At 40.2% G+C, this 144,179-nt stretch overlaps 5 protein-coding genes and 3 long non-coding RNA genes across 11 annotated transcripts in view; 3 read left to right on the top strand and 5 right to left on the bottom strand.

Annotated features, from left to right (window-relative positions):
* The window catches only part of lhpp (phospholysine phosphohistidine inorganic pyrophosphate phosphatase), a 19,040-nt gene extending 13,261 nt beyond the window's left edge, over window positions 1–5,779 (bottom strand). Inside the window, exons 1-6 of one of the 2 annotated variants that reach the window (XM_079660374.1) lie at window positions 5,625–5,779; window positions 5,173–5,360; window positions 4,500–4,653; window positions 4,343–4,406; window positions 4,150–4,242; window positions 3,230–3,343 (exon numbers count right to left, since the gene is read on the bottom strand). In XM_079660374.1, the coding sequence (XP_079516500.1) occupies window positions 3,230–3,343; window positions 4,150–4,242; window positions 4,343–4,406; window positions 4,500–4,653; window positions 5,173–5,360; window positions 5,625–5,755 (744 nt within the window). In that variant the 5' untranslated portion in view covers window positions 5,756–5,779. The remainder of the gene's footprint in view (window positions 1–3,229; window positions 3,344–4,149; window positions 4,243–4,342; window positions 4,407–4,499; window positions 4,654–5,172; window positions 5,361–5,624) is intronic. The other variant, XM_079660373.1, reaches the window with a different exon arrangement.
* Window positions 5,780–6,097: 318 nt separating this feature from the next.
* On the top strand, window positions 6,098–14,864 carry oat (ornithine aminotransferase). 2 transcript variants are annotated; one of them, XM_079660371.1, is made up of 10 exons: window positions 6,098–6,257; window positions 7,573–7,804; window positions 7,950–8,174; window positions 8,271–8,366; window positions 8,709–8,836; window positions 9,866–9,988; window positions 11,418–11,546; window positions 11,699–11,812; window positions 13,468–13,612; window positions 14,040–14,864. In XM_079660371.1, exons 2-10 carry the CDS (start codon window positions 7,600–7,602, stop codon window positions 14,198–14,200), a joined length of 1,326 nt encoding a protein of 441 aa, XP_079516497.1. In that variant the 5' UTR covers window positions 6,098–6,257; window positions 7,573–7,599; the 3' UTR covers window positions 14,201–14,864. The 2 variants fall into 2 exon arrangements, with proteins under 2 accessions (XP_079516497.1, XP_079516496.1); XM_079660370.1 differs by having other exon boundaries at window positions 6,118–6,275.
* Window positions 14,865–26,005: 11,141 nt separating this feature from the next.
* LOC307025896 lies at window positions 26,006–28,361 on the bottom strand. The gene is made up of 4 exons (XR_013804299.1): window positions 28,239–28,361; window positions 27,281–27,453; window positions 26,777–26,991; window positions 26,006–26,700 (listed from the first exon to the last, which is right to left on the bottom strand). It is a non-coding gene; the product is annotated as an uncharacterized lncRNA (long non-coding RNA).
* A 33-nt stretch (window positions 28,362–28,394) lies between these two features.
* On the bottom strand, window positions 28,395–28,925 carry LOC307025693. The gene is made up of 3 exons (XR_013804239.1): window positions 28,867–28,925; window positions 28,688–28,777; window positions 28,395–28,552 (listed from the first exon to the last, which is right to left on the bottom strand). It is a non-coding gene; the product is annotated as an uncharacterized lncRNA (long non-coding RNA).
* A 1,083-nt stretch (window positions 28,926–30,008) lies between these two features.
* On the bottom strand, window positions 30,009–30,550 carry LOC307025545. The gene is made up of 3 exons (XR_013804188.1): window positions 30,472–30,550; window positions 30,117–30,235; window positions 30,009–30,038 (listed from the first exon to the last, which is right to left on the bottom strand). It is a non-coding gene; the product is annotated as an uncharacterized lncRNA (long non-coding RNA).
* Window positions 30,551–60,793: 30,243 nt separating this feature from the next.
* chst15 (carbohydrate sulfotransferase 15) lies at window positions 60,794–92,425 on the top strand. Its single transcript, XM_079656887.1, has 8 exons — window positions 60,794–61,022; window positions 78,701–79,303; window positions 80,911–81,250; window positions 84,555–84,698; window positions 87,865–88,021; window positions 89,055–89,211; window positions 91,112–91,259; window positions 91,936–92,425. Exons 2-8 carry the CDS (start codon window positions 78,872–78,874, stop codon window positions 92,133–92,135), a joined length of 1,578 nt encoding a protein of 525 aa, XP_079513013.1. The 5' UTR covers window positions 60,794–61,022; window positions 78,701–78,871; the 3' UTR covers window positions 92,136–92,425.
* Window positions 92,426–94,746: 2,321 nt separating this feature from the next.
* Window positions 94,747–129,155, top strand: cpxm2 (carboxypeptidase X (M14 family), member 2). Of its 2 annotated transcripts, XM_079659462.1 has the most exons (16): window positions 94,747–94,903; window positions 95,525–95,625; window positions 102,800–103,273; window positions 105,643–105,744; window positions 109,814–109,923; window positions 111,487–111,626; window positions 114,733–114,817; window positions 116,064–116,214; window positions 117,206–117,294; window positions 120,078–120,201; window positions 120,398–120,594; window positions 121,348–121,527; window positions 122,308–122,605; window positions 122,900–123,039; window positions 123,494–123,593; window positions 127,267–129,155. In XM_079659462.1, exons 3-16 carry the CDS (start codon window positions 102,997–102,999, stop codon window positions 127,524–127,526), a joined length of 2,253 nt encoding a protein of 750 aa, XP_079515588.1. In that variant the 5' UTR covers window positions 94,747–94,903; window positions 95,525–95,625; window positions 102,800–102,996; the 3' UTR covers window positions 127,527–129,155. The 2 variants fall into 2 exon arrangements, with proteins under 2 accessions (XP_079515588.1, XP_079515587.1); XM_079659461.1 differs by lacking the exons at window positions 94,747–94,903; window positions 95,525–95,625 and having other exon boundaries at window positions 102,653–103,273.
* Window positions 129,156–136,219: 7,064 nt separating this feature from the next.
* Window positions 136,220–143,190, bottom strand: LOC307025692 (G-protein coupled receptor 26-like). Its single transcript, XM_079660529.1, has 3 exons — window positions 142,227–143,190; window positions 141,383–141,496; window positions 136,220–139,068 (listed from the first exon to the last, which is right to left on the bottom strand). Exons 1-3 carry the CDS (start codon window positions 142,892–142,894, stop codon window positions 138,840–138,842), a joined length of 1,011 nt encoding a protein of 336 aa, XP_079516655.1. The 5' UTR covers window positions 142,895–143,190; the 3' UTR covers window positions 136,220–138,839.
* Between the last annotated feature and the right edge of the window lie 989 nt (window positions 143,191–144,179).

Here is a 144,179-nt window from a genome sequence, read left to right as displayed (position 1 = left end):
CCGGATCCGGACCGCGTTCCGCCTGTTGCCGACCCCTGATATAAATCATGAAATATCTGTTTGAAGATTACACAAACAAAACAAAGCAGATTGGTGCTGATTTTCCCTATGAGACATTTTAGATACTCTGTGGAATGGAAACAATCAGGTATTAGTTGTGAGATTAGATTTGCAGATTTAACGATGTGACTACCATTCAACACATAACTACAGCGCTGAAAGGCTTGGTGCAGCGCAGTGTTGGCAGACTGTTCCCATGCAGCAGATCAACATCAGCAGTCAGATCGCCATACTCCCCATTTCCAGCCATCTTTTTTGGAGGAGGCCCCTCTTTGAAAACCTGTTCTACATTAAAGAGCAAAGGGTTCCCTGGCTCCCCTGAGGGAAGTGTGCTAACTTCGGCTCATTATTTAAGAACAAGGGAAAGTTGACTGCTAGCTGAACACTCCCCTATTACAATTACCCCTATATTACGCCTGTAGTCTCTCAACAGCCATTACTGGCGGGCATTAGAATATCGGTTCAGTTGCCCCCTTGCTCTTGAACTTAATCTGCAGGAGCCATCACAAGATTATAACAAGCAGAAATATGTTCTCTGCATCATATGAAGTAAAACAGTTGTATGTGAGACCCTAGGAAAACCTGCATTTATTTACAAAATGAATACACACAATAGAAAGACGAACACACAAAATGTATCATCTCACTAGAGGAAGAAACTCAAATTACATATTTAAATAAGAGAGTAAGAAAGCAGCCAGTGTAAAAGTTCTAAAGAGGTTTAAGCATCTGACAGAATGTATGCAGTCCTAACAGTATGTCAAGTCAAGGGCTTTCAAAATAAGCTGATATGATTAGATTTGTCTGTGATTTGTATCTTTTTCCCTTCCTGTATTGCCTGGGGTATTTGAAGAAGCCTTTTTTCCCCGAGCTTGATGGGAACTGGAGGCCTGCGCAGCATCTGGTTGACTTGGAAACAGCTGTGTTTTCACAAATCTGACTGAGGGTTTATAGCTGCTCCCAGCAAGCCTGGGTTCACTGGGCCTGCTTGGCTAAATAACGTTAAATCTCACGTCTGCCTCTCAATCACAGCCGCACGGAAACACTGTTACTGTCACTGTTGTTCCTCTTGTTCTCTGGGAATGTATACAGTACGGTATAATACGTCTGGTGAAGGATCTAGGACATTACAAAGCGTCTGTGTCAATATAATAAATTACAGTTCACTTCGGAGCCATAAAGTCAATTGAATGCATACATTTTAGTTCCTGTTATGGGCTGGATTGTGTCTTCTGTTAATGCTCACTCACACACTGAAGAGCATTGACAAGAAGTGATAACTGATGATATAACTTCAACACCTTTGAGCAGTCCTGGAAATAGAACTTTGGGCTTCATAAACACCAGTCTCATTTGATTGAACTGTTAACTTCATAGTTGTAACTTTCTATATGGGTGTGTATGCACGTGCTTCACCACACTAACTCCATTCACCAATCAGTCCATAAATCTCCGCCGCCACAGCTGAAACACAACACGTCATGTAACACAATACAGATTCCGCATGTGTTCCTCAGCAAGAGAAAGCCCTCTCCTCCAAACATGAAAGAAAACCTGAATGTGTATTGATGTAATTGAATGTGGTTTATCCTGCATTAGGTTTAGTATATCAGATATTATTTAAGAGTGCATGAACACTGGAGCTGATCCAAGCTGCTGGGAGAAGATTTCAAAGTCACATAAACCTCATGTTTGTTGCCTAGTTTGCTGAGAATCTGCGTTAGAAAGTATTAAGTATACTCGTCGTGACTGAAAGACCCACACACTGACATAGATGTATGTAGGTTACACAATCCTGCACATATATCCCAGCAAAATATACAAAGGCACATGAAAGGGAAACACACCCCACACCCTCTCAAATTGGCCCGATAGTATACACACAAAAAAAACTGACTGTGCTTTTAGTACAGGATTAGAGCTGACTGATGCTCAGGCAGATTACTCGGCATTCTCTGGTCACATGACCTGAGACCTGCGTGCCCGAACGCAGCAGTGGAGCAGCTCATCCAGCATGGTGCTCTTCAGAGTAATCAGTGGTTTTAAGCCAAACGAAATAGCAACATAATCAAGAACCTGCTTTTATTTATTTACTCTATTCTGTTCTCTTTGAAACATTTCTGTTCCCTAGTGAACAGTTTTGAAGTCTAATTGTGTTATATGATGCTATCAATTGTTTTGTTCCTAAAATTACAAAGCACTTTAGTAGTAAGTACTAGTAGCATTAAGGAGGATTAACATATCGTATAACATTTTAATGCTAATACTTTGAAATGTTTTACAATCTCTGTACATTTTTAGAAGAAAGAAGACATTTTTCCAACTGATGTATTGATACTTTTATTAAAGTTAAGAAGCTAAATACTTTTTACATTACTGCTTTACAATATTGAGTTAAAAAATAAATACATTAAAAACCAGTATAAATATTTCCTAGGCACACATATAACACCTCAAGCCTTGGTAGTGTAACCTACATAAACACCATTAAAGCACCAGTTCCTGCATGACTTATATAACATACATTACAATGTAAAACATATATATTATATAATGTGACGTTCCATTACTCCTACTCTCAGTCCCCCCATATAGCTTCTAAAATAATCAACCATATGTTTCTGTAGTTACACTATAAGAAAGGGCCCCAGTAATCTCCAGATTGGGAACCATAAATCCTTCGGTGACTATGACCTTGTTGGGAGTAACATTCAAGATGTGGGGGAAAAAAAAGCTATTTTTGGAGGAGTCTCAATCAAATAAACAATTCTGGGCGACTGAAGAATGAGGTGGTACTCACAGGAAGCCTTTGTGGAGGAAACTGGGATGCACTATGCTGGTGTGAGGGCGCCCTCTCCTGGTTTTTCTGCACAAATTGTGCTGTTGTATTTACTGTATAGTGTCCTTACTGTAAGGTCATTATTATATGTACAGCACTTTGGCTGGACCAAATATCGCTTTAAAAATGTGCTATATAAATAAAAAAACTGATTTGATTTGATTTGGTTATCACTTGAATGTATTGCTATTCTGTTTACAATATGGTCAAACTAGCTTAGAAATATATATAAAATATGGGGAACAATTATATGCAGTATCATTTTAGGTGATGCTTTTTATAACCACAAAGGAGTTGTTTGAGCACTTGTGTGTTCAGAACATCACCCACCTGTATTTGCCAGTTCTGACTTGTAGGCCTTTCATTCCACAGTTTTGTGCTCCACCCACATCGTTCACCAGATCGTCCCCGATCATCAGTGCCTGCAAGAGAGGAGGGAGAGTACTGTAAGAAAACAAAACAAAATGTTAGCTGCTTTTGTGCGGATGCTGAGTTTAGAATGATTTAAATAAGAGTCGGTAATAAGGTAATCTGTACTTGTCAGATGCTCAGCATGTGCTTCAATCTCTTTGTGTTTCTGTAAATAAACCTCTCAGTAATCCTATCCACTACTTGGTGCTTGTTGTCACAAAAGCGTGAGTTCGCACCACTGCCTATTAGTAAAAAGATCATTCTGAAATAAATTGTGAAAGTTAACAAGAAAAGAAAAGATTGAAATGTGAGAGGAATAGAACTTCTCGAAAAGTTTGGTCCTTTCTTCTGTAATGAGATACGGTTCAGTTTATAAAAATGTTTAAGGTGGGTGCTCAACAAACAAGGAATTTGTATTTTAGGAAAAAACATGCTCCACCATCTCTGCATGAAAGCCAGTTTGAACAACAGAAGGCTTTGAACAGAGCAGCAGATGTAGCAGTGAAAGACAAGAAACCCAGAGAAAAGGGTGAGGCTTAAACTGAGATTAGCAAAGAGTGCTTCTGTAACTGCCAGGGCCAAACATAGATATGTTTAGAGAGACTGCAGCACATACTTTATACTTGTGATACTGATAAGTGCCACACAGTGCCAGACATTAAAACACATGTTCAGACACCTGCTGAGGAAAAAGTGAGTGCTCAACCAAACAGGCACTGGCTTTGTTCTGTAATTCCAGTATGAGTACCAGTGTTCAAGCTGCTGGTGGCTAAATAAATCATGCTAACTATCAGATTGAGGTTTTAAAAGATGTGTTCAATCACATTTTTGTTACGTACCTCATGCGGTTGAAGCCCCATGTCATTGAGAACACTCTGGAAAAATGTTGGTGAAGGCTTTCCAACTACTTCCGCCTTTAAATCACAGGCATACTAAAAGGAACAAAAAGTTAACAACAACAAGTCATTGTTTACAAGTGCCAAACTGCTCTTCTTAATGAATAAATTAAAACAAATGATGCACCTACTGTACCTCCAGAGCCTTCATATACGCTCCGACATCTAGTGCTAAACCATCTCCCTCCTTGTAGTACCTCCTAGGAAGAGCGTAACATTAAAAGTATTTTGACATTTTTTATTTCATGTTGAAATATAGGTAATATAGCAATGACTATTTTATATTATCTTACCCTCCACCCAAGGAGAACAACACTGGCTTCTCCAGGCCTATAAGGACCCTGAATGCCTCGTTCAAGTTCTGGTAGGTAAACTTTTCAGCTGCGTCTCCAATCACCACACAGTTAGGGTTAGTCTTATCAACACTGTCAAACTCTGGGAGAAGTCCTGAAGAGGAGTAAACATAAATACTTTTTAGGGTTGGGTCATTCAAAGGGGGTGAGGATACGTCCGCTGACATTTTACATTTTATTCTAGGCAACACATTTAATTGGAAAACCAAAACCAAGAAGTATTATCTGAATAGCCAAAATATTATTATTCTGTGCCATAGACTTCCATTGTTGTGTAAGAACTTTGCACATTAATAAGTCACAACAATACATGTTGTTTAATATAAGTGAAGATAAAAAAATCTATTTTATTGAGTTTATCCAACATACACTGTCATGCTCTGCTAAAAGTACTTGAACTATTTCTGATTTTTAGATTTTATTTAACTATATGTGTGCACGGGGTTCGAAGAGGGGTTGTTTTGGTCTTTTCTTTCGATGTATGGGCGATAACAAAAGGCTTATTGTTCAATGGACTTGTGCTGATTAAAAAAAGTTTAATTTCTGTCCATGTAGGGCAGGATTGAACAGGGGGTTAAAATGCAACAAGTCTTGAACAATTTAAAAGCATTACCATCATATACCAGCAGGTGAGGCCGAAAGCCCCTCTCCTTGAGGACAGCTACGGCTGCAGGAGCAGGAGAGAAGACTTCAGACACAGAGATGTCAAAGCCCAGACTTTTGAGCTTGTCCACAAACGCCTCTCTGTTGAGCTGGGTCTCATTTGTGCAGAAGCGCAGCTGCAGGTCCGATGCCTTGAGCCTTTAAAGAAAGTCAAAAGGTCGTAATGATGATGATGGAGCACACGCAGTCAGAGCCAACAAAGTAACACTGAGAAGCAGACACCTCTGTTTGTTTAAATATGCATCCAGGGTTTTCTAATGCATGCACACAAAGCCACATTCTTGCAAGGAAGTGTCAGTATCCATACGTTAGTATCAAGCAGCGAGTACGCACTTTGCTCTTTGGGTATTCTCAAGATGCAAGAAGCTAACATCGCTAACAACTCACTACCTGGTCACTTACTTTTTCACTGCTTCAATTGATCCACGAATGGCAACCCCCCCGCCCTCCCCACTGTCATACAACACACCACACATGTCCAAAATGACACCTTTCAAACTCTTCCCACAGCCTGGCCAGTCCGTGTCAGCCATTGCAGAATGACAGTCTTAAAGGCGCATGCGCGAGAAGCGAGGAAGGCTGACATGAACTAATGTGAACTCATATCTTAACAATTAATATTAATGTATCCGTATTTATGATAATTACAGACACAGTGAGTCCCTAAAATATGCTGCAGTCAAATTAGCTTAAAAACAAATTATTATAATTGATACCGCGGCTTTGAATTTATTTTTAAATTACTGGGCGATACAGTTTCACTGGTTTAATTGGTGATGAGTGTGATTGTTATTGTTGCAAATGTTTCGGGAGGGGGGTAGTTTTGATTGATCGATGCAATCGTTGGGAAAGTTGCAACATAGTGGGCGGGTCCTCTGACGCACGAAGCGTTACCAGTTCTCCAGCCAGCAACCAGAGAGCCAGGCAGAGGCACATCATATTCCGCACCGGTACCAACCATCTGCTCCATCCACCGGACAACACAGGCATCACTCGCGATTCAAGAGTGTTTTATCTTCGCTTGACTTCTTTCTGGTACCGTGTAACTTCCATGTATGTCTCCTCTCTACTAACCTTTCTTGGTATTTCATTCCTGGCATCAGGAAATTGAAGGCTAACGTTAGCTAGCTACTCGGTTTCTAAATAACGGACGTGAAGCACCTGTGTCTGGTCAGCTTCTATCTTAAACAGAGAAACATTCGTTATCTACAAAGCCGTTGGGTGTCACGTTGAATTTCAGATTATTCTGCATGTCAACATATTATATAATAGTACATTGGGCAGTGCTGGTTTCTGGGAACTGCTTAAAGGGTATCAGTTAATAGAAACTCATACTCGTGGTCTTTATTTAGCTCTTTTACGTAACATTAATGTGTGTGGGTGTGTTGAAGAGGCAGCAGCCCAGGAACCAATCATGTCTGAAGAGCAGAGGGGGGTTCTGTACAGTCTACAAAGTGTCCTTGTGGCACAGGCCAGGTGCTGTCTGTTTGCTCTGCTTATTTATTTACGATTCAAGGTTATTGACCATCCAGAGCCAAGTCATCCTCACTGTTAGCCATTGGCTATGTTTCAACTCCTTTCTTGTCAGTGTTGCAACTTATGTCACTGCATGATGTAACAGTTGGAAAAGTGGGTTTGACTTCAGGGAATTGAACTTGCCTATTACAGTATGTTCCCATCTAACTTAAATGCCAAAATAATTAGTGAAAGATGTGCTTGTGATAATCTCACACAACACATTATGAAGACCACATTCTGATTGGTACATTTTTAAACATTTGGAAAGTAGCATTCTATAAATGATCAGAAGCAAGGGAACAGATAACCACGAATGGAAGTTTCATAAACTATGATAGCAACCAAATAGAAAAAGTCAGGAACATCCAAGTTGAGTTGCCGTGCTGCTGCTTTAGGTTAATCTTTTGTCAACCCACATCCATCAAAAGTATGTTCATCCCCTATTGTGTTGCGATGAAAGAGATTTGTTGATCAGCAGATCTGCCAAGCCATGTTTTTGAAGCAATGGTGTGTGTGTTTTTTTAGAGGCACTTCTTTGTTTTGTGCTGTTTAATTCAGGGTAAGAGCATCACTGCCAATGATGGGATTAACACGTATATTTAAAAGGCTGGTTATACAGGTGTTATTTTTTTATTCGCTTTTTTAGAGCTTCACCTTTGCTTCCACTAAAACCCATAAGTAAGCTATTACCATAGTTTCCAATTAATCAACTAAATGTTTATCAATTATCTAGTACTGCTTCAAACAGAGCATCTCTATTTGTTATCATAAATTCAGCACTGATGCAATCTAAATTGTTTTTTCTTTTTTTTGTAATTGCTTTTTATTATAGACTTTGCAGCATACAACCACAAAGGGAATGATTCTCCACCTCAGCCGCAACCTGAGCCGTGGTGCCCCCGTTCTGAGTCGAAGTGTCCACTCTGGCACACGTCCTGCCTCCACTGCCGCGTCCAAACTCAAATTTGACCGCCAGCTAACTTCCGAGGAAATCTACACACGAGAGGACAAGTATGGAGCGCACAACTACCACCCCTTGCCTGTGGCCTTAGAGAGGGGGAAGGGTGAGTCAAGAGCGTCGTATGACAACTAAATTAAAATATGGTTAATAGAAAAGCACAGCATTTGTGTTGCCCGTAGGCTGTGGTGATCTGTCTCAACATGCTTAACCTCACTTATGAATCATCAACCTGATCTTCTTTACTCCAGGCCTCTATGTGTGGGATGTGGATGGCAACCGGTATTATGATTTCCTGAGTGCTTACAGTGCAGTGAACCAGGGCCACTGCCACCCAAAGATCATAGCTGCGCTCAATGCTCAGGCCTCCAAACTCACTCTGACTTCCAGAGCCTTCTACAACAATGTGCTGGGAGCCTACGAGGAGTACGTCACAGGCTTGTTTGGCTATGACAAAGTGTTACCCATGAATACAGGTACTGTCAGGAAACGCCTAAGGATAATTGTATGAAACACCTTAAGAGGTTATTAAAGTGTAAGTGTTGACATTCATTTTATTTTGTTACATTTAGGGGTTGAAGGTGGTGAGACGGCCTGCAAGCTTGCCCGCAAGTGGGCTTACAATGTGAAGGGGGTTCCTAAAAACCAGGCCAAAATAATTTTCGCCGGTAAGTAACCCATATGTCTCAATAGACTAGTTATAGGAACAGTTATGGAGTCCAATACTTCTAAAACTGAGAATATTTGTCAGAAGTAAATGTCAACCTTTTGACAACCTCGCGATAACACTCTAAATCACATTGTACATTTAGATACCAAGTTAAATGTTATACAAATACAAACATTTTTACAGTGATCCTTTACATTTAGGATAATACCACAATACATTACCAACTCAGCCTTAATCCGATGCTCACAACAGAGACAGGATAAGGTACCACATGTCATACATTATGTAAACTAAGAGCAGCATGATGAATATTCCATCTCATTTACTCTGTGTTTGTTAGATGGAAACTTCTGGGGCCGCACCATGGCGGCCATCTCCAGCTCTACAGACCCCAGCAGTTATGAAGGCTTCGGTCCCTTCATGCCAGGCTTTGAAATGATCCCATACAACAACATCCCAGAACTGGAGGTATCGGTTTTGATGCAATCTACATTACATTTAGCTGACGCTTTTATCCAAAGCGACTTACAATAAGTGCGTTCGACCAACAAGATACAAACATATCGCACAGTCTCTTTAATTTCTGTTTGAATATCATTGTTAGACACAGTGTCACTTCGGTGGAATGACCTGTGAGAGTTTCAGGCTCTCACAAGCAGCTTATTTTTGAAAAAGTGTCAAACACAGCTGTCAAGTGCCTTGTAAAATGCTTAAATGAAATGGTGAGGTTTCAGCCACAGCAAACCAGGCTCACCAGATTCTGGACTCTCTTTAAACAACGTACCTAACTAACTACAAGAAAAGTTCACCTGCAAGATTAGTGGTTCACTTTATTACTGGAATCGTACAGAAACACTGACGTTAGAGACAGCAAAGTTTCCTTATGCCTATTTTCAGTGTTCATGTTCCTGCTGGGTGGATCCAACAGGAAGGAATGTCACATCTGCAGCCAAATTCCACGGCATTCACAATGTTTTCCTGGCTAAGACTAACCTGGAGGAACACAAATAACCCAGAGAGAATGTCTTATTTTAATCAATGCATCTTTCCAACTCCACACCCCCAGGTTTCTTTCATTTTCAGATGTATAGTCATCCGCCCCAAGCAATGAGGGAATCTTTAAGCCTCTGGAGTCACACAAAGGCTTCATAAAAAACATGCATGCATTTTTTTTTAATATATTCTGTAGCACTCCCAAAGACCTGCAAACAGACTTTGATGTGGAAATTTGGCGGTCCACTTTTAAGGTAAAAAACAATGTTTAATTCATAAACTTCCTCAGAACAAGCAGACATGGATCCTTCACTATGTAAACCAAGGGGTCCAATCACCTTTTGCAATTGCATATTTCTACAGATATGTTATCTAAGAAGCTTTTGCTTTTCCATGTTAAGATAGGAACCCAAATGATTGACTAAAGCGGCTCGTATTTATTGAAAGGGTTACCTATGGTAACAGAAAGAAATGTCTGACTAGTTTTGTTTTTTTTTACTCCAGAAAGCTCTTCAGGATCCAAATGTTGCTGCGTTCATGGTGGAGCCCATCCAGGGGGAGGCTGGTGTGGTGGTGCCAGACAAGGGCTACCTGACCAAAGTCAGAGAACTTTGCACCAAATACAATGTGAGTCACACAAAAATAATGTAGTTTGTTTTCACACAGGCATGAAAAAAATGTTGATGCTGGGCGTGTCTGAAGCTTGGCGATTTTTTGCGACCAACAACAAATCACATGAATCTCCCGCCCCCGACATACAAAGCAATAGCAATGTTAAAACGAAGTAAACTGGATATAAACTCTCCAAACAGGCGAAAACCTACCAGTTTCACCCACTGTCTCTGCCACCTCCCTCCATGCCTGTTTCCTCCGGTTTGTTTCCCGGTAAATAGTTCTGGTCGTAAAGAACCGGGTCATTTGCTACCGTAATTTCTCGTTTGGAATATGAGGAAATGAACTGCGGTCTGGCTGTCCCAGTTTGCACACGGTTTGATTGGCCAGCGCTTGTACTGGCGGGATTTGCATAAACGGGATTTGATTGGCTGATGCCAGCTTCGAAAGCATCGGGAGAATCAAAAGTTGAACATTGCTCAACTTTTGATGCTTACGATGCTTGCAAAGCCATGCTCTGCTCCCCACAATGCAGTTCGGCGAAGATTAAAAATCTTCTACGTCACCCCATTCAAGTGAATGGGCGAAGCTTTGAAAGATTTTTGTCATGCCTGTGTGTGGACGGGCCGTTAGGAGTTCAAAGACATTAAGCACAAACGCACCGCAGCGGCAGACTGTCTCCTCCTTAACCTCAAATTAATTGAGGGCAAACTGCAGTCTGCGCTTCATTTTTGCCCTTTATGTATTTTGTTATCTTGTAAGAACTTAAGTAGAGAAGACTTCCAGGTGACCTGTTTTCACAAGAAGAGACCCGGTTCAAGTTGAGAGCAGCAAAGTTCAATTGTGCCAAAAATAACACAGGTTTATTATTTTGCTCAGCTAATGAAAGTTAGTAGATCCGCCATTTTTGCAACCATGGGGCAATCTATTTTGTGTTTTTGATTTCAGTACACATTTTCAAATATGATATCCCTTCATCTGAAGAATTCCATTGTTCACATCAAATAAACATAAAGTCACTAAAGAAGTGCCTTGCCCCCATGGTTTACTTGCTTTGTTTTGATTCGGTTTTTTATTTCTAAATGCCAATTGCATCATGATTTAAGTTATTGGATCCCATTGAGCCAAATGATCCCAATATATAAAAAAGGTCTCATGGCACTATAGTTTCTGACTCTGAAGTCGGGAAAACTGTAACATTCCACAAAACTATTGTATCTCTTTACTTCATTCTTGATTTCACTTCATTTTATGTCACATTTCACTTTCATTCCCCCAATCTCCCCTAGTTAGAACCCCCTGGGGATAAACTGGTTAAAAAAATAAGAATGTAGCTCCATCAGTTATTATTACATATTGGAAATGAAGGAATCTACGGGTCACACCGAGCGCTGTAGCAACCTGCTGTGAAAATGACCACTAAAGTCCTCTTATGTTTGTGCAGGTGCTGTGGATCGATGACGAGGTGCAGACGGGTTTGGCGAGGACCGGCCGGCGCCTGGCTGTGGACCACGAGGAGGTCCGCCCAGATATCGTGGTCCTGGGCAAAGCTCTTTCTGGAGGAGTTTACCCTGTAAGCACTTTTCTCAAGTTATCAAAAATAACATCCCTACAGATTTATTTTGCAATTACTCCAGAGTCCAGTTATTTTGGACAAGAGTATGAATCAGATTAGTTATGTAACTTTAACCTTTGATTGAACTAGTCTGTGTTTGTGTGCATCAGGTTTCGGCTGTGCTGTGTGATGATGAGATCATGCTGACCATCAAGCCTGGAGAGCATGGGTCCACATATGGAGGAAACCCTGTGGCCTGTCAGGTCGCCATGGCTGCACTAGAGGTCAGTGTCCAAAATGTATTTGCCTGTCTACCCTCAAACAACCTCTATTGCTTTACACTATAATATGCAACATACCATAAAGTTAAAATAATTGAAAGCCTCTACAGCTAAATATTAAATAGAACAGCATTTATACAGCGCTTTTTCACTCTTTGCGACAGCTAAAGGACTCTTACGAGTACAACAATCACCAGCTATTATTATTATTATTATTATTATTATTATTATTATACAGGCTGACGTCCAAGTTGCAACCTGCTCAGGGAGACTTATGGCGCATTTCCACCGCAGGCCTCGCTCGGTTTGGTTAGGCCTTATTAGGCCCGGCTCACTTTAATGCTGTGCTTCCATTACAGTTTAGTAGCTGGGGCAGTAACTATAGTAACGCAGTGTAGGCGGACCCGTGACATCATCTTCAATGAGCCCCCGTGAGCACCCCAGAAAAAACAACATCAGCCGTTAGCTGTTTGCACTCAAGCTCCTCATATCTATTCAGAAACTAGACAAAAGTTAAATAAGTACAAACCACAGACTGTCTGTGTCATGGCGAATACATTCGCTGGTTTATTTATGTCTGTATAGGCCGTTGTGAGTGTGGACGGTCGGAGCATATAGCCAATATTGCGTTAGCTTAACCGATCTCCATTTAGACAACAAATCAAATCAAGTTTTATTTATATAGCACATTTTTAAACGATTTTTAGTCGAGCCAAAGTGCTGTACATATAATAAAAATACCCTACAGTAAAGACACTTTACAGCAAATACAACAGCACCGTTTGTGCAGAATATCAGTATGAGAAAACGACACCCTCTGTCCTTAGACCATACAATCAAAAACCTCCGGAGAAAAACCCACAGTTTAAAGGGGAAAATGGGAGAACCTCAGGGAGAGCCACAGAGGAGGGATCCCTCTCCCAGGACGGACAGACGTGCAATAGATGCCGAGTGTAAATCGAAGAGATAATACATTTTACAGCGTAGACCAAATGTTTGGAAATGCATGTGTCTATAATAAGAAGATCACGCATTTTAAAAAGGTTTTTTGCCTGCCCTCTGTCTGCAGACATGTCAAAGCATTAATTCATGGTTTTTAATATCCGGTATCAGTATGTTGTTTCTTCGGCATCATTTTGAAACATGTATTACAATTAAATCACGGTCAAATATGTTCATTTTGTTGTAGTTGTAGCCCCCTTGACAGCGATTCTCTCTAGTTTAGCAAACTCAGCCCGACTCAGCTCTGTGTGTTGGCCTCGATAGAACCACGATTTAGTCGGGCCAGAAAAAAGGCGAAAAAGTAGGCCGGGGCCAAAACTAGGCCAAGTGGAAGCACAACCAAAAACGGGCCCCGCACGGCTCGGCACGCTTAAAGCGAGCTCCGCGCTGCAGTGGAAACGCGCCATAACATTCTCACACACCATTGGGAGCTATTTTTGATAAGTAACCAATGTGCCAAGTGCTCTTGCGCAAGGATACTTTGACTAATTGACATTTCGACATGTTGACTGATGGGCTTGGGATCTAACCATCCACTGATTGGTGGACAACTGCTCCACCTCCTCAGCCAAAGCCGCCCCAGCTACCTCCATAGACTATTAAGCATCAGAAGAAAAGTACACATGTTACATTTTTGGAAATGATTCATTTTGCAGGTGCTTGAGGAGGAGAAGCTAGCAGAGAACGCTCAGAAGATGGGAGAGCTGCTGCGGAGCGAGCTGAGCAAACTGCCCAAAGACATCGTGACAACAGTCAGAGGGAAAGGCCTCCTCAACGCATTCGTGATCAAAGAGACCAAAAGTAACAATCCTAACCCACACAATTTAAACCCGTACAGTTTGAGTCTAGTATACAAGTATGAAATTGCTGTTTATATGTACTGGAAATCAGCATCAAGACAACAATTTGTGATGTCATTCGGTATTTTTTTTTTTAAAGGAAGGCTTGGTTGATATGAATTAGTGACTTGGATAGCATTTCCTTGGAGTCTGGACTATACTGGGGCTATTTGCTATCCATCTCTAGGATGAACTGTTTTAAAAATACAAATTTGAAAGTGAGATTCCCAACATATTTAAAAGATCATTTTACTTTGGGGTGGATTTCTCATTATTTATGGCACCTTCACACTTGCCATTCCTACAATGTCCTTTGTAAGACAATTGAAATGTAAACAATGATTTGCAGCTCGCTTTATCTGACTTTCATATTTGAACACTTCCCACAGACTATAACGCCTGGGAGGTGTGCTTACGCCTTCGTGACAACGGACTGCTGGCCAAGCCCACACACGGGGACATCATCCGCCTGGCCCCCCCCCTCATCATTAAAGAGGACGAGATGCACGAATGTATCGACATCATCCAGAGAACCATCTTGTCCTTCTGAACCACAACCGTCATTTCCACAATGCACAGACCACCTTCATGACGATAATCCTGTCAAATTGTTGCTTAACATTCAGTAGTTTCTTTTGATTTCAAATGTAGGGGGTCTTTTTAAAGTATATTACTGTAGAAATACAGTAGAATGAGACTGTGTAGAGTGCTTCTATGAGGCTACATTCTTATACAGAAAAACTGCTGCAAAGAAAAGGTTCTGTAAGGCTGTCTTAGGCAACACCAAAACCTTTTCATTTGAAAAAAAGAATCGTTGCCAGTGCAGTAGAAAGCTGGGAAGATTTTATTGGAATTTTGAGATGTACACTTTTCTTTATTTCGGTTAAGTCTGACTGTTGTGCAGGACTTGAAAGAAGTTACATATTGGGCCAGCTATACTCTCAACACCAGGGTTTCCGCACATTTTAAATTATTTTCAAAACATGGAATATTTCCAGATTCCGAATCTTTAAAAGATAGGTCGGAATTATAGTGCAATTAAGTTTTATTCTTGGAAAATCTTTCATTAAGTTTTAATCCACAATCCCATGTATCTGTAGGTTGTTAACAATTAACTTTTGAATGAATGTTTTATCTGTTACAAAACAATGTAAATGTTTGTCGCCTCAAGTTTTTGCATAATCCAGTGAGCCTCAAATAAATTATTGCAGTTATATTCCCTGTCCTGCTTTTTGTGTAAAATAATTCAGAGGCCTGTTTCAGGAAGAACGTTCAGAGTTTCCAGTTAGCTAAAAATCAGCACATTGACTCAGAAAAGGGATCGAGATCAAAGCTGAAGCAGCTCTTTTTACACCCAACTGTCACATATTTGAAGGGATTTTAAACAAGTCATTTAACCACAATAACGGGTCGGCATTATTCACCCAACACCGCAAAGCATACAGATCATTTCAAATGTCAAGGTAAAAACAGGCATATTGTGAAATGACTAGAAGTAACACTAGATGGTGCTGTGCCTTTACCGAATGAAAATAAGTTCTCAAAGGAAGTGAACACCCTTATATGGCAGGTGTTGAACACAAGGCTTAAAATAACAGGAAATGCACAGATAGTCAAGACTTACTCACATCAAGGTAAGAAGTCCCAGAATAACACGGTTGAACCCTAAAAGCCACAACGTGGATGTTCAGTCCTTCAGCCTGTCACCCAATCCTCCAGACCAGCGCTACACCGGGACCTCCACTGACAGAGATTTGACATATTTGACACTTGTTGTTCCCTGAAGATGAGCTGGATGTTGAGGCAACAACCTCTGGCCGGCTCCAGAGACAGTAGAAGGCTCTCCGCCCCCCCGAGTGCTGACCTTCAGGCAGCATAAATCCACACCGCATCACTTAACATTTCACAACAACAATAATATAAACAGCAGCAGTCGTGGAATTACTAATGCAATACGGATCTGACGGGTGTTATCTGAGGAAGATTTAATCTCCAATATATATATATATATATATATATATATATATATATATATATATATATATATATATATATATATATATATATATATGCTGGTGCGAATACAATTTGACCTTTATGTAGGTTGAATGGAGAGCGGCAGATAAACAACTTTGTACTTGCTTTCCATTATCTGTTTATTCAGAACCAGGTGGGTTGGCAGATATGCGACAGACGGCCAATATTTCATTTTTAAAACGGATGTAGCCTACATACATGGAAACATATTGCATGCTGTTATGGAGCAATGAAATCCACTCTAATTAGCTTAATGCTTTGCCCTTTTAATGGCGTACTTCTAGCAAACTCCTCTTGAAAGGCTTTCCATTGAGTGCAAATATTTTTTATTTGATTTATCCGGAGAAGGGTGGAATGTTTACACTTACTTGCTTTTCCCCCGTTCTTTTAAACCACTTCTCATGGTCTTTCTCATCTGTTATCATGTCACTGAAGTTTTGGAACAAACTACTGCTGATAAGGATCGTTTGATGCGATTGACGGCTCATGAAACAGCGATCTGCACTCAATTTTCCCCTTTAAGAACTGTACTGAAGTTTTAAGAAACATATCATCAGAGGTGGGAAGTAGTGGAGTACAAATACTTTGTTACTGTACTTAAATACGTTTTTCTGGTATCAGTACTTTACTCCACTACTTATTTTTCTGACGACTCTTTACTTCTTACATTTTTAACACTAATACCTGTACTTTCTACTTCTTACATTTTCAAAACAGGCTCGTTACTTTAGTTTTAATCTGCGTTTGGTGGCGTGATCGTTATTATTTAGAGTCATTGCGTGCCTATTGATTTTAACACGATCCTTGTATCCTTCATTTCCTGGTCTTCTCTAAAGAAGAGGGACCAATGAAAACGTTGTCATGTTGCCGTTGTTCAGCATGGAAACATTTATTAGCTAACAATGACATTATTGTTCTATTTATATACAGTGAGGTCAGTTACTCTTTAAAACAGATGGTAGTTATGGGTACTTTTTACTTACTTTTACTTGAGTAAAGAAGTATAGTCAGTAACACGAGTATCTGTACTTCTACTGGAGTAAAGGATGTGTGTACTTTTGCTATCTCTGCATATCATTAAGAATAAATATAATTTCCACCACCGGTTACAAGCTTTACTCATCTCAGAGTGTTGTTTCATCAGCTGCACTGTCCAAACAACCCTTGTCTTTCAGGGCGAGAGTGCACCCAGCCTAGCATCCAGGTCAGGTTATTATTTCATACGAAGTGCAGCTGAGAGACGAGTGTAGCCCAGAGCTTGCTTGTGAAATATGAGTGGAATCCAGCCTGGAAGGCGATGTGAGGGTTATCACCGGGTGACACCCAGCCATGCTCTTGGGCCCTGTGCATGCTTTGATCCTGCACTTCGCTGAAACCTGCATCCCGCTAAGCCCCGATAGGAAGGCATGGCGTATTCCACAAATGAGCTCCAGTTTTGGCAGAGGAGTGACAGGCCACAGGCTCTGAGAGAATCTTGGAACACCGAGGTCCAGCCTTTGACAGCCTCAGCCAAAACCTGAAGATGCTCCTTTTTAAGCCGCTTGATTTTTTGCCACACACACTCGGTGCCAACTGTCCGCCCGGTCCATTCAAGCGTGTGGTGCAAGGCTGGCTTCAAATACTGATGTGTGTTCCACCACAATACTCCAGACCAAGAAGGTCAAGAGGGGCTCATCCAGAGTGGATGGCTGCTCTCAATTCAGCCCTTTGTTCCTCGCCTCTTTTTTTCCCTGTCTCTCCGACCGACTTTCCTTTAATTTGTTATCTCTCCCTGTGTCCCTTCTCTCCTTCTGCCCCTTTGTCTCTCTCTCAGCCAGCCCATTTGTATTCATACCTTACATAATGGAGAAATCAGATGGTGGTACTTAGCAAGGATGTAATCAAAGTATGGCAACTGAAATTTAATTCAGGTAAAGTTGCCGTCAAGAAGAGGATAAATGATCCAACTCTGCACCCATTATAAATGAGGAGAATGAGGTGCCAGTTTGAGAATTATGACTGATTCACTGCTGGAATAATATATGCTATTTGTTTTTTTTCCTTTTCCACCACAGATAAATCACAGGAACACATTGGACTCGCCTGCCAGAGCTCATATTAATGGGTCTTTTGCATCGGGTTTATGACATCTGAGTGCACTGATCAAATACATGTGCATCTTAAAGGGCAAATTACGCATCATTTAAGAGTAATGTGCACTGACCGTTTTTCTGTCCACACCAGAGGGGATATATATATGTTGATTAGGAGCAAGGTCCTCTGAATGATGTTATCCTCGCTGCAGATCTGAAGCACATTGTGACTTTCAGAACAATCCTTTCAGTTGTCATACTCTCAGATGATTTATTCCTTGGTTGTGGACACTTCTGCAGTCCTTATGAATCTTTAAGAAGGCAAATATGACAGGTTTTTAGAAGTTCTAGGCTCAACATCTTCTTTTTGTTTTTATCTTTACATCACCAAAGACAGTTTTCACATCACAGTGGACAAATACCTCAAATAAGGCAAACAATATATGCATAATAAATCCAGCAAATGTGCAATAATTTATACATATCTTTGTCAAATACTATGTAGAACCACATAGAGGAAATCTATATTTTGTACACTACAAAACGTATGGAAGATTAATATAAATAAGTGAATTATATAAATCAGTACACAAATGATTTGTGTTGGGTACTTATGGCACAAATAAGATATCATCGTACAAACAAATTCTAAATCCAATGCAACTTCACATGTCACAGAAGGTTTGTTAAATCAAGTTATATACACATTTTCAGCATTTTGCTTAGAATCTTTATTGCTACATCTGAAACTACATTGAAAAAAATGAGATAATTAAAGTTTTAGGTTAGCAAATGTGTCCTATTGACACACAAGCCAATAAGAAAGAGTGCTATCACGCTGTAGAGATTTAGCAGGAAAACACGTACAGTGAAGAGCCTCTGATAAATTACATTTCTGCTTGCATCTCTGACCCCTGTGGAGCTGAATGCAAAATGCCTCACAGTAACCGTACTTAATTCAAGAGGAGAGTTATTCGTCTACCTGTTGTTCATGTCTCTGGGCATCCTCTCTCTACGTTCCATCAGAAAATAAACTTGATTAAAAATTCATTTAATTTCTTTATCCACAGCCTGGAACATTGCAGTCTGGGTTTTTGATTGGAAAGATGTAATTAGAGTCAATGGAGTACCACTGGATGAGCTTCTCTTCATCTTAATGAATGGGGAAAGATCACAGCAGAGGTAAGAGACGACTGCAACCAAAACCCTGGGCGGTGACTCTGTTGCCTGAGTGTGATTTATTCAACAGATGTTTAGATTCATGTGAGCCAGCTCCATCTGCATTTCGGAAATGCCTTCAAGAAATCAAAGATAGTGGAGATGCCAGGAGAGTTACCAGCAGTGAGTGAATGTCAGCGCCTCAAAGCCATCAGTTGTATCGTGATAGTATCAGAATCACACTTTTTAGTAGCCAGCATTTACTTTAACCACTGATTTAAAACCTGATCCAATTTGGTCCAGAGTGAAATATCTCAACTTTAATATGATAATAAGTATTGGTTGATTTGCCATGACATTTAGCACAGATATTTCTGGTCTTTAGAGATTGAACCCTTCTTATTTGGTCATGCCTCGTCTCATGTATCGTAGTGTAACACTTCAAAATGTACTGCATGGATTGGCACAATATTTGTTAGAAATATTTATGTGGACCTCAAAGTTAAATGAACTAACCTTGAATTTGGTTTGGTGTTCTTTTCATTTACTGCCACTATATGACCTACGTGTATTGGATTAAGGGGGATTTATTGCAGAAATGTAATATAATATTCAAAACTAGCTTTTCATTAGTGTATGACCACCTGGAAGGGAAAATTGTTGATTTTTTTTTAGCTTATAATGAGCCCTTCATATCTACGTGGGAAGTAGGTTCTCTACCGCCATGCTTCTGCAGTGTAGCTCACAATGGACAAACCAAACTCTCGCTATAAAAAGGGCCTATCACTTTATTTAATCTTACGTAAAGGTCACAATAGTTCTCCAAAATGCTTACTATTTAGTTGGTTTTCTGCAGCCTCACCGCTAGATGCCACCTAATCCTACACACTGGACAACAACAACATCCATAACAGTCAACCTCTGCCCAATTCACTGGTTTAGTGCTAGAAAGGTATTTTGCTCACTTATTTACTTTAATAATATCATTGTGTGATTCTTACTTGCTAATGTTTATCTCTATTTACTGGCTTTCACGTTTTTGCTAATCTTGGGAAATGTCCTTATTAAGAAGATTTGTCTGGATCTTGCTCGATACATTTTATGTGCATCAACAATATGACCTTCAACTCCTGTTGAACTAAGAACATCCTGATACTGCCTCCCTAACTCCCTTAACTTCCAGAAGGCTCCTTTCATTATCAACAAGCTTGACCCCCCTCCCCCTTTCTCCTCTCTCTGTGTTTAAACATGCAACCCAAACTCTACTCTTCGTCTTTCACTCTGCAGACAGTATGCTCTCTGTATGAATGACTGAACCTTTCTTGCAAGAAATAAAATACGACAAAGACAGCTGAATGGTTTGATTCTTTATCCATATTTGATGAATAAAAATGCCACAACACTAGCAAATACAGTACAAGCATGCTTAAGATGGTAAACATTATACTTGGTAAATATAAGGTTTAGTTTGAACATATAAACGCCTTTTTTTGTAATGGATAGAGCAGAACAGCTGATTCCTCTCCTGAAAACAAGAGAAGTGTCAACCTTTCTGAGTTTTATGAGGATTCTAAATATTTAGTGCACTGCAGATTCTGCAAAATGTCTGCCATTGAACTTTGGTGTTAAATGTGAGAGTACTGGAGGCTAGCTGGCGCCATGTGTCCACTTTCTTCTAAACAGAGGCTTTGCTTTTGGTGTGTTGCAAACAGTGACAGCACTATTTTTGAAGTAGATAAAAAAAACGTTCTCTTTTGATCAGATCTTTGTTTGAGCACTGGGCATTTTTGTTAGTCTGTGTATCTAAATCTGAAGTCATTATTATTTTAGGTGAAGTATGATTCATCCAAATCTGTCTTTGTATCAGTCCCAGGTTGTGCAACTATCCTTAATTTAATTTCCATTGATCTTAGCCAGTTACAAGTGTTTCAACTATTCCAGTAAGATGTACACGCTCACATGTGGCAACCGTGACATTGAGACCACATTAAAAGGAGGACTTGTGGTTTTAAAATACGCCTATGGGTATTTGGATGATACGTAAGCCGCAGACAACACCAGTCACAGTTGCTTTGCATTTTTGCCACCCTCTTGTCTCTACTGGTCAACCAAAGAGGCAGTTCGCTAACCCTGTGGTGGCCGTACACATACTGATGCTCCGTAAAGAATCGATTTTACGCTACAGACTGACCACAACCGCTGCAAACAAAGCTTCAGTGTTTACAGAGTTCATGTCTGAGGCTAGGGAAGAGGAGGAGGCAGCAGGAAGGAGGAGGAGGACAAGAGGGGGAGTGATTCACTTCCAAGAGCTTCCAATGCTGAAGGGAGAGAAAGAAATGACCAGAGGAAAAGGGACCATAATGGTGCCCACAGGAATTCAAGGCTCAGACCTGAAAAACATGGATCGGTCAGTCTGCAAGTCCTACGAGAGGAATCCGACAGAGTTAATAGCACAAAGGAGAAACTTTATGACACCTGGGGGAAGGGGAGGAAGAGAAAATAAGTGGGTATATGTGAAGGATAAATTGCCCCTGTATTGTGCGTGTCCTTTCAACAATGGCATGGGATGTACTGGGCTGTGTGTAGCTCCGATCCAAGGTGGTGAATGCTAAGAAGAATGTGGTTGTGTATCAGGAAGCAGAGGCAGAGGGACTCTTCCCGGGAAGACTGGCAGGCTAAAGTATCACGCGGAGTCTTGCGGTGACAAGGAGACTACGAGATTGGGTTGGGCGAGCTGCCACAGAAGCTCTCAGTGTCATAAAGCATAAATCATGACACTAAGCATCGCTGTGGCACTCTCCGTCTGATGCAGCACTACTTCTCTGTGAAGTGGCGGAGCTGGGCAAACATGAAGTGTCACTTTTCCGTTTCTGTCAACGTCTTTCACAGTGGAAGCCATCAAAGACACACAAAAGAGTTGCGATAATGCTCGGTGCCAGTGTTCAATATGTTAATGATAGCATGGTGCAACACACTGTAAAAAAGGCTGCCCTTGGCCCAAGGGCATAGAGGCTATCCACTGAGGTGAAATGAATCAGCAATGTTGTTCCTGTTCCTTGTCTGAGGTAATGAATTACTAATGAGGGATGTCAAATTTAATTTTTCACAGCAAGTCATCTATCATAAGTGCAGAGTGTTCCCTGTCTGGTGTTTTGGTTAGAGACACTAAATAAACTGAGGTGGTGATTATTTTCACAGGTTCAGGCCATTCAGTAATTTTCAGCCATGTGGGGTTTGTGACCAGTAACAAAAAGCAAAGGTAATATATAGGCTAACTGTAATGAACACCGCCTAACTTAAAGGGTTTCATTTTTGTTGAGACAAGTTGTTTGTTTTCAGATTGTGTGCCACGTATAGACTGACTGGTAATACACACTGGAAGTCTATCATCAGGTTTTATTTTTCTTAAATATATTGTAGATTTTAAGTTGACCTTAAAATGACCTTACCAATCAAGCCACGTTCTTATTTAGGTTTCAAGAGGAATGCTTTCACATGGTTGCAGCTGTAATGGATTGGAACAAAACTCAAATGCACCATAAATACTAGGTGAGCATAAGTTAACGATCACACATTTGGTTTAATAAGTATGTTGGTTAGGCAATTGAAGGTTAACCAATATGTAAAATTAATTCAACGTTGACTTTTGGTTTCACACAGTGTACCAACAAAAATCTCCTGGGTCAAAGTGACATGTTTGCTTGACCAATCCATCCATTCATTCATGCTCTTTTGTATAAATATGATACATCAAAACAAATGTAATCCAGGAGAAAATGTGTTTATCCCGAAACATAGTTCGCAAAGCAGTCTTGTTTAATTGAAATGTAATTTTTAGTAGCCCAGGCTGCATAATAACAGCAGTGGACTATTTTATTGTACTCCTGAGCCAGTTTAACAAGGTATTACTGACTATTATGTATCCATTAAAATTAAGTATACATTTATCATTTGGCAGAGGATATTTGTGTCTAGATTTCTGTGTCGAATGTAAAATGAGCAGTGACAGTGAAGCTCTAATTAAAAGCTACATGTCATTTTCTCAAAAGCAATCCCTCCTGATGGTATGAAGGAAGGAAAATGATTACAAGAGGGATGGACATGCGAATGACAGCCGAGTCTCCTCCTGAGTTTGTCAAGTCATGACAAAGTGTGTGACATTCCTTATACAGACGAGTGAATGTGTGGGGCTCCATTTGAAGGCTGCAACCACAGAGGAAGTTGCCAGTGATTGTTAGACTGCAGCACAGTCACATCATATTTATATTCACTGCTCCTTCCCCGTATTTAAATCAAATCCCTCACAGGGAGACACTGATGAATACAATCACTCGCAAAATTCTGTCGCTACGGCTTCCTTTGACTTTTAACTTTCAATTCTGACTCATGCACCTCCAGAATTCAAAGACGTTCTGCTGAGCTTTGATCCTTAAGTGTCCTGCGCAATCCTGCTGATCCTGCACGTTCAAAACTTCATGGTATGTTAGCGGCACACTAGCTTTCCACTGGGAACATTTAAAGTAGTCACTCATACTTCCCCCACCACAGCTTCATGCCCGAGGGCTACCAGCACACCGGCTCTGACAGCCCAGCGCTAAGACCGGTTGATGCTACAGGACTACAAGACAATATCCGACTGACTTTACAGAAGCCTGGTGAGGGATTACCTAATAGGAAGTGTGTTGACTCTTCTAGGTTCGTAAAAATCCTCCCATTTTTTCATAAGAAATTACCATCTAAGGTGGATTGTTTCGCAATGTGCATTTTTTTGATCGAAAAAAGACAAATGGGAGGCAAACAAAGCTAAACGTACGGTGGCTGGGAAGTGCAATTGACAATTACAAGGTGTGAAACACTTTAACAAAGCTTGAGACAAATGTACATTTTATAAAACAAAATTACATTAGCAAAAACACTTTTACCAAGGGTAAAACAATTTAACATTAACAAAAACAAATTAACAAAATGCAAAACACTTTAACATTTCCCGAAACACTTTAACATTTCCCGAAACACATTAACATTTCCCGAAACACATTTACAAACGAGAATCAAAGCGGAAAGGGAATGTACATCATACCGGAAGTGACGTGACGTGATTGGCTCAAATTTAAGTTTGTTTTGGCGGAAAGACCATAGGTACGAGTGTGTTTACGTTCAGTAAACATGTTTTGTCCGTTTTGTAGAAACAACCTGGGACAAGTGACACCGTTTTGCTCATCTTGTGGACAATCTCTGGAGTGTTTAAAGGACACGGACCAGACAGAAGGACCGGATATCTTGCATCATTGCGTGCAATATTTTAATGAAGGTCACTCGTATGCTGTAATCGTGGACATGTTGTCTACCTTTCACGGTGTGAAAATCAGTTTGCGGACTCTTAAAAGCAAACTGAATCAAGCCGGGTTTTACCGCAGAAAGGGTTATTCCTCTCAAATCGCTGTAATTAACGCCATCAGGTTGGAACTTCGTGGACCTGGACAATTGTTTGGATACCGAACAATGTGGCAGGTACTAAAACAAAAGTACAGTCTTCGAGTGAAGAGAGATGATGTTATGAATTTGCTCCGGGAGCTTAACCCTCGGCTGCGAGAGGAGATCTCGCAGAAGGTTTATAAGGAGAACCTACCACTCAATGGGACCGAACTATATGTGGCATACTGACGGTTATGACAAACTTAAGCCATTCGGTGTGGCCCTTTCAGGATGCATAGATGGATTTTCACGTAAAGTACTATGGCTTGAATGTGGTCCAACAAACAATAACCCAAGAGTTATCGCTCAATATTTCCTCAAATGTGTGCGAAACCTCGGTGTCATCCCCATGAGGCTGCGGACTGATTGTGGCACGGAGAACGGAATTATGGCTGCAATTCAGTGTACCCTACGTCACCATCACCATGACTACTACTCTGGAGCGTCCATCCACATGTAAGGCACATCCATGACTAATCAGCGCATTGAGTCCTGGTGGTCCATATTAAGAAAGGGAAGGTAAGTGTTTATCATTATTATCTATTACTTGCCAACCCTGTCCGACAAACAACATTTGCTTAGCTAAAGTGTATCAGTTTTTATTATAATAGATATAATATATAGCCTGTAGTCTATGACCCAGACTATACAAGGCCTTTCCTTAGAACTTCTTTTTGGCAGAAATAAAGTTAGAAACTGTGAACATCTAATCGTGGGTTTTGGATTGAACAGTGGCCCCTGAGGGGACCTAGGCACTATAGGTTGTGAAGCAAATAAATTATGAAATAGACACTCAATGATTTGTTGTTGATTTTACTGGTAACCTTTTAATGTAATTTGTAGAATTGTTGTATATTGCTTAATAATTCACTTGAAAATATATCAATTTCTATAGGTCTCTGGATGGAGCTATTTGCAGACCTCCGAGATGCTGGATACTTCAACCGGAGTCACGAGCATCAGTGCCTTCTGAGATTCTGCTTCGTTGATGTTATTCAGAAGGACTTGGATGAGTGTGTGAGACTGTGGAACAGTCACAGGATTCGCCCTTCCAGAACAGCATCATGTCCAGGAGGAGTGCCCAATTAACTGTACTACTTGCCACACAGGTAATACATTGGTGATGGATTGATACTTCTTTGTGTTTTTATCTTAAATGTGGGACTGTGGATTTGAGATTGAACAGGCAGAATTGGATGCTGTTCCTGAGACAAGCCTGTCAATAGCTCCATGTGGGGACCAAAACATGCAGGAGTACTTGGACTTTGCTATGGAGCGCAATGACCTACAGAAGCCAGAGAACTGGGAGACTGCATCAGAACTGTACATGAAGCTGAAAGAATATGCTCAGTTATAAAGTAATCGAAAAGGTATTCAGAAGTACAGTAGCACTGTTTCACCACTCCAAATCAGATTTCAGGGCTCAACAATGCTTGGTTTCATGGTTTGTCAGACTGCATTTACTCTTTCCCCTGTGATGTATCCAAATGATTATGGTACCTGTTCATCTGAAGACTGGTCCTATTTAGAAAAAAGATATTCCCATACATTTTTAAATAAAAACAGCATTTTGAAATGAACATTGTTTCCAGCAAATCACCATATCTGTTTCAATGTCATTTATACAGCACCAAATCACAGCATAGTCATAACATAAATATCTTAATCATTATAAAATATAACTGGAATAACAACAAACAACGCTCCAATTAGCAAGCACAAACAAGGTTATGTTGTGTGCGTAATTGTGTGCAGAAAGAACATTTCTGTATAAGTCTTATTTCAACCATGTGGACTCACTGGAAACCTGAGAATGAATGACTGATTTACAACAAAGAAGCTATGGGTGGCAATGTGAAATATGTATAGCAAAGTTCAGAGTATTTATAACAATTGTATAGGTATAGAACAATACTTTGATTTTGTCCCAAACTAAATGGACAACATGAGTTGTGAGAAAAAAAAAACACGTTCACATCTAACAACGACTATATGAACAACCTTCATAGAGTGTTTACTCTATGAAAAACCTTGATAGAGTCTGTACTCTATGGGTCATCCAGTCACATGACTTAAAAACAGCCAAATCCTGGAGAATTTAGCATTCCAAAGTCCATTTGGGACTTAAACACATTGTATGCGTCAAGGAGTGGTAGTTTTAATGTGTTGGAACATGTGTTTGCCATTGGGAATGGAGAGTCATCAAGGAACTCTATTCCTGGCGATGGTTCAAATCCAGATGAGGTAAGTTAAGTCAGCCCAGTCGCAAACATCAAAACATCCTCCAAAGACACAGCAGTCTGGCTTTCTGCAAAGTAAACATGTTCAGATACATTTTGGCAATGTGTTTCCTGAAATAGTTATAAAAACTGCGATTTACAAACCTTCACAATCGAGGAGATAGTCTGCCCAGTAGCCCAAAGTTTGACTTTCCCTAAGCCTCCTGTTACTCCCTGCTGGAATGAAGTCAGGCTTGAAGAGTCGCTCAAGTTCCAGAGCAGTAAGTCGATTTTCAGAGTGGCACAGGACCGGGGCCAGCAGAGTAGGGTGCTGCTATAGTGCGTTTAAAAACTGAAGGGCTGAAAGACCCTCCTTGAATCTGAAGAGTGAACAAAAAAAATGTTTCATCACAAAGTCACATTTAAATAACCTAATACCTAAAACAAGGGGGGGGTGGCATGAGCACTTAAAGATTGGCACAAGACAGGCAGGGAAAGGAGAGACGGACGTCCCATATCAGTTATACTACACAGGCACACATTTTGACACTGACTAATTGCTAACAGATAAACATAGAATAAACCAAAGAGGGGGACCATGAGGCATTTTAAACAAAAAATTCTTACATACATTTAAAAAAAATCACATGAATACAAATATGATCTTACCTGTCAATTACAGAGGAGTTTCGGCCAATAATGTACCACTGGAGGTAGTCTGACACAATATCATTCTTTCCTTCAACAGAAGCCACATGTCTCAGACAACCTGCTGTCTGTAACATTGTGCTGTGTCTCATGGTCATTTCTCACAAGGCATCCACTGAGGCAGCATTCTCAATCTGAAGATTATAAAATGGACATAAACAATCCAGTAAATAACTGCATGTACTGTATATTCTTGCCATTTTTGTTCCATTGCAAGATTGATATATTACTATTACTACCATCCTTGTGCAATATATACCTGGCTGCTAAATCCTCTATTACAGGATGTGTTTTTTTTTTTAATTGTGTTTGTGTATCTTTACTAGTTTTTTATCATTCTTCTTAGGTAACATTAAGCTGTCTTTGGCTCTATTCTGCTCCAACAATGTAAATGTCCCCTCTGTGGGACTAATAAGGGTATTCTGATTCTGATCAAAAAACAAAAAATGAAGCCAATTCGGTGTACAGTATGTGATAAAGGTAAAGTAAAGATGTCTCAAAACACTGCAGGAACTACATAATAATCCACCCTACCACACTGTTGCTGTATGCAATTCTCACCTCTTGTAAAGCTTTCCCTACTTCTTCATCAGTTATTAAATCAACTGTTGCTTTGAATGAAGGCTGGCCTGCAAGATAATGTACAAGATCTTCTGACAGTAAATGTGGCCCTGGACCTCCATGCACAACTGACACTGCAATCATCTTTCCTGCCAAGTAGTATTCATCCTCCCTAACAGCTGTGAATAAATGTATTCATATTGCAAAATTAAAACATTATTTATTATATACTTTAATGTACTGTAATGAAACTCAACGTTTTGGAAAAATTGTTCAAGCAACAAATCATATGTCATGTGATATATATGGTTAATGGTCATTAACAATTGTATTAGTACACTTCTAACCGTATGCATACCATTTGCATTGTAGACCAAGAAGCGGCGTCCGTCTGGCCCATCAAAAATGGGCCGGTCTTTCAGATTCTTCATCAGTAGAGATAACAACTCTCTCCTGGGACCACCTGAGTCAATTCCTTCTTTGAAAACACCAGCATCATCATTGCATTTTACCAGCATGTCACAGTTTTCTGAATACGATGTACGCTTGAAACCTCTGACTGCTCCATCCCAAACATTAGCCCTTGAAATGTTGAACCGGCTGACTCTTCCATGATCAATAGGCTGTGAGAGGTTAGCAATAATGGCAGGTAATGTAATGTTCATCTCCTCCCTGTAAAGGAAAAAAAGTGACCTTATTAGTGGATATTCCAGAGAGTGCACAAACAGTTCAAAAAAAAAAATGTTGTACCAGAAATATTGTACAGAGAAAAAAAATGTAATGCCACTGTAATAGCTGTCCGTTTACATTTCAGTGTCCAATAAACTCGTCATGTTGACTGCAACCAGCTCTTCGTCCTCTTCTTCAACACATGGTGCATACAGGTCTGTGTATGTACTGTTAGGAAGTGATCATTCCCATGTTAAAACATCTTACAAACAAAAATGTATTTCTCGTGTAAGTGAGTTACTAACATTTGTACTTACCTGTAGCAAGTAGTCTTGTCTGTATTTGTTTTGGGTGGACCCATATCCTCAGTATCAGACATTACTATCTGAAATACAAATACAAATGTCTGTAACAAAACAACACTGAACATTAGAAACATCAGGCTTCCACAATCTGCCTCAATACCTGTCCAGGCTGAGTTGTGGATGAATGTCCAAGTGCCTTCCTGAAACACGATAAAATTGATAAAATTATTAACTTCATAATACAGGGTATAGTTGAGTTTTAAGTAACATTTAGAGGTAGGAGGAACCATAAGATTTATAAATAACAGATTATTTTTGTTTGAAATTAGATTAAACATGACATGTATGGTATTTTTGTATCCATGTTCACCAGAGAAAATGCTGTGGCCTATTCTTATCATCCACTTAAAGATAAATTACTTATTTTGTAAAAATAAGTACAAACTTACCCTTCATTTTCCGGTTTGTGTTTTGGAGTACTTTTGTTTCGTGGTTCAAATTCAAATACCTGAGAGTAAAAGTGTACAATTATCAACAGCTTCCATTATTGTTCCCTTACCACATATGTCTATCAACAGTGAAACGTTGTGAGTGTTTCTGATAGTAATTGTAACTGCCAAGTTGGTTCTTCTAAAATATTTACCAGAATATAGATTTCCTGCTTAAAATCAAATGTATATGAAAAATAAATAAATGAACACGTGTCAGCCTGATTGAATTCAGCTGTGCTCCTAGATGTGATGACAATATCCGAATCAGAGTCTGAGGTATCCTCCCCTGTAGTAAAAGCAAAACGTTCAACACATTATTATGTATGCTGCAGTAGAGGATGTTAACATGTAAACAATTAAAATATTGAATAATAACATCCACAAACCTCCTCTAAAATGTTTCTCAAGGCAAATGAAAAGGGTGATCCTGGCATATGACTTTCCTAAGTCCTTTTCATATTCTGCCAATGTGAATGGCTTTTCTGAACCAGGCACATTGACAACCTCTGAGCAGTCTGGATACAAAAGGACGTACGGTCCTTCATCCATGTCCTTGTTAAAGGCTTTCATTTTCTGGACAGCTCGTTCCAGTATAGCAGGTGCTGCTACCTCCGGGTCTGTAAACAACGTGAGTGTTTTCCCTCTCCGAGGCTTTAAATCTACTCCTTGTGGCGACATCATTCCTATGTTTATCTTGTAAAATAGCAGAGATATAAGTAATGACACACACAGAGACACTGAGATTTCTATGAAACGGTTAATGCAGCTTACCTGGACTCGTCTCTTTTCTTGTTTAAGTCTTCCTTTCCCACAGTTAAAAGACTGTTTCTCTTTTGACTTTGAGTTTCTGTACTCCATGAAAAATGTATAGGATCGGCCTGGTTGTTCTGCTGGTATGAATAGTTCCAATACAAATATAAAAATTAGCAGCTCCAACAATCAGCAAAAGCAAGTGTGCATTAAGGTTTACGGAAAACCTAAAAATAAAAACTAGCATATTAGCTCAATGCATTGCTATTCCGTTAAGACATGGATTGGTATTTGACTGATATGAAACTGTGATTGAACTTTTATTTACTGCATGTCTTACATTAGCATCACAAAGCTAGCGCAATACTACACTTACTTTGTTTCGCATTTTCCGGCTGTTTCGATGTCCCCTGTGCGCTTGGTACACCCGTCTGGTCCGTGTCCTTTAAACACTCCAGAGATTCTCCACACGAAAGTCAAAACCGTGTCACTTGTCCCAGGTTGTTTCCACAAAACGGACAAAACATGTTTACCGAACGTAAACACACCATAGACTGTATATGAAACACACTCGCACCTTCTGTCTTTCCGCCAAAACAAATTTTAATTTGAGCCAATCACGGCACGTCCTATGGTCACGTCACGTCACGTCACTTCCGGTATGATGTACATTCCCTTTCCGGTTTGATTCTGGTTTGTAAATGTGTTTCGGGAAATGTTAATGTGTTTCGGGAAATGTTAAAGTGTTTCGGGAAATGTTAAAGTGTTTTGTATTTTGTTAATTTGTTTTTGTTAATGTTAAATTGTTTTATCCTTGGTAAAAGTGTTTTTGCTAATGTAATTTTGTTTTATAAAATGTAAATTTGTCTCAAGCTTTGTTAAAGTCTTTCACACTTTGTAATTGTCCATTGCACTTCCCAGCCACCGTATAAACGTGACTGAAAATGAAATATGTCTAATTTGAAAAGCATTTCAAAAAGTGTGTACTTGCATTTCAAAGAGTGTATTTCTATACTTGGCCAATCACGATTTAAATATTTAAATACAAATGTTGTTGAAAAAATGTGACCTATGTTAAACCAAATTGAATCCACTTTTAATTTAGCAGTATAGGCATTTTTTTGACCCGCCAAACCGTGACCAGGCTTTCTCTCTCAGACTCCCTTAATGTTTCTCCACTTGCACTAGTTAGAACATGTCTGGCTTGAAATCACTGACCTTTATGTAAACTGCAATTTAATAGGGTGATGAGGTCTACTTCGCTCTATTTTCAATGTATACACCCATCTTCCTAAAGGTGTTGACACTGCAATAACCCTGGCTTTCAGCAGGCTCCTCACAATGCTTGCTTGCTTACCAGTAAAACACCAAACAAGCAATCCCTTGACATTTTCGCAGACTGCTTCATGAAATCCATAAATTGTTTGTATTTATGATTGGGCTGCCTGGCGCTCATAATTGGAGTTGTGAAAGGTTTGCAACACTTTGACCTGCTGACCAAAGTAAAAAACATACAGTAGGTTCAGTTATTCATGGGAAGAAGTCACACCAACTTCGATTCATTCGGATTGGTTCTCTCCATGTGTGCTGGAACTTGTGTAAGTCTCAATAAAAAATGTCAGTCCAAAAACATAAAAACTTGACAGTACAAGGACATTTCTGTTTGTTTTAGTGGTAATCTTGAGTCAGACATAGCCAGCCAATGAAAGCGTTTTTTGTTCAAACACCTAAAGCTCCATGAATCAATAGTTTCTATATTAACAATTGATTGAATGTCTACATCTAAATTACCTGATTTGTTTACTCGAGAACTTGTTGGAGGTTGTGTCCAGACTGAACACGAAGTGATTTTGAGAGGTTGCTTGACGCATTGTAAATAGAACAATGCAGGAGAATGCAACAGGCAAAGCTTGTTCAAAAATGACAATGTTTTTCTGAAGAAATTATACTAAGAGAGGGTCTAAGAGAGGGTTTTGTTGGGAATCAAATTTTTTTTGGAATAAATCTGAGGTTGAAGTCTGAGTGGTCTAAATCCCACCGAAATGTGTGGCCACAATTGCTAGAAATACATTGCCAGCAAACCCATTGTTTTCCCATGGCACTGTCCCCCTTGTGTGCGCTCCTTTCTTCTGATGCATTTCCCTATAATTTTTATATAAATAATAAATAAATGTTTTAGTTCAAGTGCTGCCGGTCAATATCATACTTCCAATGCAATCACTCCTACTACTATTACTACCAACCACTCATGTTATGATGCTGGTAGATGTGCTAGGAACAGAGGGAAAATATAAAATGCAGATAAAAAGGGTGATATGAACAAGATTTAATTCCAAAAACTATAAAATTCAAGTAATTGGACACGTTGCATTGTTCGATCGAAGTGGCCACACCCATAGCAACGGGTCTCGGTGTAATCTACACCTATACCACATACTTACTTTACACACTGGGGCTAAAGCTAATGCCTGCACAGTCAGCTTATTTGCTGTTTGTGGTGATCAATTTGGCAGTCCAGTGATCACATTTGCCCATATAAACCAAGGCTAAATGTCACTAGAAATCAACCACAAGCCAACTTTCAGACCACGCCAGAGAAATAGGCAATCAGACACCTCAAAGACAGAATGCTTCACTGTTGCATAATGGCCAGTCACCTCGCTGCATTGTGGTCAGTCACCCCTCTGACACACAGTTCAGCGGTTTGTCTGGGCGGACAGGGAGGCTCAGTAATGTTTCATAATCAAGCCGACCCGTCCGAGCGTGGAGAGCAGCTGGACGGAGCTGATATTAGTATGCCCCTGGTGTGGCTTGGTGACAGAAGCTGGAGCTTTCTCCCGCTCCCCTTCTCTTTCCCTCTTATTGCACGGTTTCAGATGGAGAATTTTATGTGACAGAGCAGGGGGAATGAAATGTGCTGGCACTCTCCAGAAATGTTAGATTGGCTTTGTAGCTTCTACTGTTCTGCAATAACTGATGGTCAAAGCGCACATCAGTCTAGGCAGAGGAATACTCGCTCAGACAGCTTGGTTGCAGATGCAAATGTAATCTGATTTGTGGGAAGACACTAAATTGGACCACATGTTGACTGTAAAAGATCGATGGATATATAACAGGGGAAAAAAAGGGCTTTTTGGATTTTAAATCTAGTCCCTGACGGTTCTGGGGGAAAACAAAGTAGGCTGCTGGTGTGGAGCCTTGCTGTAATCTGACAGGGTGTGATAACATCATGTTTGGCATTTAGATAGCTGGAACAGCTCTCTCTTCTCCACCCATGACAGATGTAGCAATTAGTGGTAGTGACAACTGCCAACTGCTAACATGGCTTTGTATCGCCCAGCCCATCTCCTCCCACTGTGCACCTGAATAATTAGCTTATCTCTGTACCTGGTGTCCAAAAGGGAACAGCCAATCACAGAGGCAGCCTGGGCTCAGACAGGGGTTCTCAAGCAGTATCGATATTTTCGATTTATTCAAGGCTAGTATTTTTCTTCTACTTGCACACAGCCATAAGAAAAAAATGTATACCCATTGGCTGTCCATTAAAACGGTAAAACAGGACTCTTCAAACAAAGATCAATACAAATTTTTTACTGCCATTGCCACACTCCTAGGCTCATGTCACGTTGGTAGTTATGTATGTTTAGGTTATGTCACGTTCTATGTCTAGGTTTGGGCGTTTTGCTGTTTTCCCTGTCATGTTTTCCTCCTGTTTATTGTCTGGTCCTTTTCCCTGTGTTTTTTCTCCTGTCGTTAGTTTCCCTGGTGTGTCTAATTGTCTGATTATGTTCACCTGTGGCCCCTGTGTTTCCTCCTCCCTCCTCACCTGTGTCTTGTTGTGTGATTAGTCTTTTGTGTATTTAAGTTCTGGGTTTTCTGTCTGTCTTTGTCGGTTCGTCTTTTGCCTTGACTAGTTCTGCGGAGTTTTTTCAGTTTATATCTGCATTTGGGTCCTGCTTCCTTCACAATCCGTAACAGCCATTCTGTTAATTTACAAGGTATTAAACTGCAGCTAACCACAATGACAGTTTCATGGTATACAGTATCAATGAACTATCGCCTTTTAGACCACAGAGAATAAAATACTTTCTGTTCAATGCCTCTTCATCAACGATTATTTTTTACATAACTCAAACTTCCACTATTACTTGTTGTGGTTTTATTGGTTTGAGTTTACTATTAAAGACTATCTATTACTTGTTTAAGCATCTCCGTTGAAAATGAAAAAGCATGGTTTTTGTGTGATTTAAAGGCTGCCACTTGTTTTCTTCAAGAAAAGTCAAAGAACAAAGTAAAACCTAATGGAAAAAATCACACCCCTCTGCAAAAAATGTTGTTCTAAATGGATTTTGGTTGAACTTATATATAAATCTGCTGCAACAAATATTTTGAGCCAATGACATCCCAATGTCACCACAAATTACTTGCCTTTTTAAAATGACCTGTGGAAATACCATTTCTATTTGCGTACCAAATGTATAAGAACAGCTATCATGGTGGAGACATGTTAAATTACAATACTTAAACGCCTAAAAACTCTTTGTTTCTTTTCTTACATGCTGCAGTGAATCCCATAATTCTGTTTTTTAAAGGCTCTTTTGTTTGTTTGTGTAAAGAAACTTTTAAATTCACTTACACAAAGTACTATATTTAGAATCCTCCTGCAGTAAAAAGTAAAAAAAAAAGGATCATAAAGAAATGTTCCAGAATTAACAAAGCCCATTTCACAACATATCACATTTAAATTGAACTTTATTGCTGTGAATATCATGATGAATACACAGGGAAACCAAAAAGCCTCGATTTAAGAACAAACTTACTATTGTGTCTCACAAAGCTCACTTTCAGGGCGGCAGACTGAATCTGAACTCAATCCAAGAGCTGGGAAAAAAAACCCACAGGACTTAAATGGCTCTACAGTCGAAAACCTATCCCCCCCCCCCCCCCCCGCTTCTTTTCTTGCCCATCCATTAATAGTGAATTCATTGGTTGCCAAGTCTGGGCCTAAACCCCAGATAGATAACAGGTAATGTTATCCGCCTTGACATTTCCCCAGTAGAATGTAATCTCTGGAATTTAAGTTACATTTCTTCAAACATTGAGACTTTTCACCACCCGTCCTGTTTTTCTCCTCTTTTCTATCGATTTTGTACAGAGACAAGAGTGGAAGAGGTGGGGATGGAGGAGGTAGACACACCATTATAGAAGCCTGGCTTTCAGAATCATGTTTTCACCGTGTTAGGCCGGGATTTCTCGTGGCAGAACGTAAATGGACTCCATTTGCAGTAGCTTTCCACCTCATCTCTACATTACAGCCGTGTTATTGTGAGAGAGATGCTGAGTGATAGAAAAATGACAGGGTCAGTGCCACTTCACTGTCTGCCATGATGAGCTGCAAAAATGGACAGCAATGACAAGAGCCTGACATTCACTCTTTTTTCAAAGACACACTCAACAAGAAAGAGGCAAATAACATCCTTCAAACCTGCCCTTGTAAATATTGAGATTTGTAACAAAGAAAGCAAATGCTGCTATTTAGTTTTGTTCCATGCTGTGAAGAAATACTGTTAAAGATCCTTATCTCTTTTTCTAACCAAAAAGAGCACAGGACTAGAAGAAATACAGTGTCCACGAGTACAAAAGAAAGTGTCAAAGTCCTTGGAGGAAGAGAAAAAAGAGCGCTGCGGAGCCTGTGCGGGCAGCATTAGTGCTACATCCATCCCGGGTAAGGGGGGTGGAGCGTGGAGGACCCGGGCTCTTTGTTAGGAAGTGAAAGATGGACAATGTCTCTACTGTGAGCTGGGAGCAGGAGCCGTGTCTCTGCTGGTTCCATAAGACTGCCAAAGCTTGTCACAATTATGCATTTCTTTTGTTATTTAGACTTTCGTTTTCTATACTCTTCCACCATCTTTCTTCCTTACTCTGTCCAGCCATTCAGTCTCTATGCCCTTTTAAAATCCTAATGATGATTTCACCAGCATATCAGAAAACGATCCTAAATTACCACCCAGTTAACCACCTGAAAACATCTAAATACCCCAATATGTTTTTTTAGGTTGAGTAAGACACTGTGCTTAAAGAGTTGGTGGTATGATCGTAAATGTAAAACTGGACTTGGATGCAAGCCAAACTTCTTTAAAATAAGAACTCTAGGCCGGACTTGAAAGAAAAGTATTTAGTATGAAAGACTGACCAAAGCGTTTGACTTGCAATTTGCAAAAAAAGGACTTAAGACTTGACTTTGATGGAATTTGACGACCGTTCTTCAAATGGTTCGATACTTGACGTGGACTTATCTTGAATGATATGAGAATTTACTCGAAATTCTTCCTTTTGACTTGAATCAATCTTCTCTTGAGACATGACGTGGGTACATCCCCAATAATAAAACAGCTGACCCAAGACTCAAAGACGGTCTTGAATAACTTAAGATTGGACTGGGACATGATGCGACATGAGACTTGGCTTGGACTCATCTTGAATGCAGAGGCAAAGGACCTTGATTTTAACCCCCAACTATTATCCTGTGTAGAATAATGAGATTTGGCCAGGCTTAGTCTGAATACCTGATTTGGACTTGGCTGTAAAGAGTTTAAATCTGACTTTGACTCGTCTTGATTGACTTGAAACTTAATTTTATGAATAGTTTGACTGGAGCTTGCCTTGATTGGTGACTTGTATCCAGAAAGTTGAACTTGTGTCCAATGAACTGGCACTTGACTAATTGTCATAGACCAGAGAATTAACTCGGGCTTGTCCTAAATAACTTGTGACTTGGACAAGGAAAACGAAAGACTTGGTGTTGTCCCATATGATTTAACAATAACAACAATAAAAATTGATGTATTGTGTAGCCTACATGTTCACGGTAATCTGCATGTTGATTTATTTACTTCACACACAGCCGCTAACAGGAAGGGAAACTGAGAAAACATGTACAGTGTATAAAACGAGGTAGTGGTGCTTGTACTTTCGGATGCGCTTGATGTGCCAATAAATAAAGGATACATAATATGCTTCACATACATGTTGACGCAGCCAAGTGTAGAATATGGGAGCTATTAAACGTAAAGAGGGTATTTTTTACTGCACAGCGCCAGGACGACTGGTGAGGAGAGCGCGTGGCGGCTTCATTTTACTTTAAGAAACTTTTAGGGACGACCCTTGAGTCTCATAGTCAGTACACTATAAAATCTGAATAGCACTCCAAAAGAGGTAGCATGGGAAGAAGTATGAAAATAGATTTATGAAAAGAACGAGTGTATACGAGTGTGTGTGTGTTTGTATATGTACGAGAGAGAGTATAATGAGAGCAGTGAGATCAATTGACTTGTCTTTCTCTCTTGCAATCTAAAAAATATGGTACATTAAATCAAGTTAGGTGGATGAAATGCCATTGCAATATGCAGCATATTGATTTAATTGTGCTGTACTTAGACTGAGTGGCTGTTTGTTTCAAATAAACTGGAAAAATAATTTCAACAGAAAATACAGTTGTTTTCTTTGTGAATCTGCTTTCTCATTGCTTACGTAGCACCATTTGAATTGAGCTGCAGGCAAATAGTTTGTTCTGATGAGAACATGGACAGAAGATTTATTATGAGCATGAACTGCAGCTAAATTCCTTCATTTCGGAGTCTGTCAAATATGCTAAGAGACTATTGACCAGTGACCCATACAGATGCGTCATGCAAGACATTTGCTCAAAGAGAGTTTGTGCAACTTGTTTTTTCCTAAAAGGAATCTGTGTTGCCTCCCAGACGTCTCAGGACATGAATATTGCATTTAGTACAACCCCAAACACTGACATTATTTATTGAGGCAATCATCATCAGCCATAAAGTGAACCCTGTCTGTCTGTGGGGAGCAGCTGACCTCCAACAGTCTTCTTTGTGTCTCAAACTGAGCTCTTTGTGGGTTAATACAGCAGTCATTCAATCATCACATTAGTATGTATTCATACAGATGTTACAGACACCACAGGAGGTGCATTTACATACATTCCTGCAGTGTTTAATGATCTGCAAGATGTACATTCTTTCCATCATCCCCAATCTATGTTGTTATGTCCTGTTTTTTTTCAATGTTGCGCTGTTTGATGAAGATTTGTCCACTTCCCACACCCCCACACTGTCTGTCCCTTCATTGTGTGGTTGATGAGGCTGTCAAAATGTCTGGCCATGAGATGAGATGAGACAAGGGCGGTGACTCGCCTCTGTCAGAATCACCTGCCGCCGCTGGTAAAGTCGTGTGTGTGTGTGTGTGTGTGTGTGTGTGTGTGTGTGTGTGTGTGTGTGTGTGTGTGTGTGTGTGTGTGTGTGTGTGTGTGTGTGTGTGTGTGTGTGTGTGTGTGTGTGTGTGTGTGTGTGTGTGTGTGTGTGTGTGTGTGTGTGTGTGTGTGTGTGTGTGTGTGTGTGTGTGTAAATCTGTATGATGGAAACCTCAGATACTTGCTTTTATCTAAACCCTCAAAATGACTGTGGAGAGCAATTACCTGGGCTTCAGCGATAGCCAAATGATTTGTTCTCAGTGGTACTTAAAATGTAGTCAGTGAGTATATGGACATTCAAACAATTTCTGGATTTTAAGTCAAACAATAAAATGAAGGTAAAATGTCAATTTGTCAGCTGTACTGTAAAGGGCATAAAGAGGAAGACAAGAATGAGGAAGAAAGAGGAAAATAGAGGAAGACAAAGTAGAAAAAAAAAACGAGAATAACGGCACAAACATTATTACAATATTTTTGGCCAATTTCCGCTACTGAAAATATGGTATCAGTGTACTACTCATATGCATGGCAACAAGAAATTTCAATACAGAAACAACAAACAATAATTTATAATCAGTACTGACGCATCACTGAACACTGGTAAGTTCTTTCTAAAATTGGTTTCTCTAACTTCTGATTCATAATATATAAGGAGCAGATCAACAAAATGATTTTCATGACCAATTATAATGAAATGAACAGCACTGAAAACAATTATAACCTCACTTAGGATAACATATTTCATATAATATGACCTGCGTATTGGCATTATCTGTTAATACTCCGCGCAGCATTTCAATATGAAATCAATTGAATTCCAATATCAGCCTTAAAAACCAAAAGTATCAAAAGAAGAATACAAGATCAGATCAGATCTGTGGGCCCAAGCTAAGGTTATTGATTTATTTCAAATCTAATATGCTGGAGTACAGAGACAAAACAAAGGAAAATGTGTTTCTGTCCAAAATTCTTACGGACCGCACTGTATGTGTAAAGTAGGTCAGAAGCAATGAAAAGAGGATCCGGGGAGGTTGGTGCGAACGGTGAGAGAGTTCAGCTCGGTATGAGTCATCATGGGTGGTGAGGTGGTAGGGAGACAGCCTTCATGTGTCAATAATGAGGGAGGGTCTTTGAAGAGTGCAGCCATCAGCAGGCAAACTGAATGATCAGCACCACAAATTAAACGGAAAAATGTAAATACGCTCTCAGCTTTAGAGAGGTAGGAGCGAATCTGAGGTAAAGACCAATTCCAGTTCATTTCCCACGACTTAAAAGCAACACACACAAACAGCACAAATGCATCTGGCTGAAAGCACCTGCCTGACTCCAGGTCATTATGGTGCCACAGCAGCTTTCCACTTTGAGTTGCCCACCGGGGTCGAACGCCTTTCCCTAATGAGCATCTGCACCACTGTCAGCGCCACTGAACATGTTTGATGGCAAAGATTGTAATGCATTATTCTGTTCAAGTCAGAAACAACAAACGGTGTGAAGAAGAAGAAGAAGAAAAAGAAGGAGGAAAACGTCTGGGACACGCAATCAGGCCCTGCAAATCCAGGGCATGAATAAAACATAAGCCGAACAGGAACATTGTGAAGTCTCTCCATGGACTTTTTACTGTACACAGAGAAACTCCAGCAGCCAGTAGGTGATGATGCACAATGGAACACTTAATGAACATTTTGGCTCTGCAGGTTTCTGTTATTCATGCAGACCCGGGGCTACAGTTACACATAAAGTTTGGAGAATTTACTCTAAATATACTGAGGTTTTCTGACTGCCCTGTCTGAGCTTAGCGTCCTGCGGGTGTTCTTCAAAGGTCCTGAAACATTTTTTTTCTCAATCTGTTTCTTGGGATCCATGAAACCAATATTTCTTGCCAAGGTTAGAACAGTTTGGGGTTATTTCTCACGAGAGAGATTTGTAGGTTTGTATTGTTGTCGGTGCTTTTCTCAATGATTTGACACTATTGCGTGACAAACTACTAAAAACAATACCTAAGGATGTTGTTTTTCTCCAAATTTGTCTCATTGCCTGGATATGTCATGTAATTAAATACTTAAGATGTTACGAAGGGGCTCTAATGGGAGCTTTATTAGACTGGTCTGTAGCCTACTCTCCAAAAAAAAGAGACTTATTTTCTTTCTCAATGAGATGCATGAATCGACTTATGAATAGGGATGCTCCGATCGATCGGTCGATATTCACTCTCGGCCGATCGATCGGTGCTCTCTATAAAGGCCGATCAGGAGAGCCGATCACATGACGTAAAATACATGACACTTTTCTCTGTGCGCGGCAAAACAAGCTCGCCAAAATGGCTTCACTGGTCTGGCAGTATTTTAAGGTGTCCAAAAAAGACAATAAAATAGCGGTATGCAACGTGTGTGAAGCAGAAATCCTGCGGCTCTTCCCACTGTGACGGACCGGTGAGCGGAGCAAAACACACACTAATGGCGCTTTTCCACTGCAGGGCTTCGCACGGCTTAGTACGGTATGGTTAGGGCTTGGTTGGCCAGGCTCACTTTATGCTGCGTTTCCATTACAGTTTAGTAACAGGTGTAGTAACTATAGTAGCGCAGTGTAAGCGGGCTGTTCCGCGGGCGGGGAGCGGCGCAGCCGTTAGCTGTTAGCAATCAGAGCTCACAGCTCCTCATATCTGTTCAGAAACTAGACAAAAGTTAAACAAGTACAAACCACAGACTGTCTGTGTTATAGCAAATACAGTCACTTGTTTATTTATGTCTGTAGGCCGTTGTTGTGAGTGTGGACGGAGCATATACAACGTTAGCTTAGCCTGATCGATCCGATCTCCATTCAGAAAACACGCATTTTAAAAGGTTTTTCGCCTGCCGTCTGTCTGCAGACTTGTCAAAGCATTAATTCATGGTTTTTACTAACCGGTATCAGTATGTTGTTACTTCGGCATCATTTTGTATTAGAATTCAATCACGGTAAAATATGTTAATTTTGTTGTAGTTGTAGCCCCCTTGCCAGCAATTCTCTCTGATCGTTCAGCAGTCGAGTCGAGAGTGTTTACGTCACTAGTTTAGCATATTCAGCCCGGTCGTGTTGGCCCGGTAAGAACCTCGTTTTTGGAGGGCCAGAAAAAAGGTGAAAAAGTAGCCGGAACTACCCCTAGTGGAAAAGCAAAAAAAAGCGGACCTGGTTTGGCCCGGCCCTCTTAAACAGTGCTACGTGCTGCAGTGGAAAAGCGCCATAAGAGTTAGACCTAACACACTTAGCTATTTTATCTACCTCTGGAACTAGCTTAACTAATTACTGGATCTGTGAGCTGCATGAGACGGATACTGAGGGGCTGTCAGGGGAGGGAGAGAGGAAAAGAGAGCGCTTCCGATCAAATCACTTTAAATTCAAGATCCCCATAGCCCCCACCCACCCGATCGGATCGGGCAATACTGATTCCGGCGATCGGCCCCAAAATTCCAGATCGGAGCATCCCTACTTACGAAGAAAGAAAAGGAGAAGAAAAGTGTGTAAAAAATAAAGGAACTGCAGGACGACTAAATATTCAAGCATCTTCACGAAAAGAAAACTGAATTAAAACAGTTTCTTCAGTCAATTTATTTCCTAAAAATGCTAATACTTAAACTCTCTCTCTCGGCATGCCATGATGCTGCCCAGACTATATGGAATTTCAACCAAAATGCTAATGAAAAAAAAGCTAACTGGGAATTCTGTGTGCAACCATATGTGTTATTTAAAAGTCTTCTAGCATAATAAACCAGGACCCATGATGAAATATGAAAGTGGAACGGTATGGCTGCCCTCCTCTACCTCTGTGAAGGTGCCATGATTCTATCTGCAATTTTTCTTCCAGCCCCGTGAAATCTGGGAGAAGTTTGCTTTTCCACTCAGCTCGCCTGCACCTTGGTGACAGGCCTACCCAGAGTTTACATCCATGAGGGGCCCCAGGTTTACATATTACAACATCAGAAATTCCTGCGGCCTTGTTGCACAGTGCTCCGACTGTTCATAGCTCCTGCCAAGCCCATAGTAACAGACGAGCCTATATTTAGCCGTGTTTACGGGCTGTTGGAAAACGCTTAAAATAGTTAGGAGGGAGACACGTCTATAATGCTGCCCCACAGGGGTCCATCAGGCTGCGGAATATCAAAATTGCACAAACACAGCTCTTGTTGGGCTACGACTGAATCTTGGCACTTCAACATGGGTAGGATTGTTTACCTAAGTGTGTGTGGCAATTGTAAAGAACCCTAAAAATTAAACATCGTTTAATCATTTCTCCCTAAAAGTTGTCAAATAGGATTTTTTTTCTGCTTGGCTAGTGGATACAGGAACTCTTTAGCCCTGAGTTATGGGCTCAACTTGAGCCAAAAACGCTGTGGATTTTTAATGCCCCCCCTCCTCCCTCTTATCTAACAGGTTCAGATCTCTAACCTTCTCCATAGGGAGCGTGTAGTTTAGAAAAAATTCTGGTATAGGGCCAACTCAGTCAAGGAAACAATGACTGAAAAGTCCACATGATCAGAGATTTAACCCCTAGCCACCTTATTGTCGAAGGTTTACAAGCAGAGGAACATGAAAACTCCAGACCAGCCTGCACACACAACAACATTTCAACCATCTTTCTACATTTTACATGAGACTGAACAGCACGTACAATCAAAGACACGTGTGCTACACCTATACGTTACTGGTGATTTTTTTACATTTGCAATCCCTTTCAGAAGTAACCCTCTTTTAAATCTTAGCATTCAAGCGAAACACAACATGCCATTGTCTCCATCACTATCCCGGGCGTCTCTAAGTATATGTTTATAGCCCGTTGTGAGGTTATCCATGTAATGAATCCTTACGTGTAATGTTGTGCAAACAAAAACCCTACGGAGAAGACGTTGGAACTTGAGCGAGAGATAAGAACCAGAGCACACCACAAAGGCAATTGCTGTTTTAAGCGTAGAAGGAATCAGAATTGCTGGAAGCTGAGATAATGATGTGGCATCAGCAGATAAACTGGTGGTGTGATCCAATAACAGATATTCCCAGTGTCGTAAACATCGGAGCGTATCAACACTATATTTAGACTGAATTCCATAGAGCCTGTTTGGATATGCCGTCTCTTTGTATTATGGATACATATCACGGCCAGATTTTCCACTACTGGACAAAGAAATGTAATCAATCCATGTGGTGGCAATTGTCTTGACAATCCACTCCAGTCCACTGATCCGCGCCTAAATCAAAAGTCTATAGCAGTCTAAGCATGGCTTCGACAACTGCAGAGTTGATCCAGCACCTGCTTCATACTCTCAGCAATAACCTTAAACCAGCTGCAGAACGCCTCAACTGGTAAACGTGAAAATTCAGTCTGAAATCGTTTTCCACCAACCATAAGTAGGAGGTAATTCAGATATTGGGAGCAGAGAGGGCGAATAGTTTTTGGGGGCTCAGAGTGACATGGTGGTCCGGGCTCCGTGACCCCTGTGTGTGAGGGGACTTTTCAGACAGCGACTAATATCTAGCCAGCTGGAACAAGCTCCCAGAATGTTCTTGGCTTGTTCACTATGCCGCTGACAGTGAAGCCAGCACTCTGATTGCCTCCCCCACCCCATCCTTCTTTTCTTACATCGCTTAGGACCTGAATATCTGCCCCTGTGAAGCGCCGAGATGCTGATTATGCTGAGCAACGCCTGCTGGGAGAGCACCAATTACCCTGATGTGCCTTTTCATGTTTGCACATTGTTGAGCCGCACATCGGCCGCGGTCCCAGGTGTACATACCGGCACAGGGAAAGAGAGCAGTGACAGCAGAGGTGACTTTCAGCAGGGATCATTGTCACAGGAAATATCATGAACATGAATAAATATACCAGAGAATAACCCATGTAAAAACCAACTGTAACACTTTCATTGAGTTAAGGTGATAAAAAAAAGGGAAAAGCAAAACCCTTTTTTAAGGGGCTTTCTGCAAATAAATGATAATTAAGTGGATATATTTTGTTTTATAGCTTTATTTTCAAATACATACAACTTTTTGTCATCACAATTTCCTACAAGATGACATCTTCAAAATGCTCATCCCACAAACAGGCCACAATAAATAAATAAAAATGTTTTCATTTATTTTGCCTAAAATCATTTTAAAGTGGTACTCCATAGATTTCAAATTGTACAATAGTAGCATTTGAAAATCATTGGATATCTTGACTTTAATTTATGCTAGTTTGGGTCAATCTGTAAAAACGCTGAATCCAATGTATCCCATAATGCAACTCAATAGCTTCCTTGCATCTTTTTTGGGATTGCAGACGCACTGATCACTCATGTTGCTGGACATTTGCATATACGCACAAAAAATAACAATATACATTCAACTTCATAAGAACCATTGAAGGAGGATATAGTGATACATAATCAGGGCTTTTAACTTGACTTGCTCCCTCCATAACAATGTATTGCCTTTTTATTTACAACACAATTTCAACAGATTAAGAAGTACTACCAATGATGACTAAACTTTGATTAACCATCTAATCATTTTATACTTTAATGTCCTCCATTAAGTCGTTGGGTTAAAATATTTCCTCAATAGGAGTTTCTTCTTCTCACATTAGCATCAAACCTACATAGAAATTCCTGACTCATTCGCAAAGTGCTTATGGTTTGATGCAAATGACCGCAATAAATAGATGACCCTGTGCCAACTCTATACCAGCGCGCAGACTTTTGAGATCCCTGGTGCTTTTAATAACCTCACTGGTACCGAGCTGATGCGGCTTCTCAAATTGCCAACAGAAAGAGGAAACATGCAAATGGAGGTTAAACTGCACATTTAAATTCAGAGTTGGTAAACTGTAATTTTTTGCAGCTGTATGCTAAGCTGCTGGATATCTCCATTCCATTTTGTGCATGAAATAGTTTAGTATTCATTTCAGAGAGAAAGCAGTCAAATGTAATGCTTTTATGCAGCTTTATATAATGAATACCTGATTACAAGTTGCTGTTAAATGCTGATGTGGGCATTAGACTGAATGAGAAACTGTCACACATTTATCCGTGTAAATGTTTTTTAATACCATAAGCTTAAACTGAGTCACAGTACGCATTTGTGTAAAATAAGTCCAATAAAGTGATATAATCCTGTTCATATCTGATACCGTCTCTGTGGAGATATCCTCTCAAAAAGCGATTTGCTATTGTTTCAACAAGTCACAATTTCAATCAAATAGGCAGGTGTTCAGTGGAGGGAGAAGATCCACAGTGCCCGGTTTACTTTGGGTTATAAAGACAATGATTTGCTTCTAGGCTTGCTTGAAAAGAAAAATCAATATAATTTTTAAGGTAGCCGGAGGAGCCATAGCAGCCGTGAAGCTCTGTGGTGCTTCCCAGAGGGATCCAGCCCATAATGCCTCTATCTAGCCTCCTGGGCTGAAAAACAATCATGTGTGAGGTGGAGGTCTCTCTTGAGTGTCTGCCTCCAATAATAGAACGTGCCTGTTTCTGCTGTAGGCGTGTGAGGGGCGGCCATGTTGGAAGGGCTTTACAGGAGCACCTTTTGTCATCTTCAGTACAAAAATGAAATGCTCGAATGGAGCCCCGAGCTCAGGCGGAGTTACAGTCTGAGGCTATGAAAAAGATATGTCAGCTGTTAAAAACAATATTAAATTAGAAGATGTATGTAGAACAAAGACAGAAAATTACACGTTTTACAAGTTTTTAAGTGTTGATTCAAATACTCCCACAATGTTATTGCTTTCCAACTTTGCAGGCAAATGTTCTCAGTGGAGAAGCTCTAAAAACGAACCCACTTTACCTGTCTAGCTGTTGAAATAAATTGAGCATTTCGCTAGAGCTTATTAGCCTCAGGAGGCGGAAGAGACCAAAACAGAGCTATAAGAAGATCTGCTTGGTATTTTAATGGGTGAGGTGTATATCATATAATCTCTATCAAGGTATGGACCAAACATATTTCCATAAGCCTTTGTCACAGTTTCTCTTTTTCAATAAGGCAACATTTTCCCTACAGCCAAGCTAAACAACTGCATTGTTCAATACAAATAAAATGTGTATTAAGACAGGTCAAATGGAAATGTTTGTTCTTCAGTCTTCTGCACCAGCAAAGCGTGCTGCCAGGTATACATGTAAACCTTTTTTCTTTGTTTTTGAGGCATGTATAAGAATGTAATGCAACATGACTAACCAGGTTACCAAAAAACAGTGCTGAGAGGCATCTTGTGTTCTTTGAAGCTGAGAGCCAACATCTAAAGAATAAGAAATACGGGCTTGGGCTATTGATTAAAATTCTCTGGCTTTAAAAACTAAAAACGCAATGAGAACATTTCAGCTGCATCATTAATCAAAGAAATTGGTTTGAAAAAGGATTTCAGGTGAGGAGTGCAACGTTGATAGATGATAGCTTTTTAAAAGTTACAAGATGAGCATTCCCAAGTGTGATATTTAGCTATAAATGGAACCCATGGGATTAACCGCAATTAGGAATGCATCCTCATGAATATTCATGAGCAGAGGTTGCAAGTGTAACACAATCTGGCTGTTTATCAGCTCTATGCAGATACTTACCTGAGGCTTTATGAAAGCTTCTTTTGATCCTCTTTGGTATAGCTTTAGTCCATTTTCTCAAACTTTGACTTTGATAAAGATTCCTTTGGCTGATTACTTCATATAGATCAAGTGAAGACGAAGTCAAGTAAACAAACTTGAACATCCTTTAGGTGCTTGCATGCCTCACAAGCAATCCTTAGTGGACGTATTAAAGCATTCACTTCTTTCAAAGCATGTAGAAATGTAACAATTAAGATATATTGGCAAGGAGATAAGGATATTTTCAAGAGATGCACCAATCACCTTTTTGTACTAATACTGATAGCCAATGGTTGGTGAGAAATATCGGCAAATGATTATTTGTTGTTTGTTGCTTATTCAATTTCCTCTCTATAACCACATTCCTTAGGATTACATTTTAACACGTCATTAGAGTGTTGATGAAGTGTGAAATAAGCTTGATTGCATGATAATGTAAACTAATGTCATCTCTTTTTGTGTTAGCTGTTAGCAGTAATTGCTAATAACTAGAAAGCATTAATGCCATCTCCAGATTACATATTTTTACTTAATGTTGGCCAACAATGGTTGATGCCAGATCAATCATCGGCGTCCCTAAACTCTGCCACCATAACATTTTAAAATCCTGTGTATGTGACAGCTGACAACTCCTCAGTACATATTTCCAAAGCTGTGCTGATGTTTTCCATCCCCAGTGCTGGAGTATTTTGATCCAACAATGTGTCTCCTCCTTTACTGCTTCATATGGCATATCCAACTATTTTGTTTTTCGACATTTCTGAAGTGCACAGCTGCCGTTACAGCTGCAAAACACAACACTGACCTTTAAAGCAGCAAACTTTGCTTGGATGTTCGGAAACATTCTGTACCCACTGCTAAATAAAAACCATGGCGACCTAAGAGGGCATCAGAGCTGACCAGAGAGCCGTTTCCACTGCAGTGTGGCCTTCATACTTTCCACATTAAAAACACTTTTTTTCAAATACACATCTTCTAGTATAAATCGCACTGCCAGGCAAGAAAGTCTCTCACAGGTTTCTATGTGGTCCTGTACGTTTGAGATCATATTTCCATTAACACACCATAACGGGCAAATGCAGCACAGCGGAAAATGCTCATCGATCCCACACTCTGATGTTCTCCATCAAGGAATGAAAGCCATCAAACTGTGTGTAATTACTTATAGTTGCCTCACCAACAGCTTATAAATTCCTAAAAAGAAAGCAACTTTCCTGAAAACCAATACCCTCTGTTTGAAGTGTCAAATCCAGGTGGTAAAAATAAAAGTTGCAGTCTTATAAAGTACTTGCTGTTTTGTTCAAGGGTCCTCTCACTGCTGTTTCTTTTCAAATGCAGTTCTTTTATCAAAATGTAAAGGACTTTGAGCTGCATTTCCAGTGTGAAAGTTGCAGTTTAAATACATGTTTAACATTTGACATGCTGTGATACAATCTTGTGGTTATTTAAACAGCTGCAAGTGATGTTATTTCAAGTAGCTTGTATTGTAATAATCACTGATCCTTGAAGAAGGCATTAGCCAACATTTCAGGAATGTCGGGAATAAAAATGATCCTATGACATGACACTTTTCTCCATTGTATTGGGTACGAGTCACAAAGCTAAGAGAAGAAAAAGTATGCAGAAGTTTTCTTTCTCTCAACTTGTTTTACATTTAATAAGTGCTCTGTGTCGACAAACAATCAGAGTAATAGTTATTTAATGCACAAATAACACGGAGTACCATTGCGCGTCATGCTAATATTACAATTATAATTAAATAAACCAATTAAAAACCTTAACTTTTTGTCAGTTTGCTTGCATTTTGCCTTTGCAACCCATTAAGGATGTATGCTTGGACAGCTTAACTAATTAAAGCATTATTTATTTACCTTTCAAGGTTTCCCTGGATGCAGAATGGCACATGCTTGTACTATATCTCTGTTACTTCTTCTAAACAAAATGTAGGAAATTACTCCTGCAGACTGTGTGATGTGACTGCGTATCTGATTATCTTTTACAACTGCAGTTTTGGTTGCAGGTTAATTTACAGCGTCCCCTCTGTACTTGTAAACAAAAATGAATTACTCCCCAGCAACAGCTACTGTATAAGCGTCAGGATAAAAATCTCAGACAGATAGACCGTTGAGCACACGGCGGAAATGAAATCGAAACCCATGTTAAGTTATAAACAGCAGAAAACAAAGAGGGTAGCGGCGCAGGACAAGTAACAGATATGTTTTTGGTTTATAGTGCAATTCATCCGATTTAATTCAAGTAATATCGGTAGAAGAATAATGACCCCGCTTCGAATCACCGAAGTGCTGGCAAACAGCTTTAATGAAAACTGAGTCACTCTTGCATGGAAAATGTGAGGCAGTTGTGGGGAGTTTAGGCCAGCTTTTGTGGGACAGAGCTGAGCCCACTTTGAACTTTATGCCCCAGTTTCTCACAGTCAGACACAGCAGGCATCATCCCACTGTTCCCCCATGAAAGCTGCTCGGACCGGCCATTATCCAGCAATAAAGCCTTTGGCTACACTGTATGGTGGCCAAAACCCCGGGGGATGAGATAAGACGTGAGGGAGGATTTGGCTCTTAAAGCTGTAAATCTTTTTTACATGCCCTCCTCCCAGCTCATGTTGGAGGCTGTTGCTGTCTGCGCTAATTGGTTGAAAGGACTCTCTCGGCTCAAAGCTATGAAAAGAAAATGAGCGGCAAAATCAGTTTGTCTTCGCCTACGTATTACAAGAGTTTGGAAAATGACAAAAGGATGAAACAAAGACGGATAAATAAAAGGGGAAGATCAATAATCGGGATGTAACAATATTTGAGAAAACAAAGTTTTTTTATGCATTTCATCTCTGTAAACAGTTAGGAAAGCAGAATCTGAAGGAAACATGACAACATTATCAGAAGTGTTTCAGGCTACACTGGAACCCCAACAAAACTGTCTGTGCCTTCCAGAGCTAAATCGTCATCAGACTGATAGCGGATTGGTTGTGAGATTGCGATGCATTGTTGAGCTGAAAGCTGAATCACGATAGTGAAGTAATAGCTTAACTGTTTGGGAGAATGATTATTTGCTTTCTTTCAGAGATTGAGATTGATACCACCCTCATATCTGTGCTAAAAATGAAGCTAGAAACAGGAGTGGAGGCGTTAGCTTAGCATGGAGACTGGGAGCTAGCCCAACTCTCTGGCCTATCTGTGAAATAGATCCAGCAGTTAGCACAGTATAAGGGAGTGTTGAGGAAACATTTACCAAGGCGTCGGCTCTAACCAGTTTATCACTCTCTCCCACCGTCACTGTTCAGGCATGTGACCTTGGCTGCCACATCTCTCTTTGAGAATAGTTTTGTCCAGAACAAGATCAATACTTGGGATTGCATGAGAGAGCTTCCAAATTGAAGCTGTTATTAATTCTTCAGGCATAACTTATAATATATCTTCAGTGTCTGACATCAGTTCGAGCTCTACAGTGTTCCGAGTTCTTGCTACAGAAAGTTCCTTAACAGTTAGCATATCAGCACATTTCTGAAAAATGTAAAATGTTTTGACTCTGTTCACACTGCATACATAAATATATGTAATACATATATTTATGTATGCAGTGTGAACAGATGTAAATGTTAATTATGTTTTGTACATTAAGAATTACTTGTGTGTGATATTTTTTGTCAATTGTGTAAATACCAAAAATAAGTACAGGGATATCATGGAAAAACCTTGAATCAGAGCAGGAAGTGTGCGAGACCGTGTGTTTTGGAAACAGCAGCTTGGGGAGGAGTAATGACCTTGGACATGTGCCCATGTCTGTTCCAGTCAGCAGACTGTGTGGTGCTGCAACACCTGAATGAGTGTGAAACAGCAAGCCATCATAATAATGCTCAGCAGAGACGAGGTGTGTGTGTGTGTGTGTGCGTGTGTGTGTGTGTGTGTGTGTGTGTGTGTGTGTATGTTTGTTCAGTATGGGAACATTTATCTGAGGGTTGCAGCCAGTTCTATATTAATATACATCTTATCTCTACAATACACGCTCTGATTTGAAATGAGCCAAAACGTCAGAATCAAATGTGACAAGTCGTTTGTGATGATGAGAAGCCCAAGTAACCCCCTGCGGCGGTTTCCAATTCGAACTGGTTTTTAATTATCATCCCCGGGGGAGGCACATCTGTCAACGGTCATTGTCCCTGACGTGATTTTGCATTTCGACCCAAAAAAAGGGATCTCAATGGACATGATGTATTAGCGTGCAACATATACTTGGCAATGTCTTTTTGCTGGTCCTGAAATGATGAGGACAATTAAGGTTTTCGCAAATAACAAGACAACCTTATTGATTAACCATTTAAAAGATGAACTGAGTAAAAAGTACTATAATAGATTTTTATCAAGTAAGTATTTCCAAATATCCCTGAACTTTGATCAAATGTCATATTTTTTTAGATGTATTCTTAGGGTCTGGGCATTTGTGACATTCATTTTTCACTATTTCGTCCTAAGTTATTAATCAAATGGTAGCAAAATTGCCTGGAACATTATTGACATCATTGGACCTACTCTTGTTAACTCATCTTCGGTAGACTCTTGCCTATCCAATTTGTTTCCAGTTTACAGGTTCAAGTGAGCACAATACGTATTTCTGCCAATATTTTGTTATGAAAACTGTGTCCACTGCACATTTCTTTCCCCTTGTTTTTTTCTCAACAGTTGCCCGGTCCCCCCCTCCCTCCTGCTTAATATATTCTCCCAGTTGTGAGTGAATGGGACTCAGTGTTATTGGAGGATGTGAAGTCACCCCCTTGGCAGAGGAACACAGGTTGGCACCTGGATGGGGCAGCTGTCTCTTGCTCTTTGACAGACAGATTGCAGCTTGGGAACCCAGACAAGCAGCCACACAGTGGGGCGGACAGCTACCTGGATACCCGCCATTCAATTAATCTCAACCACCATCAGCCTCACAGCCATTTTGCCTCAGCCTCTGCTCCGTTGCACATTCACTCACCTGTGTTCCCACTGCAAACCAGTGGAGTGGAGCCCAGTAACACAATACCCAACTTTTCCATTTCAACAACCAAGGAGAAGCACAGACACTTCCAAATAGTTCTACAATTCAGCAGGAATTCTGAGTGAAACATAGAGCTGTGTGTCCTTCTAATTCAATAGATCAACATTTGACAGGCCTCATAACTTAAGTCCAGCAAAATGTATTTCTAATGTAATTTGATCACTTGATCTGTTGCACAGAGGTTGATTTTGGCCCTTGTAAGATTATGAATGGCTGCATTTACTGTCTGTTTATAGTCTGAAGTTACAGTGCACGGCTCCATGAATGCATTACTGTCCGTCACCCTGCTGACCAAAGTCATTTCTCATTTGTCACGGCATATTTGATTCAAATACCAAATGTAAAGGTTATGTGTTCTTGGTTTCAGAGAGCTGCAATGATTAATCGATTAGTTGTCAACTGTCAAATATATCGCCAACAATTTTGATAATTAATGTATTTTGTTTGAGCAATTTCTTTGGAAAAAGTCAAAAGGATTCCAGTTTTATAAAATGTAAATATTTTACTTTTATTACTACTTTTAGTTGGGAAAAAAACTTTAAAATGTCCACTCAATTTATGACATAAACACTCAATAAATCCATTACATGGTAATGAAACTGAACACTACTTAAAAGCTCAAATGTTTTTTATCAGCTCATATATTGAAACTATCATTGTATATATATTTTATTTTGTAGTTAATTAACTTCTTTACTTTATTAACACAATTTAATGCCTTCAGGACCATGCTTTCAGTTGACTTATTATCTAGAGATGTAATGGCTCACTGTGCTCTAAGTCAACACAGACCTATAGTGGAAGTCTCTTCATGATCAATCTGCCTATTGCATTTTCCCTGAAAATGTCGTGGGGCTTTATCACCTTATACTCTTTAAAATATCTTAGCAGAACTAAATAGATTTGATGAAATGGTTGCTGTTCGCCACTCTTCTGGGGTATCTCTGTTCAGAGAGGCACCCTGCATATGTTAACCCAGAACAAAGGTAATTGCTCCATGGTTAAATGTGGAGGCCGAGCAGTCATCATGCTGCTGTAAAACCCACAATGCTTTGTGCAAATCTTCTGCGTTAAACCAATTATCTATGTTTGATCTGTGACCAGAAGACTAAGGAGGTCTTGTGCTTGTGAAATCCGCTTTAAATCACACTTATTTGCATGGAAATGGATATTGATTGGCGGAAATAGCCACACAGTTAAGCCACTGCTTTGCCGCTGAAAACATTCCTCATTTACTCCTTATTCTGTTCTGTCAGGGAACACAACTATAGCAAGATGAAAACGCAACTTTGAAGCTAAAACTGTACCAGAAGAGTATGCATGAATCCCACCAGCAGGAAAGGAGGATACAGTACAAAGGTGAGGATATCAAAACCGGATGCACCATCAATCGGTTTCATATGAAGCAGAGGAAATGTGAACCCCCCGTGGAGCGCACCCTGAAACACAGAGCACAACATTTGAAGTGAGCTGAATGAAAACATAACGTGCATCCACGCTCTGGCACACAGCAACGCAGTGCAGAATTCAAAACTCGGCTTCACTTCAAAAGCATCGATGTGGTCTCCCTCACTTCAAATATAAACATCACCAAAAATATATTCCTCAAGCTGCATCTGTGGCGACTCGACCAACAGCACAGCCCGACAAACGAGCAAAGAAATACTTGCTGAAAATAATACAGAATTGACAGACAGGTTTTCAACACTCTGTAATAATTACTTTATTATAACCCTCTAAGAGTCCACAGTTTAGTTACATGACCGTGCCATAATACAAATCGAATTTAATCACCACAGAACGCAAACAGGAGCAAATAATAGGCACTTCTGTTTACCTCCAGCTATCTTTCAGTTGGCGTTTGGGTCTCGTTGCAATTTGAATTCCTTTAGCGGCTCATCAAAACGTTCAGTCCCAAACCAATGAGGTTAGTTTCCTGGCGTTTGGCATGTTTAACATTTTCCTCAGGAAGACACTGGGATTTTCTAGTCCACTTAAATAGTGTTTTTCTCATTTTATGGCTTATCTTAGCCTGGTTTAAAGGTTTAAGGATATGTGAACATTTCCTGTGAAAACATGTTTCTCTAATATATTCTGGGAATAACCAAACATTGGGAATTACATTATCCTGCCAATGCCAACTATTGTAGGATATGGCAATAACAGATATATATGAAAACATGTGACACTTACAGAAAATAAATGTATTTGTAACCAAGGTAACAGCTAAGGGGCATTGAAAATGTTGCTGGAGCCTTTTCAATAATATGTGTGAAGTAAGACATTATCATTAACAAGTTAAACATCCATTGAAACTCTCATACTGAGTACAGGCTGTACTATCTGTACATTGGAAACTCAAATGTTCCTTTTTCCTGAAATGCTTTCAACAAACACAATTAAAGTCTTTAAAGAGAGAGTGATCTTCAAGGCTTAAACGATGACAATTAGAGCGTGTCTATTCACTGAGGTTCTAAAGCTAGTAAAATGCATTAGTCTGTATAGATACATTATTGAGTGGGGGGCCTTGGGTTTCTGTGCAGTGCTTTAACAACAAAGCCTCTTCACTTCTTCATGATGAAGCACAATAAAAGCTGAAGATGTATACAGTAGGGGTGAAGGTGTGTACGAGACATTGAAAAAGGATGCACTTACTTGCGATTAATATTGCAACTATGCCATTGATCATTTAGTGTAATCACGATTTCTTCACGAATTCTTCAAATGTTTCAACCTTTGAGGTGCTATAACCAACACATAGTTAGCATTTGTGTTTGATAAAGTTCATAGAATTCCAATTCCCTTGTTGACATTGAGCTGAGCAAATGGTGAAAATTAGGTTTACATCTTGAATATAAACTAGTAATCAATTTGAACTGTGTGTTAATATTCTGTCATCTAGGGCTGGATCTAAGGATTATGTTTTACTTTCAATAAATCTAAAACATATTTTCTTGATTAATGTTGCATAATGAAATCTTTCAAAGAAAGTGTTTCACAATTTATGAGGCAACATCTTTAATATTGTTGTTTGGTCCAACGTTTGGAAAAGCAGAATCCAAAGAAAAAAGTTGAAGAATTGCTAGAAAATGTTTTTAAAAATTACTGAAAATCTCCAATTTATTTGTAAAGAAGCTTTTAATCAACTAATACATGAATCCACCAGTTGTCTTTGAACCTGTGTTTTTCTTTCAGCCTGCATGCATGTATTATTTCTAAATGTCCTGTTGTTACATGATATTGTGTTGCACCCTTAAGCAGATATACATGTATGTGAAACTGTCATATGTGTACTGCTATGGGAAAATGGGGGGTGACCCTGCCTAGCACACTGATGTATAGCATCCTGTCCAGGATCGTGCTCTATTGGCTTTCTCCAGAGACAGGACCTCTTCAAGAAAAAGCTTTTCCATAAGAAGCAGCTACAAACACAAGCAGGCCCTCATAAATCAAAAGTGTATTTCAAGTGGGAAAAAAACTCTCCAGTTTCCCGTCTGATGACTCTTTGAGAGCTCAGCTTACTCGACGTGTGACGCGGTTTATTCGTTCTATTGAGTATTGCAACAGAAACTTTCAATTTTTCCATTCATCCACTGATGTGAAAAAGAGCAGAGAGGAATGACAAAGACGATGAAGTGTGGCAGCTTCGATCGAAAGTCCCTGTTTGCTGAAATGCTGAGGCAGCATTGTTCTCTGTGGGGCCAGGTGCTGATGTCTCCCTCTGACTGTTGAGTAAAATATCTTCAAGAGATTACAGCAGATTAACGCTTATAATAATGTTTCCCCTTTTGATCTGGGCTCAGGACGCAGATCAGCTTTCGTCATCTGAAGAAGGAGACACCTCTTGTAGTCAAAGAAAAACCGTCACTGATGGAGGTAAATGTAGCCTGCTCTATATCAAGCCATAGGGGGATTTTGCATTATTTATTTACATGATGTTAGTCCGTATCGAACCACACTTGAAAAAATGATGAGTTGCTAACGTCATGTGTCTTCCACTCGAGTTGAAAATGTCATAAAGTGAAAACTTCCATACTCAAGATTTGTGGATTTTTGTATCAAATTAACCCAAAAGGGTTGATAACATTGAAAAACTCTCACTTTAAAACGCTTAAAAAGCATCCTGTTAGTTATCGTATGTTGCATGGAAAAACAAAACCTACATAAAGAGAACCATTTCACAAGTATTGTCTCTTAATATGGTAATTCGTTCTGCAACATATACAGTATTTTGAATGTTTTGTTTAACACATAAGCATATTCCAATAGAACCTGCTATATCGTTGTACTGTGTTAAAGTCATAGGGAGAGAGTGGGGGTGCATGTTGTGCATGACTGAGTCTCACATTTGTTTAGGTTGAGCAAACAAAATAACTTTTGGTTAAATGAGTGCTCAATTGATTTTGCATTGCTCCCATATAACATTTTTAGACTCACATTAGACAGCTTCATTGAAGCAATCAAAATTGATACAGAAAAAATAAGCAGAACTAGAGAGATTGTATTTTTTATGCCAGGCAGAAGTCTTCAAGGCTATATTACAAATAATGCAACTTGAACACCAACAGTTTGATTGGAGATGTGTGGGTGCTATGCCAGTATGTAACCTGGGTGAAAGATGAAAGGTAAAAAGTCCAAGCCTCCAGCAGCTTAACTTAGGGCTGGTTGAAGGCAAGCCTGAGCCAGCCCTAACTATAAGCTTTGTCAAAAAGGGAAAGAATTAGGTCTACTTAGAAATGTGGTGAGAGTGTCTACCTCCCAAACAGAAACTGGGAGCAGTGAGTTTGGAGAAACAAACAGGAGTAACAGCACAGCAGCAAAATACGTATTACCCACCTAAAACAAAAGCCCAGCGCATTGGCACCTCATTTTCTCAACGCTATCACTTCTGTATTCCTACACTTAGGCACTGTATTACACTGACGATCTTATGTTCAGAATCAGAATCAGATACAGGTTTACACTTACGAGGAATTTGACTGTCATGGTGCATACATAAAAGTAGAACAACAATTAAAACACAGGTAGAGAACTAGAACAAATATAAAAAATAATATAACATATAGTAAAATATAAATATAACAGTATTTACATTGCAATGGAATAGAATACAATATGGAATACAAATAGAAATCGGCAATGTTGGGTTATGGAAATGCATTTTGAAATCGTATAACACATATAATGTACACTTCATCGGATAACAACAATGGGTGGGCTGGCTTTTAAGCTGGACCAGCTTTTCTCATGTAGTAACAAGCCGCTCCTCTGAGTTCATATGTTAGCAGTTAACGAAGAATAAATAATTGTATCTATCTGAAATTGTGTTGCACCATCTTTTTTCGGCTCTTATATTGGTGCCGAATAGCTTTTCCAAATATGATTAGGGTCAGGCTGTAATCAGCGCTCAGCCTTGACATTCTCAACACGGAATGAAAGAGATGAGTAATACTCTGGCTGGAAAGAACCACATGGCAGCAGCTGCTCCTGGGAGTTAAACCAGACAGCAACAAACACACAGAGGACAAAATAAAGACATCTCATCCCTTTTTCGAGGACCAAAACTATCGGAAACATACTGCATTCAATGGAATCTGTGAATCATTCAAACATGAGGTCAGCATTGACTCTTCCCTTTGAAATCCACACTGTGATTTGATCTGACATCTTTTCCACCCCCTTCACTAAAGCATGTGTAAAATAAATGGTTTCTAATCTCATTTGACTGTTCTTTGCAACATTGAAAACACTTTCCATTATGGAGACACAACACACTCGAAGAGACAAGCTGCCAGTGGTGTGCAGTTCTTACTTCCCAACTAAGGAACCATGGGGAGTCTCACTCTGCTAAGACACTGTGGGCTAGAGTTTCTTTCTCGTAATTTAAAATCAGGATGGATGCCTCATGCTTCCTCGTCTCAATTCAGGTCGGATAGAAACTGAAATATCCCAAAACGAGGTATGGCTGTTTCTCTCATGGGCACAAATGAGTTTATTACAGGGAATCAGACCGTCACTACAAAGTCTTGACTCAACTACAAAGTAAAAGCTTTTCAATTTAATCATTTGTGGCCTCTTTTTCAAAAGACATATGAAAGCTGACAAAACCAAACTTCCTAGATTATTCTGTGGTTCTTTGATCAAATTTGGACGCTTCAAAACCCAGTAGATTGGTGGAAAACTGCCACACTATGAATTGGATTTACTGGTCACCAAACTGTGCACTAAATTGCTAGTTACAATAATGCATAAGGGAATTAAAAACGTCATGGTTACTGCCAAATGTTAGCACTTTGATCTGCCGATATTGAGAAAGAAATATTAGAATGTGTGCACTGATTCAAGCAACTGAATGTCACGTCCAAACTGAATTAGCTGAGGTTATGGTGCTAATACTGTGTAATTATTTGTTGTGGAATCGGCTTGTAGGTGAACAAAGGCCTCAGGAGCAAGCACACATTCACACTCACATATTTCCTCATGTCATATTCCTAATGTGTGATGACATCCAAAAAACAAATGTTGTTTGAGACAAAACAAACAAGAACAGGGAATTTTTCTTGCATTTGTTTCCTTAGCAGTAATTTCCACCGGGCTTTAATAGAGACTGAGGCTAGCCGTTGCTGAGAGGCATGTCTGACTGCAGACGTGGGGGACACTGCAGGAATTGTGACTCATAGAAGAGAAAATCATTGTGCTTCATCACCATCATCATAAGTGTGGTGTTTACCATCAGAAGCTTCAAAGATAAATACTTACAAACCAACTTAAGCTTGAGACCATCCTCCAGTGGGATATACAGCAGGCAGTCAAAAATAAAAACTCATTTTGAGGAGATGAAATTCTTGAAAATCTATAACCTCCCCTTGGGGAATTTGTTTATTGCAATAAAGGGAAGGGCATATCCTGGCAATAATAAATGTTGGAGGCTTTGAATGATATCACCTGAAGGCTTAATGGTAGCCATGATGATGTTTCTGATGACTCTTATGATGATAATGATAATTGACTCAGCGCCAGCAGCAACCGACCCGTGGCGGTGGTCCTGAAACATGATAGGGGAACAAATATTTCCCCAGCTGAGCGTGCTTTTAGGATCCACCTCACGCAGAGAGAGTTTGTGGCCACATGTGTCATCGCCGCGGTCAAACGGCTGAATCTATCCAGATGCGTCACGATGAATCATCACCCCCCACATCTCTGGTCCAAATGCACCCATGTCCCTGTTGGACTCCAGCCTGCCAGCTGCAGATACACACACACATTCTCATATGAATGTGAAATTATTGGCCTTTGTTTTTCCAGGTAATTGCACTGCTTTCTGTTATATTGCTTTGTCTCGGGGGCAGAAACCTTGTTATTTTTTTTAATTGAGCTCTAGCAGTCATACTGTAGACCGTACCCACCACAGAGCTTAAGTAGAGCAAAGGAAACCTAACAAACATAAAGACATAATGTGGCCTCCTATAAATCTTTCTTTGCCTTAATTGTCTAAATAACCAACGGGTGAGCAGCTGCTGTCTTGGTGGCTGCGGCCCCCTCCCCCCACTATACACCCTATTAGGAGCCAGCACCACAACAATAGATAGATGGTCCAAAAGAAACGATTAGGTTTATAGTGTTTTTGTATTTATTTAGTGACTACAAAGATCTGGTGTCTGTTGATTGCAGATCTCAATGAGCTTAAAGGGCCAGTTCCAAATCATTAAAAAAGCCATATATACCCTATTTCTGTATTATCCACATCCATCCGCCACCGTTTCTGCCTCAACAAAATGATATCAATGAAAAATGTGTCGTGCGATGGTCTTTGACGAATACCATTCAAGGGTAAGGTTGGCATACCCTTATACAATATTTGTGTTTTCAACAAATCCTTCACAGAGATCAAACACAACATAAAACACACTATTATGTTTGCCTTTTCAATGGATTTATTGACAATAAGAAAAATCATAGAGGTTAACAAAGTAACATTTTCATCAAAATCGAATCGTAACCCTTCTCTCAAGAAACAATGGTAACACTGAATAAGCCACTGTAAAAACTGGGTATTAAAATGACCTTTTAATACATATCATGTCATGCCTTTCTCTATTTCTCTATGTGTTATTTGTGAGGTTATGTGAGTTGGTATCAATATAGTATATAATCTGGCTCCAAACATAAAGTGTGTATATGGAAAGGAAGTAGTAAAGTAAACTATGATTTGATCAAGTAGCCTACTTTCAGCCAGGACTACATAATGATGGGACACTGTTTGTGGTTGTTAATGTTGATTTACTTATCTATTTTTAATTAGTGATATGACATGCAACAAAGCTCCATGGCAGGAATCCAACCGGGAATACTGCAGATACTACAACAAGCCACTGGGAAGTCTTTCAAGTTTTTTTTCATGCAACCTTTAAATACTGAGAACCACAATGAGCACCGTTTGAGCTCATGCATAGGAAATGCCAATTAAAGTAATAATATTGGGGTGAAATGTGAATGGGGAAAGAAAACCAAAACTTAGAGTAAGTAAAACAAATGTGCTTTTTGAAATTCAGGTGAAGTGACCCTTTAAAATGTGTTATTTATTCCAATTAATTTCTAGTAGAGGTGTATTTCCTGCTTGTAAATAAATGATAGTCTGATGTTGCTCTTTAGTAAGGGACCCCTGCTCCCTCCCCCTTTTGCTGCCCTTCACCTCCCCACCATTAGAGAGACAGAAACAGAGAGAGGGAGACAGAGAGAGAGAGAGACAGATAGAGAGAGAGAGCGAGAGAGACAGAGAGAAGCTGACTCCCACCGTCTATATCGGGAGCTTGAGAGAGAAGCAGAAGAGAAAGAGAGGCTGTCACAGCGCGCAGAGTCTACAACTTGTTCACATGTAACCGCCAGCGGAGGGGAAGATAAATAATAATTACACGGATTTACAAAATGCCATTAATCCCGTGACCGGTGACCGGAATGGAAATATACGAGCCGGCAATGAGAAGTTGTTTGATCCGGGTGGTCGCGTAAAGAAGAAAACTAATGGTAGGGTTTTATTTATTTCACACAGTATAATTTCTCCACGATGTTTAGCCATGTGTGTTTTGCATCTCATCAATGCATCTGCAGTTATTGTTATTGTCTCCATCAGTTCCGAGGAAGTTCGTGCCCTCGGTGTACAGACTGTGTGTGCAGAAATGGAAAAGTTTTGGGTGGATTTGACTGTGGGTGCCCTGTAAAGACTGAGACATCGCCAATATAACGGGCTCCTTTCAGCGGACAGGCGCCCACTGGCCGTAGAGAATGAATGGGTCACTATGTATTCTAATCTGACTCGGGAGTGGACTCGGTTTAAAGTGGAAAAAGGAGCTGCTCCTTGAGTTAACAGCATGTCCAGAAAGATAATTAGGCAGATTTATCAATTACAATCGGAAACATCAAATCACAGTCACGAACTGTTGCAACGGGAGTTATTTTATTCTCCAAAAAAACACATGTTCTCACATGTTCTATCAGGAATAGTGAGGCTTCCATTAATGAGATGCGTTGTTACCGTGAGAGCCAAAACAAAAGGATCTCCCGCTGACCAATGGGAGCAGGGGAAGCCTCAGGAGGGACGGAGTGGTCCTCTCTTCCCTTTGTCCTGTACCTGAGACACCCAGCAGACCACAGACTGCCCGGAGGCAAATGTGGGATGGCTTGGGAACGCTGGCCAGATGGATCACCGTGCGTAAAAGAGACGAATTGTTCCCCTTTTTAAAAAAAAAAACAGTTTCAGGTGCCTGAAGCAGATTTATCTTATAGTTCTCATTCAGATCATTACATGTGATGAAGTGTGTTCAGGATCTGAGGAGCCATCACCTGCTCATTAAGCTTCCCTCATCTCACACCACAACATCCTTAATTGACATTTATAAACAGTTAACAGATCTCTGCCAGACTCATTGAAATGCATCTCAGGACATGCTGGGAGCATCTATACAGCACGTGGTTATAATGTGGATTCATGTGAGAGCTGATGAGTTTGGGTTAATGGTTAAGACATGCCCTCGGGGTGCATCACATCACCTTAACCTCTTCCTTCTTCCCCTCATTACTTCCAAGTTGAAGGAGTTAATGTGCAGAGTAACACAGAGCGTGTTAATTACTGTACTTGAGCCTTATGCACGTAAAGCTGCTTGCCAGGACATAACGGTTTTATACAGAAAGCGTTCAGACTAAACTAAACTAAATCAGAGGCTAATGGGATGAAAATTAGTTGACAAGAGGCAGTGATGCTGAGGGGGTAAATAGATTAGAGAAATGTGATCCACTATTAAAGAGGCTCGGTCGTTTATTAAGGACATTTCTATTATTTGGGTCTGAAATTGTCACAATGTGCTTATCCAAATCACTGTAAACTGAATATTTAGGATTTGTCAGACTTTAAATGAGACACACAATCAGATCATTTCGAGGTTTGGCATTTAATGGGAATTTTTTATTTATTCTTTGGATTTTTACAGACTAAACTAATAATTGAATATGACATTACTTGCAGCCCTAAATAGCACTTGGCTCTTTAAAGCACACATGTAATTATGATGCATAACCTACTATGTGAACATGTGATACACAGTGTGTGTGTGTGTAACAGTTTGCTTACAAGTTGACAGAGTCTGAGTGGGAAGCTGCGATGTAGGCGTCGTAAATGTCGTGGGGGATTCTCTTTCTCGCTGCGATATATTATTACACCGTGAGTGGGATGGATGATTAGAATGATTTAAATGCCAGCACTGGGTGTACACTGGAGTGTGCGTGGCCTCCAGCAGGCTCTCTGTTTTGTTTGAGCTCATTGCATCTCTCCCCCCGCAGATTTCCGTCTGTTTAGTGACTGAATTACTCCGTCCAAGATAAGTCGAGCTGCGTTATCTCCAGCTGATCGTTCTTGATTTAGATGCAGCGTTAACTTCCGTGTCTGTATCGGCGCTGATGAAGTATTCATTCAAAAAGGAACTTAAAGTAAATAAACGATGAATCACGCTGCCATCAATGAGAAATCTGCATGTGAAGCAGGGCTTTGTGCAACATGATAAAGAGCATGCAAGAAGAGACAATGAATATGTATGTCATAACTCGTCTATTAAATATGAAAAAGCAAGATGTTACAGCTTTTCAAACAGACATGTCAAGGATGAATGTTGCATCTTTGGTTTTCATTAGAAATACCAGTGATCCTTCTTTCAGAAAGAGACCAGCTGTACACTCTTAATTATGGCAACACAGACAAAGAGGGAATGCCTTTGTTATTGGGAAGGGGAAGTCAATTCAATTGAAAGGGCTGAGGGAATCTCACAGAATTCAATCAGAAAGCACTTCATCATGTGAACTGAGAAGAATGTGGCGGAAAACATGCAGAGCTGATACCCTTTTCAGATGTCCAGAGGTCATTAGACACTAACAGTGATAATGCATCCTGTTTGGACCAATCTAGAAGGGCAGACTGCATTAGTTTCAGTGCAGAAGTGATACTTCAAAGCTGTCATTTGTGTGTGTGTGTGTGTGTGTGTGTGTGGGGTGCTTCCGGGAATTGGCCTGCATTAGTTGACTGCCTCATGTTGTCACAGTATTGTGCCTTTGTGTAATTTGCTCAACATGCGCAGTGAATGTTTGTGCAGCGGAGCGGCTTTTATTAGCTGAGACATGTGGGGTCCAATTGAAGACTTTCATGTGAATTGTTCTGCCATCATGCATTTAACGTCGCACAGATTTAACACGCTGGTGCTCCTGTGTGTTTGCACAGATTTTTTTTTCTAAAAAGTGGAGCGCTCTATTTAACACTACTAATAAATCAGAGAAAAGATGCTTATTTGGAAATAGATGCATATTTTGTCAAAGCCCCGGCTGTGTTATGATTCATAAAAAGACACTAGAACTCAGAACACTTTGCTGCCTGACATCCTGCCAACCTTCTCTTGCTCCACTTTGTCTTTTGTGAGGCTTTTGTGGGACATTTTGCACCAGACTGGGCAACCGACCGTCCTAAAGCCTCACTGTCTCACGTCTGAACAGCCCTTCAGATGCCCTGCGCTCACACGTTTTCCCAATGACTCACGCATTCTGGCCCTGCTCTTATAACTCAGACACCTTTTTTTCTCCCCTTCTGTCGGATACACGCAGCCTGAGAGCCTGAAACAGCACTCTGTGCTTCTCAAATGAAGCATTTGACCTCTCTTTTAGGGGTTATTACAGTCACTGCTGCAGGAAGGTTAGTATCAAGTGTTCATCGGTGTGCAACAGTAACACACAACAGGGTCAGCTGACTGCCCTTCAGACAGTATGCATGTTCTTATGGATTGAAGCTTTTGCTTGACCAGAGTTGGCCTTTTCTCATTAAAAAAAGAACATAAATAACCTTATATATTCAATAACGTGCTTAGTGGATCAGAAAGTAATTGTAAAATGTTTCTAATAACCAATTAACTTTTTCAACCAAAAATGGCAAACCATTTATTGGATCGATTATGATCATTTGCAATTTTCTTTAACTTTATGTATCATTATAAATTGAATAATTGGTCGAGCAAAACAATCATTCAAAGAGGTCACCTTTGGCTTTGGGAAATTGTGGACCATTTTTCATTAGTTCTTGAAATTCAACAGACTAAATGATTAAATAAAAAATAAAACGAGAACTTCTCTTCAGCAACGTTGGTTCGTCCCCCAATTATAAGAGCTATAGCATTAAATAGTTAACAAACTGAACACAGCACATCCTGAAATTATAATGGATGCATACATATTTCTCATCAGTATGCAGATTGAGTTTTTGCATCAACATAAACAAACCACCGACTGTCAGATGCTGTTTTGTTTTGTGTCTCTATTTAAAGTCCAGTCCTGCTGTTCAGCGGCTGATCAAAACATGTCAGCCTTTAAGATTCTGTTTCTGGCTCCACTCCTGTCACCAGTAACCCCTTTGTTGCATAAATGTTTCATAGACAGACTGCTGTGTTTGTGAGCTGGCAGCCAAATGACAGCGGGCTCCAGTTTTATTCTGAATGATCTGTACTGGGAGACAGTATCTGACTGAGTCGCAGGAGTTGGGCTTTGAAAAGAATGGTGCATGCAGGAGCCCAGTGATGGATGGATCCTCCAATGAAGTTATGTTATGTATTCCTGATGAGAGTAGTGGATCAGCGGCAGGATTTATGTGGCTGTAGAGCAACGACCACTCCAGAAGATGCCGTCTGATTGAAGCAGCGGTCCGAGGCTATTTGTCACCGTGATGGATGAGCTTCCGGTGATTAAGCCAACATGCTGACGGATATTAATCTGTGAACGTCTTGCGTGGAAGGGTTTTTTTCTCGGGTGTTATCGGCTCTAGTAAACATGGATGAAGCCTGGCAGGATCTTGCATGCTTAAATCTTGTCATAGCCTGTAAGGGTTACACTTTTTAAGTGTAATTTTCACTGGTCTTACTCTCATTAACTACAGTACTTGAGACTTTTACAAGTCAGAATATATATATTCCTTTAAAAAATGTCCCACATTAACATGTAACCGCACACGCTTTATGGACACGTTGGTTTTTCAGATGCAAACTTGCTATATTTCCGCCCCCATAGTGATATATGACTGGTAATTTGTCTCTACTGTATGCATGGATGTATTCAGATAATTGGATATAGTGTTGGAAGCAGACCTCCGTTCATTCCTATACAAATTGCTCAGTGGCCCATGAAGCCAATCTGAAAGAAAAACCTTTGCCGATCTTCTGCATCCATGGGCACCATATGTACAAGTGTTATGTTGCTTTTCGTTAAAACCCGCATACCGTCACGTAGCACTCGACTGTCTCTTGGCTATTAGTGCTATTCACAACTCTTAGGGTCCTGATGATTTGAATGAGGGCTATTCAAGTGTTTTTACTGGCAAGATATCAGCTGAACATTTTTTTTAACTCTGATTTACGGACATATCTTTCCCAATGTAAATCAACAGTAAAAAACTATTTCTGGGCTAAAAAGCTTCACGTGAAGACACAGAACTTTTACATCTTTCAAAAAAACATTTACTTCAACGCCTACGCACTTCCTGGGGACTCACCTCGATGTAAGTCAGAGTTAAAAAGGAAGTGAGATCATTATCACTGTACAGTATATGAAGCTATACTAGCAACACATGAGGTGAGAACTCAACATGTTTTCAAAAAGCAGGAGGTTGTTCACATGCGTGTGACTTGTTATTGACATATCTGTAGGACACCTTTCTGCAGTTAGGCTTGGAGGTGCTGAGAAGGTATGTCTGACGTCCCAGAGTTGCTGTGTGCCGCTGCCAGGTTCTGGGGTCATTGCTTGTATTAATGACGCATGGGAAAATAAACTGGCTTTTATTTCCCTCACCATCTGTACCCGGGCCAGTTGTGCTGTATGGCGCCTGACAACTGCCCCCTTTTGTTGCTACTTTGATTTATGAGACAGTGTGGGGTGAGTGGATACAATTACTTATGCAGAGAAAACACACATTTTCACAATTATGTAAATACTCCTGCATTTTAAATACAAATAAAATGTCTTCATTTTAATCATTAAAACTGATAAATAATGACGTACAATATTAGTTAAGGTTTATTCCTATGGACATTCAGTACATTTTCTCGAAAAATATCTGCATTTATTCTCTGGCTGGCTTTAAAGGTAAACACTGTGCTTGAGGTGAAGGGAAATTAAAGTACTTTCAAAACCTTGGCACCCAAGCACTGCAATTTGTGTCAAAGTGTATACTCCTCCTCAGAGTTATAACTCTAAATCTTAATGTGTCAGCCTTTGAAAACCCCTAGTTAAAGCAGATTTACACCTGGATTGGATGTCCCCATATGCCCAAAAGGCGTTTTCTGCTAGACGGTCGGCCGTAAAAAGTGAAATGTTCCCATCACGTCTCCAACAGCGAACATCAGTTTCTTTCAACCATAATGTTTATTTGTCCTTAACCTTAACCAAGTAGTTTTAGAAGTGGCAGCTCAGAAAAGGCTCTTATAATTAGGTTACTGTCCTCCTGAGTTACATGCATACATCCAGAATACTGATTTGTTTCCTTTTTGACATTCTGCAGAGAGAAATTCAATTGAAAAACAATAATTCTGGTGTAACACACATTATTTCTAAAATCTATATGCACACTGCCACTACATCATGATGCTTTCAGGTACTGCCATGGAATCCCTTAGGTTAGCAAAAAGAGCCAGCATTAGTGTGTGTTCCTGTGAGTGTGTAGACAGTATCTGTCTTCCAGATGTCACTCTAATGGGCCTCCACATAGACCTGTAGGGATCTGAACAACAGTGCCGAGGAGAGATGTGCTAATTCTCCAATTACCTCCGGCTGCTTCCTTTAAATGAGCAACCGTGAAACCTTACAATGCCACAGTCATTTCTCGCTAACACTTACTGTGTTTTTTATAATGACCTATAAACCACTTAGATTGTTCTTCATGATTACATCTCATCACTGAACTGCAGACAGGTTCAATTTCTACACAATCCTAAAGTAATGTAAAAGAACGTATATGGTGATTGTAAGCACAGTTGCCTCCAGGGCTAATTCAACCACAGCAAGATGCGGCTCTTAACTATCTCAGACTGGTAAACAACAAAAAACTTGCATGCACTTGTCACCTAGCTGCATGTCAGTCTGAGTTCAAAGGTCAACATCGGGTTCCGTTTACCAGACAGCCTCAAAATGTCCAGCTGAGGCGTCAGACGGACCTGCAGGGCTGTTGGCATCTTTCAGGCTCTTTGGGAACGAGGAGACACACTCCGACCTGGCCTCGGGTCACAAGGAATTTGTACAAATGTTATTTTCATCGCTGCAGCTATCACTTTGTGGGATTATCCCTGCCAAGTTAATTTGGAGCTGGAGTTTCATATCTGTGCAGGCAGCCACTGCCAGAATGAACCTTTGGCGAGATTTTTACACTTTGCAAGATGGATGTGCTGTTGTAGTTAGAACGTTTCTCCCCCTCACTCCATTCATCACAACGTGGCCAAGCAGGTAGATTAAAATGCTTCTTTTTTGCTGCAATTGACTTCCAGAGCATACTAAACAGCACAGATGTATTATTGTGATTTATGCTAAACCTCACAGTCAAATGACAGTGCAACTGATGCTTCCGCGAGAGAGAGGTGGATCATATTGGCAACCTGAAGAAATTAAAGTCGCTGCGCAATTAATCCTCCGTATTAAAAAGGAGCGCTCTTTATGCTCACCCTTAATTTGGAGAATGAACCTGCCTGCCCGTCTGTTAAGCCTGGAGAATGTGTCCAAGCCTTCATTATTGTAGAGTCACATGTATAATGTAGCAGAGAGAAGATAAAGTTGAAAATCCGCAAGCCAAGTTAATTTTATGGATCCACTGGGATGCCCTGGAGTAGCCTTCATAAAACTGTTTCCATCAGGCCAACCCGAAGCCGCAGCGGAGCAGCAGTAAGCCAGCAGACTCCGTAATAGCCCACGTTTTGTTAATTCACACGTTTTTCTTGGCAGTCGTAGGCTAACAGTCAATCCGTGCACACATCCCTATCTGGCAGGAGGCTCAGCGCAGTTAGAGATGAAAATGACTGTTAACTAGGTGTGAAACGCTACTGCACAGGATTACTATACGTCTCCTGCAGAATTAAAAAAGAAACAGGAAGGTGCATGCACTGAAAACATCACAGGCCTGTGGTGCTTTTCATCATCACATGTAGTCAAAGATAGAAATAGTCTTTAATAACTTGGCTGACTTGTTTTTAGTTACTGGGCATCAACAGCTGATGCATCTGCAGAAAAAAGCATTCATTTTTCCATTTGTGCCGGGTAACTCTTGGAATCCTCACACATGCAGGATTTTACGAAGACTGTGGTTGGATTTTTGGGAGAAACTCAAGTTTTCCTCCAGCTTCACTTATAAGTAAATAAGTTTTTTTGAAGGAGGTTGAGAAAAAGTAGATGAGCAGCTCATCAAAAGGAAAGTTCTTGCCATCTTTCATTTAATAAATGAGCTCCTTTTAGTTGCCTTTCGTGGCTTCTGTGAGTTCAGTTTATTTCAGTCCAGGGTACCATCACCATGTTCTAAATGCTAGGCAACTACTTAAATGATATGCGCGTACTGAGAACAATGAATAGATAGATAAAACATCCCAAGTGTCCCTTTCATTACGATTTATGAAAGGTGCATTAGTCAAGGATAAATGAAAGTCTTTACACCTCTAGACATTACGAAATTCATTGCACAACCCAAGTGTTGTACCCATGCGTTAGGTGTAGTGACATGTACTTTCATAATTTCATATAATTGCAATTTTGACTGCTAACAAGATGGGAACTGTTTGCTAATTAGGCTAAACTGTGATAGATTTAAAACAATTAAGTCATGATTTCATTGAATTATCCAAACAGAATAATAAGGTGCCATTGACAATAATGTCAGCAATGTCCAGTAAAAACCTCCCATAAAAACCTCCCATCTCCACTCCACGCTTACATCTTCCTCTTGGTGTTGCAAATATCCTACAAAACCTTTTGAAAAACTGAACACTGCATGGTTTTCAAGCTTTGTTTGTACTAAAACCGTTGTTTACAACCTAAGGGCTTTCAGAATAATCCAAATGGTTTCAAAAATGGAAACAGAATCGCAGGAACCTAAATATGCTCAAAAAAAATCATGTTTATTTTTTCCATGATAGGTCCCACCAGTATTTGTATTCCTCAATCTTTATGTTCACAACTTCTGTTAGGAACACACATTCTCAACACTTAAACCCATGTCTCCAATTATTCAACTTTACTGGCTCTCATGATAGTCCCATTGAGTTTGAAAAATACACTCTGCTTTTATATGTTCGCACAGATGTGCAATGAAGGCACATTTCAGAAGTGGTTTACCAATTTAAAGTGCAGTCTGATTCCAGAGCAGAGAATAGTGTTTACAGATGTGTCCTCATGTCAATTGTGTCAATGTGCAACAACAAGTGGATGGAAAAGTACCCTGTAACTGCAATATTGTTTTAATTGTAAATATAGCTTTTAAAGTCCTACCCGCACAACTTTTTCTTCCTTTAATACAAGTTGTTATGTTAAATGTCCTTTAAGCCGATTTGGATTGGAGTCATTAATGCTGCACTGTGGGTTCTTAGAGGCATTCCACAAGAAACAGTAAACATTCCCATTGGATTAATTACCAACTGCTTTCCCCCCCGGCTCAGTCTGCTTCTTGTCAAAAAGGAAGATTAACAGTAGATTGAACTTTAGTCCACATGTAGAGAGACTGCCAGTCGGGTCTCAGACAGAGGAGGTGAGCGGGAGCAGGTGTTGGTGGAGTGATAAACAAGTGAGAAGGTGGCTAAAGCAGGGGTTCCCAACCTTTTTTCCCAAGAGCCCCCCCAAAATGCCTCCTGTTGGAAGTTGCGCCCCCCCACATACGCACAAGAGGGGGGGAGGGTAATTAAAGTTTAAAAGTCTCAATGTGAAGTATTTTGTTAAAGGAGGATGAAAGCGTAATGAAGGAGCACTTTTGGAGTAATGTAGAGACGAGGCTTTTAGTGACAATCATGTATTGCCATACTGTACAATTATATGTAAAAAAAAAAAAAATGTAAAAAAAAAAAAAGTCTAAATATGATATTTGGCCTCAAATCATCTGAGGCCTGGCGTCCCCCCTGCGATATTTGGCGCCCCCTAGGTTGGGAACCACTCGTCTAAAAGGAACACGTCAGGTTAGGTAAAGGGTCAAATGTTACCATACCAGTAAAATGGTGTTCTTGCTTATATTCATGGTTAAAAAAAACAGGTGTTAATGTGATCCCCAGATAGATACTTCCACATTTTAGTTGGACCGTCTGTGCGAAGCCAGGTTCTTTAAACACCATCTAGGAAAAAGGTTGTTGTGCTGAGTTGCTAGAATTAGTCAATTTAAATGTTTCATGCTGCATGCGCCACCCACATTTAAACAAGACTGAAGCTTAAGGGAATGAGGAACCCATTTCAAAAATCCCCAAAACATTAAGGCCTCCTACGCAGTACTGAGAATCCATGAATCAAAGTGATTTCCTAACTTTTCGTTGACTTTGCTCACGTCTTACTTACAATGAGTTGTCGCTATCAGTAAGCATTCTGTGTCTCCTATGTCTATTATTTCAACACGCATCTCAAAATCTGTCATCAACACAGCTTTATATTTGAAGAACAATGACACGGATCAAGAGGAAAAAACACCCGACCATTGACACAGAGAGATAAAAGCAGAAAAAAAAGATAAAGTGGAGAAACTGATTTTATAGTGACTAAAAAAAATCACTGTTAGAAAGATCTTATCTAAAAATACATTATCAGGAAGAATACTAAAATACACACAAGGCTGTCTTCCGAATTATTGGAATTCATCGGGGTATACATTTTCTAAAGTTATATAAGTTACAGACACATCCGAGTTCATCCTGATACATTATTCATCGGGAGCTGCTGTTCAAACGCAGGTTTTGCATATGCCCCTCAAACTTGAAGCTCCTTCTCATTCAAAAGAGAAATCCTTGATTGTGTTAGAGATGCAGCTCTTCAAATAAAATTACAATTTTTTATTCCAAATTTCATGTAAACTAAGCTCCCTTCCTAGATTAGACAAATTAACTCCCATCTTTCTTTTCATCTCTACATTATCATTTTCAGTAAGCGTTCTGCGTAGAGACCAGAGCACCCTATGCTCCTCATAACATATCCATTACCGCAATCAATAATTTAAATAGCAGCCATTGTTTTTTTTTTACGCTTTTTAATGACACCATCTTAAGCACTTATCCACCTCAGAAGGAGCCCAGGCTGAAGGAGGCTGCCAGTGAAATTAAAATAATGAATAAAAGATAAGCTGGAAGAAAGTGCTGAACTGGGACTCTGAGTGAGATCCCAGCAGAGCAGCAGTTATGAATCATGGGCAGAGGGCACATTGCACGCCACCCTCAAAGTGTTGATAATTTGACCCGGTGGCTCCTCGGTCAGGTCACGGTCAGGTCCTCTGGTCTCCTGGGGGGGGGGGGGGGGGGGGCTGCTGCCTGACTTCCTGCAGATTAGATTCTGATCGTTGGTCAACAGTATGTGTGATCTGGGGGAATGTGATGGCCGACTCCTCCCTGGGTAATATGATGAATGGAGCCACTCTGAGCCACGGTGAATACTGATCTTTTCCTTCATTGCCTGTGTTACGATTTATATGATTAGATTGGGCTACATACCCCGGGGGACGCTAAAGAAGGAAGTGTCGTATTAGACAGGTCATAGGGCTCCTGCTCGCTCCATCATCAATGGTTCTGTAGAGATGTAGCCCCATGCATGCAATCATATTTCCAGATGCTCTCTTGTACTCCCGAGCCTTTGTAAGGAGTCATTTCATGCTTCAGCGGCTCGCTTTGGTTCCCGCTTCATTTTCTGTCTCCACTGATGCCTTTTCCAATTTATTTCATTTATCTAAATAAATGCTTCATAGTTAAGGCTCATCATTTTCATTTCTGTCATGTATTTATTGCGACACTTTTCATTTTGAAGATTAAAATAGGATCCAAAACAATTAATAGAAGATTTGGGTAAAAAATGCAATACACTTGAGTTTAACCCTTTCTTTCCCTTCCTGGCTGCATGAGAAGCTCCCACTTTATGATTTCCCACAATTCTTATGCCTCCGAGGCATTAAAGACTGTCCTTTTTCTATCCTTCTATTTTTGTAAAGTTGATATCTAAGGAACGCCCGGTGAGAATGTATTCACTCGATCACAATAAGAATAGCATTTGGTGGTCAAATGTCACTGTGACATCACAAAGCGTGTTTTTGGCCATAGCTCGAGCATTCATATGAGAATTTTACACAAATGTGTAGTAGTAGTCACAACATTTTGGACCGACACAGATGTAAACTTCAACTTCTCTGGTTGGCAGATTATACAACGAGGAAGTAATCCTGTCTCTCTTTATTTATAATATTTAGAGACGGCCTCGTCACAAGAAGACCACATTTATTGAAAACTGCAGTGAGCAATATATGTATGCAGCAGGAAACAACGTTTGTATGTGGGGTAAAATCTAGTAAGTGTTATTATCTTAGGAGTGGCAAAGTGACAAATTCCAATTCAACATGTTACCCAACTTTACTTTGTCCAGATTGTCTAATTGTACCATAAACAGATTGCTCACAGAGAATAGGCTAAAGATTTAAACGGGTTGTCGTCGTATCTAAAATCAGCAAGGATGTTAAGGATTTTTTGTCTTTATGTTTGCTTAAAATCAATCTGCTCCACAAAAAGAATCATGACTTGTTGCTGGAATTAAGTGAATACAACGTGACACCTATCCACAGTTTAAGGTGAGAGATCCTGTCCCTTTAAGATCCCTCTGGCAAATTAAAATAGCCTTGATACTGGAAGAGGCAGACCTCAGTGTAATCAGCAGCTATTTATCACCATCCCACTTTAACCAATCACAAGGTTGCTTCAGTGTCACATGTCAGGCTCTGTCTCATAGCTGTGCTAGCCCTGCAGTGGCCTCACGCTGAACTTTAATTATTGCGAGTGGCCTGGTGGAAAAACATCTTTCCCCAGCTGACACAGCGATGACACCCTCTTTGTTCCTTCTTCCGACTGCTTCCATCACGCTCTTGCCCGACAGTGCTTCCTGTGTTTTTCGTGGACGTTAACCAAAATCCACTTCCCTTCTCTGAGAATTTTTAAGAGGTCGTGGCAGTGAGGGGATTTGAAGACTGTTTCTCACAAGGGCCCACGTGTTAAATGAATGTTTACAGCCCTGCGGCCAGCATTGGCTTTAACAATCTGCTCATCATCTATTTGTGTACAGAAAGCCATAACGGGAAACTGCCCGAGCCTGAAGGCATGTACTGTTATTCTGCTTACATTCTGAAGTCATTAGCAGTTTAGTCCTCTGTTGTCTTGCTTATTTGCTTAGGAAGATCTGTTACTGGTCCTAGATGGGAAATGGCTTTGCAGAAGAGCTTGTTCCAGAATGACTAACAGCTTTTTCCAGTATGACAGTGAATGGTCGAAATCGGTATATTAGAGTAGGTCGAGAGTCCTCCTGGGCAGCTGCACACGAGGACTCTGCGGACAGAATGTGCTATTCTATCCTCAAGGTGTCCCAAGTCTCTTCATCACAGGGTTTTCCATCGTCATTGTGTCCTCATGTTTCATATTCCTCCACACCTTGAATTTAGCAAAACAAAGCACTTGCTGGCTTTATCTCTTTTCTCTGGCTCTGTGGTTGTGAAGGCAAGCTGCCAGCAGAGTATTCTTGATGCTGTGCACATTCGTCACAGTGTCTATAGGAAAATACCACCTTTCTGTTTTTGTCTTTAGGGAGGAAGAAACACTGCAACACACCTGCACAATGAATCGCGGATAATCACCTGTTTACCTTCTCTTGTTTATCAGTCAGTATTCCATGACATTATCTGCTTGGCACACTGTTTGTAGTGTCTGTAATGCATACTGACAATGACAGCTTGATTGATAATCCTATCTCTGATTTAACTTGTGATAGTAAATTAGGTATCCGGAGATTAATTAGTCTTTGGGGATTTAAGCATTTTTCCGTTGACTCCTTTTTGCAATACGGATCAGGTTCACTTTTACTTATGAAAACCTCATGTCTTTTCTCACTGCGCCCCAGTCTCCAACACAACCTCTAATCTTCCTGTTGCTTGGGCAGATAAGTCAAGTTTAAGCTGTCATGCTCTGTAAACAACACTGAATAATAAAATGAACTCTTCCACACAAGAAGAACTTCCTCTTCGGGTGCTCTGAGGACTGACTCACAAAACTGAGGAAAATTGTCTTTCAGAGTATTTTCAAGAGTTCCCTGCACTAAAGAGAAAACAAGCCGGAAACATCTCATTTCCGCTGTAAATGGGTTAGTGATATATACCCAATAGCAAAAACAACATCTTTTAATCTTCTCCAGGAGTTGAAAATAAAGACAATAACAAAGGGAAGTCTATGGGGATGTCTTGGATACTTGAACAATATTCTGTTATGTGGAGCACTGAGTTCTGCCTAGTCATAGAACTAGCTGGCACTCTTCGAATTAAACTAAAAAGGGCATTTCAGGGGCATGTCAGCAGACCATGCAATTAGATTCTTCTATTTGAAATTCAAGAAATTGAGGAAGTAAGACAGCGTGCTCTCGACTGAACAGGCAGACTCCTATTGATAAGTAAAATCATTAGCCTTTGCTGTGGTTTCAGGGAGGAATAAATAAAGGGCTGAAAAGGGTTTTTGTCATTATTTTTGAGTGGACAGTACGACATCAACTCATGGTCAGCATAGGGAAAATTCAAAGATATTCCTACCCTGCAAATTAAGCCTTGTCTGGTTTGTTTCCAGTCACCACTCTTCATAGTCCATGACAAAAAAGCACATTTTCACTTGAGAAAAAGCTGCAAAATAAGCAGTTTTAAATGTGATTTGCTACAACTTTTTAGTGGTTGACAACAAAAGATTCCCAGTGGTGCTTTAATAAAGTACAAAAAAAGATAATGCATCCATTTACACACAGCATCTTTTCACACAAATAATCAATCATAACACATTGACAGTGGTAAACACAAAGAAAGGAATTGTTCAGCAAAGAATAAAGGTACACAAGGGAACAGCAATTAGCTGCCACTGTGTGAGATTGGTTGTTTTTTCTAGAGCAGAGACGGACAGCTATGAGCGGAGACGGCAGACTTTAAAACAAGTCTGCCTGATTGCCTGTTTCACTGATCCGCCTCTGAATGACAGGGTAAACAGCGTGGACAGGGCTCACTCTGATGAGTTATTAGGGCCGTAGCAATTCCATTTGTACCACACAGGGAGGGAACTATCAACACAGTATGCAGGCCATTAACACTGTTGCCAATGTCTTTAAAGTTAATTACAATCATTATGATTTTCAGTTATCTGTGTGGTTAATGGGTTTGATCTCTCCAGTCAGATGACTCTTACACTTGGAACTTTCTGACTCCCTAAGTGAGTGATATTTCTGCCCAACAGCTTTGTGCTGATAAAGATATTAATAGATGTTGTATAGTCAGTGTAGTTAAAATGCTTTTCACGCCAAAGGCCCGATCTAAAAAGTATAAATGATTGTAAGTCGTAACATTAGCAACTACATTTTTTGATGATTCAATATTAAAATATTAGTAACTGAATAACCACGTATGTTGTTATCGACCAATTTTTTTTTGGTCAGCCTCAAGAACCAGTTACAATCGTTCAAAGGAACTTGATTTTGTTGCCGGTGCCAAGAAAAATTTGGTGAAATCCATATTTGTAACAATTTTTTGCAGACAAAGTCAATTATGCAACCTTGTGTCTTCTTTGTCCGTTGCCCTCCAGCCATTTGTATGTTCTAAGCTGTTTCATCATGTTTGATTGACAGGGCCAATGTATTTTCTTTATGAATAGAGGAGATCTGTCAAGCTGCCAGTCGCCCACTGCTACAGTTATCCGACTGATTTGATTTAGATGCCAGTTCCCTTGAGAGAGACATTCTCTCGTCAATGACAGTCTTTTTTCCTCTTTCACATCATCTTTTTTTGTCCCTACATGTCTCTAGTTTTAACCCTCAGGGCCTTTCTAACGTCCCTCTATTTTAAATAGCCTTGTGTTCGAGCTCCTCATTGTGTTCAGCCTTGATGAAGGACACAATCACTCAATAAGTGCTAATGGCAAGAAGACTACAGATGAGCTCATCAATGGCAAACGGTGGGCTTGATACTAAAGTGAAATCCTGAACATGTCATCCTACATATAGCGCTTTAATTTAACAGTTTTGTGTCAATCTCTCTCTTAGGAAATCTGACCTGTTGCAATTACATTTCTGTTAAATGCAAACCTCTTAGTGTCTAGAAAGGTTTCATCCCTTTGGAAAATGCCACAGATTGCTAAATGGGACCCAGACTACAGACTATATAAATAACAAGAAGCACATAACTCTATGTTATAGTGAACTTTATTCACTAATAAAAGCACTGATATATTATCCGTCAAAGCGCAAACAGTTAGTGAGGTAGATATTGTAACCCAAAACCCTTTGCTTTCTACAAAAATACATGTTTTTTAGCCAGTGCTACATATAATCCTGCTCACACCAGATTCATATCTCAATGTAGTTTCATTTTCTTGCTTTGAACCATTTTTGTACAGCTCTGACAACTTCTTGAGGGCTGGAAATCAGTCTTTTCAGAGTGGGGCTAGTTATTTCTCCACCTGTCTCCCAGAGAGCTGTACGGTGACACTGAGCGCCCAGCTGGGGGTAAATGACATCGCTTGAGCAGGTATGCAGACAGGTGCTCTCCAGCCTTCCTCTTATCAGCCCTGCCGCAAGCTCAGTGAATACAGAGTCGTGCGAAGGGGGCTAGGCCATAGGCGGTGGGAGGGGGGCAGACAATATCAGCTGCCGTGAGGAGGAGCGATGACTCACTTCCATAGGGCCCTTATCTTATGATGTATGCAAGCAGGAAGCAGGTGTACCATATGTCAACTTCAAGTCTGTATCCATGCAGTTTCTAGGCTTCTGCCGTATTCTCAAGCATCACACACATCCTTTGAAAATTGTCCTAAACCCTGGGCTCTGTTGGCTTTTTGTCATTATGCTGTAGTGCGTTTGCCGCCATCATGTTGGCTCAGCTCCAGACACAAAGAAAGCCTCAAGGATAAAACTACACGTTGCTGCAGCAGGAGCATTATCATTAAAGATCCCCAATTCCTTTGCCCTTTAGACATTGGCCCTCCTTTTATCTGGGAGTGACTGTGTTGATCCATGTGACTTCACACGGAGGAATACCATTTTCTGATAATATAATAATCCCCTTCTTCGGTCCAGCCCGGGTATCTCTCATTTCGGTGTCTTTCAGGAGAGTCTGACACGTAGCCTGGTAGTTTCTGGGCTGAATGCATCCCTCGTCCTTATCACTCCCTCCATATTGTGACTCTAATGCACAGGGAGGGGGAGAGGATGGACTGTGAAGATGCAAAGGGTGTTGCTGTGCAGTCTGATTAAAACAGGAAGTGTAAGTCAGTGAAATTTGTTTATCCATGCAAAATGTGATTGTTTCCATTGGTCACAATCAAAGTGATGTTAGATTTTCCAAACCATATTGACATTTGACTTGTTACTCACTTCCCAGTGGCATTTCATCGAGCCTAAGTCATCAATATTCGGAGCAGACAGATTTCTGCCATCGTTTTTCTCTGCTGTCAATTTATTTTATTTTGTTCAGCCCGAGGTTATATTGCTCAAACTGCAGAAGCACAGAGGTTTAAAGGAAATTGCCTTCAGCTATATAATCGTTTGTCTGCTTTCACAAAGTAGCATTATGTTGTAATTCGGATTTTCGGAGACAGAGGGATATTATGAGATGTACTTGAGGTATGAAATGTACAGTACATTGAAACAAAAATTGAAAAATTGCTAAATGTGCCTGGCCTTGGTTGCAAAAGAAATTGCAAAATTACCCAATGAAACAGATACACAAATGTCAGCATTTGAACAGGATGTGACTATGAGTCTATACTTTGTCACAGTATAAATTAATGTGACGCCACTTTTAGTTGTTCACTTCACAGAAAAGCGTAGGCGGAAACGGAGGGTTATCTGAAATCATTTTGTGGGTTCAAAAGTTGCTTCATAGTTAGTCAATGCAGTTGACTGTGTTTTTTCTTTCATAGGCAGGCGTCAGTGGATGAGGTGGGCTGTTCTCCACAACCCATCATGGATATCAACCGTCAGCCATTCCCCCAGCTCAAAACCTCCTGTCCTGCTGGCTCCTGCTCCATAACTCCCCCCGGTGTGTGAGCTGTGACACCTGGGACTCGCAGGCTGTTGACAGCACGACGCAGATGGACTACAAATACAGCCTGCTGGGCTCCGCAGTGGACGAGTACCGCAAGAGGCCGCTGCTCCTGCAGGTGGACGACACGCCCATGAACCTGTTTGCGGTCCTGCAGGTGAAACGGGAGCTGCCGAGGCGTTGGAGCACCTTGAGCTGCTTCCGTAAGATCCGGCTTTACAGTTTCCTGTTCGGCCTGGCCATCATGTTCCTCATCATGGCTTCATACATCCTGACGGGGGACAAGAAGGGTCTCCTCCTCACCCCTTCCCCCTACCACTTCAGCAGCCTGGTCAGCCCGGGACCTTTTGCCTTCAACCTCTCCTCAGTCAAGGACTACGCACATATCAAACTGGTGGTGAAGTCCATCACGTCCAAGGTGGAGTTTCGCAGCAGTCGGCAGCCCCCAGAGCGCAAGGCACTGGTTAACAGTGAGCCACATGTGAGTATAACATATATCTGTCCTAAAGTAATCAATGGGATAATAAGGACACAAATTGTATCGATATCGATTTGTTTTTATCAGATTCAAATGTCGTAATGAATTTGTTTTATAGTGTAAATGTTATCTCTATAATTTAATCATATTACAAACACGGCCCAGAGTGATATTGATCTGTCTTTTAATTGACAATCACAGATGTGTCTTGAAGCGTAATTAATGCTAAGGGAGGGGTGATTCAAATCTGTATTCCTACCTACCCACCCTCTACACCGGGTTCAATACCGCTACACTGTTGCAATTCCCCACTGGTTGCAGTTTCTAATTGAATTTATAAAGAGATAAAACTGTTCTGAAACACTTCATGTCACACCAGATAATTGCATATGTCTGTACCAATTTTTTTCCAGAAGGGATTTAAAGCTTAAAGTCATCCAACAGCCTTCCGACACATTTGCCCCGTGGCTTTCTCGCCGTGTCCGTCTCACCTCAAAGCCTGGTTCAATTAATTGTTAATCCTAATGATAATGGCTAGGGCTATTTGCAACATAACTAATTTCTTATTGAACCAGCTAATGAATAGGAGAGTGTGGCCGCGGGCGAATCAATACGTCTGTGGATGGATCCGGAATTTATTGTCCTTAGGGTGTCTCACAGGCAGAGAACAAGTCATAGTAACATTTTCTTTTGTTGCGTTTGATCACTTAAAAACACTTGAATTGAAAGTGTGATCAAGGAGAGATGGTAGGTTGCATTGCCCTCAAATTTACTTTTTATTTTGTAAAAATGTGCTTGAATTAAGAACATTGGATTTTAAATCAAACAATAAAACTATTAAGTTGAAGTGTTCAGGGTGACCACATACATACTCTTTTTAACGCAGGACAATGATTCAAGTTTCTTATGGCCACACAGTGGAATGTTCCTGACTGGCCAAGTCAGTGGTCTGACCTCAATTCAACTGATCATGTTTCAACTGCTGAGGACCAGACTGAGAGCAAAACAAGGAAAAAGTGAAGTTGGCGGCAGTACATGCCAGACAGAGCATCATCAGTAAAGATAGCTGTATTAGCATATTGTGTTTAAACAGCCGTTTGACTTCAAGTTAACTTTCTATCCCATGTTGTCTCCTGGTGGAAGGTGTATAAACATGGCTACAACTTCCACATTGTTCTTAAGAGAACAATCTCAGATCAAATATGTGAACTTCTCCAAAGTTCAGAGCCAACACAACAACAAATAATGTCTGAATGTAAAATGTGCACTGTGTCAAATTGTCCAAACATATAAAGCTAATTTACTGCCCCTATAGAGAGTGTATACTCCTGAATAAACGTGTCATGAGAATGCGGTTGGATCCCTCAAAGACAATGTTTGCTTACACCTACCAAATCAGTTGCCTGTACCAGAAAGTTGTGTAAGTTGTTCAAACAAACCTCTTCCTTTAATGTGTCTGTCAAATGCCCAGAAGGTATTTATCCTTCGTTACGCAGCCTTAGCAATGTTTATTTCAGGGGTTTAAAGGCTTTGTTTGAACTTTGTAGGGAATCATTTGGGAAGTACAGTGAGTCAGAAGATTAACCTGGCTGCTTTATTTGCCTTCACAGATGTTTTCTGTTATCCCCCGCAAATTCCTGCCTGGTGTCAAGAACCCCTGCTGGTATGAGGAATACACTGGCAATATCACCTCGGACCCATACAGGACAAACTTATATGCACGCTATTCGAGGCGCTTTCGTACAGTTTTTCAGCACTTGAGGAACACTTTCCGAGAACACGTGCTTCACCACGATGGGAAACCCTACCGCATGCGATGCCTTCCTTATTTCTATATCATCGGCCAACCAAAGTGTGGCACAACGGACCTGTACGACAGGCTGAGGCTGCACCCCGACGTCAAGTTCACCACCTTCAAGGAGCCACACTGGTGGACCCGCAAGAGGTTTGGTGAGTAGCAACAACTGTATGTTTGCTTTGGCTGTGAGGAAAATAAAATAATGAAATTGACAACCTACTATCATTGTATCGTTAAGATCCTGTGTTGTGATCAAATTCCTTAACTTTATTACACATTTCAATCGTTAATTTGGGGGGAAGGTTATTTGCAAATTGACTGACAACTTAACGCTGTTTAGCCCAATATTTCTACATCAAATGTGCCAGAAATTGCAGCTGCAATCATCATAATAATGTGAAACCTATCTGGATGCGATACCTGCATGATCTGACAATAATTAAGTATCTCTAATGTACTCTCCCAAGTATCTCGCAACATAATTAACCGAGCAATGAATATTCAAGATACTTTTTGTGCTGGGCGTGAGAAAATGTTAAACTGTTTATTTTGTAACAGAGTTGTAAGCTCCACAGGTACAGCTCTAATTGTGTATTTCATTTCTTTATTGCCTCCTACATTCAACATTTTGAATGCTAATCGTATTTCTGCTTACACCTACTGTGTGGTTTATCTCCATCATTTCACATCCTACAACTGCAACTTCCCCATCTTGATATGTGAGCTCATGCAGTGGCTGTGCTCATTAACCGCTCAACTAGGACGAGACGCACAACAATCTAGACTAACTGCTTCCTCATCACTATCATCAGTGTGCGTAGATTTGTCTCTGTGGTAGAAATGCTTACAAAACAACACGACGAAAACACAGCATGTGAAGCCTCCTCGCACACTTTGAACCCACACGTGTGGGTGCACCGTTTCCTGCACTTGTTCCTCACGACACACTTTTCTACCATGAACGTCTTTCAAGTTCTTGCTTTATGGCTGCTCCATTTCTACACTCTGTGGATTTTGTGCTTCTATTTAAAAGTTAAAAATGTATTTTATTCAACAGCAATCATTTGATTGTATAGAGGGAGCTGTGGCATGTTTTACTAGCTCCTAGAGGCATATTTAATTCTATGCCGTTTTAGGAAATATTTGCCAATTGAGCAGGAACAGATGCGTTATCACATTATTCAGTTTCAGTTTTTCCTAGACACATTCACAAACTACTGCCATAACCTTGTTTACGCAGCTTCTTCATGGAGTTTGAACAGGTGGTAATGTGTCATTTTCTCAAACAAAGAGATCAACTCTCAAACTGTGCGTCGTGAGCTAAAAGCTGCCTCGCTGTAGACATTTGGTAGTATGGCATCTTCTAAATGCGTTGATGCCATCGTGTGTTTGCTTCACCATGTGTGTCTGTGATGTTGAAAGAACCAACACACCACCGCAGATGGGTTTAAAAGCCATGAGGGATCTGGAGTAGGACTATGCGGGTAAACTAAAAACCCTATTAAAACAAGTCAAACCCCCTTATTTAACTTGCAGATGCTTTGTTGAACTGCTCCTTTGGTTTGGTAGGGTGACTTTTTTTGCTTCCAAATGAAGGCAAATCCTTATTCTTAATAAATACTATGCTTGTTGTTTGCTTTTATAACTGCCATTAAGATCCATGAATAATGGAGGATCTTCAACAGCTCAAGAAGCAGGCGTCAGGAGTGTCAGTGTGTGTGTGTGTGTGTGTGTGTGTGTGTGTGTGTGTGTGTGTGTGTGTGTGTGTGTGTGTGTGTGTGTGTGTGTGTGTGTGTGTGTGTGTGTGTGTGTGTGTGTGTGTGTGTGTGTGACACATGTATTTCAACATTTGTGAAGAGTAGCAGTTAAACTGTAGTGCACAAAACTGTTCAAAGTCAGCTCTGATTACAGAATCGGAAGCTGATTAGATAAGGACTTTAGAAGTTAAAGGAAGCGCACGTACAGGATTTAGATTACTTCACGATTCTCCTTTAAAAACCGCAGCCGCATTATCACATCAGTTCAGCATGAGAACTCCATTTTTTAATGCTACATTTTCACTGTGGAGGACTGCTCAGCAATGACTGATACATACATATTTGTTTGCCTGTAGTTATACGGCTAATAATTACTTAATGATTTTATTTCACCTAAGGGGTTTTGGCATATTACTTGTGAGGGAACTACGTACACAGTATTGGCCAAATTTCATCCAAATTATTTCCGCAAATATCAGAAAGAGGCTTAAATGTTGCAGTCAAAATGGTGCTTTTGAAGTTTAGCCATTTGCTGACTATGCCCTTAATCCCTCTGAGGCTCACACAACCTAAACTGGAGGATTGATCAGCATGCATGCAAGACTTAATTTGATGTGTTGTGTTCAGTTTGAGTTGATAATTATTTGTAGCGTGTAAAGCGGCTGGATGTGGATGAGTTGTTTTCCTTAATTTGTCTGCCTTGTGTTTTTGTTGAGTTTGGGGCAGCAAATGCAGCTGTATCCTAAGGACATAGGTCCCACTCAGCTACCCCCTCCCCACCTCCCCATCCCTTCATCTTTGCTGCCACTCTCCCTGTCCCTTGTAGTGTTTCACTTAAAGCTATGCACTGGTAATCAGCACTTTTCTCTTAAGGCATCCTTTGAGAACATTCTGAATTCAAATGGTCTTGTTTTGTATTTATTTATTTCGTTCCCCTCAAGGCTCTGCTCGTTCGAGGCAGTGAAAAGGTGATTTGATGCGATGCGCGTCACATAACTTTCCGAGAGGAGCAGTTTGAATCTTAAGCAGATGTGCCAGGAGTACACAGTGCCCATCAAGAAACACAGGCTGTTTAGAAATGATGACACGCACACAAGCACCATCACACGTCGTACAAGTGTAAACCCCTCTGAAATTATAATGACGCATGCTGCGTGTTTGGAGAGTTTACTAGAGTTTTCCAATCATGTTTTCTTGGTAACTAAAGAACTGTAAAACCATTAAATCACACTTGAAAGACACAGAGGCCTGAGCATCCTTAATATTCTCATGTCTCATAGAGACTCCAAAGTCCCTGTATCCCAACAATCAGTAAGTATACTGAAATCCCACAATGGTTCCGATAGGAAACATACTGTATTTACTAAACCTGCATGTGAAGCATAAAGATGACATCGGTCCTTAACTGGAAACAGGGAAAAATAAGCAGGGTCAGCATTTCCTTCTAAATTTGGATTGGATTTAAACTTGGAATGTATAAGGCCACACGAAAGCCTATTGACCACTTTTAGTGTAATCATCAAACCCGTGGAGAGAAGAGGGCACGCCAAAACAAATAAAATCGAAATGGATACACACAGATGCCTCAGATTCTCAACCAAACAAAGAATCCGGATAACTTGCCAACCAATCTTAACATGCATTAAACATGTATAACCCACAAAGTGTATTTACCATGCCTGTCTTCTTCCTCCATCAGGTATCATCCGTCTGAGCGAGGGCTTCCATGACCGGTACCCAGTGGAGGACTATCTGGACTTGTTCGATCAGGCTGCGAACCAAATCCAGGGCAACCTCACAGCAAATGCCAGTGGAAGCCCCAGCCAACCTAACATCATCGTAGGTAAGACACATGACTTTACATTGGTCGGTCAATACTATGAGGTTCAATGAAGGAAAATGTATTACAATAATTTGCAGTCAATTCCATTCAATCTGAATTGTTCCTTACCAATGGATTTTTTTAACCAATTCACTTGTTTTCTTTGAGCATCAAATGGATGAACATTTCTTTCCATATGGTAATTAGTGGCAAGTGCAGAGTATAAACTTAGAACATCACAATCATAAATGCAACTGAAAACAAGGCCCATGTGCAAAGCTCAAACCCACATGATGTGTGTTCTGGAAAATATATTTGTTGATGTTTTATTTGGATTGAACATTAGTGGTAAAGTGCCAGAGTCACTAGTGACAAAAAGGGTTGAGTCACTATCCGTGGCGTCTTTATAGACTTAAAATACAAAAGCTATCCACTTTATAAAGTACTGCCCTTGATATAAATGGGATTTTAACGTTTTAATCCAACTTTCAAACGCTGACACTCCAGAGATTTATTATAAAAGGTACTCCAATGTCCTGGGCCCAGAGTAAGGATCTGAATCAGGGCATATTTGAATGGATTGATGCACTAAAATAAAGCCAATCTAATTTGTGATACGTCTTCTCATTTACATACACATTATCATAAACATTCACTCAAGTCATATAAAAATAGTAACTTGAAAAGCATGGTGTGTCAGATTTAGTAGGCTACTTCGGCTAATATTGGGCCAAAAACATTGACGGTACACCAGTTTTCAAGTGTTTATGTAGGATCCTGAATAAAAGGCAAACCAAGACTGAACAAGCCCCTCGTAATATTTATTTTACAAACTAACCACTGACCTTTGTCCAACTCTTATCCGAACCCAAATCTGCTTCTTTTTCTAGAATTCAAAACATATTTGAAAAAAACCACAACTTCAAACCACAAATCATGTGAAACTAGCAACCTTTGATTGGCAAACTATTCTAGGAAGTTGCTCTAATGTCTCTTCCATTAAAGCACCTCTGCTCTATTTCAGAATCATTATCTAAAGAATGACACATTTAAGTAAAGGAACCAGTAACAAGCTCTCTAATCAGATCTCCAGGCAGTTTCAGTTCCACAAACATTTCCTGTTCAGTGTAATCCGTGCCTTCCTGTTAAGTGTCACATCATGTCAGGACGGCCTAAGCTGCCCTCCCTGTTCTGCATCATATTAGCTACTCAGGTCATGTATCAGTGCTTTGACCTGTGTGACGAAGTTGGACTGACATAACTCTGTGCCCTGGTCCGGCTGCAGCCCATAGCGTTTGGCTCGGGGAAAGCTGACACTTGCCTGGAACATCAAATGTAATCTCCCCTGCAATATCACAAAGCTGCTGTTAAAGCAGCAGGTAGCGAGGCGGAGGCCCAGAGCTGCTCCGTAGCAGCCACTTTCACTCCGGCGAGTGATGGTGATTTTTTAAGAGAGCTGGTGACTCAGCCATAGAGAGAGGCTCTAACAGCTTAATGATACTGGACTTCCTTCTGCTTCACTTAAGCCACTTCATTGAAGTGCTGTATAGAAAAGGAATCATTGTTTTTTGTGTGTCAGGGCAGCAATAATATCCGCGGAGGGGTGCAGAAGTCTTACAATCTACCATCCTCTATCTGCATATCCTGCTGCCAGCGCCATCCATCTGCCTCTGTCTTTTCCCATCATGCAAACACAACCTGAAAGAACTGCTCAGCTGTAAAGAAAAACTGATTCAAGTTTGTAACAATAGCCTTTTCAGACCAGCCTGAGTTGCTGCATTGAGCGCAGCTTAGCATGCCGCCCTGCTTTGTTTCCCTCTTTAAATAAATAATCCATTTAAAAAGAGGGGGGGGGGTACGCTCAGTATTCAGATCATGCTCTGGGACAGCCCAGCAAGGTGCAGAATCTTCGCACTCTCTTCAACAGGAGGCCGACACCAGAGGCACGCTGGTCAGGATCCTCCATTTGTTTGTCCTATTACGGCCTCTCCCTATGGAGCCTAATGAGCCCTGTTAATGGACACCGAGACCTTTAAATATACTTGATCACAGCTTGCATCATTTCAAGCATAACCGCATTAGCAGCGATCCTGTTTCACTCTAACCGTCATCACAGAAAATAGGCCCTAGCAATCATCCCTTCCTCTGAGGAAACGAGGCAGATAAGGCCCGTGTTGAGTTCCCTCCAAATACATCGCAGCTTCACTTCCCAGATAAGAGCATAATGAAGGAACAGACAGCCTAATGAATCCTGGATATCCTTTCTTAGCTCAGCCTGATAAAATTCCTGCTCTCAAACATGTTTGAGAAATGACGTCCTCTGACTTGTTATGAGCACCAGGACTGATTGCAGTCCTTCCGTTACTTTACTGTCAGTTCCAGAAGTCATTGCTCTCCCTTTTCTTTGCACTTTTTTGTTGTTGACTTGTTGCATGAGTGTTAGGATCATGCTGTGTCCTCCTCGAGTAATACCTTATGTACTTGCCCAATTTCCCTCCCGTTTAAGGTATTCACCCTTCAATCAAGGGTGCAAAGAAAGGATGCTGTTTTAAATGTGAATGCCTGCAAGTTTCAATCATCAATGGCAAGAATCATCCAAAATTGCCCTGTGAATTTTTTGGCAATGCGACAAAAAAGTGTGCAAACTAAATTGCTAGTGTCTTTTAAAAGCAGGAAACGTAACTTTGAAATGCATGAGGGCATAAAGAGTGCATAAAGAGTGCATTTGTAAATTGGCTTTAACTAGAGCTGCAACTTAATTTTCGTTGTCAAAATCCCATTGCCCATTATTTTCCTGATTGATCTATAAATCAGCTAATTTAGTCTAAAAAAGGTCATACAAATAAAAAAAATTGTCCATTACATTTTCCCAGAGCCTATGATGATGTAAGATGTTGTGCTTGGCTGGATATTAAGTCCATAACCCAAAGATATTCACATTCACATTCTTATAAGAAAAGAAAAGAAAGCTTAACTGGAACTACCAACACTTTTTCATTTTCGGCTTCGGAAATGACTTTTTTTCAAAGTAGTTGCTGAAAAAATATTCTGAGTGAACTAATCAATTAATTAAAGAAAGTGCTGCTTTCGAAAGTCTGAAACAATGGGTCCTGCATATTCAAGTACACATATCAAATGTAACTCCAAATGGAGATAAAACTATAACCACTGTGGGTGTATTTTGCAGGAGAAGCCAGCGCGTCCACCATGTGGGATAACAACGCCTGGATGTATTTCTATGACAACACCACAAAGGGGGAGCCTCCCTTCCTTATCCAGGACTTCGTCCACGCCCTGCAGCCCGACGCCCGCTTCATCATCATGCTCAGGGACCCGGTGGAAAGGTAGAAGTAATCCCTGTTTTCACTGACTCTCACTGCAGATCTGCTCTGCAATGCCAGCTTTGATACCACTCTGACAAGCCTGCCTTTGTGCCTCCATCATGCACTGCTACACAGACAGATACTTTTCCTGTATAGGAAACAAAGGAGCTGTTGTCACAGAAGATTTGTTGCCTTTTAAATCAGCCTGTCACGTTAATTTCATTACGATGTCTTAATCAGATGTGTGGCGATCTTTAATGCTGAATGCCTGCAAGACATTCTGTTTAAACTAGGATTACATTATGCTGTTAAAATGGATTTTTACTTCATAGAATGTCTGGACAAGTTCCTTTTCTTTGTTCTCCTTTTTTCTATTTCTCCTATCGAAATGTCCTATTACAATGCATTATTTATATTACTCCGTATTCTCATTAAACCACTCTTAAGTTTAGTATTCATAATGATTATGCATACTGCCATAAAAGTGATTCCCAGGATCAATAGCTTCCTCCATATCATGCAATTTGTATGCTCCAAAGTTCCCGGGCTCTCAGATCCCCTATTCCCTTTTAGTTGCCCATCATTGATATATTTGGCTGGAGATAAATGCACTCCACTCAAAACTGTCATGCTGAATTTGATGACCACCCTTTTTGAATATTGTTCATTGAATAAACTGACTTAATAGAGACTACCCATCCTGCATCAATTCAATGGCAATCAATTACAATGCAAAACACGTTTGATTCTGTGATAGCTATCCTTTCCAGTCAAAGTCATCCAAGTCATGAAGTTCCAGTGACAGCCTTTGGCAATTGTTTACTTAACTTTGTACAACTGGAAACATAATCTTAATTGTAAACAGCACAATCCTGTATGGTTTTCCTGTAAACTGCAGTGATGTGTAGCTGCAGGAAGTTACATTTCATTTAAGGTAAAAACCTGCTTCATTTCAAATCTATGTATCTTTAAATACTTAAAAGAATCAAATGTCTGTGCAAAATTGAAATTGTACTATTCAAATGTGTTCACGTACGTCTGTTTTGCCTCGCAGGCTCTACTCTGACTACCTGTACTTTGGTATTGCCAACAAGTCTGCAGAGGATTTCCACGAGAAGGTGTCAGAGTCGCTGCAGTTAATCGAGGGGTGCCTTCTGGAGTACACAATGCGCTCCTGTGTCTACAACACTACTGTCAACAATGCCATGCCAGTGAGTGTCCCCTCCCTCCCGCCTTTGTCCCGCAGAAAACCACACTTTAGCGACCGGCGTTTCTGCTGGTGGGAAGAAAGAAATAGAAAAAAGGAGTGGAAAGGACGGATGGAGTGAAATGCACACTTCATTAGCAAATGCTAAACCTTGCAGGCCGGACTTTTTGAAAGGGATTGGCAACACAGAGCCGGGCAGAGCCGAGGGTCCCAGTGTTCGGCCCCTGGCCAAATTTTCCCAGAGTGCCTTGAGTCAGACTGGCTGAGAGAGGGAGGAGGAGACTGTCTTCTTTTGGTTCCCCCTTCAGGCTGCCTCATACTCAGAGGTCCTCCCCTCCTGACAAGTTTTACGACCCACAGGGAGCCCGCTATGTGCCGCTGGCCTAATTGTCCATCCGCTAATATTTCCTCAGAGTTATTAAACCATGAAAAGCTTTACAGCTGTCCATACAGAGTTCTCATGCCTGTGGCTCCTCGATAAAAGTGGTTAAGCTCAGATTAAAGTCCGGGCAGAAAAGAGGAATAAACGCCAGCATGAGAACACAATTGGCCGTCACTGTTGTACCAAATTGATTAAACAAAGGAAGAGTTGCTGGCCTGTAATCCTTTGTTCTGAATGCCTTTTCAGTTTTGCAAAGGAGGCAAAAAGAAGACAAAACGATTCCTTTCCCAGTTACAAGGAATTGTGTTGATGCCTACTGTTTTGCAATGAACTGTCACAAGGGAATAAAACAATCAATTTCATCAACAATTACCCTACCTGCAAACACTCTGCTGAAATCTCAGACAAATTATTTTTTGGAGTTGAAAATACATTTAAGATGTCAACAAGATGTACCCATCACAATAGTTTCATTCTTCAAATTGCTTTGTTCAACAACCAAAATATTCCTGTTACAGTGATATACAAAACAGAGAAAAAGCAAAGATGTATGATTCATAAGTCACAATAATGGGATGTACAACAACATCATGCAGTGTTATAAAGTGAGTATCTGGTCTACTGGCAAGTGGTGATTTCTGAGGCCCCATTTATACGGGAACGCAAACGAACCAAATTCGATATCAAAAAAGTATTTCGTTCACGTTTTCACACGAGACCGCTCGACCCACTGGAGACGCTGTAGTACATATGCCGGGCCTGTAAGTGGCGCTGTACTTCCGCCACAAAATACACCAAAAGCAGCGAAGAAGACTCTGAGCATGGTTGCCATGGTTGCCCTTCTGTTTATTCTCCGCAGTGGATTTGGCAACATGTAGTTCATGTAGTTCTCCATGTCCACTTGTTGCTGATGGTTGTGGTAGAGGAGCTGTAGATTTTGCACTAACATCTGTAGCATGGTCAGTAGCAGTAGCTACTGACAGTAGCTACTGACCATGCTACAGCAGTGAGCAGCAGAGGTGGGGAGAGGCGGGGCTATGGCTTCATCGTTATCAGGAAAATTATTGTATAGGACGTCGTACACACGGAGCCGTTTGTCCCCCCAGAGCGTTCCGTCTGCAGATCTATCCACCTTGGGACCCGTTATCGTTTTAGGGGTCCTTTTCCGCGGTTCCGTTACGGCCTCGTGTGAACGAACGGGCTATACGAAAGAGAAAAGTAGTGGATACAACCCGTTTTGTTCCTGTGTAAACAGCACCTGATTCTCTTCATCTATCTCCAATCCCTCAGCCACTCACACCACATGATAGCAGCACATGTCCTCATGCCCACATGTTGCCTTTAGCAGCCGTACGCGAGGGGGAGATGAAAGAGAACGATGGTGGAATTCCCTCCCTCCTCCTGTTCATCTCCTCAAAGCAGTTTAACCATGCATAAACCCCCGTGTGTCTCCGCTGAGGAGGACGTTTCTTGGACAGAGTTTAGTTATCTCACATTGATTGTTTCTGTGTTGTGTCTTTAGGTCAGATTGCAGGTTGGCCTGTACATTGTGTACCTGATGGACTGGCTGACCGTCTTCAACAGGGAACAGATTCTGGTCCTGAGGTTGGAAGACCACGCCTCCAACAGGAAATACACAATGCACAAAGTCTTTGACTTCCTAAAGCTGGGTGAGTAAGAACTCACATGTGATCGTGGTCTACTACCCTCCCTCTGGGGACTCTGATCACTACAATGTAAAACAGATCACGAAAGACAAGTATGGATAACGTTAAATGCATGTGTTCCAGCCAATGTCTGTATGTAGGGTTAAAAGTACTCAAGGGAAGTAATTAGGGTTCTCTGCAAATGTTCTATATGTTAACATTGATCAGTGCATGTACTGCATTATAACATTATGTTGATTCAAAGCAGTTAAGTCTTGTATAGCCTGTGGCTTAGAAAATAAATTACATTCCCCTTAGATACAGCTCTGGATTTTCTTAAACCTTCTTTCAGTATCAAAGACTCCAACCTTTCCTTGGGGTATACAGTACTGTAGATTGCAGTTAGTAAACTACAAGTGCGACAGTCAAATACAGTTTTGCCCTGTAGTTAAGAAGCCCCCTCGTCTCACTGCATCCCACAGTAATTGCCCCAAAGCTCAGACTTTAAAGAGCTGCCAACATCAGCCCAGATGTGATTACCTCCCAGAGCTTCAAATCTCTTGCTCAGGAACACCGATGGTACACAGTGACATAAAAGAGTCCTTTATCCAAGTTTTGTTGCATTTCTTCAGAGCCGCGGTAAAATCAGAAGTGGTCCAAAGGGAAGGGATGTTGAACAAAGTGTTTGTGTGTTTTACAGGGCCGCTGACAAAAGAAATAGAGTCCGAGATCACAAGAAGTCCGGCGTCAAACACCAGGAGGCCGGCTGACAAAAACCTGGGACCCATGCTGCCCATCACTAAAGAGATCCTGCGGGGTTTCTACACGCCATTCAACGAGAAATTGGCCAAAGTGCTGCGCAATGACTCCTTCCTTTGGGAGAACAACTCTAAACTCTGACGACCCCACCCCCCATTTTACTTCAGTAGAAGAAACCACTGATGTGTCAGCCAGCCCCTTCGTTTGAGCTTCATCTCTCTCAAGTGCCCATGAAAATCAATGTTTTTTTATTTAAATTATTTTCTAAGTTATCAAAGCAGAGATGAATCAAAGATATAAAAAAAGCACAAGAGAGTGTGTGGATTTTGTGTGTGTGAGAGTGAGAAAGAGTGAGTGAATAAAAGAGAGTAAGAGATGGCAGATCTTGATGGTTTTTCCTTCAGATGTACAAATTAAATAGTGAATTCAAAGCTATGGTCTCCTAGTCCTGTGTTGTCTTTCAAAAGTGTGGTTTTATTAATTAAAGAATAGCCCGTTAACAGAACTTAAAGGATGAGACATTCTTTTCATCATCTTTGTAGACATATCCGGAATATATACGATAAAATAAAAGACGTTCAGTATGCCTTGATCATAATTCATCCTCTTGTAAGTGTATTTATAGTACGGGAACGAGCTGGATGAAGGTGTCTTTACTCAGAGCACAAGTTTAGTGAAACAACACCACCCTCTAGTGGAATTCACGCGTCAATGCAACTTTAAATGTGTCATACATTTCTACCACTGTTAATACCAATTGTAGAAGAGCAAAGGATAAAACTAAAACATTACATTTAATAAATGACACATTAAAATGCAAACTGCGGACACTGGTGCTGTGTTTGCACATTAATTATGTTTAAAGCTACTCTAACTGATGAAGAGTATTTTCATTAAGTTTAGTGAGTCAGGTAGTTGAAAGGCAGCCTTGTAATAACTGATCAAACCTTCCAAATAATTGACCCTTCTTCTGTAAAACAGGTATGGAAAACACTGAATCATTAGCAAGCCAAACTGAAATGTTTGTGATTGGATTGAGGCCATTAAGTCTTCAAATTAACTTGGCAATTTAGGACTTTTGAGCTAAATAGACAGAAACACAGAAACCAATGGGTGAAAAATAAAAGGATTAAGTAAAAATAAATGTCATGTGTTTAAAAACAATAATTATTTAAATTAAAGAGATACTATTGAAATAAATAAAATGGAAATATTACAATTGGAAAATGCAATGTCTATCCACCAGAGGGCAGACTTTGCTAAATAATATATAGTTTGGACTTTGCATTGAAACCAAATAACCTTTTTCTAAAATCAACAACATCTGGATGATTAAGTTTGATGTAAACACAAAAAAAATGGCTCAATTTTAAAACGAGCAAAAGCATAGAGAATGCTTTTTCTAAAATGATTTAACAACATGACCTCTTGTTCTTTTTGTTGCTTTTCTCAAAAATAGGGAATGGAGCTCTCTCATACAATTATATAATGCAGCGCTGACTACTTCATCCCTAGTGAATTCAAAACAATGTGACTAGGAAAAGTGACTACACATTATTTGCATATTGTCTGCAGTTGCATCTGGCTGGCTGAAGAGGTTCTGCTTCAATGAAAGCCTCCAACCAACTTCAATTTCCTTGGAATTCACAAACATTATCCAAGCGTCTTTCATCCCTGTCAGTGCTGTATCAGAATACAGTGACTGACAGGAAACTGGACAACTACTGTTGCTGAGAAAACTCCAGGGAATTGTCGATGCACAATTTAGTCTAAGATCCCACTCTCTGTCTTAGCAATTAGCCTATGTGTTGAATATTGACTTCAGTACTCCAAAAGTACAAATGACAGAGAGATCTGTTCATCACTCAGCCAACCAACTCAAGTGGAACAGATTTATAATGAGATTCAGAGGTGATGACGTTTGTCATTTTGGTTTAGAATCTCATCACAACCCACACTAACATCATAGATGATACTATAGGAGTAGTGATAATACACTGAACCAAGGGAACATCACACCAGAGCCTCCAGGTGGATGCTGTGTAGAGGGGAAGCTTATCAAATGAAATATGAAGAGCAAAAGCTGAAGCAGGTGCAGCAACAGCATGGTTTGAAAAAGCCTGATCAAATGGTACCCCAGACTATGAGAGAAATATGCTACACCTTCAGCCTCAAGAGGCTAAACACCTCCAACTATTGTTAACTATCGAGTGATTTGAGATGGATGAATATAAACCCATCTGACATGTTGCAACATGAAGTAAGATGTGACATCTGCAGAAGGTACTATCAACCTCTTCTTGTATGATTTCAAAATCAGATGTAGCCTACCTCATGGAAATGTGCTTAGATGAGTGTTGAATGCATAGTGTAGCAGCAGGGTAAACCATAAGACAGCAGCTCGGCAGATTGAATTAGGATGTCAACAGTGAGGCAAATTGTCAGTAGTGGGTGGTAATAATATGACCCATCAGTCTGTGTGATGAAAAGCCACGTTGAGTTTCCCAGTCAATAATCATCACATAAATAGATGTTGTGCAAGACAGCAGTAATGTTTACATCTCGATTGAACAGCATGGAATATTCACAATGCACGTTTCACAAAACTGCAAAAAAAAAAAAAAAAACAGCAAGCATTGAGATGCGTGGGGCAAAAGTGTTTAAATAGCAGCCTTGCTAACTCTTATGGCTAACCAAGCACATCAACACCAACTGCACACAACCAAGACTCACTTAACAAAACAAATGCATAGCAGCAACTATGCCAACCTGCCGAAGTGAAGCAGTCATACACGGTGTTGTGTCGAAGCAGCAATAGGAGAAGGAGATAATACATTCACGCACAAGTTTATCCAGTAGGGTTTGATGAATAGCTAGCTTAATCTCTGATAGCACCAACACCTGACAAGGTAAATTACTCATTACCTGAATGAAGGCGCCATTATTCCTTCATCAAATGAAATGTTATTGTTGGCAAAACTGTTAGCTGTGTATAAAAGGTCATGCGAGCATAGCAGCTAGCTTTTATTGTAAGCATATGAGCTGTTGCCTTTAGTATGATAACTATGTACGGTTGTCCCATGTATTTAAAATGGAGCTCCTCGCGGTTCTTTAAAAGGTACGCTTGATTTCTGCCGCAACAAGTGGCGTTTGTCATGTTTACGTGCAGCTGCAAGTATCCTCCTAACTTCTGTTCTTTAATGTATGAATTATTGTTAGAGACTGTATAAAGGGCAGAAGTGTTATCCTCTAACTAATTCTGTATTCATACACTCATTTGTAGGCTATGGGTAATTGGGCCCAGGGCATAGACTTTATGGTCTATGGCCCAGACGTTTTGGCTGGTGGCTATATCCATAACATGTAAACGTTTTTACTGTAAAGCCTATATTTAAAAAAAAAAAAGAATCCCATGAAAAAAATTATAACCAAACATAATAAATTCATCCTACACACAAACAAACAAAATGCATGTTTGTTTTAAGCCTTTGTGTTAAATTAAACAGTATATTCGTGACCTGTTTTTACAGATTTACTCAAGATGTCCTCGGCTCTGCCATCCTTGTTGTTGCTGTAAGGATCCTCATTGCTTTCAAAGAAGACGTCTAGATGCCTACAGCATGACAATGAGGTTTGTGGGATTCACAACAGGATGTTGGATGTGGCGAGGAAAAACTTTGTCCCCAGGTCTATTTCTCTTTTGTCAGTTCGGATAAGCTCTGATGCAGGGCTTTAGCAGAGAGGCCCCTCTCTGTAATGTCTTTCCCACCACTTTCCTTTCAGTCCTCATCATCTCTTGACTTCACTGCTCTTCCTTCCTATCATACTTCAGGGGCTTATTAATGTGAGGGATGTTTGTCAAAAGTCTTTGAGTTAAGTCCAAAGTTTATGCCCTTTGACCAAGACAGCCAGGGTAGAAAATGTCACGATCACCACATCTCCTGCTCGTAACTCTCCGATGATCCTTTTAGCCAAGCTGAGTTCAAATTAAAAATATTTTTGAAACACAGCTCTGTGTCTCACTGTTGTCAATGATTAATGGAAAGGGTCTTGAGATAACACAAAAGAAAGATTTGGGTAAACAAGTTTAGGCAACAAACACTTGCTATCCATCATGTCGACCAAGTGCTCTGATAGCCTGCCAGTGTTTGAAGTGGCTGTGTGAGGCCCAGCCGTGGCATCGATGATGGAGTTAGCAAAGAATGCAAGAAACCAAGGGATCTTTATAAAATAATTGGTGAGATTTGTTCGAGAAAATCAATAATATAACACTTATTTTTACCAAAGTAAACGGAGGCTGTACACCTAAGAGTCCTGTTCGCATATATTGCATAACATTTGTGGGGTATTAAGGGTTCAGCCCCAAACATCTGTTTGTGATATACAGTGCTATGCGGTTTTATCTCTTTTGGACGCATATTTTGGATATGAAATGGTCTCTGGCCTAGCTCACTGATAGCCATGCTCCTTTCTTCACACAGTCTACAAAGCTAAGCTATTCTGATGGCATCTGCAAACAGCTAGTTACCTCCAAATATTGTCCAGTGTCTTAAAGCTTAATTACTTTTTTTTGTCTTTTTTTTGTCTGTACTAATTGTACAGTGTGTTAGCAATTCTGTTTATGGCTGTTTATGGCTAAATATATCAATGCGGCAATGTTCTTTATCAGAACTATTAACAATGGAGGATCGGCTAAACCAGATCTGTTTGTTTTTTCTGTCCTACTAGGCCCTCTTGTGTCCTTGCAGTTTCGCCATAGTTCAACAAGGTTTGTTGCTTGGCATTAACTCAAACCCCTGAGTCAGGCCAAGCATTTCAGAACCAGAACAAAACAGGCATCAGTGTGTCAACAATGTCCTGGGTAATTAATTATACAATAATGCTTTGAGACACAACATTGTACAGCAAACTTCAATAAAGGACACACAACAGCTAAATAACCTTTTATTACATTTGATGGCCCTCATGCAAATTCCTTCTATTATGATGCTGTTGTAATTTAGAACTGTCACTCTTAGGAGATGTGAACATCTGGCCTGTTTCGTTCACAGCCAGCTGGAAACTGTCCTAGTCTCGGTGAATGTGGACAAAGGATTAGAAACACAGGGGTTCAGGAAGTGAGCGTTTTCACGGAGGAAACTGAGAGCGGCCGTGCTGAAACGCACAGGGAGCCAAGCCACCGAACAGTAAAACTGACATCTTTACACAGAGCAGCTTGAGGACAAAGTGTATAATGATTAGATAAAGAGCATTTTCATCGCCGAAGAGTCTTGAAAGGAGGGACATTCCTACAACCTCCCCAAACAGCAATTTTGTTTTTTAGCAAAATTGTCCAAAATGATAGGACTATGACAAATGTAATAGTTTCTGCAGGGATCTTAAAACATTGCATAAATTGACAGATTCCTTGCATAAAGTAGAAAACCAGAAAAGTACGATATAACCAGTGAAAATCGCAGATGTCAAAAGCATTTTTCGTCTCAATTCGCCTAAATATTGTTAACGGCTTACTCTGTACGTTCACAAGTTATTCTTCACATACCAGTGAAAACATTTGCTTCTGAAATCAAGTAGAGCTACTTCACAGGAATGTGGCTTCACGTCAGTTCTTTACTTGGCCCATAAGGGGCAGCGGAAACAAGCTGTAAACACAACACTGACATACTGTTTTATCACCTTTAAAGTCACATGCATGGCAAACTTGTTAGCAACATGTAGCTTATATACTCTTCCAACAGCTATTGAAAATTAACATACATTTGGAGTTGTGCTTCTGACCATCGGGAGAATGTAAACCCAAAATTATCTCTGCTTTAATATATAGATTTTTGGAGAATAACTAATGATCCAGTCTTGTTCAATTCAAAACCTTTATTTGTCCAGGTGAAATCCCATTGAGATCATTGATCTCTTTTTCAAGGGAGACCTGCAGCAGTAGGTTCCACATGAAGACATAAAAACATAAACAACAAAAGGACATCATACAATATACTGTAAGGGTAACTGGCTTCCATATTCATCTGTGCTCATGCTATTTGCCAGAGCGTGTAAATGTAGTCACATGCTGGTGGGCTGTCTGAATATCAATGCACTCATAAGTTCCACTTCACGTAATTCAACATCTTCTCTGTTAATATCATACTCATTCACTTGCAGTACACATTATTCTCTGTCTCTTTAGTAGAAGTGGTTCCATAACTGTATTTTTACAAAACATCAAGTTCGATTTGCTTTGATTCTGTGTGCAGTCATTACAAAACCTCACTGTGCTGTACTAATCAGGATCAGGTATACTGTACAATGTATATAAATAGAACGGTTAACGTAACCTGATCAAATTAACTGATTCAAAACATCTGACATTTTTGCAGTATTACAAATATGAAAGCAATATCACTAACTGAAAGTTTACACTTTTGATAATTAGACCAATAAAAAAAAATGGCCTATGTATTTGGCTTGAGCGTTAAAGCAGGTTTTTTTTTTTTTGAGTTTCCAGAAGAATTCCAGGAGAGCATAAGCTAACACAGACTTAAACACTCAAAGCATACTGCTCTGCGTGTGTGCCGGTCCAGCAGATTGACCATCGCCCCGTTTCACACAGTTTCCATGGACACAGGGGAAGTATTTCTGAGAACAACAGCCTATTATCTTCCTCTGTGTTCAGAAATGGCCAAAGATACACTTGAACCAAGTTTAGACGTACATACAGCAAATACTTCCCTAATGTGTTTCAAAATCCATAGCATTGCAAATATGTGAAGAACACTGCAACCAGCCTTAATTGACTTGTTTCTTGTAACTTTTATATCAAAGGAAATAGCACAAACATGAATCCAATAATTTACTGTACCAACAACAAATAATAAAACCAACAAAAATGTCCCCAAAAGAGTGTTCGAAATAAACAATGGGTGTGAGACTGACCGTTGAGCGGCCCAACCAAGCAAGGAGGCAGAGGCAGAACGTTCAAAAATATAACCCGACGTGGGCATTTATTAAAACAATGTGCACAAAGTTCACACAGCCTGAATCCTGCTGCTGTTCACCCGAGCCCAGCCTGCAGCCACCAGGATCTCACACACACTACCAGCCCAACAAGAAACAGCACTTAAATACACACACAGACTAACAAGACACAGGTGAGGGGGGAGCAATTAGACACAGGTGAGGGGGGAGGAGCAAACACAGGGCACCAGGTGAACACAATTTGGTAATCAGTAGGAGGGAACACAGAGACGACCGGAAGCAACAGACAAGATGGGGGTGAACACTAATACCAATAAATAAATACTACATCAATAACTTATATAAACATGTTCACGAGAGCTCTAGTAACGGCGTCTCGTTGTTACAATGGGCAATGAACCAATATGCCTATAGTCAATATTTGCGTCAAATCACCCAACCCTACTGCCTGTTTGCATATCAATAATTACAAGTGATGAGATTCATCCATCATGAAATGCACTTGATTTGAGGTATCCATAAATGTGTTGAATTACATTATGGTGGACATGTAAGTAAATAATGTGTCTTTGTCCCTGTCAAGATGTGTACTTGTTTGCCTAAGTCACTCTCAGAATGTATTAGATATATTGGCCACGAGCCAGTTTGACACACACAAGGTTGTGTTTGATGGATGATCACAAAAAAAGGTTTGCATGCATGCAGTTGTGTCTGTGTGAGTACAGGATGTTTAAAATGTGTTCAACACACACAATCAGATGATTTCCTTATACAAACATGTAGATCCCTTAAATTGTAAGCCATGGTTGGTCCATTATTGAGTTTTATTCATGTTACATTTAAAAAGCTTTGTTTCAATAATGTGTGTCTCTATTAGCTTTATATTTCTCACGTTGAAACCCAATTGTCACCAAGTACACATTGATTGTCAGGGAACACTTGGCCTTGACATGTCCTGCTCCACATTACAGTACCATTGTTCATTATTCTCTACTCCCTTAGATTCTCCATCTCAAACCAGTCTCCCTTTTCCATCAATTACAAGGTGCCAAAGCAGCAGCAGGGAGGAGGGCTATTTGCCACTGAGCCTTTAACCTGTCACTCTGGGCGCTGACGTCCTATAAATGAGAATTAAGCCAGGGATTTTCTCCCTCTAGGAGATTATGGAGAACGGCAGGAGCCATCACTCTACTACCTTGGGTGTTCTTCTCTCAGAAAGACAGCTATTGTCACAACATCCCTGCCTCAAGCTGCTCTGCTCCACAGCCTGATAAGCAGCTGTTTGATGTGCTTACTTCAGACTAGCAGGTGTTTTAATTCAGACATTTTGGCTGTTTCAGACGGCAGTTTAAGTAAAACATTTCATGCTTTAATAAATATTGACCGTGTCTAATTAATTAAAAAAACTACAGTTAATATATCCTATAAACGTGATGTGTAGTGGTAGAGATCATGCAACCATTGGATGATAAATTAAGTCCATATTTAGTGGTTTTCTTTAAGCAATTTCAATTGAATTTTGAAATGATTCACACAAAATGTCAAAAGATAGATACATTAATACATAATACAAAACAAATTGGTACATAAAGGGCAAACTACTTCATGTGTTGCCATAGAAAACCATCCAAAATATAACTGAATTAGGTGGTTTTTGTTTCCTTATCTCTTGTATGAAAGATTTCAGAAATCTTAAAAATCCCCTCTAAAATGCATTACTAACAAGTGTAAACTTGCTAGTTGGATTCTGGTTGCTGCAGTATTTCTTACTGAACGCAGGAAAGAAATACAGGGCTAACGGAAGAATAAACCGAATAACAGTCCAAACACGAGGTAATTAAAGCTTGGCTGTATATGTGCTAGATTTTGTAAGTGCTGAGGCATAATTGGACAACAGAATGTACAGTATGTGAAAATGAGAGTTTAAAACCCTGAGGCTGTATTCATGAAGCTTCCTTCTACAAATAGTTGTTCATAGTGATGAAGAAAATTCTCAGAATCCTGACGTTTGCTTAAAAAGAATTCCCCTTGAGTAGATCTTGTGTTGAATGTTATTAACAAAGCATCTTGGCCCTTATGAGAGGTGATAAGGTGAAATGATTAGGAGTGCTGCATCCCCTGCAACCCTTGTGGTCTGCCCCACTAAACCACTGACACACAGTGAGGTCCGTCTTGAAATGGTGGCAAACACTGAACTGACAGACGGACTGGTTTAGACATCCTTAACCATGCCATAATGCAATTGCTCGTGAAATGTAGACCTGCCTCCAGAGGCATCACGGCTACAGTGTGGTCACTGGTCATGCATTAGAGGAAACCTGACACCTGACACATGAGTTGCAGTTGTTTTTACGGTGTGCAGGGAGGAAAGGATATTTCACCCAGACACTTTAAGATGGGTTCAGTCTAGATGAGGAGTGGGCGAACATCGAATGCCTGCCGCACTGGCAAAAGACTCTGCCAGCCGTGCTGCCTCGAGCTGTCCACCCACCCACTCCACAGATCCTGATCCTCAGTGATGTGCCTGCAGCCTCTGCCTCCTTTAGCCATTCAGAAGCTCTCAGTTTCAGGTGTAAAGTCGGATTTCCATACAACATATTCAAACCTTTCTGCGTGCACTGTCAATCCCTATCAGTTGTTATGTAACGAGCCAGTGCATTTAAATTGGGTAGGCGGGGCAACCAGAGTGTTACGGGATTATTATCTTTTGCCTTAATTAGCCTTGCCTTAGGTTGACAACATGTCCAAAGCTGCACTTATTAGTTGTGCAAATGTTCAGTTGAATCCCACTACTCCTTAAGACTTAATTTAGGCTTTCAAAGTCTCTGCTTAGAATGAACTCCAAGTGTTTGATATAACAAGTTGGATCCGTATGATCAAACCTGTCTCTTACTCAAGGTTAGAAATCTATCAGACAAATATGGTTTTAATCAAGACCACTGGCTTTGTTATTGTCTTCTTGTGAGGCTAAATTAGCTGTTGCAGTCATGTTTGTGTGTGTGTGTGGGAGAGAGAGAGAGAGAGAGAGAGAGAGAGAGAAAATTAGAGAAAGAGCGTCATGATGGAAAGACAACGTTGATTTGATGAGGTGTGACATGCGGGGCATTACTCCATCCATTTGTCGGAACGTGCCCGGACGCTCCACAGAGAGTTTGTTCGACTCATTTTCAGCAGCCTGTTAATGTGTAAATTACTGCAGATTCCAAACAGGCTCTGGTAAAAACTAGAAAAACCCTCTGCAAATGAGGACGTAAAGTTATTTACTCTCCCTAGAAAAGGGATATAATTTAGTGTTAGAGGCCATTCAAAACCCAAAGGGTACTTTGTACTAAACCTTAACATCTGTGTGATTTTCTTTTCAGGGCAGATGACTGCTACTGTTTTTTTGGGAACTCGTATTTCTTTGCCAGTTTGGACTTCAAACACACTTCTGCGTGGATCAGGGAACTTGCCTCTGCTTCTCCTTGCAAAACTGGTTAAGAGCAGTTTAAGTCGATTCCCCCGCAGGAAAGAAGAAACTTACCTCATCGTAAAGCCTGCCCCAGACAGAGTGGGAGGAGATGGAGATGAAAGCAGATCCCAAATGTGTCAATGTATGATCCCCAGAGTGACTTCCATCCCTTTTTCACTCATGCCCACACTAATAAAATAACTCAGCAATGTGTCAGCAGCCTGGACTTGTTTTAATCTATAATAGAAATAGTTTTTTTCTTTTTTGAGTCACCTGCCAGCATCTAAAGGGGAGAACTTCACTGTCTGTCTCCCTGCCTCTTCCCTCTCCTCTCCCTCATCTCCTGCTCTCTGTGTTTCTCCCTCCCTCACTGCATTTTTCCCAGACTGCGGCGTCAATGGACCCTCTGGCTCCGCTCCTTTCGTCAGTGACTTGGAGCGCTTTGAGAACTTTGTGAACTCTCTGCGTTGGAGTGGAAAGGGATAGGAAGGGGAGAAGTTGATGGGACGCAGCCCGGCAGCAGCAGCAGGCTCCTCGGGAGACGACATCAGGACTCACAGCTGGAGATAATCCCACCGGGTCATGGCAAGACAGCGCATCACCCTCCTCACCCCCCTGGCTCTGCTGGGACTCCTCGCAGGGCTGGTAGACCTTAGCCATGGCTCTGCTCGTGAGGATGAGGATTACTACATGCAGGAGCTGCTGACAAGAGGGCATATCAACCAGTTCCAGGAGAAGCCTGTGGCCTCAATACCTGATAGGCATGAGCCGCCCAGCCCAAAACCTGCAAAGAAAGGGACCAAAGGAAAAGCAGACAGCAGCAGGCTGACGGATAAAGCCACAGCTAATTCAAAAGCAGGTAAAAGCATTGCCATCTCTTGAGAAAGTATTTTTCTTCTCTAAAAGTTCTTCACAATATCACCTTTACAAAGTCCTGCTAAAACTTTTCAATAACCAGATGAGTACGTGTTGCCACTAGATGACAGTGTATGGCTGATTATTTGAGCTTTTCCCGTCAAGATTTAAGACATTTCCCCACAAAATAAACATGACAGAACCCGTACTGTCTACAATCTTACATCCTGATCATCAGGCACTGAACATAATGGATTGTACATTGGCATCACTTTCACATACTTTACTTTGAGAGATTAACTCATATGTTGCTGTCCCAAAAAGTATTCACTGTCTAGCCTTGGAGCCTCTTTCCTGATTTAGCCAAAGAGCAGAAACAAATGTAATGGAAATCAAATGAATTTCAGATATGTATGTGCTGGCCAAAGAGCTTACCCCCTTTTGTTAACTATTTGTACTTTAATTAGTAAATGCGTATTGGTGTGGGTGCATGGGTATTATGTGAAGTGTAATTATTGGTATTTCCATTTTGCGGTGGTTTTCTGAAACTAAAAACTGTATAATTGAATTATACTGTACAGTTAAACGCCCAACGAGGGAGTTCAATAGCTATACACATCAGTTTAATGCTCTGTTTTGGAACTATGTTAAATGACATTGTCACTATCAAACTAAACACACTTACATTTCTAATTGTATGCATATAGTAATAAGGATATATTTGGATCTAAACCTTAAACAAAATGTCACCAAAATATTACCTTCATTTGTATCAGCTTATGCTTTAAAATGAAATGTCAGTGTTGGAAGTCGTAGGTTAGTATTTCGAAAGATACTTTTCCTCCAAGAAAACTAACGCGACCCAGACCTCAGAGGAGCAGCTAAATTCAAATCACCTGGTGATGGATGTGCAGAGAGAAATATATAATAATAACAGTGACCTCCTCTGGTAGTCTTCTTCTACGCATAGATCAGAGCCATGTTTCTGTGTGGGATTAGCAGCCTCACCCACGGCAGAGGTCAGGACTGTGTTACATGAAGGGGCCAGAACACATGTGAAATCCACGTTTTTCAAGAGCAGTGAGACACAGCAGAGCTCTGCTCTTATCGTCCACATATACGTGCAGCTCAGAGCTCTCTGTAAGGGACCCTCAGCACATGCAGTTGCAGGTTTGTAGGTATGTTTGAAATCCTGCCAGCTGATTGGAGGACAGTAAAAGGCATGAGGGCTTTCGGTTGGTTGGTGGCAGATAATTCAGAGCAGCTGTGTCGACCGTGACCTCACAATCCAGGAATCTGGATTCACGTGTCTCAGCAGAGATACCTGCTGCAGGTGGGGCTAAAGGATTTTGATTAGAGTCTAATATGTAAAAACCACTGCTTCCATTTGATAAGATGTGTTTGTTTTATCTCTATCACACTGCACATGGAGGTAAATATTGACATGAAAGCATAAATGTGTGTGTTTAATGGTCCTATAGGCCAAAATATAGTGTGGCATTGTCTAATATGAGAGTTTTTTCTCCCTTCACTACAAAACCTTAATTTCAGTGTTAAACTCAAACTCATTTTCAATATTCATTAAATCCGAAAGTGAGATTGAATTCACTGCAGTGTTTTTTTTTTTAAAACAATGGTTTTCAACCCTAATTCAAAGCTCTGACACTTTTGATATTTGAGTGATTTGTACTGCTTTAAGTGGTTTGAATTAAGAGGAAGAGGATATCTGCTTTTTATTTGTATTGTGTTATTATTATTATCTGTTTTTCACGTCTAAATCATATTTCCCTCTTCAGTATATCCCTTACGCTAAACCACATAGCCTGGAGCCTTGTTGCAGACTTAACCTGTCCCTAGAATGAGACGACGATAAAGACTTTCAGATGTGAGAAGGATTGTTATTAGGTGCCGTCTATCATGACCTGACTGTCAGTCAAATAAAAAGCACAGGCCTGACTTCAATGCACCCTGCCCCCATCCTGCCTCCTGTACAGGGGGCTTCCATGACTGATTTGAACCTTAAGCGAGTCATCTTATACAAGTTATCAATCTATACAAATCATAAATGAGCATTGTCTTAGCCAAAGTGAGTTGGAGATATACTGCAGTTGAAGGAAAGGAGCACAGCAGTTAAACATTTTCAAACTCTGCGCCCGGAGATTGTCTTTTGGTTCAGACCCCAGATCCTGAATCTCTCCACATGTGTGGGACTGAATCCAGCCAAAGTTAGTTATTTCCTGTGTCAACACTTCTCCCTTTGTGAACAACAATGAATCAGCACTTTTAAAGGTGATTTGACCTGTCAAATGTGCTTCTTTAAAATGGAAAACAGTTTGATTTATTTTCCTGCATTAATTTTATTTCCTTTCTTAGTGAAAACAGCCAACAAGAAGGCTGAGAAGACCAAGAAGGGCGCCTTGAAAACCCCAAACAGCATATCTGAAGGAGAAGGACAATATAACTCAATAAAAGAGGGTGAGTGAACAACCGGTGACACTCACACTTGTTATGGGAAATTCATGATCTCATACAAATTAATCGTCCCTCAGACGCGCTTGGATCATTTCTCAGATTTCACGGGAGCCGTTAGGATGGGAAAAAAGAGATGACAACTATTTTGGAAAGGGCCGTGAGCATGTGCTCTTTTTTCAGAGAGCATATTTTCCCTGAGAGGAAAGGTCTGGCAATATAAGCTGATGCTCTCTAAAGTGGAGTTAAGCTACAGAGGCGCTGATGTCTTCTTTGCCTATGAAGCATTGTGTTTGGTTTCCATGGATCACAATGTGTTTTCTAAACTGAAACCAGGATGCCCCTGTAGCCTTCATGTCATGTCAGATGACAGATTAAACCCGCTTCACTGAGAGCGTGATTTAGAGCAGCGTACATGTGCTTTGACCTCAGACTTTCCATTTTCAACGTGGTGATATTACCCTCGTTAAAATGTATTTACCCATTGTCAGACATTTATAACATAACGGTAAGCTACATTTAATCATTCTGGGAGGTTAGGAGATGTTGTGGAGGCCAACTGTCAATTGATGTGTTTATGTTGAAGCTCTTGTAGGGAACCTACTGAGACAGACAGAGAGGCTGCCTTTTTTAATTTGGCACTTGAGAATGGTAGCAGAAAGTTGGATATTCCTGCATGTTGGAAAATGGGAGCTTATTGCCGACACGCCTGGCACGAAGGAGCCCAAACAGTCAAGGTCTGGAAGGCTCAGGGTCCGAAAATCATGTTTTCATGGATGAAACTCTGACTCAACTTCAATTTGTTTTCAAGTTTGTTTCAGCATCTACTGGTAGTAGCTGACTTATGTAAAATGTACAAAAACATACACTTTTCATCCACCCATAACTGCATTACTCAGCTTTAGAATGAATTTAGCTTCCAAATGCTTGAGTATGCGAGCATTGTTGGAGATGTAGCAGACCCTCAGTGCCTGCCACATCAACACATACCGAAACAATAGGGAAATCATTAAACGAGGATCTAAGACTGGGGAGAATTCGAAAGGTTTGCTTAAGCAGATGTTTCACAGCTCATTCATTGTTCCCATTGGATGTAACAGAAATGGGTTGAAACAAGATGTTTCCGCTCTGATATCACAGTTTGACACGTGCACAGTCGAGCTGCAGAGAGAGAGTTTGAGCTAAAAAGAAAAAACAAGTACAATTGAAATGCAGAACTCGTCATCAATACAACACGCTGTACGAAGAAACTTAATACTATAGTTTAACTTGGTCTGTTATGACCAGCTTATGCTTAGCTAATGTTTGCTAATGTAATGTTTACATAATCTATCAAACACCCACATTTGTAATACTCTACCACCTTATGTAAAGTAAGATTATTTTTTATCATGCAAAGCCTCAGCAGTAACATGGCAAGTGGCCTAGATAGGAACACATGAGGCCCTGACTGACTGCTATTACTTTTCTATCACACATTATTGTTGTATCATGTGTGAGTCCTATTGCAAAGGATTGCATTCAGATGGTTGAAAAAGATGTAGGGCTTTGCAACATGGCAGGCATCAGCATTTTTAAATGTTGTCCTGTAAGCCTTGCCTCTGAGGGCCGGGTGTTCCTATTTTGTGCAAAAAGGATTTTAAATATAGGAAAACAGGGATACAAGAAGATTGTGTGTGTGCTTTATAGATACTATACAGTTACAGGACACACCATAATGTATATTCTTTATTGCTATATAGCGCTACTGTGAATACTACCTTAACTGGCTTGTTAATCAACTTAATGCTTCACTTTTAGCGCAGGATTACATTTCCTCTCAAGTTATGTTTTTTGCTTTATGCACCAAACATAAATTGTCTCATGCATGTGTGGATTTTGGATGCTGATCTTTTTTCTGGCTGTTCTACAAATCCCGGTGCGTGTGATTGACGGTCTTCAGAGTCTCAGACATATCAGGCTGCTGGAACATATACCATCCAAGCCATCTTCCCCTGTGGATAAAATATATACTTTGTCCAAGATCATATGCAGAAATCCTGTAAATGCAAAGTACAGATTGACAGTACTTTAAACAAATATTTCTTTGTCTTCATTGTGTGTGTTAGACTTTTGGGTGTTAATTCTCGGAAGGCAGTCCTGGCTGTATGACAGCATTATGTGCATGAAGAAACACAGACCAGTGCCCAATCGGAGATTCTTGCTCTGAAAGTGAAATGCGATCCAGAAAGTCTGCATACAGAATAATCTGACCCAAAGAGCCGTGGAGCTGCTAGGATTTCACATATGAACCTTGATTTGACTGTTTGGCTCTTCTTACTTGTCGACATTTACTGTTGTGTAAAGGATGAGCCAATCTCACACAAAGAGCTCTATTTAGTGAACACCAACTCTGCTTCTGCATTCACTTAAAGACAGGCATCTGTTCAAATGAACTGCAAACTCCCTCCAGCAGCAAATGAAAACATTCTTAAGTGATTTGCAGTTCTCTCTTTTTCTTAAGAATGTTTTTTTTATCTAAAATAAAGGCAGAGGGCTTTGAAGGCGTCCTCATGCCTGCCAAACCTTTTCTGTGGCATTGGTGGGTGTTACTGGATAATTGCCATACTCAAGGAATAATTAAAAGATGATAAGTCAAATCGATGACAGCTAATTGGGGTCTTCTGCACTGCTAGAAAAGAATTGAATTCTGGGACTCCTGTATTGAATATGTCCTTTTGTTTGGGCTTGGAGGATGCCTGCACTGTAAAGTATCTTAATCTGCAGAAATCAAAATGGAAACATGGAAAGTGGGAGCAAAGTATGAGAAAGAAACCCAAATAACCCTAAGGAGGTCTTAGTGATGGCATCAGTGTTAGCTTGGGCTTGGAGACTTCAAAAAAACAGAATAGAGCAAAGAGTTTGAACATAATGTTAATCAGACAGGGGGGCATTATCATTTTTAGATATCCGAAAATGTAGGAACCAGATATTTGGAATCTTTACTCGCACTATGAACTAAAAGTAATATCCAAGCCTCTGCTGCTTTAATCTTTTTTTTAAATTGTATTTATCCGGTTCATAACTTTACGGAAGAGCATTTTTTAAAATTGCTTATGTGCTCTAAGGGAATTTAACGCTTTCGAGCAATCACACAACCATTATGTTTTTAGCTGTCTGTCAGTTTAAAGAAAACTCTCAGTCCAGCATGCATACCAGTTTTGCAAAGTACAGTCTGCATAAAATAAGTGAGTAAATGTATAAGAGACGTTTCAGTAATCTTAGAAACCTTCTATCGAAATATCTCCCTTTGATCAAATGATATATCTTTTTCCGATGGCTTTAAACAAGCTTGACAGGTTTGCAACTGTTTAGCTTTTGCAATTTCCCATGTTCTCCATTCAATAATATTGCTTTAGTTATACAATGTAATCATGCATTCAGGGTGCAGTTAGATGGCTGTGATAGGCGTACATTGCAAAACTACAAAAAGGAAGCGTTCGTAGTGTTCAGTCATTAATCATCCATGAAAAGTGGCACATTTGAAAATTCATAGCAGTTTAGACTTCAAAGCCTCCAACACGCTGGTTAGGTTCCCCTTTTTCTGTTTGATTTCCAAAGTTTTGAGATAATAACTTGTTTACGGACAGAAGTATAAAATGTTTTAAAATGATTGTTTTATTCAAAGCTTGAAGTTTGGATACTGTCTGTTCTGGGATCAAATAAGCTGCAAAGTTTGAGAACAATTAATTAAAATACATAGAGTTTCAATCTTGAGTTTTTGTGTTTGGTTCGGAGGCAGAATGAAGAAACATCAGCACTAATAGCAGTCATAACAATCACATCCTGCTTTAATTTTGGCATTTTGCCTCATCAATAAAATATTATTAATACAACTGTTCATTGTTTATGTGTTGACTTTGTTGCATTTTGTCTACAGAGTATCTATATGTTATATATTTTTGCTTCATACATGTGAGCATAATGTGAAAAGTCTAAATTGCTCATTATTTAGTAAACAGAAGTTCAGGAGCAACCATTCTGTAGCAATCCCACACATACCATCACAGGCTAATTTGTCTTTCTCGTTACCCAGAATGCCCTCCCATGGGACTGGAGACATCGAAGATTGATGATTTCCAGCTTCACGCTTCAACCACGAAACGCTACGGCCTCGGTGCACACAGAGGTCGTCTCAACATTCAGGTGGGTTGTTAGCTTGGGCAAGCTTGCCAAAAATGTTTCCGTTGCATTACACCCTGGGCAAACTCACCTTTGCCTTGGCAGTTTCAATGGAACCATCGTTTCCCCCACACAAAGCAGCAATACAAAGTGATCTAGAGATAGCATCTTTTAATTTTGGCTTTTGTTAATATTAAAGCTCCATGATAAGATGTCAGCTGCCATCACTGGCTTTTCAGCTCACAGGTAATTTAGTTTTCGACTCAAAAGGGAAATGAAAAGTGTTGCTGTCAAAATAGGGGCACATCCCCAAACCTTTGGGGCATTGGGGGGGAAGAGGTATTTCCTGTGAGTGCAAGCTGTGCTTTGAGGGTATTAGCATGTGTACGGTATCATTCTGCAGGCTGCACTCTCAATCTTACAATGAATGAAACACACACACATGAGCTTGATCCCCAAAGAAAGGCAGTATGTTTCATGAAACCAAAAATACAAAGGATTTGTTATTTGGTCTGTGTGTGTGTGTGTGTAAGGGATCTTCCTCTCAGGGGATCAGAGAGGGGCAGAGATAGTGTCCAGAACAATTATCTGTCAATCAGGAGGAACAACATAGAAAGCAGATGTTGCCTGTGGCCAGTGAGCTTGGTTTGTTTCCACTTCAGATTCGAGACACCAACACTTCTGTGATTCATTTAACTTTCTTATAGAGGATTCATACCGGATCACTGGACCACCTCTAAACATGTCATTTTAGTAGAAAGGTTTTTTTGAAGTAAATGGCTGATGAAATGTGTTTATAACAGATTCCACTACTTATCCAACAGTAAACCTAGACATGCATATTTGCTTAAGGAATGTAATGCAAGTCAGATATACTTACCTTTTACAATCTAAACATGCTACTCACTTTAACATTCGGGAATTGAATGTGTGTATGCTTGCGAAACCATAGTTACCTTCTTCCAGAAATCTTTTAAGGAACCTAATGTGACTCTAAACTTTAATAAAGAACTTTAATGAAATGTAAAGAATGTATAAATGGTTGAAGTTGAGCATCATTCACAAAACCTATACATATACAGAAATGTGTCAGATTATAATAAAGTATTATAATTCAATTCCAAATCAGTCCTCATGTTGCATAATTACACTAAAACAGTTGAATGCTGAGATAAAAGAGAAGCTCAGACAGTCATCCCTTTCTCACAGATGTGTCTTGCTTTCATTCCTGAAACGCAAACTCACTGGTTTTGTTCCTGCCTTCCCTCAGTCCATATAGTTTCGTACATTCTAGTTTGATTGATGGATCCTGTACGTGTTTTATAACATGTACAGTCCATGTTAGAAGACGAAGACTGTATTTACTGTAGATTAGCTATCTCATATGGACAGAATGTTAACATTTGGAGGATCAAATTTCCCCATGCATGATTCATCCCCAATACAGTTACCTTTAATACAAATGTAACAAAGCAAGCAAAAAGTTGGCCAGCATTTCCAGTCAGTGTGTGTAGCCGTACATGGACTGTGTGTTTGTGTTTCCACATGGACTACAATTCTGCTCCACATGGCTGTTTCTGAGTGCAGGCTGGCATCTACGAAGATGACCTATATGACGGGGCCTGGTGCGCCGGGAGAGATGACCCGCTGCAGTGGTTCGAGGTGGACGCCCGGAGACTGACCAAGTTCACGGGGGTCATCACACAAGGCAGAAGCTCCCTCTGGTCGTGAGTAGGAATCCCACAGATATCCATGGAGAGTTGTAGATGGATAAGGATGGAGATTTTCTTGTGCAAGCTAATTTTGAAGGATAATTGTGATCATTGATTGATTTTGTGCCTTAAATCCCTGTGATGTCTGTTTGAAGGTTGTTTAATGTGAAGAAGCTCACAGTGACAATGCAAACATTATTTAGCATTAGTTTTTACCATGTCATCATTTTATGTTGGGAGGGTGACGGTTAGTGATTATCACCAAATACATAGTACAGTGTAGACTATTGGGACATATATTGTGGTCCCAAATTGCATGACAAACCCTCATATGATTGTAAAAAACATTTCACTCAAAACCACAATTGTCAACCTCACTTTGGTGCTAGAAACACGTGGCCATCACCCAAGTCATTATGGTTCATTTTCTGGTCCCCACTAGTGTCTGTACAACATTTCATACCAACCCATACAATAGTTTTTAAGATAAAGCTGTTTGGAAGCAAATGAATGCAACAACAAACAACATTGCTACCCACACTGAACAAACAAACTGTATTAGGTTAGTTGGAAGCAAAAATATCAAGTTAATATTATTGCTTTCAACTAACCTAATACAGTTATGTGAAATGTATTGACATAACACATTTAATTAAAGTCAACATTTTGGTTTTTCAGTGCATAGAGCCATGTTGCTAACATTGCTAAATTCAGTTAAAAAACAGCCAAGTATCTAATTGCATATGGCATGATTTTCTAAATAACTATGGGAAATGAAAATTGAGTGTAAGCAGACAGCAACATTGCTCCAGAACTTTAAATGAGTTGGATTTTCCTGTAAATCCGAATGGAACATTTGACTCCACTAATATAAACAAAACAAGCTTTCCAATCCACATGGCTCTGAACCGTCACTGCTGTTTGCCCTTTTCACAAGTCTTTTCTGATCCCCTCACTGTGGGATTAAGGATTTATGAGTATGATTGATTGGAGTACAGACCCTTAAAAGGTCACTTCACTATCAAAATAACACAGAAAAGATTTGACTGCACAGTAAGCTTGTTCATCACACTCAGATGACAGAAATAATAAAGGGATGTAACAACAAGGGATTATACTATACACATTTCCACTTTAATTATATTTACAGTAGGTCATTACTTACTGTAAGATTGGATAAGTCTGCTGTGCACGGCTATTGTCTGTGAAGCTAGTTAAGCTATAAATTATATTACTGGTTTCCATGGCAATTTATGTACCTATCATCTAAATACAAAGGGAAGGGTAAAGTCTCACCTCCCACTGCCTTAGTGGAGGAGTCTGCGAGATCTTTTTTAAGCATGCGTTTAGTATCTGACATCACTATTGCTTTTATAATTGTGCCAGGCACTGTCTATTATTTTAGTACAGTTTTTTAAGGTAAAATTAAAAATCACACGGTGAAATGTTACCAATCAAGCACAGAGGTAATATTTGTTTAATTTATGCCGGAATTAATCTGAATTTACCAGGGTCATTTTTTCACTAGGAAAAAACATAAATGCTCCTGTTCACATTTTCCTCTACTCCTGACTTTGCTCGGTAATAATGCGATTCTGACAACTTTTGGCCTTTGCACATCCTAATTGGAAAGGGTGGGCACAGACTTCTGGAAACTGCTGTGTAGTTAGAGAGCATGGGGAGTTACTTTATCAGGCTGTGTTTGTAATTTTCCTTCAAGGCAAGCACGATCTGAGGGTGCAGAAGACACCGATGGCTGAGACAGAATTTCTCCCGCAATTAGCTCTGTAGGGCATGTTACTGTCGACAGTGCCAACTCAGGGGTTTCTGTCTATAACGGAGCTTTAATTAGCAGAACTGGGAATTCTTACCAGGCCTGACCAGCTCAGCACTGATGTCTTTATCCAGAAGCGTGGGAGTCCCTGTCATCCCACATCCTGCTCACAGAGCTCTGATGGGACAGTAAATCACCAGTGAAGTGTGTTTGCAATACAAAACATTGTATTATTTTGATGCTCCACCTCTCTGTGCTCTACCTAAGATACTTTCAAACAACGAAACCCCTGAAGTCTTAGCTTCGCAACTCCTGTACACTTTTCAAGTTATTTTTATTTTCCAGACAGCTATTCATTGATCTCTTATGATGGATATATTTCAGTAGGAGTTTGAAGCTTGATGGATCTTTTAAATCCACCAGCTAAGTCTTTGTATATTATGGCGTTATCGTTGCTAGGTTTATAACCAGGACATTTTGAAATTCTAATTTAAGAAGACTTTTTTTTAAGAAAAGGTTTGTTATATTTGGTTTGTTAGGATGCCGATTTAATGCATTATCTGTAAATGACTGCAACATTTACAATGGTGTTTTTTAGATTTAGGTTCTGAGAACCCTCACATAACCATGAAAACGCTAGTGAAATGTGCTTTATTCAATATCTTACCCTGAAATGTTAAGCCAGGTTTTCCCAATTGGCACTGTTTTCCCTTATACAATCATGTACAATTTACAAAATGCAATGAAAATGTTATTTTCACTGTTTGAATTGCATAAATGAAGTTCAAATTTGAAGAGTATGCCAATAGGTTTTGTATTGTACATGCCTGAGAAGTATGTAAAACACACCAACATGGTTTTCTTTAACATTTACTGCACTGTTTAAATGTCAGAACACATGCTATGCTAGTTAGCATTCACAATAACATCACCCACATATAGGATTCTGCGTATTGTTAGCCTGGTTGTCGACACCTAAATTCCCACAAGCATTTACATTTCTTTAGCGGTTTAAATTAATATTTGAATGAATGAAGTAAATCAAAACTCAGTCGGATTATGGTGGCAAAGTTTCCTTGTATTCAGAACACAACTCACCCTAGGTCAAATGAAAATCAGATGCGTGGCAAACGTAACTTTTGCTCCTCTTCCAAAACTTAAAGCAGCGACAGGCTCAAGTGACACTACTAATACGAATTCTCTGACCTCCTCTCCCATTGTCCTGTTTCGAAACAGACTGAGCATTCAACGTGTCTGGCCGAGTACTGGGAGACTTTCTCACAGTCACCTCATTTGCATTAAATTCACACTGAGAGGATTTGTATTTTTTCTTCCTCACACTAACAGGAGCGATTGGGTGACCTCATACAAGGTCATGGTGAGCAATGACAGTCACACCTGGATAACACTGAAGAACGGCTCAGAGGACATGGTGAGTAACAATCATGGCAATTAGAAAACTAGTGTCCATATATCTAAGAAGTAGGCATTTAATATCAGGCTTTTGAACTCATTATTACCCCTTCATAGGGAGTCGTGTTTAGTATTTCCCATGTTGGCTGGAACATCATAACAAAAGTTATTCTTGCCTAAGAGCAATTTCAGAGAAACATTTAGATCTCTGCTTGTCTCCGGGCTTAATGAGCTGGAAGGCAGTAGTACATACTGATGATCCTCAAGCAGATGGGAACTTCCTCCTGGCTCATCATCAGAGATACATCTATGCACTTGATGTAATTGAATAGAAACCAAACCCAAAATGATACAAAACAATCTAAAGCAGCAGCTGAGGCATTTGACCAGTAAAATAATAACCATATGATCCATAAACATGCAGATCAGATGATGTTTTTGAAGAAAATCATATCCTTGCCTCTCTCTACTGCTTTTTACATCCCAGCTAACGAAATGTTGCTGTAACTGTACACTGCTGCGGCAGCTGATGTCACAGATGTGGGAGGTTATGCCCCACAGTAATTTACTCTACAAGTAACAAGCTCCCACTCACTCTCACCTTTAAAGCCAAATGCCAAACCACACTGTTTGTCTTGCAAAATGCCAAAAGGTGCAGAGAAGAACCATAATGTTTTAAATGTATAATAAGCTCCCAGTTGTATCACATCCTACAGGTGCATTTGTCTGTGTTTGATTAAGGGTTTTGTGGACCCACACAGCATTATTGTGTGCATGTTCTAACTGAATTAGTTATATTTTACATCTGCTGTATGTAGTCCTGTCGTTTACACATCGTGACTAATGTTATTAATCTGTTAGGCTGCACTTTTAATCTCATATGGGACAATGGATGACACTTTAAGCAACATTTGCGTAATTGACAGGTGTTGATTAAAAGGCAATACACTAATAAACTACAAAGACACTCATATAATGCAGAGCTAAACCAAGGCTGTGTTCATAAGTGTAAAAAAGTGGTCGCCCCTTTAATTGGATACTTTCCTAAATGTAATGGATTCTTCCTTGGCACATGAAACACCTTTCCACCAAGTCTTTCTGTATTCCTGCTGGCAAAAAGATAAACAAACAAATCAGCTAACCAACCAAAAACAATACCTTCTTGGTAAAGTTCAAATAATAAAATAGCTCAAATAAAGTAATGTTCACTTCAAGCAAAAACACTTCTTTAATTACTATCTTGATGAATGTGTTTGCCTCAGTAGATCTTCATTGGCAACAGGGAAAAGGAAATCCCAGTCCGGAACATCTTCCCAGTCCCAGTGCTCGCCAGATACATCCGAGTCAACCCTCGCTCCTGGTTTCGCAACGGAAACATCTGTATGAGAGTGGAGATCCTTGGCTGTCCTATGCCAGGTGACGGGTTTGTATTGACAAAGACACACAAATTATTCCTGACATACAAGGGTTAAAACATCAGAAGAATATATGATATGGGTCTGGTAATGAAGGGAAGCAATCATGCTCTCAGAAAGACAATCTGACCAACACTGCTTTGGTTGTGGTTATATTTGGAAAAGGCATATCCTGCGCTTGGATTGGGTTAGAGAAAGATTGGTTGGTTAAAATATATAATTTTAAATATCTAGGGTAGAGGACCTTGATCATCAAGCGCACAATGGGGAACCTGGTTACAGTTAGCCAAACACAGCAGTCATGGGTTATGGCAGGATGTTGCCTGTTGATAGGAAATGGAAAAAGGTCCAATTTAAAGTGTCTTAAAGTCTGTACACCCATGTGTCATGTTGCCAATTTAAAAACTAAAATATTTTTAAACCCTAGAGCCTCACTAGGGAAATGTAGGGTTTTTTCCTGTTTCGATCATTTTGGGTTTGTTAAAGCATATGGCATACAAGGATGTTAGTGCTATAATTTTCTTTTTTTTCTCCTTTTTGCAGTTCCACCTCATCTCCTTTAATACATCTCTCATTAATGTGTAGCCAAAATACAGACACACAGACCTTTAAGGACAAAGATGTCCCCATGGAAACAAGTTAAAACCACATATTTTGATTCCATGGTCAGGAGAGCATACAAAAAAACATGCATTCTAATCTAAAAGGCTTTATATCTAGAGATCTGGCTTCAAAGTTTTAAGCTATTTTTTAACAGAAGCCCTTTTCTCATGTTTGCCCTTTGTTACACACACATGCTTTTTATCTAGTTTCCAGCACACATATCGGAGTCTTCGAATACCAAATATACAATGAACATAAGTGGAGGATAGAGAGCAGGTGCTCAGCGTTTATAGTCTCTACGTACTACCTTACATGACCGATCATTCCTTTCCTCTGTACATAAAAATAACTTATCCTCCCGCTTTTATATGTTTTCTTCTTCCCCACAGATCCAAATAATTATTACCACAGACGCAATGAAGTCATAACAACGGACGACTTGGACTTCAGACACCACAGCTACAAAGAAATGAGGCAGGTGAGTCACAGAAAACAAAAGATATCAACCGCCTGCTTATTCAAAGACACCAGAGCATGAAGCAATAAAACATCTTGTGTGAGTGCGAGCCAACACCAGACCACTTGTGTCCTTTGCAAGAACAAAGTGAAGTGAGCACCTCCTGGGTTGTGTCATTACTTATTCATATAGTTGTCATGAACAGTAGCCTGTGTGTGCCGAGAAGGAGGACAGCTATATTTGTCACTTGCTACACCGTGACTGAGTGGATGTGAAGGTACAAGTGCTGTGAATTACAATCGTATATAATGCAGCAGCTCCCCTGTGGACTACATGTGTCCTAAACTGCTGTTATTATTCACAATAAGACTCCAATTAATGCTCAGGAGGTCTGACTCATTGTTAAGCTTTTGTTCCCATGTGTGACTGAATGGATTTAATGTACCGTTTGTTTATCTCTCTCTCCCTTTGAGGTTAATATACACGTCAGACAGGGTGTCCGGTCTCAATAGACTATTTTTTAAACTAAAGCCTTTTCACTCTTGACATTTATTTTCTTCATGCAGGTACCTGTACCCTATATTCGTCTGCTCCACAGCAGTTTAAATAGCTCTGCTCGAACCTCAAGGTGGAAATAGCCCAGTGTGGCTCCCAAAATAAAGTGCATGTACCATGAGAGGAGTGAAAAGATATCTTTTATATTGCTCAAGGAATGCCCTTTTCTTAGAACACCCCTGCTGGTAATATTGTAGCCACTGGATGACTGATACTATCAGAGCGTGGACAGTTTAACGACATTATAAAATAGGTGGGAAAAATGTACTTTTCCACATTCTTTGAATACGAAGATGATATATATAGTTTGCGATACCCTGGTACAATAAACTTTTCTTTAATAATATCATTGGTTTATGTAAAAAGTCACTGCAAGCTAATTAGAACACATTCTATATCTTTCAGTTATATATGTATGCATGTATGTTTCTGTTAGAAAAAAATGTATTCTACTAAGTGCTGAAAATACTAAAGGTAGTGATTATATCAAGAAGCAGGAGGTTATATATTGATCCTGGTAAACACAATCCAGGTATATTTACCAGGGGAATCCTCTGCTTTATTAAATTGGCAGCGAGAATGTCATTGCCAACCTGTAATCCTCTGTGAACAAAAGCAGATGTTTGTTTAATGATTTATTTGGTTAGAAAAGTCAAGATTCAGCCCCGATTTAATTAAAAGCCCATCACTCCTGACTGTGTAATGACTTCTGCCGCAGCTGGAAGCACGACTAAACACAGATTTCAGCACAGCTTGTTAGTCTCCTTCCAGCTGCACTTCCTCTTTGTGTCTCTCATGCCCACATGGGTAAATGATAGTGGGGGCTATTTTAATCAGCTCCTCCACAAGCCTGTCTTCATAATTACCTTGACTGCTTTTCCACACAGCCCACCCCCTCTTCATCGGTTAGAGTGTTATTAAATAAGATCTGTGACACAGGTTTAGAAATTTGAGATTCATTTTTAAAATGTTGTGGTTCCCGAGCATTTTAAATAGAACTACTACAAAATAAAAATACTTGAAAATAAGGTTTTAAAGGTCCCATGTCATGTCCATTTCTACTGATCAGAATTCCATTGTTGAGGTCTACTAAAATAGATTTATACTGTGCAATTTTCTAAACTCACATTGGTTTCTCATACAGCATCTCTGTAAAGTATGTGTATTCATCGGTATTCACTCTCTGTCCTAAACGGCTTGTTGGAGCTCCTGCCCCCTCGTTGCTGCGATCGCACGAGCCTCTCGGCGGTACAGCGAGAACAAGCTAAATTCACCCTGAGCACACACAAACACTCACAGCCGAAGTAAAGACAATAAGTGTGGCTTGATATTGAGTAAGAAAAAGGTTTATAACGCTGTGAGAATGGGTCTGCGGAGAGCATTTCTCCGCGATCCCAACTTAGTAGCCCGAAAAACACTTACCCATTTAAACAGTCGTGGTAGATACCTTGTTTGTTTTAAACATCATAAATACACAAACAACAATGAATACTTACAGGTTGTTTACCTGAATCTCCCACTGGTCCAAACAAAGTAGGAATAGCATCGTTCTTCAGTGCCCTATACGCTGTACATATCCGGCATGATTTCGCTGAAAGGTTTGGGAAGCTTTGTTTCATGAAAGGCTGGCAGAGGGTCTGGCCTCTGGGTATCCCCACGTCAGAGTACCCAGGAAGAGAATGAGAAATCTCCAACGAGGCGTTTTGGGGAGGTCTTTTCTGTGAGTTTTACTCCCTACAGGGTGTACTTTGAGGATTTTTGACTCTGCACACCGTTTACATACATAAAAACCTTCACAACACACAAGAGGACAGGTAATAACCGGAAAAGCATGTCATGGGACCTTTAAGTTTACATTTTTGCACTTTAAAGCGTAATATTCATCACATAAGCAGCAGCCCGAAAAAAAAAAAATCTGAAATATTATTACTCAGAGTTTGATTGACAGGAACAGAAAGGCCCACCAACTGTGGTGCAATTAAGCTCGCCCATTCTCACTTAATTGACTTGCTTGAACCTGCCTCCTTGTCTCTTACGGATGCTAGCAAACAACAAAAAGGCTTTTGTGTCAGAATTGTTTGGGTAATATTAATTTACTCATGATTGTCCATAAGTAAGGTGCCTGTTTAAAAGGATTAGCAGCTAAATGTTCTTCAAGCCCATGAAAACGAATGAAATATTCCTTGCTTGATGTCCATTAGTTAATGCAAACACTTGATTGCTGATGCTTCATTATTTTCCTCCCACAGCTTATGAAGGTCGTCAATGAAATGTGCCCTAATATCACCCGGATCTATAACATTGGAAAGAGCCACAGTGGCCTCAAGCTGTACGCCATAGAGATTTCTGACAACCCAGGAGAGCATGAAGTTGGTGAGTATAGTGTGCTTTAATTAGGCAGGACTTGATTTAATATAAAATACTAACAACATCCGAAACATCACAATGCGTTCCTCGGACTGTTTTCCTCAATGTCGTGTACGTGCCGTTGCAGTGATTGCATATTTAATCTCCTTCTTTCTCCATCCCCTCCCCCAAATTGCTCCTCTCGTTTGAACCTGTTGACCAGGTGAACCAGAGTTTCGTTACACTGCAGGTTCCCATGGCAACGAGGTGCTGGGACGTGAGCTGCTCCTCCTTCTGATGCAGTTCATGTGTCTGGAGTATCTGTCCGGCAACCAGCGCATACGTCATCTGGTGGAGGAGACCAGAATCCATCTGCTGCCATCCGTCAACCCCGATGGGTACGAGAAAGCCTTTGAAGTGGTAGGTCTGCAGGGCGGCCATTAGTGACCTCATATTAGGGAACAGCACCATATCTGTTGGCAAGTCTTCTCCCGATTAGAGCACATGTGGTGCGTGCTGGAAAACTGGTTTAAATGATCTGGTGGAAGATATGAACTGCCCTGATGACAAATATGTTGAGTGCCTGTGATGCATTAATATAAAAAAAAATGTGTTAGTCTGGTTTTAAATGATCTGCAGGACTACTAGATAAAAGGGCCAATATTTATGAACAAGTAAAGATCAAAAGCAAGCCAGACACTGTTTGGTTGCTTTATAGTCAATGGCTTCATGTCATTCAGTGATTTGTAGATGCACTCTACGAACCGTAACACATTGTCCTTCAAAAGTAAATGTTGTGTTGGCTTGAATTTTTATTTGCGCCATACAAAAAAGGCACCGGACAGGCCGGGTTTTTTGTATTTCAACTTATAAAACCTCACCCGAAATAAAAAAATATTTGCGTTAAGTCCTACTTAGGACATGAGGTTGTGGTATACTTTAGCCTATTGTGACCGAAATGAGTATTACAATAACAAAACAAAAAAAGAAGGGTTAACTTGTTAAGTTCTTTGAACGCTTACTCTGGCAAACCATTATTTCCTCTTGTTCTTAAGTTGTACAAACAGGAGAGACATCATTTATATACCAGACTTCTAATTATAATAACCAGATGTTTGGCTTGGTTCAGTTCTTCTTAAATTTACATTTTCCTCACATTTTTCTTTTGCCCAGGGTTCAGAGCTCAGCGGGTGGTCTCTGGGTCGATGGAGCAGTGATGGAATAGACATTCACCATAACTTCCCAGATCTCAACTCCATACTGTGGGAAGCCGAGGTTAAGAAGTGGATCCCTCGCAAAATGTTCAACCACCATGTGCCCATCCCAGAGTGGTACCTGTCCAAAAACGCATCAGTGAGTCTGATAGTGATATTCTATTTTAAACGTATTCAATGTGTATATTTCAGCAACATTATGGGAATACAATAAGAGTATGGCTTATGGAAATGCCACATTTTTGCCCAAATCTGCAGGCTTCATCATCTGAGAGATGTCTAGCATGACCTTGTTTTGTGTCATATGTGTTATAAAAATATAACTCAAGTGCTTAATCTTTAATAATGTAATTGCCATTTAGTTTCTAGTGCTTTTTACTTACTTACGTCCTTATCCTGTACTCCTAACTTCTAAAAAAGGTTATAAAGCATCCTCACGAGAATACCACCGCTGTCTATTTAGGGAGAAGCGGATGCATTTGTGACGAAGAGGCGGTGAGCTGAAATAGACCCGACGATCTATTAAAAGCTCATCCTCACTTGTGTTTTGACGTTAGCGAGAGCCGCGAGTGAGTCACACAAAGCCTCCAGAATAGCTGCTGCAGCTGCAGAGCTGGGATCCCCATCTGTGCTCAGGAAGCTGTGAAAACTCACCGCGCTCGTTTCACCAGTGCTTTGAGATAGAAGGGCCACTTTAATAATGAGTCCAAAGAGCAGTGGCATTCCCTTAGATCAATACAAGCCATTGGATGCAGGCTGGTTGCCTCTTAAAGAAATATGGTTGACTTTTCAGAATAAATTAGTCTACAGCGTGTGAACAGCAATTTCTTTCAGTGTGAGGGAGTTCATTTAGCAATCACAATACTGACATGATTGCTGGAATTATATTATCCTCCCCTCTCTTGTGTCCCTGATGTAGGTTGCCGTGGAGACAAGGGCTCTGATCGCATGGATGGAGAAGTTGCCCTTTGTGCTTGGAGGCAACATCCAGGGAGGGGAGCTGGTGGTGACCTTCCCTTACGACAAAACTCGCTCCCTGGGGGTGGGCAGGGAGCAGACCCCCACCCCAGATGACCACAGCTTCCGCTGGCTGGCCTTCTCCTACGCCTCCACCCACCGCCTCATGACGGCAGCCAACCAAAGGGTTTGCCACACAGAGGACTTTGCCAAGGAGGACGGCACCATCAACGGAGCGTTGTGGCACACCGCGGCTGGCAGTTAGTGTCCCTAGCTGTCGGGGTCTTTTTCTCTGATCCTTACTTTATGTTATTCAGGTTTTCTGTGCTCAGCTCTGATCCTTTGAGCTGTAGCTTTGTTTAGCACACATCTGCATATTCAGAACAGAGCTGTTTTTAACTGGAAGCATCATGTAAGAATTCAAAGGCCGACAAACAAAGGAAACATTTTAAATTAATTTCACTCTTAATTAAAACAACTTTTATCCAATAACCACACACATGTTGGCCTTAGTTTTGTCTGCATGGCCTACAGATGTTTCTCTTTCTTGGCAGGTATGAATGACTTCAGCTATTTGCACACAAACTGCTTTGAGTTATCGATGTATGTGGGTTGTGACAAATTCCCTCATGAGAGCGAGCTGCCTGAGGAGTGGGAGAACAATCGAGAGTCTCTTCTTGTCTTCATGGAGCAGGTACAGAGGCAAAGCAGCCCCCGCAACTCACACAAACATAAGAAAAGCAACACAAATATACGCTTTTTTAATCATTTTGAGTTATTCTAGGAGAATGATAGCGCTTTCAGTTATTCTTCTCAGTACAATTTTTCGAAAAAGGTTCTGTATAAATTCTCTACAAGCTAACTTCGTACTTTCAGCCACTTTGAGAAGACAAGCAGGCCTGTTACGTTTTATTCTCTCAGAGGATCGGGCCCATGTTGGGACTTTAATTTAAATATTGAAACAAGATGTGGAATAAATGTTTTAAACACGCTAACTGTTCTGCAAATTGAACATCATCCATTATACACCATACACATCACCACTGCATGTTACATACATCATTTAAAAATATGAAGTAGATTGTGATGGGGTAAACTTGGGGGCAGAATTTACACATGGTTGCATGAGTCGTGCTTTTCATGTGCAGGTGCATCGTGGGATCAAAGGCGTGGTGAGGGATCTGCAAGGTCGCGGAATAGCAAATGCCACCATCTCTGTGGAGGGCATCAGCCACGATATTCGCACAGGTATCACATTTCACCTAATTCAGTAGGATTCAAGCATATAACGATTCATTTTTCGTTATATGCTTGAATCCTAACCAAAAACAATATCTGTTTTGTGGATATTTCTTTTCTTTCATCTCTAAAATGTGTAAGCTTAGAGTTTGCAGCAGAGGCTCGTCACTTTATTCCTCAGGAGTGAGTGACTCTGACATTGCGTTCATATTCCAGGTAAACATAGTATAAAGAGCACAAACAAAAGCAGCTGGAGCTGCTTAAAGCCTAACTCACGTCTCAGTCATAGCTCGTGTTGCCGTGGCCTCCTGCTCTGAATTTTACTATTGATTATGAGTCCTCAAGGCAATCTCTGCTGATGCCTAAAAAATGCAGCATCCAGAGCCAAAGTAGTTCTGTACTTAGAGCGTGAAATCGAATGGCCACAATGACATTAGCCTTTATTATTCCTGGAACTCAAAACAAGCCACTGTTTCCTCTTTAAAAAAAACTCTCAGTTTCAAACAAAAATATATCTCTTCAGCTGCTTTGAATGTTCTTTGGGATCCTCAAAAAGAGACATTTGCAAAGCAGTTGTTCTCCCATCTGGATGAATCGATTGTATTGAACAGACTGCCTGGATGCTGATATCTGAAAGATGTTTTGCCAGGCTGAGATATTCATTAGCTCATTAGCATTTCATATAGAAGCAATTAGATTCCCTTATGCCATGTGAATGTAAGCAATGTGAGCGCAGATGTTCTCTTGTAACTATTTGAATGGGCAGCAGAGACAGACCTGCCGCCATATTTCATCTTTCTCAATGTCTGTTCAGACATGTTAGCGTGTTCGTATGACCTGAAGGAAGTGACACTGTCGTTGTTGAGAGTGTGTATAAGGCTGAAAATACAAGCGAGCCCATGTTCCCATGTCACATATAGACAGTGTTCAGCAGAGAGTGAAAACCAGAATATCCAACATTACAAAGCAGAGCTTGTTGGTATTGTCCATGAAGCTTTATCCAAGTTAGATCCTAGGAAACCGGCTGGCCCGGACAACGTAGAACCTTTCTTTTTAAAGATAGCTGCAGATTTTATAGCTCCACCTCTTACTTCTCTTTTTAACCTCTCCCTCAGCACAAATACAATTCCTAAAGTATGGAAGTCTGCTTATGTCCTGCCTCTACTGAAAGGAGGGGAGGCAACTATTTTAAATAACTATAGGCCAATCTCTAAATTGTCAGTTCTGGCTAAGGTGCTCGAACGACTTGTGAGTGAACAAGTAAAGGAGTTTTTATGTATAAATGATGTCCTGTCTAAACATCAGTCAGGCTTCAGGAAGAAACATAGCACCATCACTGCAACAATGAAAGTGGTAAATGATATTACTAGTATGCTAGATAATAAACAGAGTTGTGCAGCTCTGTTTATTGACCTTTCCAAAGCGTTTGACACCGTTGATCATCGCGTTTTAAAACAGAAGCTACTCAGTATAGGCATATCCAGCCATGCAGTGGGGTGGTTTGTGAACTACCTCTCTGAAAGGTCCCAATGTGTTCACTTTGATGGGCTGTCTTCTGAGTGGTTAAACATTGCTAATGGTGTTCCTCAAGGTTCTGTTTTAGGTCCACTTTTATTCTCCATATATATCAACAGTTTAGGTGAAAATGTGGATGAAGCTACTTTACATTTCTATGCGGACGATACCGTGATGTACTGTGCAGGTCCCTCCATTCAGGAGGCGGTTGTTAAATTACAGGCTGTTTTTAACATTATTCAGACTCAGCTCTCTGAACTAAAGCTTCTTTTAAATGTGGATAAAACCAAGGTAATGCTCTTTTCAAAAGCTAAAAAGACACCAGAGCCTGTTTTAGATATTGTATCTACGCAAGGAACAAAACTTGAAGTTGTTGCCTGTTACAAATACCTTGGTATCTGGCTTGATGACTGTCTCTCTTTTAAACTTCATGTCAATATCCTGCTTAAAAAACTGAGGGTTAGGCTAGGTTTCTTTTTCAGGAATAAGTCCTGTTTCTCGCTTGAGGCCAGGAAAAGGCTAGTCACTGTGACCTTTTTACCTGTGCTGGACTATGGTGATCTGATGTATATGAATGCACCTGCCAACTACCTGAGCAAATTAGATGCTGCGTATCATAGTGCTCTGAGATTTGTCACAAATTGTAAAGCACTTACTCATCACTGTAAACTGTATACCAAGGCAGGTTTACCATCACTCACTGTACGGAGGCTCAGTCACTGGTACACTTTTATCTATAAAGCTATGTTGGGCAAACTCCCGTATTATATCTGTTCATTGATAAAGCAGAAAGTTGCAAGCAGCTATTGTCTGCGATCGCAGGATATAGTCTTGTTAGATGTGCCAAGAGTAAGGACTGTCTTAGGTAAGACAGCTTTTATGTGCGCAGCTTCACTTGCTTGGAACAGTCTACAGGCAAAATTGAAATTGAGCATTTTTATTTCTCTGAATGTATTTAAGGCACGTCTAAATGAAATGCTTTCTGACACTCTGGGTATTTGTAAATGTTGAATATGTAAATATGATATCCTCTGTTGTTTGTTTGTATGTTGTTTTTATGTTTCATGTGGAACTAAATGATGCAGATCTCCCTTGTAAATGAGATCGATGATCTCAAGGGACCAATCTGTCTAAATAAAGGTTTGAAATGAAATGAAATGAGAGCTATTTTTAATACAGAACAACGGCTTCTCACAAGCAGAACACAGAGAACTCTCTTATTTTTATTTTTGGCTTCATATGAATGCATGCTTTTTCAGCTGCTTAGCAGGCTCTTTATATTCTACTTTCTAGGACAAGATTTGCATTTTGCTGCTATCTCACTAATATCCTTGTTGTGATTCAACTCTTATTCAATGAGTACATGGTCCCTCAGGTAAACGCTTAATGAAACTACAATAATATAATTGTTGTTCAGCTGAGAGAAAAGTGATTATTGCTTATGTTGGGCCGACACATAACTGCCCATGCGATAATCTTTATTATATTTATTTACATTTTTAAAAGGCAACAATACATTACATGTTACTTGTTAGACGCTTTTATCCAAAGCGACTTACACTCAATACTGTGGGCAATCCCCACAGGAGCAATTTGGGGTGAAGTGTCTTGCCCAGGGACACAACGACATGCTGACTGCAGTGGGGTTTGAACCTGTTCTCCCCTGATCCGAACACCAACGTAGTCCACTGCGCCACAGCCTCCCGTCACCTTAATTAAAGGTCCCCTATTATACAGTTTTTCATCAATATATTACAGGTCTCAGATATATACAAAACATGTCTGAAGTGTTTGGCTCAAAATACCAAACAAATCATTGTAGAATCCCCTCTGTTTCAAAATGCTGATTCTTTGCTTATTGACTAATGGTTACACAAGCCAAAACATCGTTATGATATCATAAAGTAGCTAAATTCTGATCAGCTCATTTTCAGACAGGTTTTTATATAAATGGATCAGGACAAAAAGTGAGCGAATCTTTTTCCTGAAACTTTCAGAATCTCTTTACACAGAGAGGACACATGTTTAAAAGACATGAAAAAGTGGATTTTGCATAATAGGTGACCTTTAAATTCGGTGTGGCAAACTAGATGTTAGTTTGAGCATGCAATACCCCGACACAGCAGTGCAAGAGTGCAGAAATAATTATTTGTCTGTGTGTTCACAGCTTCTGATGGCGATTACTGGCGTTTGCTGAACCCCGGGGAGTACAGGGTCACAGCCAGGGCCGAGGGCTACAGCCTCAGCAGCAAAAAGTGTGAGGTGGGCTACGAGATGGGCGCCACCACCTGCAACTTCTTCATTGGCCGCACAAATCTGTCACGGATCAAAGAAATAATGGAAAGATTTAATAAGCAGCCAATCAGAGTGCCCGTCAGGCAGCTCCAAACTCGCAGGTCCAGAGAGAGCCGCATGGAAAAACAATGACTGTTTGAGGAAGAATTAAAAACAACATCTGCTCCGATCAGACTGGGGTCAAGTTCAAGGGTTGGACCTCTTTCATATACCGCTGAAATGCTGTCAGTGGAGTTAGAGTTGACGAATAACAATTTGGATTAATTCAAACGGGATGCTTCATTTTCCCTTTTTTGGGGGGCTTTCAATTTATTATAATACTATAAATATCACCTTGATCATCATGAAATCAACCATAAATGACAGTATATTAGCACACCTCTTAAGCCCCATTGACCCTTCGGCGGGTCCGAAACCACAACATCTGCAGGCAACAGTGTCTGAGGGCTTCTTAAGATTTAATAAACTATGAATGTTTCATATCCATGTAACGGGAAGAAACTCAGCTAACTGATTTTTTTTTTTAGCAAAACACAAGGCTAACGCTGAGCCTCTGAATTAGCCCTGAGCGAAAAAATGCTAACGCCGTTAGCACAGAACTCACGGTATAACACCCTTATTACTTATCGTAACTGCACATCCAACATATCGATTAGTATCATGAGAATACACAGAATCGATAGGTATCTATATCATCACTCCATGATCAGAACTCGCAACATTAGAAACAAAAACAGACATCACAACACGTGGCATTAGGTAGTAAACACGGCAATATGTCTTACCTTTGTTGTTGTCTGATCAAAAGTTGTCTTCAATGGCATTAAAACGATAAAAACGCCACTGAAGGTTAATCCATAGGTTGATCCAATGTGTCTGTGTCACTTTGAAATGATTTCTGATAATCCATCAGCAATAAACCTACTTTTAAGTTTTCAGATTTCGGAGCGTAAAATAGGTTTCGCTTTTGGCAAACTGCGTGTGCATAGCCCCCACTTCTCAATGGTAACGTTGGTGTGTATGTTTGAAATTCCTCTTCGATTCTATTGGCTCTAACGGTTCAAAACAGATGTTAATCATCAAAATCGAAACGGCAAAAACGCCCATTTCGACCCAAATGACCCGCAGAGGTGGAGTTTGTTTTTGCTAAATCTCTCTAAAAAGGTCAAATGTCACTTGTTTTGCATCAATCTTGATACAGGGTACTTATTATATTTTGTACTTTGGATTCCTAAGGCTTTTAGTCTACTAACCCATCATCCAAGGGTAGTTTTCACTATAAAAAAAGAATGTTTGGACGGACACTATAATTTACAGTTTTTTACTATGTTCAATCTGAATTTTCTTTCAAATAAAAAACATCTATATTGATTCTGACTTTTCTACATCCAACTCACAGGTTTATCATTACTTTGAGAAACAAGAAGTGTAGTTATGGTCATTTGTTCTGGAAATGTCATTTTCGAGCCTGAGACCTGAAAAACAGGCTTGGGGCTTAACAGGTTTGAAGGTATTTTTCTAAATAACGATGAGGAATTTGCTTCTAATTTTAACCACTGTAAGGAATGGCCGTGACTGTCATTATGTACATACTTATTAACTTATGTAACACAGTTATGTAAACTATTACGAAAAGCTTTTAATTACCTGCACTTTTTTGTCCTCTAAAAGGAACTTTGTGGACTCAGTGACCTGTTGTTTTTTTATACACTTTGCTTTTGGGAAGTTATTAAATAAAGACCATGTTGGCACAAATGGAAATTGCTCATCTGCATGTGTGTGGATTTAATTCATGGTAGGCACTCATCAAATGATCCGCTTAATGCATTTCAGAAGGGTTGGTTACGCTTTGTTTAATGGTTCCACAATTTGAAAGAAATTCATTTAAAATTTAGGGAAAAAGTTTAATGAAAAAAACTGTAATTTGCAAAGAATTACAGTCAAAACAGTGTTAAATGTGTGTGTTGTGCCTTTATTGTTTAGAAACATGTAAAATAATAGAGGTAAAAAAAGTTCAGAGTAATGTTTCCGAACACAATAAAAGAGAAAATGTACTGCTAGTGATAAATAAATAAATCTCTGATTAAGAAAAGTAGTAGTACAGTGATTTAGTAAAGAAGTACATTTTGAAAGGTAACAATGTTAAACATATGAACATTATAATTTACAAAAATATTGTATAACATTTAAATTGAACAAAGAGGGTAGAAATATAATTTAAAAAATGAAATATAATGTATTCAAGCCAACACTTGTACATGAACAGTAATAGGTCTGGAGCCTTTGTGCAAAATAACCATGTTATTAAAAAGTTATAGCATTTGCAGTAGAGAGTAATTATCAAAATGAAATCTGATTCAACAGCCACTTCTGCTTGATTGAACATCCCTAATGGAAAATAAACGTAATTTCATCCCAAGGTATAATCACTGTTAAGTTCAAGCATCCCCTCATTCGATTTCTGCAGTAGTGAGACTGTATCTTGGGAGTTTTTGAGGTGGAAAGGCTCTAATTATCAGAGCTCTGTCGGGGCTTTTACGGATCACTGGCCTATTCCGACAACAACACCAGCCTTCCTTTTCTCTGGACAGTACGCAATTATAGGAAGACATCAACCTATTATGTTCTCCTAGAAAGGTTATTGAACACACACCTGTAACCACGTCACATCTCCGGAGAGTGTAGGACATATCCCAGAGTGTAAATGTTACTTTTGACAGCTCTATACCAAAATCAGTGACTTTTAATGTACAAATGTATATGTAAGTTAAACAGATGATGGGGTGTCACATAAAAAAGGGTTTAATGCATATCAAACATTTAAGAGTTCATATTTTGTCAGGCTAATCTTCACTGACTCATTAGCTGCCCAATAGCTAATATTATTCTCTATATGTATCTTAATCCCATCAATTTGCATCTGTTATATAATGTCAATTTCTGGATTTTCTTTTTGATATTCCGTCTCTCATTAGTAAAATAAAACTACCATTACAATTATAGACTGTTAATTTCTTAGTTAGTGGGTAAACTTACAAAATCGGCAAGGGATCAAATACTTATTTCCTCACCTGTACAGTTTATGCAATGGAAGATAATCACATAAATGGTCAAGTTAAATCGCTGTAATAAAGTAAAAGGAGTGGGAGTTCCCAGGAAAGCAATGGGGATCAGCATCTCTGTTTGGCCTGAAGTCTCCACTCTTTACATGCTGCATAAATGTTGACTTAAATTCCAGGTGGGCGAGGAGTACTGCAGATTCAAATCAAAAACAGAGCCAGGTCAACTGTCTCTAGAAAGCTGCAGAGCTAAAAGGGGAAGCACAATAGATACCAAAAACTAGGGGACTGCTGTTTATTTCCTGTGACAAATAGAGCTTACCTAACCTATTTTGATACATCACATCATTATATTTACCTACCTTCATCACGTCAATTAATTTATTTTATTTTCAAACCTAACCATGATCTTTGCATTGTTCCCTCTCTTAGACTTTGGACACTTTTTAATATAACTATTGACATCTCTAATTTCTCTGTGGTGCAGAGAAGAGATCTGTTCAACAATGGCTAAATTATCATATGTGAGAGGTTTTCCAATTCAAAAAGTGTCCGAAACAGAAAGTTAGAAAACCCAAATACACCAGATTATACTTTAAGGACCCCTTTTTGATGAGTTAATAACTATTCATTCACCAAAAAAACAGGAATGACCATTACAAAAAGAGTGATGGTCATTTATAATCTTCTTGTAAGACCAATTGAGTTCCCATATGGACAGCAGACAATCCCAGGGGAGTGAAGGTGGGTGTGGATGGTGGTGGGGGGGAGGGGTTGTACAGTGTGCAGGGTGTGCAGTGTAGCCGCTGTGGCCTGCAGCTGTGATAACGTGCAGATGTGTGGGAAGACCCAGGCACCAGCTGACCTCTCCAGAAGTTGAAAGGCCAATGCTTCTTCAGAAGTCAGTCCAGCCTTTGAAGTGTTAAGAGTGCCGGCCTGGATATCACAGGAGCAAGTGGCCATGCAGCGTTGGTAAACCGGCTCTTAACCCCTCAGCCCCCCACCCCCCCACCCCTGCTCGGGAGCCTCTCACACAGATTAGACTCTCTGCTGGCTTCATGGATATCAAAAACGACAACCAGACCAGCAAAAAAGAGGGATGGTGATTGAACATTTTTTTAATTATTGATTCATTTTCCAAGTCTGGACACGTAATACTTTGTTAAGTTTTGCACAATTGGAATAGTATGCTTATTCTCTTCAATATCTGCCTGCTATGTGGATCTCAAAGTCAAAGTCAACTTTATTGTCAATCTTTCAGTTTGTGTGTACAGACAGAGAGATCGAAATATTGTTTCCCACGATCCCAAATACAAAAACATATATATATAAAAATATGGATCCAAATATGTATATACCTATATATACATAATCAAAGACAAATGTATACCTATGCACACATTAAGACCTAAATAAAAGCACAACAATCAATATATACAAAAATAACAGTCACTTCAATATCTGTTTGTTTGATAAAACAGATACTCATTTAGTGGGAATGCTGATACAGCATTCCAACCATCTGTTATGCTACGTACGAAATTCTTTATTATTCCGCCCGTTTTTTTTTTGCACCTCTTCTTCTCCCACATTCCACATCGCAGAAACTCCGTTCAAACATCAAAACGTTCAGCTCGGTCGGGAATCGATGGCTATTATTTTTATCATTCATAACTTTTATAATTCTAGAGATACATCCCATAATTCATCACATTTTTAACATGGAAGTCAATGGAGAAACTCTTCAGACTTGAAAAATCTTCATGCGACTTCAACTGCTAACTGTTCCTTCATACTTTCACTCAGAAACCTCATTCCAACTTTAAAATATTACACATCTTTCTGATATTATTCGTGTAACACAACTTTTGAATCTGAATCGTACTTTAAGAGATATTAAACATTGTTCAGACCTTGGTAAAGAGGCCTTCTTCAGATTTTAGAGTGCGTGATGTCAGTGGAGGACAGATTTAATTTTGCCTTCATATTTTCTTTTAAACCTGCCATAATTCCCAAACCCTACATTCCTGAGACATAATTTTTCATGAGAAACGTAGGAAAACAACTCATAGCTTGAAAAAAAAAAATCAAGCAAAATAATTAAACAAAATGCCTCTTGAGGGCATGAAGTGACAAAGACTTTAAACATGTCTCCATTAAACCCCATTGTAAGTTCAGCCTAATTTTTCCCCACCACAGCAGCCGCACACCTTTAGTTAATCTGCCAAAAAGGCCACATTATTAACCCGAAAGTACACAAAAAGTACACTTCAGATGCTCAAGTTCCTTGACATGCTTCACGCTTTGAAATTTCACCGATATCTGTTACGGTTCTTCAACAAAACGTTCAAATGTAAGAGGTTTATCCCTCATTCAGAACAATGCAAATGCTCTCCATGGATCACCATGGACACCTTTGATTTCTGGACACGTTGTTAGCTCAAATATAAACACCTGTGTCATGGAACACAATGATGTCATAACTCCAACTGACATGCTCAGAGCAGCAGATTTCAGATAATGGTTAATGGTCCTGCCCTCAAAAGCTCTAGGTCAATTATGGGGTGTCATATGCCGTTTCCATGGAAACGCATCCCTCGCCATAAAACACGATGTTGCTGTAACTCCAATGGACACGGTCCGGTCGTCCCACAATCTTCACCTGTATATCACCTCTCAATGCCTCAACAGCTCTACGTCAAATCTGACATCTCACCATATGCCGTTTCCATGTAAACGCATCCCTCGCCATAAAACACGATGTTGTCGTAACGCCTATGAAAAGGGTCAAAACAGCACCAGACTTCAGATAATGGTTAACGGTCCAGCCCTCAACAGCTCTACGTCAATTATGGGGTGTCATCATATGCCGTTTCCATGGAAACACATCCCTCGCCATAAAAGACGATGTTGCTATAACTCCTATGAAAATGTCCAAAATGTGCTCAAACTTCACATGTGTGCTAACAGTCCAGCCGTGAAGACATCTAAGGGACAGTTTGGAGATGTCTTCAAATGCCGTTGCCATGGCGACACATTGCTCACCATGAAACACGGTTTTCTAATAACTTGAGTGAAAATGCTCCAAACGGCCCAAAACTTCACAGGTTTGGTAACGATGCAGCCATCAACGCATCTAAGCGTATTATGGGATGTCATCAAATGCCGTTGGCATGGCGAAACAGATCATTCGCCATCAAGTTAGTTCAAAAGTTTGCAGTTCAAATATTCTGCTGCTTTTCCGAGCCTTTTTACTTTGTTTTCTTCTCTCATCACACATTCAAGCCCCCAGTGTTCATGTATCATTTCAATCTAAATTATTCACTTTCTTCTTCCACATTACATTTCAGCATAGCAGTTTAGCGTCAGTTTTTCAGCATAAAGCATTCCCACTAGCAATTTCTTCAGGAATTGCATTCTCTAGTTAATGATAAAACTCTACAACAGAGCCTCTGTAATGATGAGCCACAGCTTGTGCTAGTATGAGTGTATAAATAGGTCCTTTTTAAACTGTAGAAGCCCCAGCACAGCTGTTACAGGTTTAGCGTTTAACAAGCAAACCAACTCCACCCAGCAGCAGGCTGATCAAACAAGAGCTCTGGATTTCTATTGAATAGTGATATATTTATCTAAGAATAAATTGCAAATCCTAACTTCAAATTGTAGTATCACCCACAGCTGATATGGCCAATATGTGGCAAACAAGAAAACAGACATGTATATCACTTACATACATCGGCTTCATGCTTATCCAGGTATATTAAAGGCCTTACACACTGGCCTTGTTTTATTTTTGACGCTATCAAACTCCCATTGAACCTTCCTTTTTAATGGCATGTCATTTGAACAAATAAACAAGACAACCACTATTCAAAAACAAGTGACACTAATAACAGTGATTCATTGATCATTTAATTAAAAAAATATTGTATCTAGTTATTACAGTAGGCCATATTCCTGAGCCAGTGCTACACAAGGATGCCCTTTCGGGAAGATTCAAGATTCAAGGCTTTTATTGTCATGTGTAATGCAGCCTTTATTGAAGGAACAGTTCCACCAACATACAAAATACATCTCATGCACCAACCTCCTCTTATGTTTTATTAGCATATGTTGTTTATTTCGATGTCACAGCTAATACAAATAAAAAGTGACAGATACTCCTCCTCAATTGAAGGCTACAGTAATGATACTCTGGAGAAGAAGCCACACATAACTCATTACTGCACAGTGTAGTCAAACTGAAAGCATATGGTGACACATGGGAGAATACCAGTGGGATAATGGGCACCACATGTTCTTTGTTTATTGATATGCAAATCACATAGTTATGCGGGATCCTACCATTTTCACAAATGTACCTACATATCATTCAGATGTGGTGGAAAAAGCCAAGGTGAAGTTGGATGGGCTTTTTGGTATTTGGATGAAAAGCAGAAATCATATAGATATCTTCATAAAGAATAAATCAATGATAATCCAATTCATGTCCAATACTAAGTTACTGTGCTGTGACCTGGGCCAAAGCTAACTGGGATTTTATCAATAATGTAATTTAAGTTACTGAAACAAATATTGTGACTAAAACAAATGCTAAGACATTAGATAAAAAAACAGAGTTTGGCTGCATAATTAATGTATTTATTGCCCCAAACTTATTTCAATGCTCAGTATCTTGGGCCAAAGTAACTAAAAAAGTAACCCAAATAAAATTTGTCTAGAACCGCCACTGTATTATACAGATTTTAGACAAGAACAGAGACTTTCAGAGATTTGCAGTGCACATCTTTTAACATTTCCTGAACCCAATTGAAAGTGTTTTATAGATAAAAACCACAAACATACCTGTGTTGTTCAGATCGAGGTGTCCACTTTTCACTCTGAGTTCTGCTTTATTGAGTGGGTTGATGCCGATGATCAAGTCGTGTTTTACGGTCAGCGCCACCCACCTGAAGATAATCACTGGATCCTGAGGTGTGAATCAGTGTTCAGAATCACAGACGAGGCTATCTCTGCCTGCCGCTGATGTTGTTTCATTACCACTCGCGCTCTGGTGTGAACAGAAAACTCGCTTCCCTCTGACTCAGACTGATTGCAGGTGGAAACAGTCTGAATGGCTGCAGATACAAAAGCTCAAAATCACGTCATGTCAAACCCTCCTGTTGTGTCTCAAAGACGTGATTGTGGCACTGATCTATCCCTGGGTCATTTTTGTGATGTGGACAAAACTTTTTCTCATAACACCAAATATCAAGTGTTGTGTGTGTGAAGCCACAGCTTGATAAAGGTTCTACTTTAAAAAGCCACACTGTTGTCTTTTGGTGACATATTATTTCATTACAGCAAACATAACAGCTTTTGAAAAACACTGATTTGGTAGTTTGAGGAAAGGAATAAAGGCAAACTGTTAAATAAGTGAAACCATTTTTATATTTCCAATGCTTTTAAGCCAATGGCACATTTAGAGACTCATCAGGCTTGGTTATAAGTCTATATTATGTCATCTAAATCTTAAAATTGTGCATCCCGAAAACAGAAAAATACGTTTTTTTTTCAAGGTTTTGTTCAAAGATGTCGGTGGAGAAAAAGGATAATGAAAGGTTGGAGCAGTGTTTCTGTGAGTTTCTGTGTGTCCTATTTGTATAAAAAAAACAGCTTGCAATAGAATAGAGTATATAGAGAAATAAAGAAGTTGCACAACAGCACAAAACCACTTTGGTAGAGTTCACTTTAATAATCATGGTCAACATCTGAAACAGTCATCCTCTTCATTTCAGCCAAAATTACCATTACAATCTCCATCAAAACCAAATATCTTCATCCTATCAGTAAAACATAATCATCAACAGTTGTTCTAGCCATCTGCAGCAGCATCGTGCAAGTGGTTGAATAAGTGAGTAAGTAAATAACAAAACACTTGAGGCCACCCTAACAAAATGAGGTATATTACAGTCAATGCATTGTCACCTATCAATAACGGTTTTAACTTAATTTGCAGGTGAAGCAGCACATTCTTAAACACTCATGTATTACATGTACGTATATCAAAAAGACACAAAAATACTCTTCAAGTTGTCATTTATCTAAATCTATCAACATATATAATACCTTGATTTTTCACCAATAACCATCATGTATGAGGAAAATAACTACTCTACATGAGTGCAAAACATGATCAGAAACCATGGAAAGCAGAGGGTAAAGAAATAGCTGAAGTGAATAAGGCAATAATTTACTCTATCCATATTGTTCAAAATACCCATATGCCGTTGTGAATGTAAAGAACATATCATATATAACAGAGATTAAGGCATTGATTGTCTTGGAGTGTTAAACATAACTTTGCAATGCATCATATATCCAAGACAACTATTTCTCCTCTGTATTATCAACATTTTACGGAAGCCCTGAGAACCATGTCCAAAAATAACTTTTAATGCCTTTCAGTCCGATCCTAATAGTTTTGTCTCCATATATATATCTACAGTATATTAGTTCCTTCATTTTTCTACTCTTGTGCTGAAGTCATAAACACAGGAGGATATTTAGATCTGCCTTCTTTTTCCTCACTTAACTTTTAGGGCTTCCGTAACAACCATGAACACAAAATAAAAGCAAACATGTATCAATAAGTAATTTCATAAATATGTTTTTTAAATCTATCTTCTTTTATGTTTTCATAAAAATGAAGTGCAGCTACTTATATTTGGCTCACTGGGCGTCATTGATCGTTTTGGCACTGTGTGTGATACATACAGTAACTTACTGTTGTACCGACAGAACACCAAATCCATCAAAAACGTCTTCTTTATTCCTTTTTTTTTATTAAACTAAGGCGTCGAGGACTTCCATCTTCAGATGTCTACTCTACAAAAAGTTAAGCCCTCTGATACAGAGCTGCCTTTCTTCTGTTACAGAACAAAAATATAATAGGTACAACATTTATTGAGTCAGATAACACTTTTGTCAGTCAAGAAGGCTCTTGGACTAGGTCTTCAACAAAGACCTGAAACTACAATACTTCACAAGCAATGGGACTAAATAAATAAACATCATGTGCGCCCAATTAATGTGAGAGTAAAAAGAGGGACACTGCAATCCTTAAAGTTGTTCCATCTCAATAAATAACATACATGTTGACTGCCAAGCAGAAAACAGATACTATTTTTTGCTTTTCATGAAAGACTGTCATTGCTATTAAACATCACATGTTGTCATTAGTTATAGTCACTCTGCCAAGTGTTGAAAATAAGGACATCAGATGCATTTTTCCTTCCTTTCCATCCAGCCCAAATGTGTGAGAAATCAAAAAGCATGTCGCTCCCGGTCACTCCTTTCTGTGAGTACGAATCCGCCCGAGTATGTCAATCACGCTTGGCTAAGTTAATCAACCTGAGGGGCACATGTCAGTCATGACAGCAAAGGCAGTCGGTTTGAAGGCTTATTTTTACCTTTAAAACTCTGCTTAGCTGGGTCAATAAGTCTTTCTAAATGGTGCGCAAATACCACACGTGAAACACAGACAAAGTCTCACATAGTCACATAGCTTTATCTTTCATTGGCCATTATGCTTCAAGGCAATGTAAACCTGAGCCGAGCTGTGCAGTCTGCTGTACGTTTCCATCTGTAATACAATTTGGGGACTGTTAGTTTTGGTTAGGCTAGTTTATAGTGCTACATAGAGTGTGAACGCATCAACCTGTCACTAAATCGGCAAACAGCCATTTTCTATTCTTTCCTTTCTTTCATTTAAAAAATACAATGTAAACATTACAGCAGCCCTGACTGGCAAGTTAGGAAAAAAAGATTCTGCTCCAGGAAAGTCTTTCTAGGGTGTTCTTTTCATCCGTGAAACAGGTGGGAAAAGGTTTAATTTGTTACATATGATGAAAAACTATCTAGGCGAAACAAAAATCACCTCTTCTTAAGACATAAACACAGGAGAGAAAACCCTTTAGCTATAGACATTAGAAAACGGATCATTAATATTTTTTCTCACTTGCCTCTCAGGGCTTCCGTAGAATGTATGTTAGACGTAATGTAAAACTAAATCCTTATGTCTTATATCAGACTTAAAGCTACCATGTCAGAATAATGAGGCTAACTGGCCGTTCATCTTGGGTGAGCACATCTGTCTCTTCCGGTGGATGTGAAATCTCCCGTTTCTCATTGTCCTCACAAGTTCACTGCACTGATCTGCTGTTCTGGAGTTTCAGTATGCAAGCACAGTGGTATTCCAGGGTGCCGGGGATTTGCCCTCTGTCTGTTATCACTTTCTTTTGGCTTGTCAGACCAAATTCAAGCAGACATGTACAGGGACAAGCACTATTTCTTCTGTTCTTAATCGGCGATAAATCAGCCTCATATTTCCCTGACAGTTGCCTGGTCACTCTGCAGTTGCTATGCTGTTGACTTGGTTCTCGTGTCCGCGCCCCGATGCGTTCAAAGAGCTCCGCTTCAGCAGCCTGTTGATGATGTCAGTGCACGTCTTCCTGTATTGGTGTCGGAGCAGTGAGTACACAAAGGGGTCGCAGGCTGCCTTGCTGTAAGCTAAGCACTTGGAAACAATTCCCCAGTGAGGGTTGATAGGCACCGCTGGAAATAACTCCACGATCCTGCAGGCATACATAAAGAGAGGGTGGTGAGAGAAGGGGAGCAAAGGTTGAAAATGCATGCATGCCCTGAGCTCATCATGAAGACATAGAAATACATTTGCAAGACATTGTTGCACATAAGCAGGGTGTTTCTACTTGTCTCCTGCGTTTGGATTTACAGCGTGAAGCTTCTTATCATCTCACCCCTCACATGCAGCCAGCAGCATATATCTGTCAGGGCCACCGGAAGAATAAAACAGACCTGTCTAAGCAGTAATAAGTGTCTGGAAAAAAGCCAATTAACTCTGATTGTTATTTAATACACTTTCAGACTGAGTGCTAAGCAGAAAACCATAAAGGACAGAGGACAGTGAGTTCTTTCAGCAGGGGTAAAAAAATACTCTTCTGTAATTAAAATACCGTATATTAGATTTAAAGTGGTACATAATGACGTTTTCTGAAGTCTGCATCCTAACGTGATCTCAGTCATACCCATAAAGACAGAAAATCGGTGCTTTCACACTCATTTTTGTCAAATATTAATACACCTTCCTGTACATGGTGTCATAAAAGGTGGTTAAGATATCGCTGATCCTTTTCCGCTTGCACTCTGTATGATTACTGTGTCTACAATCAAGCTCTGTCAGCACTGTAACACTGGCCTAGCATGGGCCAGTAGCCATCACTGGCATTTGCCTACACACTCCGCAGCAGCAGAGCAAACAGCACGTTAAGTCAGCTGTGACGGCGCACAGCGGTGATTTTACTATACACATAATGACCCAGACAACAAATGAGTATGCAGTGGAGGGGCTTTTAGCGTAATATGTTCAGATAGTAATTAGTCAACTGTCATACGCAGAATGAAAGTAGCACAGTGCTGCTATGGTCGTTCATTACTGACAGCCTACTGATACCAAAACCATTAGAGTAGAAGAACAACTTGCAAACACTTGCAACGGACCAATTAAAAAATGTGTTTAAGACTTATAGAGAGGATAGAGAGAGTAATGTCTTCTGTATCATTTCATATCCAAACATACAGACATCCTCTCTAGCTCCGTCACCCCCAACGCCCTACAGTAAGAGTGAATGGTTTTAAATAACATAGGCCTACAGTAGTACTAACTAATGGAATATTTTCTCTTTTGGTTGAGTAAGCCCATCTACATGACAAAACAAATGATCCATATGACATACTCTACTCTTCTCTACACTAAGTATTAAGTAATGTTTTAGTATGGAAAAGTGAGTAGCTGCTCATACTAAAACCAGACAGTATGAGGATGAAATACAGTCTGTTTTTGAGTGATGTACTCCCAGAAAGGCATTGCCCAACAATTCATCTGCACGTTGGATCTTAGACTTGCAGTTTTCTTCAGAAGTTGTAGTTTTTTGGATGTATAAGCTTCACGTATTGGGTCCGTATTGGTTACCTGTTAGTACACAGATAGGTTTTCTGCTAAAATGATATGCTATAATGATGAGTATTAGATCAAAACTGTTTATAATCAGTTTGCACACATTTCCTGTTTCTGCAAAATATCAACTTATTGGCATTATAGTTACAGGAAATGAAACAATGCTTGTGACATTAGCTGTTAATCAATGTGTGAGTTCAGAAGGCCACTGCTAATTAAATACAAAAAGTAGCCAGGACTTAAAAATACTAAACTTTACCATGATATTCTAAAGAAAGCAGTTTGTGTGTTTGTTGTAACTCAGGAGAACTGACACTTAAGGGTTACCAGAACATGTAAACTCCTGAATTTGTATAAATCCATATTATATTATACATATATATTTTACTGTGATCCACATGTGTCTTGGATATTTTGCCATTCTAAGGTGTATATCAACCCCTTTACTCTATGTGTTGTTTTTATATTTTAAGGCACTTTGTATGATTTAATTTACAAAGTATAAATAGTTATATTTTGGTATTTCTTCTCACACGTCCACTCGCGCATCACTTATGTGCTTTACACTGAAGCTTCATGTGACAGCCTCTCTTTGTCGAGTGATTGATGGAAGTGAATTCCTCCTAACTAAGTGATGCACCCGAGCAACTTGAGGAGAAAAGTGCTAATGCAGCAGCAACAGCAGAGCAGAGGCATATTACTTATCACAAGGTCAGCCAATCTCATCTTCCAACTCTGGCCGTCGTGGAGAGTAAGCAGAGAGGAGGCAGTTAGGAGGAGGAGGAGGAGGGGGGAGAGGATTTGACAGCAGAGGAGGGAGGTTTGGGGGATATACCAGCAGAACAAAAGAGGCTGCGTACGCCGCAGTGTGCCGGCATGGTTTCCCTCTCCCGCCTACACAGTTTCTTTCTCACCTTGTGATCACATAGGGAGCGAAGCAGATCATGAAGGTTCCGATGAAGGTGCTGATCTTCTTCGTCGCTCTCTGTCGTCTTCTCTTCTGCTCCTCCAGGCAACGCTGGCGAACACTATAAACACACAGAGAGTTCAGTGGATTAATATCAGGGAGACACACTGAGGGAAGACCACATACTGTCTCCAGAGATGTCATAAAAGACAGCAAGGAGTTGGTGCGCTTGTGTTTTATTTCTGTTGGACAGGAGTTAAATATATAGGAAGCTGAGCTGAGGGACAATAACATATTTTTCCCAAAAAACACTGATGTCAATCAATGTAAAACAAGAAGGACAATTTCTAAAAGTGTACACCAGAGAACACCAGCTTATATACAGTATAACCGAACACACACACACACACACACACACACACACACACACACACACACACACACACACACACACACACACACACACACACACACACACACACACGCACACACACACACACACACACACACACACACACACACACACACACATGCTCACACTATATGTACACATTATGTTATAGAGGCAGAGTAACGCAATCACCCTGGATTGCCTTTAAATGGATACAGATGTTGCATTGCCTCTGAATACTGAGGACACACTTCAGTGCAAAGATGGTAGTATTACATTTAGTCTTTTAAATTAATTAAATAAATAATCATCTATCTTAATACACTCACTATTCCCCCCACAGCTCCCCCTCCCCCTTTCGATAAGATGGTGGATAACGCTTTTTTCTAACTGAATCACGAAAAGAAAGCTGCATGTACAGGCAGAACACAAACAGGAACAATAAGTTAAGGGAGCTCACCTGGGGTGTATATCCACCAGCAGCACTAACGTTTGCATTGTAATAACGTCGATCCTCTTACAGTGAAACCTTGCGACTTTGAGCACTTTGAGGTAAGTGACACACAGCACTATAAAAGACAGGAGGAAGGAAAAGGAGTGGAAAAAGACGGTGAATATAACAAACGGTGTCCGGCTGCTCGCCCTCGGGTTGGACAACGTGCAGGACGCGTAAAGCCGGTGGTATCCCACCCAGGAGAGGCAGGTGGCCACCGTGGAGAAGGACACCGAGTGCACCCATGTGTACCCGAGGACCAAAGCTGCGTCTTTGTGGCGCATTTTGGAGTGGTACCTCAGGGGGAACACCACCGCAATCCACCTGTCGATGCTCAGAGCTGCCATGCTCAGCATCGAGTTGGTGGACAGGAATGTCTCCAGGAAGCCCACGATCTGACAGAAGCCGTCCCCTCCCGGCTGAGTCTTACTGACGAGTCCCACCAAAGTGAGCGGCATGTTGGACACGGTCAGCAACAAGTTGCAGAAGGTGAGATTGAGGTTGAACAGACCCGGGACCTGCTTACGGATCTCCGGGTTGTACAGAAAGCAGATCAGCACCAGGACGTTGGAGAGCAACGATACTATGATAATAACAACCACCAACACAGACAGAATCACCTCCGCAGTGTCCATCCTGTGGGCCCCGAAACTCACTTATCCTCACTTTTTCTGAGCATATCCAGTGTCTTTCTCCAGCTGAAAATGCAATTAATCACCCATAACCATGTCCATTCATCCCCAGATCTCTCCACCGGTGCAGTTCCCCTTTCTCTCTCAACTACATTGTCTCTGTATACTGGCCAACAAAGACGACCAGGAGGATTCCGGCATCATGAGAAGTATGTTAGGGGAAACGAAGACGATTTCTACTCTTTTTGTTCCCCTCTACAACCTACAGGAAAATAGCTCTCGTGCCAAAGCTGCTCTATTCTGGCTCTGCGTCTTGCAGTGGGGTTTTGTCGTCCTGTGATGCGCTCTCGAAGCATCACCCCTCCGCACACACTGCACAGTGTGTGGGCTCCTTGATCTCCCCCCGTCTCCTGTGAGGAACAGTAACATTAACAAGAGTGAAGTGGGGATATTTTCTGGAAAAATGGAAATTGCAGCCAGAGAGTTGACCTTATCCAAACTGAAATTAGTGATTAGTAAAACACAGACCTGATGTGTGATATATATAATATATTTTTTTTAATGGGGACACTATTTTTTTAAATAATTGATGATGACATTTACATTAAATTATGCATCCATTTTCTGTGTCATTTGCATATCCAGGTAAAGAAAACTGTCACACAGCATTATTTTTAGAAGCTCATTTAAATATTGAAATCACCCCCCCCCCCCCCCCCCCCCCCAGAAAACGGGTTGAGGCAAAACAAATTGTCAAGAGATTATTTGTTCCACTCCTGCTCATTAATTCAAACCCTAATTTAAAATCAAATTGGTTTTATATAGACATATCTGTTCATGTTAAGGTGGTTTCACTGATTTAAACCATCATTGCATTCCAGCAGCGTCTCTTCACCACGTGCTTTACTCAAATATGTGTTCTAATTACATCTGCTTCATCATATTGATGAGGAGCACCATCTTCGTTGAGGCTGGATGACGCCCCCGCACTCTGCTGCCCCTCTGGACTTGAGCATGGAGAATCTTTCCTCAGAAGCGTGGGACTCAGTGTGCAGCAGCACGTGCGGCAAGGCGCTGGAACAGGGTGAGGTGGTGGTTGGGGCTACAATAAGGGGAGGGGAGGTGTCAGAGTGAGAGAGTGTGGGCGGAAATAGTTTCTGTTACTGCAACACACATGCACACAGTATTTGACTGTGGGGATGTCATACTATGCAGGCAGCCGCGTGCGCTCCTTTTACTCCACGGTGGCAAAAGGTGAACTGGAGTAGGAGAGAAAAAAGGGGGGGAA

This window comes from Notothenia rossii, assembly GCF_949606895.1.
Source record: "Notothenia rossii genome assembly, chromosome: 11".
In the NCBI taxonomy this organism is placed as follows: Eukaryota; Metazoa; Chordata; class Actinopteri; order Perciformes; family Nototheniidae; genus Notothenia; species Notothenia rossii.
This window is presented reverse-complemented; position numbering and strand designations above follow the sequence as displayed.

Excerpts from the sequence above, each read along its gene's own strand:
- LOC307025692 (XM_079660529.1), bottom strand. The coding sequence starts at position 142,894 with ATGGACACTGCGGAGGTGATTCTGTCTGTGTTGGTGGTTGTTATTATC. Across the intron at positions 141,497-142,226 it reads CTGGTGGATATACACCCCAG|TGTTCGCCAGCGTTGCCTGG; the intron begins GTGAGCTCCCTT and ends GTGTGTTTATAG. Across the intron at positions 139,069-141,382 it reads GCTCCCTATGTGATCACAAG|GATCGTGGAGTTATTTCCAG; the intron begins GTGAGAAAGAAA and ends GTATGCCTGCAG.
- oat (XM_079660371.1), top strand. The coding sequence starts at position 7,600 with ATGATTCTCCACCTCAGCCGCAACCTGAGCCGTGGTGCCCCCGTTCTG. Across the intron at positions 8,367-8,708 it reads GGCCAAAATAATTTTCGCCG|ATGGAAACTTCTGGGGCCGC; the intron begins GTAAGTAACCCA and ends TGTGTTTGTTAG. Across the intron at positions 11,813-13,467 it reads TCGCCATGGCTGCACTAGAG|GTGCTTGAGGAGGAGAAGCT; the intron begins GTCAGTGTCCAA and ends TTCATTTTGCAG.
- cpxm2 (XM_079659462.1), top strand. The coding sequence starts at position 102,997 with ATGGCAAGACAGCGCATCACCCTCCTCACCCCCCTGGCTCTGCTGGGA. Across the intron at positions 122,606-122,899 it reads GTGGCACACCGCGGCTGGCA|GTATGAATGACTTCAGCTAT; the intron begins GTTAGTGTCCCT and ends CTTTCTTGGCAG. Across the intron at positions 123,040-123,493 it reads TTCTTGTCTTCATGGAGCAG|GTGCATCGTGGGATCAAAGG; the intron begins GTACAGAGGCAA and ends TTTCATGTGCAG.
- chst15 (XM_079656887.1), top strand. The coding sequence starts at position 78,872 with ATGGACTACAAATACAGCCTGCTGGGCTCCGCAGTGGACGAGTACCGC. Across the intron at positions 79,304-80,910 it reads TGGTTAACAGTGAGCCACAT|ATGTTTTCTGTTATCCCCCG; the intron begins GTGAGTATAACA and ends TTGCCTTCACAG. Across the intron at positions 84,699-87,864 it reads CCAACCTAACATCATCGTAG|GAGAAGCCAGCGCGTCCACC; the intron begins GTAAGACACATG and ends TGTATTTTGCAG.